The 123079-nt window shown below is 33.7% G+C and overlaps 6 protein-coding genes and 3 long non-coding RNA genes across 17 annotated transcripts; 4 read left to right on the top strand and 5 right to left on the bottom strand.

Annotated features, from left to right (window-relative positions):
- Positions 1-18043: 18043 nt before the first annotated feature.
- LOC150035235 (uncharacterized) lies at positions 18044-18991 on the top strand. Its single transcript, XR_016530792.1, has 2 exons — positions 18044-18178; positions 18298-18991. It is a non-coding gene; the product is annotated as an uncharacterized LOC150035235 (long non-coding RNA).
- A 12814-nt stretch (positions 18992-31805) lies between these two features.
- PHYLLO (2-oxoglutarate decarboxylase/hydro-lyase/magnesium ion-binding protein) lies at positions 31806-50122 on the bottom strand. Of its 6 annotated transcripts, none has more exons than XR_016530738.1 (29): positions 49812-50122; positions 49522-49722; positions 49156-49367; positions 48456-48570; positions 48213-48329; positions 47868-47963; positions 46579-46638; positions 45941-46006; positions 45170-45274; positions 44905-45099; positions 43452-43550; positions 42287-42853; positions 41117-41341; positions 40445-40747; positions 39937-40004; positions 38871-39029; positions 37129-37254; positions 36869-37000; positions 36634-36757; positions 36291-36446; positions 35952-36194; positions 35635-35802; positions 35282-35425; positions 34340-34801; positions 33848-34167; positions 33611-33768; positions 33420-33527; positions 32281-32564; positions 31806-32168 (listed from the first exon to the last, which is right to left on the bottom strand). XR_016530738.1 is itself a non-coding variant. In XM_039037448.2 (29 exons), the coding sequence occupies exons 1-29, from the start codon at positions 49977-49979 to the stop codon at positions 32164-32166; spliced, it is 5178 nt and encodes a 1725-aa protein (XP_038893376.1). In that variant the 5' UTR covers positions 49980-50122; the 3' UTR covers positions 31806-32163. The 6 variants fall into 6 exon arrangements, 5 of the variants coding, with proteins under 5 accessions (XP_038893376.1, XP_038893377.1, XP_038893378.1 ...); XM_039037448.2 differs by having other exon boundaries at positions 33420-33530; positions 33848-34156; XM_039037449.2 differs by having other exon boundaries at positions 33848-34156.
- Positions 35368-37475, top strand: LOC150035234 (uncharacterized). Its single transcript, XR_016530739.1, has 2 exons — positions 35368-35508; positions 35650-37475. It is a non-coding gene; the product is annotated as an uncharacterized LOC150035234 (long non-coding RNA).
- A 6908-nt stretch (positions 50123-57030) lies between the features above and the next one.
- LOC120081325 (ruBisCO large subunit-binding protein subunit beta, chloroplastic) lies at positions 57031-62980 on the bottom strand. Of its 3 annotated transcripts, none has more exons than XR_005482788.2 (14): positions 62623-62980; positions 62421-62546; positions 61133-61270; positions 60344-60439; positions 59942-60184; positions 59629-59863; positions 59049-59218; positions 58802-58879; positions 58627-58698; positions 58451-58555; positions 58184-58362; positions 57979-58071; positions 57604-57727; positions 57031-57521 (listed from the first exon to the last, which is right to left on the bottom strand). XR_005482788.2 is itself a non-coding variant. In XM_090315402.1 (14 exons), the coding sequence occupies exons 1-14, from the start codon at positions 62809-62811 to the stop codon at positions 57496-57498; spliced, it is 1788 nt and encodes a 595-aa protein (XP_090171528.1). In that variant the 5' UTR covers positions 62812-62980; the 3' UTR covers positions 57031-57495. The 3 variants fall into 3 exon arrangements, 2 of the variants coding, with proteins under 2 accessions (XP_090171528.1, XP_038892006.1); XM_090315402.1 differs by having other exon boundaries at positions 58184-58276; XM_039036078.2 differs by having other exon boundaries at positions 57330-57727; positions 58184-58276.
- A 2123-nt stretch (positions 62981-65103) lies between these two features.
- On the bottom strand, positions 65104-68939 carry LOC120081327 (uncharacterized). The gene is made up of 3 exons (XR_016530446.1): positions 68586-68939; positions 65781-65833; positions 65104-65543 (listed from the first exon to the last, which is right to left on the bottom strand). It is a non-coding gene; the product is annotated as an uncharacterized LOC120081327 (long non-coding RNA).
- Positions 66501-68083, bottom strand: LOC120081326 (basic leucine zipper 43). Its single transcript, XM_039036079.2, has one exon. The coding sequence runs from the start codon at positions 67235-67237 to the stop codon at positions 66635-66637; it is 603 nt and encodes a 200-aa protein (XP_038892007.1). The 5' UTR covers positions 67238-68083; the 3' UTR covers positions 66501-66634.
- A 21917-nt stretch (positions 68940-90856) lies between the features above and the next one.
- Positions 90857-92133, bottom strand: LOC120081819 (Acyl-CoA N-acyltransferases (NAT) superfamily protein). Its single transcript, XM_039036992.2, has one exon. The coding sequence runs from the start codon at positions 92131-92133 to the stop codon at positions 91552-91554; it is 582 nt and encodes a 193-aa protein (XP_038892920.1). The 3' UTR covers positions 90857-91551.
- LOC120081820 (chaperonin 60 subunit beta) lies at positions 91155-92585 on the top strand. Its single transcript, XM_039036993.2, has 2 exons — positions 91155-91316; positions 91475-92585. Exon 1 carries the CDS (start codon positions 91155-91157, stop codon positions 91296-91298), a length of 144 nt encoding a protein of 47 aa, XP_038892921.1. The 3' UTR covers positions 91299-91316; positions 91475-92585.
- Positions 91268-99994, top strand: LOC120081818 (Peroxidase superfamily protein). 2 transcript variants are annotated; one of them, XM_039036991.2, is made up of 5 exons: positions 91268-91316; positions 96762-96854; positions 97639-97830; positions 98497-98662; positions 99331-99994. In XM_039036991.2, the coding sequence occupies exons 2-5, from the start codon at positions 96777-96779 to the stop codon at positions 99759-99761; spliced, it is 867 nt and encodes a 288-aa protein (XP_038892919.1). In that variant the 5' UTR covers positions 91268-91316; positions 96762-96776; the 3' UTR covers positions 99762-99994. The 2 variants fall into 2 exon arrangements, with proteins under 2 accessions (XP_038892919.1, XP_038892918.1); XM_039036990.2 differs by lacking the exon at positions 91268-91316 and having other exon boundaries at positions 96472-96854.
- The last annotated feature ends 23085 nt before the right edge of the window (positions 99995-123079 follow it).

Below are 123079 nucleotides of genomic sequence, written 5' to 3'. Positions count from 1 at the left end.
CTCTATAAATTTTTAATTTTATGTTTAATAGATGATTAACTTATTTGCCGTTTTCTAAAAGTCATGGACTTTTTAAACACTATACATGTAGATGTATGGAAGAAATTAGCATCAACAAGAAACAAACACTTGAAAGAAACAAACTTTTATTTAAAAATTATAAAGTAGATACTTTTGAGAGAGCGATACAATGATCAAGTAAATTGTTCCTATTTTTCACACACACAAGAAATAAAACAAAACAAAAAAAAAAAGAATCAATTTTTTTTTTAAAAAAATTTGCCACGTGATACTGTTTGGACCGACACAAGAGGTGTATGCTCCAAGTTTTTTCCATCTCACATTCACACACTCACTACTCACCACTCAATGATCTCTGCCTAGTACTCACTCCTCTAACTTTGCCTAACAAGGAATCAATTTCTATTTATAGAAAGAGATTCTTCGAGTCCAATCAGTAAAATCCTTTAAAAGGTGATGAAAGACTAAAATATTTCTAGAGCTTTTTAAAATTTTTATTTACAAATTTCAAAATAATTGTAGAGAATACTATTTATGTAGATACTTAGATATGCTTTTCAAGTTATTTATTTAATTATATAATTTCATTTCCATGATTATTTGATAAATTAATGATGATTGTACTTAGGCTAACCTCAAATGACTATTACTTTTAGAATTAATAATTAAATGTAATAATATTTTTAAAGAATTACAAATATAGATAAATTTCTCAGGGATAGATTTCATGGTTAATAAACTCTTACCAGTGATATAATTTATCATTAATAGATTTTGAAAGCTAGATTCAAATGGTGCTATATCTGCAATTTTTTTTATATTACATTATATTTGCTAATATTTTGAGCATGATGGCTAGATTTACAACGACATGTTATATTTAGTTACGAGTATGTAGGGTAATTTGCTGATTTTGCTGGACTTGAATTGGAACAGTTTGATGTACCCATTAACGGCCCAATAAATCCAGAATGGAAACCCAATTAGAAGCTGGCAGCCCACATGCTTGGTATAAATGGGCCATTGTAAGAAAAAATAGGGTTAAATATAGGGATTTTAATCTCTGACATCTTTCCTATAATTCTGGACAAGATTAACTTTTTCATTTTTTTTTTTTTTTGTTGAAAATCATAATATTATTTTGTGTATTACGCCGACAGTGGAATAATGGTAAGTTATGGAAATAAATTTCTCAAACTATTATATTCCTTAAATTCAATTTTACATTAAATTGGGTAGGGAATTTACGAAAAGATTCTTGTTTTTAAATTTGAGACAAGGTTTAATTTTAGAATTTTTTTTTTCAAGAAAAATTTTACAAATAGAAAAAAATATCAAACCATTTAAAAAATAACAAAAAATATTAATAGATACTAAAAGAAAAGTCTAAAATAATTAAATTTTACTATTTTGTATAAATAATTTTCCTCATTTTATTTTTATTTTTATTTTATTATTATTATTATTTTTTAAATAAGGCCAATAAAGTATGAAGATTTAATTTATACTCTAGAATTTCGCCACCGAATCATATATAGTAGGTGCCATATTTGATTTTAGAAGATTTTCATATACTGTGTTCTTTATTTTCTTTTCTAGGTTTATTTGGTTTATTTCGTTTTTGCATATTTCGTAATTGTCTTATATGGTTACAAATTTTGTATTTAGTTTCTTATGTGTATCTATGAGGTTTATTTCAAATACATAGTTTTGAGAAAAATATTTCCAATGTCACTGATTAGGGAGGTCCATGATTGTAGATTCTGATGAGGGAGATGAGTTGGAAGCATTAGAGTCATACCAAGAGTCAGTTAATGAGAATGAGAAAGAAGATGTGCCTAATTTAGATAATGAAGTCCAAGTGATTAAGGTTGAGATTGAGAAGCCTTATGTCCCCTCACCTGTGAGTCCTCTTGTCATTGATCTTCTTCCATATTCTTATAAGCCTGGTTAGTAGAGATGTCCACGGGCGGGGCGGGGTCGGAGATGTCGTTCCCCATCCCCGCTCCTCATTTCATTCCCCATCCCCGTGAAATTTTCCACGGGGATCGAGATGGGGATTCCCTGCGGGGAATTCGCAAGGATCGGTTCCCCATGGGGAATTTTTCCCCATTATTATTTTTTTTTTGTAAAAAAATCAATTAATTTAAATCACTAATGTGAGCAAATTTTAATTAAATAATTAACTTTATCACTTTATCATGATTAGTTTTATATGACAATTTGAATTTAAAGATAAATTACTCAAATTTTGACCTAAAAAAGCTAATTAATTTTTTAGTAGAAAGACATAAATATAAATCAAATTATTCACATATATAATCTAATTTTAAACATTCAATTTAAACATATTCATTATCTTTCCCAATAAATAATCAAATTTGAAATTTAAATGTAATATTTTATAATAATTAATAATAACATAACATTAGATAACTATACTAAATAAATAAGTAAAAGCTAATCGGGCGGGGACGGGGAATGCATTCCCATCCCCGTTCCCATTTAGCTCACGGGAAATTTTTTTCCCCACTCCCTCCCTGCCTAATCGATAATCCACGCGGAACCCCATCTCCATGGGGAAATTGGACATCTCTACTTGTTAGTTTGAGCCTGCTTTTAATTTTCAGTCTTTTTATTCTCCAAAATTTAAAAATACCAAAATAATTTTTTGCTTTCATGTACCCAAAAGAAGATAGATAGTCAGGGCTTTAGTTCGAATCTCCAGATGACTTTCTTCAACCGCCTCTATTCCAACAGCTAGAGATAATCAAAGTTCATGTTCTTCCTCTTCCTCAGCTAATTCTTGACCGCTTTGCCACCTTAATATCAAGGAAGCCCACCCCAATATCATGAACGCAGAGCGCCGACTGTAACACCCATGATGCTGTCGCATAATAGAAAGACAAAGAAATGAAGCTACCTCAATATCTTTTTATCAAGGGTGAGGTTAGGAACCTAGTCACTTTACACCTAGTTGTCTTTGCTGTGATCAGTTAGGACACCTGGGAATTGACTAGGTACGGTTCCCTGTCGTGGATCTAGTGCCCTTAGGTAAAATGATGCAAGTTTAGGGCCATTTTTTATTGAAAAAAAAAAAAAGAAAAAAATAAAAAGACAAGGCATCTTATTGGACATATTACACTCTTGAAATGTGTGGATGCTTGATGATTGGTGCATGACCCAAAGTAGGGGAAAGCTGGAGAAGCTCTCTTGAACCTAACTTTAGTTCTTGTGTTTTGAATTAAATGTGAATTGCACACACACGTGGGAGATGATGAGATTTGACCTTGGAATCTTTTAATGTTGGGATTGTTGGGGTTGATGCCCTAAACTCTCATTGGGTCTTGTAGTTTATAAAAACTATATTGAACAAACGTTTGTGATGTAATAATATGAGATATTTTCTTCACTGTTGTCTATGAAACATGAGATGTTTTATTTGCTTTACCACAAACCAATAAACTAAGACCCCTGGTTGTCGTTGTAACTTAAGCATGTATATGGGGAGACATACAGGTGGATCATGCCTTAAGTGATGACTAAAATGGCCTATAGTTATCCTGGTGACACAATAGATACGGCCCGTTTTGTAGATAGTTACAAATGTTGTGACGTGCTATAGATGGTCTGATTCTGATCATTCATGTGGAGACATGTGAGCAGAGGTCTCCTATACAAAGGAGTTTGTATAAGACCGGACTACGAAGTGTGTAGTCTCGTTATATAACGTTGTTCATGACAGAGACTTTACTTCATTAGGATGATCATAAGTAACATGACCTTAATCCTGAGTGAGTTGGGAACTCTTGCCTTTGAGGGTGGTCCTATGGTTTGCATGGATATGAGTGGCCAGATTGTCGACTCAAACCTACCACTTTGGGGATTCGTCTGATTTAGAAACTGGAAACTTAGCTACACAAGATGGAATTCACTCATTCCCTGAAGTAGAGGTAAGTAGATAGATTGCTCCCTTAAGGGCTGATTCCGGGGCTTGAACGATGTGGCATCACACACTTTTTCATGGTTTGAGAGGTGTCCATTCATAGTAGGACTATAAAATATTGTTCACTATAGAGATCAATGGTATTTAAGGAGTTAGATGTAACTACAGGGGCAAAATGGTAAATTGGTTCAACTGTACTTACGAGGATCTGTGAAGGGTTATCGTACTGTTGATTGGTTATATCCAATGGACACAGAAATATATATGTGGTGAGAAGAGTGCAGTTGTCGATCTTTAGTGGAGTGCCCGACAGTTAACGGATGGTGGATCTTGTGGTTAAAGAGTTTAGTTAGCTATTCACATATCGTTGGAGTTTCAAGCTACAGGTCCATAAGGTCCCCTTGATAGCTCAATGGATTCAAGTTGAGAATCAGTTTGTGGGTCAGTTTGAAGTGTTCAAATTGACAAGAGGAAGTTTGATTATATATGATATGATTAAACTGGTTCAATTATATATGATATAGTTGACATGATGTATGTGATATATTACCTGGAGGAAAATGATGTAAAGATGATTTATATCAAGTAAAGGAGAAAATGACTATGGTTTAAATGTTGCATATGATGTGATATCAAAACTATATGTCATAAATATAATATGATAAGTTAGTTATTATATTTGTTTATAATTAAAACAATTATGAGATAATTGTTGGTGGTTTTCTCCATAACCATGCGTGAAAGTTGGAGTTTGAATTCAGTTTTCATAACTGAAAGGATAAAATGAATTTTTTTTTTTTATTTATAAAGAATCGGATAATCACTTCATAAGTTGTACACTGTTTATCATTTAGCTTATGAGAGCCTACACGACAGCTCAAGTGATTCTTAAACGATCGTGTACACATGCAGTTTCCTAAACGATCGTGTAGCTTTTACTAAGCGATCACATGCCTGAGCGAGATTCACTAAACGATCGTCTAAACGATCAGACCTATTTTACTAAATGATCGTGCACCTTTACTAAACAATCAAGCACCAGTCTATACGATGGACTCTAAACTCTCCCACTTGCTTGGTCGTTGAATACGATCGTTATCTTCTCCTTCTCTCTACCAAATCCAACAGAACCCATACCTCCTGGATTCTCACTCCGAGAATACCAAAGTCACTAAATGGTGGTGTCCAAGTTGCTGCTTGTTCGTGTAAAAGACTGTTTGTTTGCTGAGCGACAGCAAGATTTGCGTAGACGATTGGCTTGGCGTTGCAGCAACAACGAGAGGTGTTGTTCTTGACGAAAGTGAGAGAAAGGCAGAAGAAGAGTTCTTCAAAGGTGAGTCTCTCGGTCCTTTGTATTTAATTTATTGAAAGCATGCCGTAACTTATTCTGAAATGCATAACTTGTATGTATGTTTGTGAATGCTTGTAATTCTGTCACAATAAATTTGGAACGCTCTTGCTTCCTCTCATAGGTTCTCTTTGATAAAAGTTCCTTCAATTGGTATTATCAGAGCCAGGTTCTGATATTTCAAATCCGTTGATGTATAAAATAGCATTTACATTCTTGGTGGGTGAAGCATGTCTACATTCTGTTTAAGTGTTAAATAGTTTTGTGGATGTAGATTAATGGATTTTCTGGGATGATGCCTCTGGTTGTTTAATTCTTTTACATTCAAAGTTAATTGTAAGGGCCATTGTGTATTTAGGCGTATTAACTTGCTATCGAGTCTGTAATTCAAAGAGTTTGAGTCAGTGTGAGTCGCTCGTGATGAAGCTTCAAGGCCAGGAGTTGCATTGTCCTTCGAGGAAGAAGAAGACCAAGCGTTGGTTAGATCATGTAAACGATGGGGTAAGCGATTGTTGAGTATGGGTTACTCGGCAGTAAGGAGATGCGCACGCACTAAACGATCATGTAGCTCAGCAAGCTTCATCGCTTAGTTACTGACTACACGATCACGGAATAAAGGTTATTTAAGCACTTGCTCTATGATTGTTTACACAATTGTGCTTCACAACAACATCGTCATTTAAACGGTCGTTTAGACTTGCGCATTTAATGTTAGTGCGCTAAACGATTGAGTGCTTCATGCTTCATCGCATTGTAAATGGTACTCGATCGTTGCTAAGCGATCGTGGATACTCGGCTAGTTTACTAAACGATCAGGGAGGCTTTGTCCTGGCAGTTCAAGGCTCGGTTTGCCTGTGAACCGATTTACTCGTTGGATTTATGTAATAGATAGAATTTTAATTTCCGATTTTTTAGGCTAATCATCTCAGTCCATTAGTCTTTGGTGAATGTACATAGGATGTATGTTTGATTATATGTCATATGGTACGCCATATAGTTGAAATCCCACCTTAGGTTATACATTAGTCATGCATCATCTCTATATTGTAAGTGTTATGATATAGTAGTTTGTATGACTTAATTACATAAGAGCATACTCATGCATCATATAATATAAGAGTTATATTTATGCATGCATTAAGCATAGACATGCATCATCTTTATATTATAAGTGTAAGAGTATAAGGGTGTACAGAGGCATGTTTGCTTAGTTCACTACCAAGTATAAGCGTTATATATAGTAATGAATGAACATTGCATGAAGCATAACGCATAGATTAAATTTATAAGAGTTATAAATACCTAGTTGTGCATGGCAATGTGTATGGGTTTTGGTTGTTTCTTTTATAAGTGTTATAAGGGAAATTAGAACTAAAATCTATAAGAAAGACATGCATGCGAAATTAAGCTTGAATCATGGTTTTAAAAATGTTTTAAAACTTGGTGGAGATAGATATAAGATCACAGTTCTAATGAGATTAGCAACCTAAGGTTTAATCTTTTAATCAGTTTAATAGGATTAAATTGACTAATAAAATATTAAAGGTGTAGCAAATCTATCTATAAGAGACTTTTTGTCTAAGACAGGTTCTGTCTAGGTTGGGGTATTTAAGCTGACGGAAGCGAAATACCCCTACCTGGAAAGGTGAATTAGATAGATTTGATGCATGCATGAAAATTTGAGGACAGTCCGTTAAAGAGTTTAGTGAGACTACTTGAACTTGTTTAATTTCAAAGATAAAAGTTGTTTTTTTTTAGCAAATTAAGACTTAGATAAAATCAGTAGTTAGATGGTCTAAGTTAATGAACCCCTAGGTAGAACATTCAGTGGGAGGTACTTGGAGTATATGATGCTTCATTTAAACCTCTTCGCGTTTCTCCCTTTATGCTCATACTGTGATATCTATCCTTGGCCTCGTGGCACCCTGGGAGTGTCCCCCCTAAAGGATGGTGTTTAGGTAGGTCAATATCCAGGTGAATAGAGAGAATGTTTATAGTAAGTGGGAGCGGGACGTGTGATAGCATATCCCACGGTCTTTCTCATTAGGTTAGATAACGTTTCTGTGTATCGCCTTGAGGCACCCTGGGAATGTCCCCCTATAGGATGACAGTTTTGCACGACTCTTTATCTGCTTCTGTATAGGATAAAGTCTCTTTAGTCTCTTGGTCTAATCTGTTTTTTCCTTATGGTGGGCGCATTAGGGCGAACTCTAGGGTCGAAAATGAGAGGTTACACTTACGTAGAATTGTTAAAGGTTAACAGTTCTGGACCCAAAAATGGTGACTATTAGGATCAGTTACAAAAGTTGTTTCTGCCTAATGGTTGAGAATGTCTCATCCCAGTGAAGGAGCATCTGATCACCCCACCGGTGATGTTTGTCCTGCCTCGTTGGGGCATCATTGCGAAATAGATGTCTTTTCACTTAGAGTACATGGAAACTATTTTGCTAAAACTAAAATTGGTGTTAAAATGTGGTATTTCATAGACTCATTAAGTTTGTTCGTTTTTCAGCAACGTAAATATGGCTATAGCCACATTAGCTCTTTTAAGTATCGAAAAATTGACTGGCGAGAACTACGCTAGTTGGAAACACACGATCACTCAATTTTGATCATCGATGATCTAGGGTTCGTCCTTACAGAGGAGTGTTCTCCTATTCCACCTCAAAACGCCACTCGAAATGTTCAGAAGGCCTATGAGCGTTGGACACGGGTGAACGAGAAAGCTCGAGCTTACATCTTGGCCAATCTGAATGAAATTTTGGCCAAGAAGCATGAGCCTATGGTCTCAACGCGTGAGATCATGGAGTCCTTACGGGGAATGTTCGAACTGTCATCTGGATAGCTCAAGCGTGAAGCTCTAAAATGCATCTTCAACTCCAAAATGGAGGAAGGCACCTTTGTTCGTGAACTGTGCTGAATATGATGGTCCACTTCTATGTGCAGAGATGAATGGGTCACACATCGATGAGGGCAACCAGGTTAGCATCATTTTGCACTTGTTGCCAGATAGCTTCTTGCACTTTGTTAGTAACACTATACTGAACAAAATGGACTATACCCTTACAACTCTCCTCAACGAGTTGCAGACATTCCAATCCTTGTTGAAAAGTAAAGAGAAGAAGGTAGTTGAGACAAATGTTGCTTCATCTTCAAAGAAGTTTCATAAGGGTTTGATCTCAGGAACAAAGTCTGCACCTTCTACTTCTAATACTTCTAAGTGGAAGAAGAAGAATGGTGGTAAGGGAAGGGGAAGGCATCTGTTGACAAGGAAATTTGTTTCCATTGTAATCAGGATGAGCACTGGAAGTGGAATTGTCCTCACTGGATAAAGGAGAGGAAGAAGGCTAAGGTCAAGGCAAAACAAGGTAAGTATGATTTACTAGTTTTAAAAACCTGTTTAGTGGAGAATAATAATTCTGCTTGGATTATTGAGTTTGGGGCCACTAATCATGTTTGTTCTTCTTTTCAAGGGATTAGATCCTGGAGGCAGCTAGAGGCTGGAGAGATGAAGATGCGATTAGGCACCGAGCACGTCGTCTCAACTGTGGAAGTGGGAGGGCTTCAGTTGACTTTACAGAACAAGTGTATCATTTTGAATGATGTTTATGTAGTTCCCGAGTTAACGCAGAACTTGATTTCTGTAAAGTGTCTGATTCGGTGTAAATATACTCTTAATTTTGATTTGAATAAAGTGTTTATTCATAAAGATGGAGTTGAAATCTATTCAGCAAAAGTGGAAAACAACTTGTATGTGTTAAGGTCGTTAGCAACGAGTTCCCTCCATAACATAGAGATATTTAAAACTATCGTAACTCAAAATAAATGCAAAAGGTTTCTCCTCAGGAAAATGCCCATCTTTGGCACCTTCGATTAGGGCATATCAATCTCAATGAGATTGAGAGGTTGGTGAAGAATGGATGTCACACCCCACACCAGATTACCCTCCTAACCTGGATGGAATGGTGACTGCAGCAGTTACCAACCCTTTTGCTGGCACTTATTGCCTATCTTACCTGTTAAATTTTGCTCAAACCCTGAATACATACATATTAACTCAAAATTTAACACATTTACATTACAGAGTTTCACAACATTATTTATACGTGGATATTACAATTAATGAGCCCCATCAAGAATACTAGTCTCTAGAAAGATACATGTGTACTAACTATTACATATCTTCAAATACGCTTCCTTCAACCTGTTTCTTTGAGTGGCAGAGTAGCAGCAGAAAAGTCTTTTGGGAACTGACCACTACCTGAAAGGAAAACATTTGAAAACATGAGCTGGAAGCCCAGTGGGTGACTTAATAAAACATAAATCTCATGCTTAAACTGAAAACTAAAAAACATAATACTGGAACTAAAATATACCAAGCAAACGTGTACATAAAACCTTTAAAACCATTGTATCTGAAACCTGAATCTTAGTTGAGAATGAACATTCATCGCTCTAATTCCCAACGCCAAGCCATTGCTAGATGAGACCCCTACTTCGATCTCTTCATACTGAACTATGGCTAGGAGAGACCCCTACGTCGATTTCTTTAAATATACTGATGGGCATCTCAAGAAACTTTCTCTAAACATAAACATTGATAACTACACTTAACCACCATTAAACATCATTATTCCTTAATTGAGAATGAGCGTATATCGCTCTAGCTCCCAACGTCTGTTATCGGCCACGAGACCCATGCTTTAGTCTCTCTTTGCTGGTTTATGGCCTAGGAGACCCATACTTCGGCCTCTCCTTCAAAACTACCTACGTGCATGTGGAGGTTTCTATGTACCGTCAACACCTTAGGTACATTTATTCAGATACCTTTCTTACCTTCAGTATTCCTTTTCATTGTGTTTAGGAATACCAACGCATGTACTTTGGCAATCTTAGGTATTTAAGCATAGTACATCAAGCTTCACTCAACCTTAGTTTTAACCCTAACGCATGCTTCATACTTTGTAAAATAAATTGGTTTAAATTGTGTTGAACTAGCTTGTAAAAACCATTAACATGCGTTAGACATGGAATACATACTTGGAAAACTCATACATTAGTAACATCATGTGTTGATCATGCTTTCAATCATAGAAATAAGTTGCTTGGAATCACATAAAATTTAGCATGAGAATAACCTTGCTCAATCCCTCGACGTCGTATTACTTACGTGCACGTGCTCATAATTGAGTACCATCATACCTTAGGTACTTAACTAGGATACTTTCTCATTGTCCTTCAGTATCCTTAGAATACCTTCTCATTGTCCTTCGGTATCCGTTGTATAACTAGTTATAAGCATTTAGCTGGAAACTAAGGCTTAGTGCTCAAATCATCATACTAGTTCATCCATCATATTAGTTCTTCATAAAAATGGAGTTACAAAAACATGCTGAAAGTATTTGGACAAGATAACATGTTTAAATCATGTCAATTTCCATGGAAAACATGCTTTACTTAGCATGAGAAATAGCTTCAAACATACGTTGCTTAGCACTTCATTTAAACACATAGCATGAAAAATAACTTCAAAGAATTTATAGTTTCTAAATCATTAAAACATTAAATCATCACATAGTCACTCACAGCTCGTCAGGGCTCTTAACGGGTTTTACGCCTCTCCTAGCTCTTCTTGGCCTGAAAGGACATAATTCTCGGTTAAATTCCTTAGAATTCTTAGCAAAATACCTCAAAAAGTTCATTTACTAATGGAACTTTCTTCAACAAAGACAACATTACTAGCGAGATAATCATTATGAGTGAATTCATCATTCATGAGCGAGATCAAGCTTTTCCTAGCAAACTTTCATCCTAGCGATATTCATCTTACCAGTGAGATTTAGCTCAATTTCTAGCGAGATCCTTATCACAAAATTAGCGAATGTATCATCCTGAGCGAGATCCTCATCCTCCACATTTCACTCTCGCTCTTCACGGTGAGCTGTTTGCTTGTTCTTCCCAAGCAGCTGTCTACTTCTGCACAGATTCTCTATTTCAACTTCAAAAATTCATAAATCAAAATCCTGAAATCTTTTCAAGAAACTTTCTTCTAAAAACTTGTTTACAATTGAGTTAACATTCTTACCTCAAAATTTCAGCCAAAACTTCCTTATGGTTTGGCTTGGAGCTTCCAATCTTCACCTCGGGCTCTGATTAATCTGAGATTTTGTCTTTTCTGCAAATTCTTCACTTTTTATTCTTCCCTTCTTGCAATCTTTCTCCGACAAGAAACCTCGAAAACTAGATTCTCACAACTTTCAAATGGCACCAATTTCATTAAATTTGCTTATGGCAATTTTCGAAACCATGCTTTTGAAGTTTCATTTCCTTTTAATCTTCCTGCCGCCTCCCGAGTTCAAAGATTAAACCGCCACATCACCCCATGTTTAATGCCTTCAGCCCAAGCCAATAAGTGAGCTTCCCTATTTAATATGTTTTTATTTTCCTTTCTCCACCACTCCTATAAATAACATGGATTTTAACTTATTAGATATTTAATATATCATTCATTTGGCTAAACATACTTGTCTAGGAAATTTAGAATTCGGGGCTTACAATGGACTTCTAAGCGAGTTAGAGCTTTATCGGTGTGAGAATCTTGCTTTGAAGGTAAGATGACTAAAATACCTTTTATTAGAAAAGGTTATCGAGCCAAAAAGCCTCTAGAGTTAGTGCATTCAGACCTTTGTGGTCCGATGAATGTGCGAGCCAGGGGAGGCTATGAGTATTTCATCACTTTTATTGATGATTACTCTAGGTATGAGTATGCTTATTTGATGCAACGGAAGTCTGAATCCTTTGAAAAGTTTAGAGAGTTCAAGGCTAAAGTTGAAAATGCATTGGATAAACGGATTAAAACACTTTGATCGGATCGGGGTGAAGAATTTTTGGATTTGGAGTTCCAGAACTATATAATAGAACATGGAATCATTTCCTAACTCTCAGCGCCGGGTACACCTCAGCAGAATGGTGTAGTGAAGAGGAGAAACAGAACCTTATTGGACATGGTTCGGTCGATGATGAGTTACACTTCCTTACCAGATTCATTTTGGGGTTTTGCAGTGGAGACTGTAGTGTATATCCTCAACTGTGTTCCTTCCAAGAGTGTTACGAGAACACCTTTGGAGTTATGGAACGGGCGTAAAGCTAGTTTACGTCACTTCCGCATATGGGGTTTCTCAGTACATGTGCTTGAGGTTAATCCAAAGAAACTGGAACCACGTTCGAGGTTGTGCCTCTTTGTAGGCTATCCTAAAGGTACACGAGGTGGTTACTTTTATGATCCTAAGGATAACAGAGTGTTTGTGTCAACGAACGCTACCTTCCTAGAGGAGGATCATATGAGGAAGCACAGTCCATGTAGTAAGATCATGTTGCATGAACTTTCCAACGAAGCTACTGAAACTTCAACAAGAGTTGTTGAAAGGCCTGTTCCGTCAATAAGAGTTGTTAATGATAGTTCATCTGGTAGGTCAGTTCCACCTCAGAAGTTAAGGGAACCTCGACATAGTGGGAAGGTTGCGAACCCACCTATTCGCTATATGGGTTTCACGAAAATCTTGGCTATGGTAGTCGATGGAGAGGTTGAGGATCCATTGTCTTATTAGAAGGCAATGGAGGATGTTGACAAGGATGAATAGGTCAAAGCCATGGATCTCGAGATGAAGTCAATGTATTTCAACTCAGTATTGGATCTTGTAGATCAACCTGAATGGGTAAAACTTATAGGTTGCAAATGGATCTTCAAGAGGAAACAAAGTGCCAATGGGAAGGTACAAACCTTCAAGGCTAGACTTGTGGCAAAGGGTTATACCCAGGTAGAGGGAGTTGACTATAAGGAGACCTTCTCTCTGTTGCCATATTAAAGTCTATTTGCATCCTTTTATCCATTGCCACATATTATGACTATGAGATATGGAAAATGGACATCAAGATTGCCTTTCTGAATGGTAATCTTGAAAAGACCATTTATATAGTGCAGCTCGAGGGATTCATAGCCCAAAGTCAAGAGCAAAAGGTTTGCAAACTAAATCGGTCCATTTATGGGCTGAAATAAACGTCTCGATCTTGGAACATTCGGTTTGATACTGCGATCAAATCATACGACATTGACCAAAACGTTGATGAGCCTTGCGTCTACAAGAAATCATCAACAATTCAATAGTTTTCCTAGTGTTGTATGTAGACGATATCCTACTCATTGGGAATAATGTAGGACTACTGACATCAATTAAGAACTAGCTAGCGACCCAATTCCAAATGAAATATTTGGAAGAGGCTCAGTTTGTTCTTGGTATTCAGATCTTTTGGGATTGGAAGAACAATGGTAACTTTGGTAGAATTTCTCCCAATAAGCTTCCTCGATAATCATCCAGATGAAGTATCAGAAGTTATTGCATGTCACACTGTCAGCATAGTGAAGTCGACAACAATAATATAATTGTTAAAGAAGTTGACAACTTAAAAGAAATGAAGCAAAGAGTTTTTGTCTTCGATCTATCAAACCTTCAATTACTTGATCTTCAGTCTTCCAAAGATTGAGTGTGACCATGGTAGAAGAAAAAAACCAATGTCCAACATCTACTTCCAATCGAACATCAACCTTCAAAAGGCTAAGTATCTCTACATCAAAGAAAGATCAACCTTCAACATTTTCTTTTGATCGTCTTAAGATAACAAGCGATCAACATAAAGGATGGATGAAAATTTTGAAGGCAACATCATATTATGAAGGAAATGATGGTGAGAAGATTCACAATCGTGTCTCTTCACGCATGAAGATGAAGTTGTCTGTTGATTTAAATGCAAAAGATTCCTTGATGGTGAAGCCAAAACTCATCATATTGATGAATCCTACAAATGAAGAGGATGATCAAAGTTATGATGGAATTAGAGCTTCTAAAATTTAAATGTGGAAGCTCCTTATTGCAAGAGCCTAAACTGCATGTTTCTCCTGGCCTGCATGAGCTTAAAAGATAAACGACCCAAAAAAAAAAATCTCTTCATTGAACTACGTTATGACTTAATCCCTGTCATTGTAAAGGGTACGTAAGCAGCTTGAAAGAAACTTCAAGTTCAGTCCAAAAAAAAAAAAAATGAACTACGTCATGACTTGATCTCTTTCTTCAAGAGTATGTTGGAAACTTAAAGAAATTTAAGTTCAATCCATAAAAAAAGGTACCAATCACCCTGCTATGGTGCTACATGACAGATTAAAGATGTTCATCCCTATTTGGGGCAACACAACAAATTGAAGATGTTCATCCCTTCAAGGAGCTAATACAGTAAACTAAAAGCACACACTTAAAATGATGCTTCCTTTCCTCTTCGAAGTCAAGTTCGGAGGCTTCACCACTTCCTCTTTGAAGTCAAATTTGGATGTTTTGTTTCTTCCTCTTTAAAGTTCAAGTTTGGTGCGACTTCCCTACTTTCCCTAAAAACATATTATTCCCAGCAACTTCGTTCATTCTCTAAAAGTTGTTGTAGTTCTGCCTCATCTACAAAGATGTTGGCGCTACTGTTTCTTCATCTCCAAGTTCAAAGATCATACAACTGCTTTGATGGTTGCACCGCTGTTTCTATATCTCTGAATTTGATGGTTGCACTGCTCCTTCCCTGTCTCCAAGTTCGAGGGTTGCACTATTGCTTTTACAACTCTAACTTCGATGGTTGCATTGATGCCTCTTCATCTCTAAATTCAATGATTGCACTGTTACTTCTCCATCTTCAAGTTCAAGGTCGGTGTGCATGGCTCCACTCCATTTTCAAGTTCAAGGCGGTGTGCATAGCTCTGCTCCATTTTCAAGATCAAGGTCAGTGTGCATGGCTCAGCTCCATCTTCAATGTCTCCGTCTACGAAGTCATGACGTGGCTTCGCTTTATCTCCAAAATCGTGGCATGGCTTTGTTTCATCTCCAAACTGATGGCATGACTTCGCTTCATGTCCAAAGTCCGACGTGGCTTGTTTTATCTCCAAAGTCTGGCGTGGCCCGCTTCATCTCCAAATTCTAGCGTGGCCCACTTCATCTTCAAAGTCTGGCGTGGCCCACTTCATCTCCAAAGTCTGGTGGGGCTCGTTTCATCTCCCTAGGCTGATGTGACTCGCTTAATCTCCCAAGTCTGGCGTGGCTCTGCTTTATCTTCACAATTCATGTCGATGCAGCTTTGTTCCTTCTCCAAAAGGTTGGTACAACTTCACCCCCTCTCCAAAATTTTGGTGCAGCTTCACTTTCTCTCCAAAAATGTTGGGTTCCACCTCATATGCAAGATCAAGTTTGGTCTGCCTAGCTCTACCTCATATGTGATGACAACTCTAGTCCTTCTAGCTCTGCCTCATATCCGAGATCGACTATGGTCAACCTGACTCCACTCAAAAGCTTGATGACATACTCTCCCCATCTTTAAAGCTTGATGGTGGCATATCTGCCTCATCATCAAAGTCGGATAAAAAAGTGATATAATAGGATAGACCTTTCCGGAGTCATCCGTTGATCGAACGGGGGAGTTGTAAGCCTTTTTGGGGCCCCCATATTGATCGAGATATATAAGGGTAGACCTATCCGGAGCCATCTCTAGGTTGATCCAATGGGGGAATTGTAAGCCTTTCTGGGACCCATGATGATCAGGAAGCATGAGCACAAGCAACGATACAATAGGTAGACCTTTCCAGAGTCATCCCTATGTGTGTTAAGGAGATAATCATGCAGAGGGGCATTGCTGCAAAAAAGAAAACGAAACAGAAAAGATCAAAAGAAAGAAGAAAGAAGAAAGGGAAAAAAAAAAGGAAAAAAGAAGGAAATAAAGTAAAGATTAAAAAAAGAAGAATAAAGAAAACGTTGGAAGAAGAAGAGAGAAAGGAGATAAAGGAAAGTGTAGAAGAAGAGGAGGGGATGAGGATAATGGGGATTTATGTAGAGGTTTCTAGGTTCCATAGCAATCCAAATCAAATAAAGATTTGATTTGAAATATTATATTTTTATTGGATTTCCTAATTTCATTTTATCCTAATTTAAAATTAAATTTAAAAAATTAAATTGAACAAATTTCCTATTTAATTTAATTTTATTAGATTTTGTCTCAAATTTATCTTCAAAAGATTTGGACATATTCCAAATTTTATTCACAATCAAATCAAATGAGATAAAATTTGAATTTTTTTTCTTAAATTAAAAATTTGGTCATACTCCAAATTTCATACTACATTCAAATTTCTAGGCTTTTATCTCTAACCAAATTCAAAATTTTTCCTTAAATTAAAATTTAGTCATATTCCAAATTTTATTCAAAATCAAATTGTTTAATTTGAGATTAAACTGGATATAAAATCTCAAATTAAAATTTAGACATATTTCAAATTTTATCACAAATCTAAATCATTCAAATTTAGACTTTTATTCTTAGGCCAAGATAAAATCTCAAATTGATGTAAAATTCAAATTTTGGCATCTTCCAAATTTTATATCAAACTCATCCAAATTTAGGTTTTTATCTTTATTTCCAAATCAAACGGGAAAGATCTAAAATTCATCCAAAATTAAAATTTTGTGATATTCCAAATTCAAGTTATTCAAATTTGAGTTTTTATCTTCAATCAAAATAAATTGCAGATAAAAAAAATTTCAATTGATCTCTTATTAAAATTTGGGTATATTCCAAAATTTATCTCAAATCCAAATCCAATTGAGATAAAATCTCTATCTCAAATCCAAATCCAATTGAGATAAAATCTCAAATTAAAATTTGGTCATATTTCAAATTTTATCTTTAAGTAAAATTTAGCTTACTAAATTCATGATTTGATTGACACATCAATTGAGGTCAAATTCAAGAATAGATATATATGAATTTTGATTCCAATTTTATATTTTTCGAGATTCATCCACTACACAAATCTCAAAAAGGGTGTTTGTTGAATGAGAAATTTCGACGAATCACGAGTTGCCACATTATCAATGAAAGCCCGAGCCTATTGGAAAAATTATAAGTTGAATTGGGTCAAGTAATTAAAGTCGCTCGGGCACAACCCAATTCAAAACCATGGTGAAATTTTGGGCTAATTAAAAAGTAAATTCTTTGGGCTAATTAAAAATTAAACTCAAGTCCAGTATTTCGACCCAATAATAAAGAGCCCAAGCCCAACTTTAGCCCAAACCCAATTTGAGCCTAATAAAGTAATTAGACCCAAGCCTATGTAATGTCCATGAGAAACCTCTACTAAAGCCTGAAGCCCAGAAGATCTGAAGTTCTGAAAAACACAATTCCTTCAAAGATCAGAAGACATATCTACTAAAGCCTGAAGCCCAGAAGACATATTAAAGCAGAAGACTTAAGCTTCCAAGATCAAGTATTGAAAGAATTTAGAGGGAATTCAGACTCCTTTGACTCCTGAAATTGACCATGCTTGAAAACTGAAGTCCTTTGTTCCTTTGTTATTTGAAAATACATGCATTTTGAAGACTGAAGTCCTTAGACATTACTGAAGTCCTTTGAAAATAGCATTCTGCATTCTAAAGACTGAAATCCTTTGAAGTCCTCATATAGCATTCTAACATACAAACATTCTGACCACGCGCATTCTGGAGACTGAAGTTTTGAAGATACAAGAAGTACTAGAGATTGAAGCATCGCATCAAATCAACATCAACTCAAGTTCACAAGTTTTTCCAGAAATCTCGTGACCACTGAATAAATAAATTCATTTTTGATTTTGGTTGAATTATCGTTCATAATTCGTGGATCGGTTCCCTGATCATCTGAAGAGCGAGAGCAAGAAAGCCGCCATTGATAGAGCAAACACCGACCAACTTATCCAGCAAAAACTTGCCGGAAGGAAGGAGGCCGCCATTAGGAAGAAGATCAACGAGGTTAATACTGAACCGAATTTCTCAAGATTGTTTCCGAATCTCGGAAAGGAATTTCGAAGAAAAACGCCAGAAAACGAAACTCCAAAACTTATTACCATAATTACCACTGCGATTTGCAGGAATCGAGAATGTGGAATCTGTGAAGAGACGACCAATCCTATAGCGGCCTGAAAAGTGAGACTCAAATTCATCTCCCCGAAGCTGGTGTAGCGGTTGGTGCTTGGAATTGGATGGCTCTGGAATTCATGAACGACGTACAATGGAAGAGTGCGATGTTGCAGGGCATCGAATCTCCTTCGATTTGGTGCGATGGCGTGAATAAATCTGGTAATGATCTGAAATCGATTGGCTGAATTAGGTTGGTAGAATTGAGGTGGTAATTTGGATAATATAGAAGAAGTATGCGATAAAGCTTGTTTTATGAGAATGCGAAAGGAAAATGGGCGATGATGTGAAGGAGGAGGGGGTGAATGGGAAGCCATTGTTGTGAGTTTGAATGCTTGACTGCACATTGCAATCACTTATGAGATGATTAAAGCTCAAAGAGATGTGAGTTTTGGAATCAAAAGTTGAATCCTGCTTTCGGCTGTTGAAGTCGAGTCAAAAGAGGAGTCTTAAAGTTGGGGTTTCGTATTATCTCTCAAAACGTTATTGATAAAAAGAAGAAAAAATTTCTAGTACCATACTCCATTTGTGTTTGTACTACTATAAATTTTTCCAAAGAGAAGGATGGAACAAGAAGCTAATAAGTTCCGTTGATTATTTGGTTTTAGGCCAAGTTTACTGATTTGTAATGAAATTTAATATAATCGTCATATAATTCTATTGATAGATTAATTATAATTTGATCGCGTAGAATCATGAAGGTTGTCACATTTACTATTGTTATCGTTACATTTTACCTTTGTGAGTCAAACAATAGCAAAATGTTTCAAAACTCATAATTTATTTTATTAGAAATCATCGATGTAATTTCTAGATGTAATTGGATCGAGTGGATTTATTGTAGATTTAGAAGTGGGTCCTAGATGTTAGTACGGGTGAAGAAGATGTAGGATTGTATCAGCAATAGCGGAAGCAACAAAGATCATTAAGCACTTTAATTCATTAATTTCGACAGAAAATAAAGCATGCTCTTGCAGAAACAGGTGGGTTTCATGACATACCTTTGTAGAACTTCTTCAAAGTTCAATCTCCAGCGGCAAACTTCTCCAAATCTTGTTGCAAACTACCTCAAGATCTTCTCCACTATTTTCTTGGTGCTCTAGATTGCGTTATGGGACTCAAAAAAAAGCTTGAATCAAGGGATTTTAGAGAAGTGCTCAATCTAGTTAAAGAACCCCTTCTTCACCACGAATTTTCAACTAAAATTCTATCGATTGCATGCTTCAAAATCACTCCAATCTCTTCAATATATTGTAGCCCATCATGCAAGGAAGATAGTTGCACGAGGTGCAACTCATGCTTGGAGTAATTGAAGGCAAATGAATGAATTTTGTGTGAGCAACTAAAGAAGGTGATAATGGAATAACCAAAAATTCCATTTATGTGTTTTTCATGTTTTACCAACTTTTCAAATTGATTTCAAAAAACAATTTCATTTATGAAATTGGAAAAATTATTAATTTTACAAAATTAATTTTTCTAATAAAATTAATAAATAACAATTTAAATAATTCTAATTAATTTAATATACATAAATCCACATTCATATATTTAAATCATATTTAAATATTAATTCTCCTATTCCGTTTATTTCTCAAAATTAAACACGTAATTATATCTCATATAATTACTAATTCCCTTAATTCTAATTTGAACATTTTCAAATTAACTTATCACGCTACTCTAGAGCTAATCCATTTATGAGTTAGTAGGGGATCTTGCGGATCTATAAATCATGGGTTTCAATCTAAGATTAATTGACTATACTCATTAAACCAAATTAATCCTCATTCATTAACTAATGGGACTAAAGCCCATAGTATATATATTATGTACACATGATTTAACCATAATTAGTAAGTCGACCCTTCACAAGTTATTCGTAATAATGGTTGGGTCAAATATCTGTTTTATCCCAGAGATTACGTCTTGTTCCTCAAGTTCCTACTGATCCTCTAATGAACAATTGGTTTGTGATCCAATCACTAAACCAAAACTCTCCCAATAAGAGGGTGGGACCCCTTGTTCAAGATCTGGATTCAGTACTAGAGAACAACCTTTCTCCTATCCCTAAATCGGGTAGGCGTGAATTCCATCTTGCACCCTATGTCCCCAGCTATCTATTCAATCTTACCCTTGAAATAAGAGGCTTTTTGAGCCAGCGCTGTTAAGCTAACTCTCACCTATGCAAATCTAAGGATAACCCTAAATAAACAGGAGTTCATAGTTAACTCAAAATTAAGATCGAGTTACCTAGGTCATCTAAGTGAAATAGTCAATCTTATACAGTAAACAACGTTATAAAGTAAGAGTGACTTATTTTTTGGTCCGATCTTATGCAAACTCATTGCATAGGATGCCCCCTCATGTCATAATATGTATGAATTAGGATGACTTCATATGTAACACTTTACAACTCTTTGTAACAACTACAGAGTATGCCACATCCGATAGTATTATTAGAATAAGGTACCTAACCTTATTCATATACTATAAATCATTTTGACTATTTACTCGAATCTGATCCACTCTTATGTCTCTATATAAAGTTCAAGTACTCATGTAATAATCATGGGTCTTAGTTTATTGGATTTAGACTTTCATGTATACAATTTATAAAATCAATAATAAGTTTATTGACTATAGAAAATGTTTATCGTTTTACAAACTTCGAGTTTTAAGACATAAAACCCAACAATACTCCCACTTGGACTAAAACTCCAGTGGATCAATATATACAAATATATATAATGTTGAGTTTATATGGAGAGAATAAATGTACAAATACAATAAACTAGGGCATTACAATATCCATAAATTCTCCCACTTTCCCTAATGATGCAAAACTTGTAGACCTAGTCCTACTAGGTGACCCTCGAACACTTTAGCTGGAGGGCCTTTGTAAATGGATCAGCTAAGTTGTCTTGTGAAGCAATCTGAGTGACAATTACGTCTCCTCTGTGTACAATCTCCCTGATGAGATGGTACTTCCGCTTGATATACTTTTCCCTTTTATGGCCTCGTGGTTCCTTTGAATTTGCAACTGCTCCACTATTGTCACAATAGAGAGTGACAGGTAGGTGCATATTAGGAATTACTTCCAGATCTGTCAGGAATTTTCTGAGTCATACCACTTCTTTTGTTGCTTCACTTGCAGCTACATACTCAGCTTCCATTGTGAAGTCAGCAATACAACTCTGCTTGATGCTTCTCCACACAATTACTCCTCCATTCAGAGTGAATACTGACTCCAAAGTTGATGTCCTCAAATCAATATCGGTTTGGAAGTCAGAATCAGTGTATCCAGTAAGGATCAGATCCTTAGCACCATACATAAGCATATAATCTCCCGTTCTCCGAAGATACTTGAGAATGTTCTTAACAACAGTCCAATGATCATATCCAGGATTAGACTGAATTCTGCTGACTATTCCTACAGCATAACATATATCGAGACGAGTACACAACATTGCATACATTAAACTCCTTACTGTTGATGCATATGGAATTCGATTCATCTCCTCAACCCCTTGAGGTGTCTTAGGACTTTGTTCCTTAGACAGGTAAATTCCATGTCTGAAATGTAACATTCCTTTCTTGGAATTTTGCATTTTATACCTAGACAACATCTTGTCTATATAAGATGCTTGAGATTATGCTAATGTTCTGTTCTTGCGATTCCGAACTATTTGGATTCCAAGAACATATTGTGTTTCTCCCAAATCTTTCATTTGGAATTTCGAAGTCAACCATCTCTTAACGTCAGCGAGAAATTCTACCTCATTACCAATGAGTAGAATATCATCAACATACAATACTAGAAAAGTGATATTTTTGTTAACGATTTTCTTGTATACACAGGGTTTGTCATTGTTCAAAATCATAAGATCTGATCGCAGTGTCAAATCTCATATTCCAGGATCTAGAAGCTTGTTTCAACCCATAAATGGATCGATTAAGTTTACAAATCTTTTACTCTTGATCCTGCTATATAAACCCTTCTGGTTATGATATATAGATACTCTCTTTAAGATAGTCATTCAGAAAAGCTGTCTTGACATCCATTTGCCATATTTCATAATCATAAAATGTAGCTATGGACAAGAGTATTCTAATTGACTTTATCATGATAATTGGAGAGAAAGTTTCTTCATAGTCTACCGTCTCTCTTTGGGTAAACCCTTTTGCCACAAGTCTTGCTTTGTAGGTCTATACCTTACCAGCTTGGCCTTGTTTTCTCTTGTAGATCCATTTGCAACTGATGGGTTTTACCCCTTCAGGTTGATCTACAAGATCCCAAACAGAATTGAAATACATAAATTCCATTTCAAGGTCCATGGCTTTAATCCATTGGTCTTTATCCACATCATTCATTGCTTGTTTGAAAGACAATGGATCCTCTAAACCATCATCTGGTATGATGACTTGAGTTTCAGTCAAACCCATGTACCGGTCAAGCTGTTGCACAACCCTCCCACTACGACAAGGCATTCTTAACTATTGAGAAGGATGTGAAGTCCTAGTTTCATTAACAACTCTTGTTGATAGACCTACTCTATCAACAACTCTTGTTAATACATTTGTTGTTTCTCTGGACATTTCTTCTATTACTAGCTTATTGCGAGGTTGATGATTCTTCACATAGTCTTCCTCTAGGAACGTTGCATTTGTCGATACAAATACCTTGTCTTCCTGAGGATCGTAAAAGAAACCACCTTTTATTTCTTTCGGGTAGCCTACAAATAGGCATACAAATACCTTGTCTTACCAACTTTTTAGGATTTTACACCAACACATGTGCTGGGCAACCCCAAAATCTAAAGTGACGTAAATTTTTCTTTACGTCCTTTTCTAGAGCTCGTAAGGTGTTTCGGAAACACTCTTCAAGGGAACTATGTTCAAAATATACACTGCAGTTTCAATTGCATGTCCTCAGAAAGAATTTGGTAATGGAGCGTAACTCATCATGGAACAAACCATGTCCAACAAGGTTCTGTTTCTCCTTTCTGCCACACCGTTTTGCTGAGATGTGTCGGGGGCTACAAGTTAAGACTGAATTCTATGTTTTATCAAATAGTCTGGAATTCTAAATCTATATACTCACTACCTCGATCCGATCGAAGCGTTTTAATCCTTTTACCTAATTGGTTTTCAACGTCAGCCTTATACTTTTTGAACTTTTCAAAAGTTTCAGACTTTTAGTGCATTAGGTAAATATGCCTATACCTAGAATAATCATCTATAAAACTGATGAAATATTCATACCCTCCTCTTGCTCTAACATTTAGAAATCCACAAAGGTCTGAATGTATTAGGTCTAAGAGTTTTTTTGGCTCTAAGACCTTTTCCAAAAAAAATAAATCTTTTTTTCATTTTACCCTCAAGATAGATTCACAAGGTGGTAATAAACTGTCTTCTAACTTATTTAGATGACCGTTCTTGACCAATCTCTCAATCCCATTGAGATTTATGTGACCCAATCTCAAGTGCCAAAGATAGGCATTTAGAGAAATTTTCCTTTTCTTATGAGTCTCAACAATTTTAAACGTCTCCATGTTCAATACGGCTTTAACCTCAGTTGATTTTAATATATACAAGTTATTTTCTAATTTTGTAGAGCAAATTTGTTTACTTTTTGTATTGATGAACACTTCATCATTTTCAAAATAAACTTTATAATTTTGTTCTAACAAACAAGAGATGGATATTAGATTCCTTTTCATAGAAAGAATGTAATATACATTTTTCAAATAAATGTATTTATCTCCTATAAATAACTTCATATCTCCCACGGCTTTAGCTGAAACAACCTCCTCAGTCCCTACCTTAAAGATTGTTTCACCTTCTGTCAACTATCTCCAGGAACTTGTTTCCTATGAGATAGTACAAACATGATTAGCGACACCTGAATCAATTATCCAGAATTTATCGTTTTCCACTAAACATGCTTCGATAACAAGTAAATCATATTTATCTTGTTGTTCAAATTCTGCATTCTTATCTATATAATTTAAAATTTCAGATAGTTGGGAGATAGAGGACAATCCTATGTTAAAACTTTTTTGGTGTAATCAACTGCTAGTAACTTGTTTGTTGATTTGATTTTACTGTTATTTAATTTGGAAGTGAGTATTCTACAAGAATTCGACATGCTGATAAAATTTAAACAAATTCTAATTAGCAAATTGTAACTAAATCCAAAATAAAGTTTTAGCAAAAAGTAATAATGTACCCATAACCATTATTTAATTGCAACGATACTTTAATAAGTCAAAATATGTGCTCCTTCACTAAAGCAAACAATTTTGACCAAACACTATTTTTAGAATAACTCTTATTCATATAGACGTTTAGTTACGGTTTTCGATAAGAAATTACTAACACTCTCAATAATTCTGTAAGTGTAACCCTCCGTTTTCAGACGTCAGAGGTCGGCCCCAACTATGCTACCGAAATGGAGAGTCAAGGTTGGGAATGGACCTAAGAAATCCTATCTATTTCTGGAGTTTGAGTTGTTCTGAATCCTGTGTTATAACCCTTCGAGAGGATAGTCGTCGTTAAACGACTAGCAAGGGCCGCCTAAAGCAAACCAACAGGCACAACATAGGAATATCATGGTCCAAACTAACGGAAGAAACCGCAGGATATATTGACACATATCCTTCATCCACTTACTAGAAACAACTTCCTCCATTTACCTTGTTATTGACTCATACAAACACTTTCCGTATGGAAGTCACTCCCAGGGTGACACGAAGCGTCATATGAATCTCACGGTGTAAATTATGTGGAGATGTGGCAATTGAAATCTACATATGGAATAATTTATTTATGTTTGAACAACTTCCTCTTATTCACCGTAATCTAGATTTAAGCTAAAAAATACTTTCCGTATGGAGGTCACTCCAGGGTGACACGAAGTACCGCTTAAATCTTGATTGTGAACTCTCAGAGACGTGAGAGCTAAAAATAACATATCATATATGTTATTAATCTCCCACTGAAATGTTCTAATAACTTTATCATATAGAAGTTATTAAACTGCCACTGAAGTGTTCTATTAATGGGGTAGATTTATATTTAAGTTCTTTTTGGCTAATAAAACAACCCTAAGTCTATGTGGTTTATCCAAGTATAACACTTATAATTGGACTTTAACCTACGATGTCTAGGTGATAAACCATTTTATTACCTCACATCGCTCACGTATGCTCATAAAACTGGTTACCAACACTCAATAATTCGACCATAATCCCCAAGTATGAGGTGTTCCGTAGATCGTCAACTTAAGTACCCCCAGCCTTAGATAGGATTATATACCAATTGAGTTTGTAACCCGAGTTTTACAAGTTTTAATTATTAAAACAAGTGGTCAACCTACGTGAGTATGCAACTGTTCTTTATGGATTTTAAAAGTCTAACCCAATTTTATAACAACTTATAAAACTTTAGACATACTAAACATCCATAACATACATAAAGACATTCAATATTTAATATAACACTTATATTAAATACAAGAAATCCTAACATGTATACTATATATTATAACAAATTATAACATACTTTCAATACATGTAACATGATTCCTATGGTGGGATTTTAAATCTAAATGGCATACTGTATGCATATACAAGATTTATTTAATTATAACATATATCAAATACATAAATTATTAAACACAGACCGATATGGTTTCATTTTTAGCATAAACAAGCAAACCGAAACCTAACTATTACAAACAGCTTCAAAACTGTCTTTGAACTGCTCGAACAGCTCCAAACCAAACCCAAGCATCTTGAACCGGACTGTATAAGTCTGAACTAGACTAGCCAAAAACCCTTTGAGGCTGAACTGGATTGGACCTTGAGAAAACCGGTCGAACCAACTGCTCTCAGTCCAAACTCGAAATCTCGTTAAGGTCGATTGTGTAACACTAAAGGCTATCGTCTAACGCCATCGCCTTGTGTTGGGCAGAGGTACACGATCGCTTAATGTCTTCTGTTTATTGCATACTGCAATCGTTTAGCTCTCGGGTAGAACTACATGATCGCTTAACACCATCGCATAGCGCTTCTTGTCATCATTTAGTGTCCGTCGTAGTTACACGATCGCTTAGCTCCATCGCATAGAACTTCAATGCATCGTTTAGCTCGCATTGCAGCTACACGATCGTGTAGTTCCATCGTATAGCACTTCCAACGCATCGTTTAGTTCCCACACAAAGCTACATGATCGCGTAGTGCTACCGTATAGCATTTTCAATGCGTCGTTTAACTCCTACAGGTACATGATCGTCTAGTGTCTAACATCACAACGACCAGTGCCCATTGCTAAACGATCGTCTAGCTTTTCTTCACATCGTGTAATGCCTGGAACTAGACAATCGTTTAGCATCTGAATCTCAACGACGATTTTGAGCAGAAGCTGAAAAACTGAAAACAGCAGCTCGACCTTCTTCAATTGTTTCTTCAATTACAACTTAATTTCAACTCTAATGACTCCAAATAAATTACAGACTCTTGGGAACACATATAAGCTCATCATACAAGAGCCAATTACAAATTTAATTGAGGAATCAAAGAGAAATTAAAAGTCAAAACTCAGAATACCATATCAGTGCAACAGTTTCATATAACTCATGAAAAAACACCCACCATACCAAAATTAAACCGAATTGAATGCTTATATGATGCTCTAATACCAATTGTAGGATTGTATCAGCAATAGCGGAAGTAACAAAAATCATTAAGCACTCTAATTCATATCTTTATAGAACTTTTTCAAGGTTCGATCTCCAGCTGTAAACTTCTCCAAATTTTGTTGCAGGCCACTTCAAGATCTTCCTCACTATTCTCTTGGTGCTCTAGATTGAGTTGTGGGATACAAAACAAGCTTGAATCAAGGGATTTTTTAGAAGTGCTCACAGCAGCAATCTAGTTGAAGAACCCCTTCTTCACCACGAATTTTCAGCTAAAATTCTATCGATTGCATGCTTCAAAATCACTCAAATCTCTTCAATATATTGTAGACCATCATGCAAGGAAGATAGCTGCATGAGGTGTAGCTCATGCTTGGAGTAATTGAAGGCAAATGAATGGATTTTATGTGAGCAACTAATGAAGGTGATAATGGAATAACCAAAAATTCCATTTATGAGTTTTTCATGTTTTTCCAACTTTTTAAATTGATTTCGAAAAACAATTTCATTTATGAAATTGGAAAAATTATTAATTTTACAAAATTAATTTTTCTAATAAAATTAATAAATAACAATTTAAATAATTCTAATTAATTTAATATCAAATATTAAATTAATTTTTACACAAATCCACATTCATATATTTAAATCATATTTAAATATTAATTCTTCTATTTCATTTAATTCTCAAAATTAAACACAATTATATCTTATATAATCATTAATTCCCTTAATTCTAATTTGAACGTCTTCAAATTAACTTATCACGCTACTCTAGAACTAATCCATTTACGAGCTAGTAGGAGGACCTTGCGAATCTATAGATCATGGATTCCAACGATCTGAGATTAATTGGCTAAACTCATTAGACCAAATTAACCCTCATTCGTTGACTAATGTGTCACTCCACTAAAGCCCATAGTTGTCTCATTCGTTAACTAATGGGTCACTCCACTAAAACCCATAGTTGCACTCCATTATGTCCACATGATTAACCATAATTAATAAGTCGATCATTCATAGATTGTTCGTAATAACGGCTGGGTCAAATATCTGTTCCACCCCCGAGATTACGTATTGTTTCTCAAGTTCCTACTAATCCTCTAATGAACATTTGGTTTGTGATCCAATCACTAAACGAAAACTCGCTCAGCCCAGTGAGAGGGTAGGGTCCCTTGTTCAAGATATGGTTTCAATACTTGAGTGAACAACCTTTCTCCTATCTCTAAATCGGGTAGGCATGAATTTCATCTTGCACTCTATGTCCTCAGCTATCTATTCCTTCTTACCCCTGAAATGGGAGGCTTATTGAAATAATCCCAAATAAAGTTCATAGTTAGCTCAGAATTAAGATCGAGTTACCTAGGTTATCTAAGTGAAATAGTCAGTTTTATACAGTAAACAACGTTATAAAGTAAGAGTGACTTATTTCTTGGTCCGATCTTATGTAAACTCATTGCATAGGACGCCCTCACTCCTCATGTCATAACATGTATGAATTAGGATGACTTCGTATGTAGCACTTTACAACTCTTTGTAACAACTACAGAGTATGCCACATCCGATAGTGTTACCAAAATAATGTACCCAACCTTATTCATATACTATAAATCATTTTGACTATTTACTTGAACCTGATTCACTCTTATGTTTCTATATAAAGTTTAAGTACTCATATAATAATCATGGGTCTTAGTTTATTGGATTTAGACTTTCATGTATACAATTTATAAAATCGATAACAAGTTTATTGACTATAGAAAATGTTTATCATTTTACAAACTACGAGTTTTAGGATATAAAATCCAACAGAACACAAATACACAATACCAAAGTTAATAAAATTAGGTTCAATTTCTAATATTACCATTGATTTATTACTACTAGGATGAACGTGACCTAGAAGAAAATGTTTCTACTAGGATGAACGTGACCTTAGTTTGAATTGATTCTCAAGTGCATTTCTTATAGTTACTAGTACACTACAATTGAATTAGGCTCTTATAGTTACTAGTACACTACAATTGAATTAGGCTCGATTTGATATAAACCATCTCTCACATATCAACCATCTCTCTCCTATATTTTCATAAGCTGAATGTATATATAACATTTTAAACAATAGTTTGCAAAATGTAAGTTATATATATAATAAAAAGTACAAATGTCATTGATAGTAGATTTATTTTATTTATTATATAAAATAAAATAATGTAATATTTATTTACCAAATACTGTGATCAATTGGTTGAGGTCTAAAGCTGAAATTTACCATATATCCAATTTTTCTACCAAAACACATTCCAAGATATTAAACCATGAAACACAAGTTATGATTTTTTCTTCCTTTTTTAAAAAAAAAAAAACAAAAACAAAAATCTCTTTTTTCAAAATATCTATTTTCATATTATTATATAAATCAAAACAAACACAACTCAACTGACATGTAATATATGTTAGCGACCAAGAGGTTCTGATTTGAATCCCTTCACTCCTATTGTACTAAAAAAACCAAACCCACAAATTAAAAATTAATTTCAGAAGCTAGTTATAAATTATAAATCAAAATCAAACTTTGAATGTCAAACGTGTTATTTTCAAAATCTCAATTACACTTAAATATGAAAGATAAAAGTTTTAGTTTTGAAAATTAAGGGTATGTTTAATAGAGAATTTAAAAACAAAAATTTAAAGACAAGGGATTAAATGATAACTGATATATATTTTCATGTTTTCTAATGTGTTTGGTAGCAAAATTTAGAAATTTGATTCTAATTTAAACAATTACAAATTAGTTGTAGTTACCCACTAAATATTAATTAACAATAAACTATTATTAATTTATTTACGAACATGTTTTATATTAAAAAATGTAAAATTTATTATTTTCTAATATTATATAATTTATAGGACAATTTGATAAAAGCTTCATAGAGACTATTTAAGAGGATGTAATAAATTATAGAAACTATATATAGAGTTATATCAAATCATAGGAACTAAAAATCTGAATTTTAAAACCACGTAGACTAACTTTTAAATTTATCCAAATCATAGGGGATCAAATTTGGAATTTAACCTAATTTTATAATACATTAAATAATAAATATTTTTTTAAAGAAAAAAGTTTGAATTGAATTTATAACATGACATCTTATATTAAATATTTTTATTTTCATTTACATTTTAAAATTTAAATTTTAGATACAGTGAAAACATAAAAATATTATTTTCAGAATTTATAATATTTAGATCATATTATCTTAAAATAATTTTTAAAAATAGAATTCGGGGTCTATCAAACAGATATTCACTAAACTCATTGAATCTAAAAGCAACCAAACAAGCCCATATCTCAAAATTTTCCTGCCCATTTGTTGTGAATTATGATATCACATTCTGAAGGGGAAAAAAGTTTGATTAACAGTGAATTTATTTAGGAAATTTCTACGTAATTTGCAAGCAAACAAGTCAATATTTTCTGTCGGGAGAAGGATACACATATTTCCATGGGCCATGGCTCTTAGGATTCTCTTTCATTTACTTTTCTTTCCATTTCCACTTTAACTCTTTTCTTTACACTTTACGTCTTCTTCCTCTCTTCCATCAATTCCCAGAAGCTTCAAAAATCAATAGCCATGCTTTAAGGAGTTTCCTGGAAGATTCTCACGAAGACTTTTTTTTTCTCCTCATGGGTCACGTCTATAAGAAATTTCCTACCAGAAGCAGCTTCAAAATACTCTTCTACAACTATAAAATATATCTACATAACACAGATTCCCAATGAAGGTTCCCTTATATTTTCTTGCAATGAAGAACGCTGGAGTTATCAATACAAGTCCAGAAACTTCTTTTGCCCAGCATTTCCATAACCTTGGTCAGAAATATTCAAGCTTGGACATTTCAACCAATCTTCTGCACTGTATATTGTGCTTCTCCTTCAAAACAGTCATCCTTATTCTCTTGTTTCCTTATGAGCAGGTGAATGGGAATCCTGTGCCTGCTATAATCTTCAAAGGCCTTCCATCAACATTTCATGGCTTTCTACTTTCAATTGTGATGGCATTCTCAGGCGCATCCAATGCGTTGATGCTTGCTACTAATAAGCCAAAAATTGCCAAGTTTTGCAGCTATTATTCTATGGGATTTATGGCCTCAGCTGTAGTTTTATTGCTTTGGGCTGTGTTGCAGACAGTTTTTAACTTGAGTCAATGGCAGGATTAAGATATGTTTAGACGTTTCCCCTACTTCGTTTCTTTCTTGACTAAATTGGTTTTAAGGGGGGGCATCTCAGACGTTTCCTGTAACAATAGAGTTCCTACAATCTAAGATTTGTACCAATCAAAAAGGAACCTTTCGAAGATTTTCCAATCCAAGAACTTGTGTTTGTCAATAAAACAGAAAGAACATTGACAGAAGAATGGAAATTCCATTTTCTAGTCAGGCAGAAGAATCTCAATCCTTGGAAAAAAAATTTCTACAAGTTGGATTACTGTTTTCCACCTTAAACTATGAGTACATTGTTCCTTTTGATATTTCTGCTCCAGCACTATATCCTATAATAAAGTTTCGTCCAACTCCTAGTCCAAGTATGCCTCTAAGAAATATTGTTTTTTTTTTTTTTTTTTTTTTTTTTTTTTTTTTTTCTTTTAATAATTCTCTCTTTCATATTTCGGGGCATTCTATCAACTTAGTATGTTATTTTGGGATCTAACTACGTGATTCTCAAACCTAAATGTATATAACAAGAAACCCCAATACTTCACATCAGGAGGACGTGTTCATCTCTTAGGTGTACATCAAATTCCTTTGTAAAATCAGTTCACAGTAACATACAAGATTTTCAAGGCAGTTCAGAGAGATCATTCCCTTAGTAAAATAACAGAAAAGCAATCAATACTTATAGGCAATCAAAAGAAATTTGTATATGACTGACCCATATAATTGCCTACGAGGCTGTGATGATAAAACGCTAAAAATCTATACATTTTGGCATATGACGTGTCCAGGACTTGAGGAACCACCTAATTTGTAGAATCTGAATCCCTACTCTCTTATTTGATGCCGAACACAGGCAGCGGTGCCCTTACAGAAGGTGGCTCTCATGCGTAATTTCAACTTAGCCTAACAAATAAACGGGACAAATACCAAGCCATTGATTATGCTTGAAGTCATTATATTTATCATCATCAACGTCAAGATTAACTTTTGAATGTCAAAGATTATAAAATGGTACCTCTACCAGCGAAATCCGGATTGTAAGAGCACCGTGTTCTACTCCTTATTAGAAATCTACTCAATGCATTGATAACATCAAGAGGATTCTCCAGATGGGCAGCATGTCCCGAGTCCGGGATCTCAACTATTTCGTGGAGGTCAACAACTGGTTCATCTTTGATCTTCTTGCCCATATCAATTTGAGAGAGAATTTGCTGTGCAATTGTCTTGAATTTTGTATCCTTCTCCCCAACAATGATTGAAAGAGGTATTTTGCAGCATTTTAATTCATCCCACAATTGCCTATCATGCAGAAGAGGAAAAGAATACTTGATATAATTCATCCCACAATTTAGAATCGCTTTTGTTTCATGCATTATTTGGTGAAGTAAACAACCTTTTAAAGATTATAGTATTTCAACTTTAATTTGACCTCCCTTTATTTCATATATCAATGATTTTTTTTTCTCCCCCAAAAATTTAACAACAAAAACTTAACAAATCTGTGGGCAGTCAAGTCAGTATTCGATGCGGTGAGCTTTCTAGCCAAGAATCAGTGGTCAGAACCCCATTCGCTTCCTTCAAGGTCCTAATACGGCAGCTAGCCTACTATGGCCTTGTGAAGGACTAGGGGGAAAAAAATACTTCCATTCAGTTATTAGTTGGCTGTAGATTCAAAAGGAAAACTAGAATCCTTTGGATGAATGCAGTGCAAACATTCACACGTCCATATAGTTAGGAAGCAACTCGCAAATGTTCAATGAGAAGGAAAAAGGTCCAAGAGATGTATATAACAAAGCTAAGTACACTTTTTTCTGTAATTATCTCTACCTGGGGAATCTTCTTATAAACCCCCAAGGAGGTCTAAAATTTGTATTTAACTTTTCACTAAATCAATGAAACCAATGAAAACCTCCTTTCAGAGGGAGGAAAAAGATGCCATAGGTTCAAGTTTTTATTGGCATCTATAATCTACTTGCAAAATCAAAAGTGTTACTTTACGTGTATATCAATCCGTAGTTTGAATATGCATGCAGAACTGTAGCAATAAAGGAGCTTTGGTGCATTTTCACCAACATTGTCCCCAATTGTAATTTTGATTTATATTTTAGATGCTGAAAAATGAAAATATACGATGGTCACCCATTTTAAACTTACGGCTGCCTTCCGATGCTTAAATCAGATAGAGCTTTTGCAAGATGCTGCACGTCATCATGCTTCAATCGGCTGGCAATAATTTGACTATAATGTGGATGTTCTCTTAGACTGCTAAGATTGAAAGTACAAGATCATAGGTATAGGCTAGCAATAGCATTCAAGGTAGTGACAAATCAAACTAATAAACTCACCTTTTCCATAGTTCTCCACAATACCACGCCTCAAGAAATCTTTGTAAGCCATAGACCTTAAGGATTCGTGCTCTAGAGTCATCTTTAACTCTACGGATTCTCCTTGCCATCTTGTCTTTTAATCCAGGGCTTCCAGATATTATAACAGCTCTTCCAATCTTCAAAACAAATATCAATCTTTCTTAAGAACTAAAACATAAATGAAAACTTAGAAAATTAGTAGGGTTCATAAACAACCTTATCACCAAATCTCAGGGCCATGTACATGGCAATCCTAGCCCCCATTGAATATCCTACAAGGTTAACTATACCTTTACCAGGAGCAAGATGATGAATCAACTTGTACAGTAGATCAGCAATAACCTCAATTGAATAACTTGGTTCCTCCACACCATGAACATCACAATCATTCTTTTGTGTTGTTGATTCCCCATGACCAGGAAGGTCAAGAGAAATGCATCTGGCTGAACCTGAGATGCCTTTCATGATTGTAATCCAGTCTTCACCAGTTCCAAGAAATCCATGAAGAAAGAAGAGCACATTATCCTGCACAAGCTCTAAGTAGGGGGAATATAAGCAAATAATGATACAAGTCACGATTATTGTCAAGCAGGCTTAATGATAACAAATAAATGGATGATACAAATGCATGAAGATGCTTATGTTCTAGAAACTAAACTGCGAAACAGAACAGAAATTAAAAAGTACAAAACAAAAACTCTTACTTACGTTTGTTCTTTGTCCAACCTCTAGAACTTTTGTTGAATAAGAGAACCCCTTTGAGTCTACACTTAATTTGTACCTACATACTTGCTCTTCAGTAAATTTTTTACAAACAAACTTCTGGTTGATTTGAAAACCTTTTAGAAGACGATTAGCCTCAGCAACAGATGCTTCAACAATGCCACTATGAGGGTCACGGCTAATTCTGAGAGGATCAAGAGTTACATCTTCTTCAAGCCAACGGTAAGTTCCTAGACCATGAGCTATAGATGGGGCTGGTTGAATATTCATCAGTTTTCTTACTTCTGCATTCTGAAGCTCCAGATAACAGGATAAGTGTATATATCCAGACAAACCTACACCACTTTCAAATGCAGCACTAACAACAGCCATTTTTCCGTGTTGCTGTGCCCACCTTGCTACCAATGCTGCATTTTCAAATCCCCCAATGACACTTGGTTTTATAACCTAGAAGGAATTACGTAACAGACCAAAATCAAGATCAGTACATAATATATGCTGAAGTGATGCGAAGCCTCACAACAGAAAATCTTTAATAACAACACATTGGTTCATATATTTTAACATCATTTATATTTCTCCAGGTTATTCTAAATTGTTTTATAATGAGTTGTCTTGTGAACATATTTTCTTTTCTTCTACGCTAGGCATGAAGTCAGGCCATGAACATATGATACAGGGGACAACAATTCCGTAAGAGGAGAAGAAGAGGAAACGGTTAGCACAATCTCTATCCAAAATACACAACAAATGAAGACCAAGAGAGCATTAGAGGGTCTATAGGGGATCTTCAATATAAAGTTGATAGTACTTGTGTATATTTGACCACTGAATTAGTTCCGGAGAACTACTCATTCTAAATTTGAATAGCTGATTCCAGTCTTCCTAGTGCTCCTTGCAGAAATGGGGGTTTTACAGGTCACTTACTATAGCAACAATTCCTGGATGGGCATACTTCGCAAGTTCTTTCACAGGATTATCTTGAATATGATCGAGAGTTTCATCCAGTGCAACAGGCAAACCACTCTCTTCACAGAATTTAATAATAGCATCTTCATCCATAACTGGTTCCTGAATTGAGAAATTAAAGAGGAACATGACCACACGACGAAATAGTAACCAGATTAGCAAGAAATGCAAAGGAAGTATAGCAGGTACGAACATTTAAATACATGACGACTGTGTATTAAGATCTTAGTATCTGTTTAAAAGTTCATACAATTTAGATGTCACAATCATTTCAGATATATGAGATGTAATCAGACATTCACGAGTAGTACCTCAATATATTGCAGGCCACAGTCCTTCACCAAAGAGCTAAATAAAATAGCTTCTTCATAGCTCCAGTTCCGATTAGCATCAACACGGAGTTCAATTTGGTTGCCAAGCTTCTTCCTTATTTCCTGTACAACTGCAGCATCATACATTACATTCCCTTGTCTGGCTACCTGCAATTGTTTAAGGATTAAACTATTAGTAAGTCAACGTGGTTGCTACAAACCAACATATCTTGAGATACATGATAGAGAGAATACTATGGTTTCTGGTGCAAAAAGAAAATAAGAGAGAATCTTCAGAAAATGGTAATGCAGCTTGCCTTTAACTTGATAGTGGGAAATCCTTCTTCGGCCAGTGTCTTAGCAACATGAGCAACCTCAGATGGAGTTCCACCAGAATCCAACAGCCCACAAATTTGAACTTTTGACGAAGTTGCCAAGTTCTTTTCTTCATCTAACTGATGCTGGAGTACATCTAACAAGCTGCAACCTTTTCTCCCTGCTATGGCATTGAGAACAGCCATTTCCAAACCACATCTAACACTTGGATAGATTGAACTTGGCTGTATATGGTTCACATTGAGAAAGAGTCCTTTTATTGACTTAAAATTTCGATTTTAAAAGAAAAATTGGATGAGCTGGAAAATAGGAGCACCTACTGGTATTCCCAGTTCATGGAAAATCCAAGAAGAAAATGAACCCCGTAGCAGAGGAATGGAGCTCCTGATCTTCGCTCCCTTTAATATATGAATGAGACACTTAAGTTGCTCTTCCACATCTAGTAGGCTCTCTCTGTGGATGTCAAGGGGTGAAATCTGTCGAATAGCACCAGGAAATTAAGTAATTTAGTAATGTACTCACTCTACTCTTTCCCAAGGGGCTATTAGGGTAAAGTACGCAAGGATTGATAGGAAGCTTGAAATTGGCAGGCTCATATAAGGATCATCAATCTTAAATAAAGTGGCACTCAATTGCTTGCCACAACGAATAAATAGAACTAACCTCACCAAGGCCAAGACTCCCATCCTCCAGATACAAAGACAAAATAAAACCTTCTCTGAAGAACTTCCGACTGACTTGATCAATAGAACTAGATGCAGTTGTAGGTGGAGCACATAGTGGGATTCTATCACCCAAAGAAAGAGGGAACGAGGATTTAGTCAACCAAACTTCTCTAATTACCGTTATCCTAGCTACTCAGTGCATCGATAACCTAATATGGTGAAGGGGTAAACACCTGAACAATGTGCATTCCATTCTACTTATCTTGCAAAGGAAGAGTCCAGATGAAACAGATTCTTCAGAATGAAGTCCTGAAAATATGCGTAAACCATGATCTACTGCTTGACAAGTGAACTTCCTCAAGACACTGGCACGATGACCATAAAGTGTTAGCAAATAACAGTTGTAACCTTGAAAGATGTTATATTTTTTGATAACGGGAGGAAAATCTAACAACCTAAAGGAATTTAATTTGAATGATTATTTTTTAAAAACCTGTGGAAGGTAGTATTGGCATCAATGGAACTGTCGACCTCAATTATGCAGTCATTTTCTTCATGATGAGACTGAAATAAAGCATCTTGAAGTTCCATCTTTGTCCGTACATGTAAATGCTTCAAGCTGTATATCAATTTCAGGTTAAAATGAAGCAAGACTGACACAGAATATGGCAGGAGTTAACTGAGATAAAGGCAAACATACACAGCAAAGGAAAAAGGACAACTTCTTCAAACTTTTACCTAGTTGATCGAGTTACAATTCTCCTTTTTGCGAGTTTTTTTGTATGTCATTGTACATTCTTTCATTTTTCTGAATAAAAGTTCATTCTTTTTATTTTAAAAGGTTCCCTAAATTATCATAATGCCTGATGAATTTTTTTCACCCACATAATTTGCTTATTGGGAATTATCCAAGATTATGCTAGCATCAGTAGTATGACCTATTTATATGTAATCATTGAACGCCTAGTGCAAGTTTGCACCTAGGTTGAGGAACTCGTCTCCAATTTAAGATGTGATTCACCATCACTATGGTTGTTCGTCTGGTAATTGTTTCAATGGTAGATCTTTGCAAACCCCACACATGAAACCGAGAGCCTTGATTTGTTTCAATGACTAATTTTCCATTAAGCACCTGACCTTCAATTGAATCCCCAGTACAAAGAGAATCTGACATCAGATTATCACGATTCTTCGGATCCCTACCAGACCCCCCAAACCACCACCAGCCTTCCTTCTACTCTCTCAAGCATGCCACAGCAACTTGCACATTTATACTGCGTCAAGCTCTCGTACTTGACGTGGTTGTGCCCAAAGAAGTAAAATATAATAGAATTAACACTAATCGAGTGGCAACATTTTTTCAGAATCTGATAAATCTAAAAAATTAATTGTTAATTTTATTGCAAAGGAGGCGCAAAAAGAAAATAAAACTTGAGATACTAATGCTTCAGATTTTTAAATAAATGCCGATGTGTTTGACATAAGCCCTACTTTTGCATTATTACTGCATATTAGACGTCATCATGTCAGCATATCACGCTGCTTTCCATTTATTTTCTATCACACTTTAATGTCATTTACAAAATCCTACTAATAAAATTCGCATCTTCTCGAGGTGTCTACTATATGTTCATGGGATAACTATCCACTTGCAAACCAACCTTCTATAATCTTTTACTGTTATTTTAGAGGCTCTTCACCCATAAAATGATCCCACATCAAATGTTGAATTAGAAGTTCACAAGAAATATCCACAATTGAAAATTCAAGATCTAGTAGAAATGGGATCCACAACCCTGCAGTTCAGTACATTAAAAGATGCTAACTATAAAATTAGGCTTAGATTTGAATCTGACAATTTGCTCTAATCAGATACAGCAACAAAAAAGATAAACCCGATGTTAATTTTAAGCTTTTCAAATATTCAAGATATACTGATAAGATACAAAAGCTTAAAATTATTAATGTTGAATGTACAGTGAACATTTTCCCTTTCCATGTTAAAAAAAATAAAGCTTTTTGAATAATAGTTTTAGACTGCTTGTTGGAATCCTGCAGGACCTTATTTGTAACAGTATCGGAAGAATTTACATAAAAAATGTTGTAAGATCTACATAGACCAATTAACTTCCGTCCCAACACTTAAATCATGGTTATGCATGAACAACAAGAGACAAAAGCGTATTAAATGAAAAATTCAATTACAGTATATTTAGGTATATACATATTTCTTACCCATGTGCCATACATAGGCTTCGGAGTGAAACCTTGTGAGAGGTGTGGAAGAATTGGTCTAGTATTGCTGCCTCTACTTTGTCCTTGATAGGAAGGAGACTGAAGATTGCCCCACCATTATTATTGATTACAACTACAGTCACAGGTTTCCTCGCCATCCTTCAGAGACAGTAAGTAACTAAACAATTAGCATGAAACCGTTTTTTAATAAAAGTACAATGAAGGAAAAGTAATAGAAAAAAAACTTAGGTGCATCCCAGGCTGCATCTATCTTTGTGCATCTCACCAAATTGTCCAATCATAATTTACCTACATCAAATTCTACTTCTTGAAATATTTTAATTTATTTTTTTGTGTGTAATAGAAATTTGGATGCATAAAAATGGGTACATCCAGGTATTGCTCAAAATACTATAAGATGCTAAAGAGTGCAAACTTGGAAAAATACACACCCTCCTATAAAGGAAAGAAAAAGATATTGTAAAGACCTCAATCAAGAGAGCTAAATGATAAAATAACACAAAACCCAAAAAAAAGGAAGAGAGAGAGAGAGAGAGAGAAACCCAAAGCTACTTTAAAGGATGTTAATTCCTGAAAATAGAAGCATGGTTTAGGTCACATGTAAGACCCCAATTATGCACATGTAAGCAAGCAAGGGTCAAAAAGAGTCTTCACAGCTAACAAGTCGTTAGTGGAATGTAGAATTCTGTTACATGAGAAGTGTGGGGCTAGCTGGGAACCCGAGTGGTTTATGAAGGTTTAGGAGCCTTGGTTTTGGGGTTCGAAGAGTTCGTAAGTTCTGAACTTGGAGAGGATCTCATGCTCTCTGGAATGTGCCTGGTTTTTATGTTTCTGAATTGTCGTTTATTTTGTTCTTCTTTTTCATTGTGATATAGTTGGAATTGTGGAAAGCTTTGGTATCTTTCTCATACATCAATCTATAGACTATCAGGCAAGTCGTTATTCCCCCCTTTTCTAGCATCCATTGGGTTTTTCTGCTTGCAGGATAAATTGAAACCTAACATAACACAAGGCTAAGAGATATTTTTTCCTTTCATTTTCATACCTCTGGTTCAAAATTGCTAAGCCATTTGTATCATGCAGGAAAGAAATGTCTCCAACTAGACAAAGCACCTGATATTGATCGAAACATGAAAGGATTGAGGAGAAAGAAAGATGAAGAAATAACCATATATATTCTCATGTAAAAAAACCCACAAGATTCATGGAATAGCAACATAAGCAAAATGAAAGTATAATTATTACGTCAATTTGTTCCCTTATGGTTGTCATGCCAAATAATACTCACTCAAAAGGGAAGAAAAAATAGTATGCCCATGACTTGTTTGATATTAACAGAACAAAAGACTTCAGGTATAATAATGCAATATCTATGTAGATTTTGTACATGGCCTGGCCGTTACCTTACTTGAAATATGATATATGGAAAAGGAAACTTGAAACTGCATTAACATGACATATATAATGAATCGTATAGTCCTTTATATAACCCATAAGCCCAGTAAGTGATTTGTTTGCAAATAAAATTGTACAAACAAATTCTAGCGACATACTCGTTTGTTGCATCCGACAGAAAAACCAACTGCTGTGCTAAGAAGTCCGTCAATACCACTGGCTCCTCTATTCCCAGAAGTCCATGTCCAGCAAAATGGAAGTTGTAAGTTTAATTGTCTAGCCGCTACACTGTCGTTGCATTTTGACCAACCATATGCATACATATCTACATCACGGATTGGCATGCTGTTCCCCAGGAACAGAACAGAATCACATGGAAGTGCTTCTGAGATTACCTGAGCAACTTGTGGCTCAGACAGAGAGTAGTTAGCAGAAATTTGAAATTGTATTTCCCACTCAACCTGTAAAATAGGCGAAGTCATTCTGGAAATGAGAAAAATTAGAAAGTGCAACCATGAAATACTCAAGTATCACCATTTTCTTTGACAAGACAAAAATCCACATCTAATTATAACATCAAAAGATTATAAACATTGTCTTCACCATCATATAACACAACAGAAAATATTGCCTTGTAGGAGATGAATAACAAACTGAAGTTCATCTAGTTTGAGAGGAATAACAAAGTACGGATTGTGGCTTTCAGTTTAACAACAGTATACTAGCGTTCTATATTGTAAAACTTTATTCTCAGTTATGCTAGTTCCCCTCAAGATACGACTCCAGAACAAAAAAAATGGAAATCTACTGCTGGAGATCAGTTAAATTACCATCATGTTCAATGCTCGTAAAGTAGTAGTCCACTTGCTCCTACTGAGAGGAAAACCAGCTTTAAGTAAACAACCAACAAATTCTAAGACGGTGCTTTGGATTCTATGGGTTACAATATGTGATGGATCGTGACGACCTGGATACTTATCAACCATGATGTATGAACAGGGACTGCAGTCCTCAAGCATCTTCGAAATGCGTTTGCTTGTTACCCTGCTTCCAATCTGTAAACATTTTGAAATATTGAGCTAATTGACATATGGAAGGAACGTATCAAGGTGATTCTTGGAAGCTTTTTGTTCATCAAATATGACCTAGTGGTAAATTGAAAGTAACAGGTGCCACTGAATAGCTGTCTTCATTTCAGAACCCTAAAACTAACTCCCGAAATGGCTCTAGTTCACATTTAGATCAACTTTTCATGGAAATATATCATACTACTATTTTACAATTCTATATTAAATGAATTTAACGTTGAATCTTCTCATTTATTATAAGCTACCTTACAAAATGTGGATAATGATCAAAAAAATACTTTACTTACAATCATTATTTTCACCTTCAAAAAATGTACTTAGTGTACGTCATCATTATGCCAATACAACTTGGACGTTCGAAATAAGATATATCCTATACTCATTAAGTACATACATTTGTTACATTCCAAGACCTAAGTATTATGCCATGATATTATCCTTTCTCCTTTATTTTCACTCAGCATTCATTCAAGATCACATTTTTTAAACGAGAAGAACAATTTTATTTAAGAACAAATGAAAGACAAGGGCAATGCAATACAACAAAGAAAATCTCAAACCAAAAGGAGCCAAAAGAACAACAAAAAGCAGAAAAAACACATGATAATTACAAAAAGGGGCTCCAATTCAAAAGAATGAGAGATCAAGGGTAATTACTAAAGTCCTTGGTGACAGACACCCAATTGGACGCATTGAACCAAACCAATGCCCAAGCCTCCTCCCAAAGCCTTTCCTCATCATAAAAGACTCATTGTAAACCCACATTAAAAGCCTCCAATGTGCTTTTCCTTAATAATTAAGGGTCCTAATTTTTATTCTGGAAGATAAAGATGCACTACTGTGAGGCTTATGTTGGGCTTTAATTGAGGAGAGTGAAAAGAGAGTATAAGAAGAAAATAATGTAAGTATTACCTGAATAATCACGTCAAATTTTAGCCATTTTCTCACCAAATCAGAAAGCAATGCATGATCAAGGTGATCGACAAAGAAAAAGTTATTTTCCATTTCTAGGAAAGAAGTCAAACTCTTTCTTAATCGTAAACCAGATAATACATCAGCCACTATAGGCCATGAAATATGCTTGGCCAATAGAAAAGCAGCCCATATCTCATCCTCTGATTGAATTGATCCAAGAAGTAGAATTCCATTTTTGGCTCCATGGATTACTTTCAAAACCTCTGCCATATGACCAAAAGTATCAATAGACGTTGGAGACGCTTCAAGTCGAATATATTTTGTAAAAACTTCGGTGCTTGATAACCAAATGTGTAATCCATTTAAGCAACTCAAATTCCATGGACTTGGACTATTTTCCAGTGGCTCTCTAAATGGACAGTTTATGTGAACGGGGCCACAGGGTGAAGAGGTTGCCCAATGTACGGCAGAATCAAGAGTGGTAAGTACCATTCTAGCGGGAATTTGATCAGTTGGAGCAGGAAGACTGAAGAAGAACCTCACAAATGAACCAAAATGGTTTACCTATGAACAACTTCAAATACTTTAATCAGATAAACCATAAAAAAGTTGCAAGTTAAATCATACTGGAAGGCTGGGATCCACCAGACAAGAAATATAACATGAACCAAGCACACAACACTGGAAAGGTAGCCTTCTCAATATCCTGGAAGGTGGTAGAACATGCTATTGCCTCAAATTATAAAAAGAAAAAGGATAATTGATTTTAACTCTAAAATCATTAATCAGACACTAAGATCAGTATAGGTTAGAGACCAAATGAAATGTTAACGGAACTCTTGACAGATATTTATGTAGCCTTCTCATATACTTGTTGAAATGCTAAAGAAAAGTGATAATGAATCTACTATTATCGTTGCATCATAATTACGTAGCCTTCTCATATACTTGGTTGTTGCAGATATAACATTATCTTTTGTCACTACCACATAAGTGATTGTGACAAAAGACATCTTTTTAATAGCAATACAATTTGATCACAATGCAAACGTTAATACAAGGTCATGTTAAATTCTTTTAAACAAAAAACTTGTACCAGTAAGGGGATTGAACAATAAAAGATAGAAATAAAATAGGAAAATCAGCAACTTAGTATAAATACCTGATTAATAGCTTGATTTGCTCCTGCATCCTGTAGCTCCAGGGGACGATCAGCTGTGAGCAATAAAAGAGGAAGAAAATCTTGACTGGCTTCAACAACCTACAAAATTACCAATTATAAATTGAGACAAAATTATGGAACTTCCTCTCATGTAGGCTGCTCAAATAGCTAACTGCTGGCTAAAGAGCCTAGTCATCATAATAGCTACAGCTACATTTTAGTTCTGTTCCTCATAACCAGAAAGGTAAATTTTGTTAACCACCAAGTTTATTGGAGTTTTTTTTATACGAATGACCCATTCACAAGTCCCTTAGTGTTTAATGACCTACCTCCCACATATGTATGAAATCTAACCTTCTGCTTACGTCAAAATGCACTATCGCATTTTAGAACTTATTGCGTTAGGATAGCCATGTCCATCGTAGCCGTAACGCAATGGCCATCTTTATTTTTAGTTTTCTGTTGTGTTTTCCCCATTTTTCTCGAAATTTGTTGTGTTTTTGGGTGAGAAAAATACATATTGCGATAGAGATTATTATCGCGTGCTACATGGTCATCTCTAACGCGATACGTTATAAAATATTTGTTTTGTTTCTCCTATTTTTCTCTAGTTTGTTGGGTTTTTTCTGAAAAAATGAAGATTGTGATAGAGAGTGGCCATCATGTTAACACTGCGATAAACATGACCGATCCTAACGGGATAAGGTATAAAAATGCAATAGTGCATTGTGACGTAAGCAAAAGATTAAATTTCATACATTTGTGGGGGATGGGTCATCAATCATAAAGGTCCTTCTGCAAAAGTCATCCATACAAAAAACTCAAGTTTATTGGCTATTGAGCAATTATATATCTAACTCCCTAATTAGTAATTGTTAACATGTCTATAAGTCATTTTTCAATGTCCAGATACGAGAGTTTTGAATGTATTACTAACTGGAAAATACATTTAAAATCTAAACTAGTCTGATCTGCACCAAAACTGGTATTAAAAGATTCCATTTTGTAACCACTGAAAACGAAGATAGAAAAGCTTCAATTAGGCAAATAGAGCATCTTAGTTTCAAATTCCACTAAGACCAAATATTTAGTGCCAGGATATATATTTGACAACTTTTGAATTTTGGAGACCAAGCATTTCAATGTTAGTCTTTTCTTCTTCAACTTACATACATTCAAACTGATAAGAGACAGATGGAATGTTTCCCATTTAAGAAGAGAGAGAGAGAGGACAACTTTGTTTCTTAAGTATATACAAAAGTCGAGATCCTTAGGCAATGCAAACCTGGGCTTGAATTTGTCAAGCTCAAAAGAGCTTCCTGTCCTCGACAGGATTCAAAGCCTCCAAAGCATTGGAAAGACATAGGTAACTTCATTACATAGGTTAAAAACTGTTTAATTAATTTTCATAAAATAGTGAATATTATTTCATGATATGCTCAATGTGACTCACAGCAGGAAGAAGATTTGAAACAGCAGTGCCTGACGATGTGATTACGACTGCTGGGCTATGAGATCCTTTGGCATATCCAATCGCATGAAAAGCAAGAGAGCGTTCATCAAAGCATGCGATACATGTTATCAGGGGATGACTTGCAGCAGCGACGGCAAGAGGGGATGATCTTGATCCAGGAGCTATGCAAAAATACTAGAGTGAATAACAGTCAGATCTGTCTGCATCCATGTTGATGGAAAATATTTATGAATAGTATACATACCGTCAAACCAAGACGAGAACATTCTTCAACTATGAGCGATGCCCAGACAGCATTAATGTTGGCATGCTCTTGCTCTGAGTGAACATTTTCGTTGATATGATCCAACTGATGGTTGAAAGGGTCATATTAGATGGAGAATAAACAACTTTTTAACAATATTGAACAAATTAGTTTATGGACTCTTAGGCACAAGGATCAGTCTTGCTCAAATCCTCCATAACTGGGAGGCTATGATACTTAGTTCTTTTGGGGAGGGGATTCTCGCCTCTCTGCCTCTAGGCTGTTCATTTTGTGATTAATACATACCTTTCTGTTTCTTACCAAAAGAATAATAACAATAATAAACAACTTCATAACAATAAATCAATAGGTTATGTGCAATCTTGATTCAAAAATCTGGTTGGCTTGAAGCCTCATCCCATTGGGTGCACCAACATCATTGGCTCAGATAATATACAAAACTAACGCATTTTGTCAAAAACCACAGTGAAACACCGCCCAATTCAAAAGTTGGGGAGGCAAAGTCAGATGAGGAAGGGAAAATAACTGATCTCCGTAATAATTTTCAATGAAACTAAATAACAAAACTTTAAAAGAAAGTAGCAGCCACATGAGTACAGTATACAAGCATAAAAAAACCACTGGAAAGACAGAGAAGTCAGATCATATAGTAGTGAATCACTTGAGGATAATCTAAGTAACGAAGGACAGTTATACGTATTTAATCATAATTTTACACCGTTCTGCACTTTCAGAAGCTTGGAACCTCACCATATTACATGCAACGGCAACGTTTGGTGAAACCCTAATGCAGAATTGATGGGAGAGTGCAGACTCCTGCAATGATTGTGATAGTTATTAAAGAATTGAACCATAGACACATCTGTCATGTTGAACTAGCACAAACAACCTTACTTGAACAGGATCTATTCTATAGGTTGTACAACTGTGCCCTTGAATTCTAAAAAAAACTAGCATGAACAATGTCTGTTTTACTGGAGCATGTTCCATTTGTTCTCTTTTCCAGAGGGCTATAGTAGAAATTTTCATCAAAGCCTCATTATTTTTTTACTGTTATTCTTAACTGCATAGCTTAATGAAGAAGGATATGTGAACTGAACTTATTCATACTATTGATTTATGAGACTGGATACTGAAAAGCTATTAGATCCATTTTACAATTTGAAATATAAAAAACATAATAGTTTTCAATTATCACAAACCATCAGTTGCTAATGTGCTTTTGCTTTTGTAATCTAGATGGATCAGCAGACAACAAGCTATAAAACTGAGAGTAAGGTCCATAACTAAAAAAAATATCAGGTTTGAAAACTATAGCAGGAACTCTGCCAAATTAAATCAAGAATCCAATGATTGAAGGATGAAAGATTACCAGAAAGAGAAGATACCATTTCCATGATGCCAGTCCTGAAACTTTCACCAGCTACAGAAAGCACTTTCATGTATGCCTACAATATTTGTACTCTTAAATGAGAATGGTGAGAACCAAAACATACAACTCCATATAATTTCTATGCTTTCTAGGAAATATATTCTTTTGTCTAAGTGATTTTGAGGGAAAAGAAAAACCGTCGTTAAGTTCAATCAAAACCGGAATAGTCAGGCTACTTGTAACATGAAAGAAACATAATAATACTGGAGAAAATAACGTTGTTATCTATGTAACTTTGAGATCCACATGCAAACCCAGATCTCAAGGTAGTTGGACCCACACGTTGAAAGGAAAATGATACTCAGAGGGTACCATCATCTTACAATCATTTCCATCCTCCCAACGCATCCAACATATATATCTCCCTAGATAGAGGGAAAACAAGTGCAAAAGCAAGAAGATGCAAGTCTTGCATTGGCAATATCCGTCTTGAAAGAATCTGGTAGAGTTTTTCTTTAGTCAATCATAATGAGGTGCAATTACGATTTATATATTGTACTTTATAGGAAACAAACCAAACTATTTAATAAGTAAAAAGGATAATTACTATGGCACAAACAGATAGGGAAGCATCGCAAAGAAATACAAAATACATTTCATTTGCCAATCTAAAATAATGGGGGGGAAAGTTTACACTAAAATCTGAAGGTGATGCTTTAGTTTTCACATTGTTCGGCAAAAAATGAATGACTTCAATCCCCTACATGATCAATATTCACACGTTTATCCTCAAGAGCTTTTCTTATTTTCATTTTTACGAACCAAATAGCCAAACATAACGCTGAAACTGCATAATTCTACAATGCCCTCTTCTTTTCAGTGCCCACTTAATAAATCGACCAAAATCTCAACCTTTGTTAAGATAGCCAAACATGTCAAAGTTAATACTACAATTTGTAGTCTCCTTTCCAATCATTTTTTTCGTATAGGAATAGGGCAGGAAATCTAGGCAAAAGATAGGGAAAATAACAAATATTAGTTTTAATTATCTATAATGCACACTAGAGAATTGTGCCTAAAAAATCTACAACATGTACAGTACACACCACTCGCTGACTAGTCACTTCAATTATAAGAACTACTGGTAGCATACATCTTAATGAATGCAACAAGCTCTATTTCAAGTAATTGAAAAAAGTTGTTACCTAATGCATAGACCTGGTTAATCGACTAAATGCAAATAAAATCAATAATTCATACATGACGTTCTATCAAATTAGTATCAGCAAATATTAAAATCTATACCATCTGATTTGTTCTGTCCACAAGTTTTGAAGCTGTTAATGAAGATCTTATATATTTGTACTGGCAGTTTCCTTTAGATGGAAAATTAGTACTGATCTGCACATATGCCACAAAATAATCATTTAGTATTATCAAGCTAGCACATCAACAATATAATATGCAGGTCAAAAGGTCCATAAAAGCTAAATCTCTTCATGTTCTCAATTATCTTGATTATTATTATAGGTTCCATATCCAAGACAAATTAGATCATGGTTATCCGAATCTTGTAAGTGATCTAACAATATTGGACTAGAATGAAATTAGGGAAATATGGCATGAACATAAAGCCGCAGCCCAAGATACCTGGTAGATAGATGAGCCCAAAGAATGGATAGCTTCCTCAAATGTACAAGGAAAAGATTCACTCCAAGCAAGTGTTGCAGAGAGAACAGAAATGCCCTCGTACTCACTCAACTCAATCTATGAAGACAAGAATAATTTAAGGATATTATAAGCACGTATTCCTCCAAAGAATTAACTAATGTAACAGGATGACCATATCAATGGCATAATTCTGGCATCAAATAAATTCAGACAAAAATTTACTTGGGGAATGCAAAAGCATGAATGACCAGCCTCGTTCTTCAATGAAGATATCTCCCCGGTATTATCGTTAACAAAACCATAAGCCATAATAGGAGCTGAATCATTCATGAGATACCTTCGTAAAAAGTAATAGAATAAGCTTGAGTAGGCCGAGATTTCAGGGACATTGAATGGTGAATCAGATACAACAGCATTTTGCACACCCATAATCCATAACAATAGGTATAGTACAATATTCAGTTAGAAGTAATTAAGACATGCAGTAAATGCCAATGTTTTTAAAAACTTAAAACCAGAGATTCAAAAATACAATTCAAGAACAAGGGGAACCAATACATTAATTTTTCATTCAATATGACAAAGATTTAAACCTAAAACCTTTCAAAGAGTTTCTAATGTCTTGATCGATTGAGTAGAGAAAAATAAATTAATTTGTCATGGGCATTTTACCAAAAAAGCTAAATTATGGATCTACTCTCCACAAAACTTTAAAATTGGACCACAGTTGATCTGCAAAAATGCAAATTCCCAACTTATTGGATGACTTGAAAATTTTTTTCAAATTTTCAGGCATAATCTTTTCCATGCCTGCTACCGTAATAGAAAACATATGCAGCAGCATCCTAATACGCTTTCCTTTTAAAATAATGCTGATTCTAGTAACTAAATCAGTAAACTGGAGGTAAAGGATGAAAGGAACCTTTTCAATGTACTTCGTTTTGATGAAGTAGAAGACAAGTTTGCAAAGTAAATTGCAGTACCAATTCCAAAAACACCGCGAGTATCATTCAAGTATAGAGACTTAATGGTGGCGTCCTTCTCATTGGAAAGGAAAAAGATAGGATACACTTCAGATGACTCTGGTTGACAACAGAACCACAAAAGAGCTCTTGTACTCGGGGGAACAGCCACCTGCAAATTCATCATTTGTTCACCGTTGAACAAGGTACAAACCAAACGAAGAAACTGTTGATAACCATTTAAACTTTTGGCTGCATTTTCAGGCTCATTCTACTCCAAATACAAATACCCGAGAGAAGTGAACGAAATACAAACAAAAACTTACCTGAAACCTGAAAACTCCGTGGGAAGAACGTGGAGGTTCTAATTTCAACTTTTCAATGGCCTCACTTATACTCTCCAGCCCCTGCTTAAGCGTCAGAGCCGGTGGTAGTGTATGCGTAATGCACATCTCCACCAAAAACTCCACATCTTCAAGATCAGATAATTCCGTTGCACCCATTACTGGACTGTCATACCGCACACACTAAGCAACCAAAAAGCTCAAATTTTAAACAGAAAATTGGAAAGAAAAAAAAAAAAGTAAAGTTTACAAATAATGATTCAACTATGAACCTTGAAGCAGGAATTCTGAGGCAAGCGGAAGGAAGCTGGTTGGCGGGAACCTTTGGGAATAAGAGCGAAAGAAGAGAAGAGCTTTGAGCGCGGGAAAGAATCTGTAATGAAAGGTCTCACTGGATGCAGAACAGCAAGCTTATGTATTCTTAGACTGTCAGCTTGCATTGTGTGTGGTTGATGCAAAACCCCGCGAGAGAGAAAGGAAAGATTCTCAGAGAGAAGAAGATAACGAAAATGTTTGGGAGAGACGACGATAAGAGAATTTTCAATTTTTAAGGACAATAATATGACTGCACGTTAGCAACAATATCCTCATGCGACAGGTAGGCCGTTCTTTTAAGACTGACTTTTGGCCATCACTATTATCATCTAAACAGTAGCTCTTGAGGTACATTATGAAAAGGGGTTATATTTCTGAAAAGGGTTACCGAAAAAGTAAGGGGCTATTGATGATAATGACGCATTGGAAGTTTTTCTTTAGAAAAAAAATCTTAAAATAATGTATTTTTTATCTCTCAAAATTTATCATTGATGGAAAAAAATCATTTTTCTTTCTTGTGGAAAAATATTCAAAACTTTAAAAACCCAACCATCCCTCCCTCCATTACTATTTTGTTATTCAACCCTTCAAATTCCTTTCAAAACTCCTCACATTCTTTTATTTTTCTTCAACATTTCGATTCATCATCTTCAAATTCATCTTCATTAAGTAAGTATTTATGCACATTTTAGAAGGATTTTGATTTTAGATAATAGTGGTCATTTGATTAAAGAAAATTGATTTTTTTTTTTTAACAAGTTTATGGGTTTTCATGGGGTTTCATAATTTTTTAGATTTTTTTTAAAAAAAAACATTGCATTTTAGAATGATTTTTAGGCCTATAGATAGCATATGAGTTGATTTGTATACTGGAAACTTTTTTTTTGCTTTAAATTCCAATTTTCTAATTTTTGAGACGTCTCCAATTCGATGAAGCCCACTCGGGCTTCTTTAGATCTTGACCGGGCGGGCAAACAGGTGGGACTTTGAATGGATGTAGGGAATCAGGACCGGAAAGGGGGAAGTGGGGCAAAACCCGGGAAGATGGTCACAAACGGGTGGGAGGGGCGAGATGGGGCGGAACCGGGCAAGAAAGGGAAGGGATGTTTTGTCTCGGGCCCGACCGGGTATGGGGTCGGGCCAAAAAATAGTAACATGGCTAGACTGGGCTAGAAAGGGAAGGCATGTTTCTGTTTTTTGGCTCAGTCCCGAGCCCGCCCAGGTATGGGATCGAGCCAAAAGATAGGAACGAGTGGACTGGGCGACTTGGGACTGGGAAGGGGCGGGCGGGACCAAGTCATCTTCGAAGCTAGCTACTAGTTTTTTGCCCAGTCCCGGGCCCGACCGGGTATGGGGTCGGGCCAAAAACCATTAGCTATAAGGGTGTGACCGGGCGACTCAAAATTGGGAAGGGGTCTAATCGGGCAATCTTCGAAGCTAGCTATTGGTTTTTTACCTAGTCTCGGGCTTGGTCGGGTATGGGGCCGAGCTAAAAACCAGTAGCTTACATTTATTTTATTTTTTTATTTTTAAATATTCTGACGCATTGTTGTATTGTGCTAACTTCTAATTTATTTATTTGATGAAAAATGCAGGTTATAATGGAACTAGAAATGAAGGTTCATCCTAATGATCATTTTCCTACAACTCTTTCATATTGTTCCCTAAAATTAAGAAAAAAACTAACCTGTGACACAAACATCATCTTCAATTGACCATTAATTCATTATATTTTTGTTCGAGAGGTAGAGGAACCTAAGAGAGATGTTATTAGTTTTAATCTTATGGGGAATAAAGTATCATTCAACCAAATAGAGTTTAACCTTATTACAGGATTAAAACATCAAACTAGAACTATGAGGGGGAGAAAATTGTTTTGTTAGACTCAAAGCTAAGTATCTAAATGACAATGAGGGTATGAAGGCATATGAGTTGGACTCTATTTTTCCAAAACTTGAGTTCGAAAATAATGTTGATGCAATAAAAATTGCATTGTTTTATTTTATTGAGTTTGCTATGATGGGTAGAGAGAGGAAAAAACAAATGAATTTTGAAAATTTAGTGATAGTAGATGATTGGAATAGATTTTGTAATGAGAACTAGAGGAAGAAAATTTTTTAAAATACAATTAAACGATTCAAACAAGGATTGAAAGATAAAGCACAAGCATATAAGACCAATGCAGATGGAAAACAACAGGCGTACAGTCTTTACGAGTTTCTCCATATTTTTCAGGTAATTTAGTTAATTTGATTTAATGAATATTCATCGAAGTACACCACTAATACACACTTACATTTCATATAGGTATGGGCATACAAAACGATTTCATCATTATACGGTCGCGTTACAAACAGATTGAATGACAATGCAATACCACGCATTTTGAGAAGGTTGTGCTCATATTCTCCTTCATATGGAGTCCTTAGAGACGAGTCTTCAGGTCAGATGCAATATGTTCCTTTTTAAGTTTTTTGAGTTGGAATTTTCTTCATGATTACAGCTTCTTAGTTTATTTATTCATGACTATAATTTTTTTTAGGTAAGGATCACATTGCAACTCGTTCCATATGAGGAAGTGATTCGTTCCATCACATACCATGAAATACTTTTGGGAAGATCGTGATAATTGCCTTTTTTTATATTAAAGTGTCTATTTGATACGATAACTAAATCACGAACTTGCCCAGTTGCACATCTTAATTGTTGGAAAAAAAAACACACCCAAGATTCATCATTTCTCGACCAGATATACCAAACGCGACTGGGTATATTTGATTATTTCCATCGACCCCAATCGCAAGCAAGAGTTTACCATTGTACTTACCCCTTAAATGTGTTCCATCTACAATTAAAACAGGATGAATGCAGTTTAGAAACCCCCTAATGGAAGCACCAAGAGCCATGAAGACGTGCTTGAAATATTTATCTTCTTGTAAATCATATTTAAATGTTGAACCAGGATTTTCGATTTGTAAGGCTTCACCAAGTTTAGGTAATTTTTTGTATGATTCTTCTAGTGACCCCCAAACAAGCACTAACGCTTCTTCCCTTGCCCTCCATGCCTTGTCGTGACTTAAACTCACGTTATACTCTTGTTTTATATCATTCACAATGTTCTTCAGTCTATATGAACGACTAACGTCTTCAAAATTCATCTTTATTAAATATCAGAGAACCCAACTAGAAGCTCGTCTATGATTATTAGTCAATATTTCATTTCTATATGTGTGGACATTGTCATACTTAGAGATCTTAATTATTTCACAATTTTCAATTTAACGACTCGAAGTCTCCATTTGCATTCTTCAACTAAGTATATAACTTTGTATAATGTTGTGGTCGACTTCTTTACCTTAAACTGAAAGTTACCTCTAATTACCAACATAGATAACCACATTTTTGAATAATTCTTAGATATAAAAATATCACCAACTTGCACATCTTCAAAAGATTAAGACTGACTGGCATGACGATTGTGTTACTAGATGGATGTGACAAGTCATGACTTGTTGCATGTGATGAGCTTCCATAATCTTCAATTGTTCATTCTTTTGCATGAGGTGTGTGGTGGGTATTTGTTGGGTTTTATGTCCTAAAACTCGTGGTATGTAAACAATGGATCTTATTCTAAAAATTCAATAAATGTGTTGTTGAATAGATCTATTGTTTGATAGAAATCCAATAAACCTAAAAGTCTCTTGACTATTGGATGAGTACTTGAACTTTATGTGGAGACATAAAGATGGATCAGATTCGAGTAAATAGTCAAAATGATCTATAATATATGGATAAGGTTTGGTACCTTATTCTAGCAACACTATTGGATGCGCCCACTCTGTAGTTGTTACAAGGAGTTGTAAAGTATTACAAATGAAGTGATCCTAATTCGTTCATGTTAGACATGAGGAGTGGGGGTGTCCTTGTGCAAAAGAGTATGTACAAGATTGGATCACGAAATGAGTCACTCTTACTTCGTAATGTTGTTTACTGTTTAAGACTGACTATTTCAAAGTGATGACTTAGGTAACTTGACCTTAATCCTGAGTAACTATGAACTCTTGTTTATTCGAGATGTCCCTTAGATTTGCATAGGTGAGGGTTGGCTCAACAGCGCCGGCTCAATAAGACTCCCCAATTCAGGGGTAAAATCGGATAGATAGCTGGGGACATAGGGTGCAAGTGGGAATTCACTCCTACCCGCTTTAGGTATAGTAGAGAGGTTGTTCCCTTAAGTGCTGATTCTGGGGGTTGGACAAGGGATCCTGCCCTTTCATTTGGCATGAGAGAGACTCGATTTTTTTTATTGGATCACATTAAGAGATCGGTGGGGACTTAAGGAACAAAAGGTAATTTCGGGAGTAAAACAGAGATTTGACCTAGTCGTTATTACGAACAACCTGTGAAGGGTTGACTTACTAATCATGGTTATATCGAGTGGACATAATATATCTACAGTAAGGGGAGTTCAACTATGGACTTTAGTGAAGTGACCCATTAATTAACGAATGGGGGTTAGATCGGTCTAATGAGTTTAGTCGATTAATCTCGGATCGTTAGAGCCCATGATCTATAGATCCATGAGGTCCCCTTACTAGCTCGAAAATGGATTAGCTCTAGAGTAGTGTGATAAGTTAATTTGAAACGTGCATATTAGAATCAAACAGAATTGGAGAAAATATATTTAAATATGATTTAAATATATGAAGATGAATTTGTGTAAAAATTTATTTAATATTGGATATTAAATTAATTGAAACTATTTAAATTGTTTAAATAATTGTTTATTAATTTTATTAGAAAATTAATTTATGAAATTAATTTGTAAAATTAATAAAATATAATTTTAAAATCAATTTTGGATTTTGGAAATTAAAATTACACAAATAGGAAAAATGGTTTTTTCCATCTTTTTCTTCTACTTGCTCATTGGGAACACACCACCTTCAACTTCAATAACTCCAAGCATGAGTTACATCTCATGCAGCAAATCTCTTTGCATGATAGTCTGCAATTTATTGAAGAGATTGGAGTAAAGTTGAGTGAGATGAACTGATAGAATTTTAGCAAAAAAAATCTTGAGAAGAAGGTGTTCTTTATTGGATTGGTTCAGTGAGCTTTCTCTATATTCCCTTTGATTCCAGCTTATTTTGAGCCCCACAACTCAATCTAGAGCCCCAAGAAGATAGTAGGGAAGATCTTGTAGTGGTCTACACAAGGATTTGGAGGATTTTGCAGTTGAAAATCAAGATTTCAATGGTTCGGCCAATGTATGTTCTTGAAACCCATTAAACTCTGTTTTAGCATGTTTCTCTTCTGTCAAAATTAATCGATTAGAGTGCTTATGGATCTTGATGTCTTTCGCTGTGTGCTGGTATCGATCCAATAGTATTAATCTTAGGTTCCTCTCCATCATCCTTCTCCCTCCAAGACCAATCATTAAAATATTGACCTTGGTCTAAATCATCCCCTAAATTATGAGTCACCAAATTACTAGGTGATGAAGTAAGTGATGGGTCAAAATATTTGGGGAAAAATTGACTATCCGACTCCATCTTGCAATGTACTGGCCTATATGTCGGAGTTATTTCTTCAGTTCGTCGGATATATGAATTGTTTGGATGAAATCCTTGATTACTTGAACACTTTGGAAGCGTGGATACGTAAAGAGGTATTATCGAAACCTCTTCCCATGTGAGGAATGTGTGTAGACCTTCATCATTCTGAATTACAAATGTTAGGGCTTTGGATCCCAATTGAAGTATACATCTTATAACAAGATTATACTTATCTGACATTATAATACTTATCTTATAAACTTCGGTCAGGAATTCATTATACGTCGTGCCAACCTTAATGTCAAATCCTCGCAGCTCTCATCATAATCCTCTTTCCTTTCTTTCCAAACGCCACCGAAACAAATCTAAACACAAGACATTGTCCTACAATTTATAATAAAAAATGTATTAATGTAGTTAAAGAAAAAGCAAAATACAAAAAAAGAAACTAAAAAGAAAAAAATTGGCCTAGTTGTCCACTCGCTCGAGTACAACAACGGGCCAAAAAATAATTTTCGTACTTTTTGTATGCCCGGCCGGACTAAAGTTAACTCTACCGGGCCTTGGACTAGTCCCAACTCGGTTCCTATCCCGTACCTAGGAAGACCAAGTGATTTCAATCAATTTATTTCATACCTGGTGAAGCCCGACTAGGTATCCAACTTATTTCAACAATTATTTTGTACTCGGTGAAGTCCGATTGGGTAATTTTAACTCATTTTCTTTTTATCTAGTGAAGTCCGGTTGGGTATCTTAAAAAAAAATCTATTTTTTTTCATTTTTTTATTATAAATATCAAATGTAGAGCATTATTTTTTTTTTTTAAAAAAAAAAACAATCAAGAAAGCAAGCATAAATACAAGCAAATAAATTCTAACCTGGAAAAGCAAGCTCCAAAAAGGTACTCTATTTTTGTCAATTTTCCCAGAAATTATCGAACTATTGAATACATACAAAATGAAATACATACATTCTTACGGAGCGTACAATACAACTTCGTGAAATATAAGTTTTGGACTTGACGAAAGACTTTTCGTTCTGGAAATAATTTGGTGAAAGAGAACTTTTTGTGGAATTGTAAACAAATCAAATTTAGTAGAGAATTTTTTGTCAATTAATTTCGGATAGTTGTGAATAAATTTTTGAGGTGGAGAATTTTTGGTGAATTAATTTGATAGGTTGTTGTTGAAATGAAAAGTGAGAATTTAATAAAGAGCATAAGAGAAATTGTACCACAAATATTTTCCATACTTACATCATTTTCATCATCAAGTGAGAAAAAAAAAATTGTTTTTGAAAAATAGGTAAAAAGCCAAAATCAAACTCCAAATAGTTCATTTTTGTCGATTAGTAAAAGGTAAAGGTTGGTTTCTTGCTCATTCTTGTGCTAAGATGAACATTGTATGGAAGGAAATAAGTAATGTTTTTCGCAATATATGCAATAAAATTCACATGATCTCATTCAGATTCCAATAAATTGTATTTATAAATTTGTTTAGATACTACTTTGGTCTCATACTTTTGATTTTAATTCATTTTAGTATATATATTTTTAACTTATGTTTATTATGATATGAATGGACTAATACACGATAGAAATAGAAAAAATGAACTAAAATTGAAAGTACAAAAATCAAAGCAAAGTAGTATTTAGACCTTATAAATTAGTCACCCATGGATGTAAGATTACAGCATTAGTCAGACAAAATCTTTAAGTCGTAGACAGTTCTCAAATACAAACGAGTCTTAAAATTTTGGCCCTCATCCCAGTTACATCCCAATCAACAAAATACATCACAGGAAATTTTGGCTTGCAACAAGTTTGACTGACTTGTGGATTTTCTACCGTAATCAAATGCTCGTCTATGAAGAGAGCATTCTCTCTACAAATTATCGGCCTCCTTGTCTTTGACCTTGTTGCTCAACATGCCTTGTATCAGCTAGTTCATGGCTACAAAATGGGCTACATACCCTTTTAATGGCAGCTCCAGAGTCGAGACTCATTCGTCTGGTGGTGACTAAATACCATAGAATTCCTTCAACGTGGGAATACTCCCGAAATACTTTGATCTCGTCCGTCGAGCTAGAGCCCTATTTGTCTGATGCCGCCTATAACATCAAAAGCAGGGTTGTTAATCAAAACAAATTGATATCAGAGAATAAAGGCTCATATATTTGTTAACCCATTTGCCTGAGATTGGCATCGGTGTTCTTTTTGATATGGGCTCTGGTTCCTTCATATCAACTACAACAGCATCAGATGTCAGAAAAGTTTTGGCAACAGAAGCGGCATGCTCCAGGCAACATCTCACGACCTGCATCAGATTTCAGTAGGGAGCTATAATTAGTGCAATGAATTGTTGGATGAATGAAAACCACTCTTCACAGTTCACTATATTTTTCAATCAACCTCGTTCAATCTACATTTTTTCAAGTTCCTTTAGCCATTAAAAATTTCAGGTTTCACCAAAAGATGGATGCTTTTCTGCTAATTTGAACGAATTCCTTAAAAACTATTCGGAATGGTAAAACAAGACTGTCAGAGCTCTGAAGAAAGTTCATAAACCTTTGATGGATCCATGATTCCAGCTTTCATTAGATCCTCGTAACGATCTGTGGCGGCATTATATCCATAATCCAAATCATTGTTAATAAGAACCTGTGAGATATTAAGTTAATTTTACCATGAAGACTAGACTTAATATGTGAAATGAGAGGGGGAAAAAATTATACACAGCAAATTAGAAGCAAATTCATTTGTTCACAGCGACCTTATCTATAACAACACTTCCATTGACACCGGCATTTCTCGCTATTAGTTTTGTAGGATAGCTCAAAGCTCTTTTGAAAATTTCGGCTCCAATCTGCACTTGACCATTGCAATTGATATAACCCATCGTATGAATTAACGTGATATTCTAGTTGATATGCTAATTAAAACTAAATCTACCTGTAATCATCATAATCAAAAAAACAAGTTAACATTTAATATTAAGAAGTTATAACAGAAAAATTTTGGGGTACACCAAGAGGGATACCATCTGTTCGTCATTTTCCAGGACATTCTTTATAGCATCCACCTTCGTAGACAGCCTTAAAAGACAACAACCTCCACCAACGACAACACCTTCTTCAATAGCAGCCTACAACAAACATAAGGTTATAACCGATATTTGGAACTCATATCCTCAAGGAAAACAGACCAACTATACACCTTTGATGCATTCAAAGCATCCTCAATCCTTAACTGTCTATCCTTCAACTCAACCTCAGTTTGTGCTCCTACCTACAATTAAGTATATGGACAAAGTGAACGAGTATGGTCATGGTGTAAGTTGCTATTTCCCGATGATGATAATAGTAAATATTTTTTCTTAAAATATCATCACCTGAAGTATTGCAATTCGCCCAGATAACCTTGCAATTCTCTCATTCAATATCTTCTTCGGAAATTTTTCCTCAGTATTCTGCAGAATAGACAATAGTATGTCTCTTGGTGTATTCGACTAAACGTCAAAGCTATATACTTCAACATGGAAATTTGTGTTCTATTTTATTACTCAGAAATGGATACTGCAATGCAGAAAACCACGAAATGTAGGATATCTCAGCATAGATAAAGAATGATTCTAGCACCTCCATAAGCTTTTGAATTTGTAAGACCCTTTTTCGAACAGCTTCCCGAGTATTCCCATCTGTAACTATTAGAGTGGAATCTTTTGATATAACAACCTTACTAGCAGAGCCCAATACCTCTTTGCCGGTCTTTTCTAAAGTCAATCCACTATCTTCTCTGACCACAATAGCTGCATAACATATAAAAGAGTTGCACTTTGGATCAAATTTTATAGCAAAAACTTCTGAGAACCAAAAGGAAACTACACGTAGAATGCCTTTTCTTTTCATTATCAACTTGTATATAAGATCAAAGATAAGCTTTACTCCATTCCAGCAAGATGATAGTATATTTTTAGATGATGAATATGATGTTATATTTAATTAGATGCATCATTCTTGAAAAAATTCATGGTATTTCATCGCATTATGAAATGTCTTTAACTGAATTCCCATTATCTCTGATGTACGTTTATGCTGAAATCTCATTGAATATAGATTGGGTTGTTTTTCTTCCTTTTTTCCCTTGTAAATGGTTATTAAGTTAAGAAAAAATGGGGAAAGCACAAGGACTCAAAACTCTCTTCTAATATTCTGCTACCTCCAGTTAAGGTGGCTATGTCATCTAAGTAGTGACTCTTGCGCTCGCCAAAGGCAGGAGCCTTGATAGCAGCTGCCTTCAGCACACCTCTAAGTTTATTCCTAATTACTGGAGCCAGAGCTTCCTGCTCAATGCCCTCTGCCAATATCACAATTGGGTATTTCTCTTTCACAGCACTGTCCAATATTTTAAACATCTCCTTTGGATCTGAGATTTTTTTGTCGACCAATAGTAACTGCAACCAAAAATCCCCATTTCTAAAGATTACTTTTTATATAAAAGAAAAACATATTATTTAAAGTCCGGTTGCTACCTTGCAATCATGGAATTCTACTACCATCTTCTTTCTATCAGTAACAAAGTATGGAGATAAATATCCACGATCAAATTGCATCCCTTCAACAATTTGCAGGCTGTTATCGATACTCTTCCCCTTTTCAATTTGAACGACTCCCTTCCGACCAACTTGACGTAATGCATGTGAAACCAAATTTCCCACAGCATAATCATTCCCTGCACTAACTGCCGCCACATGTGCTATCTCATGATCTTCAACCTACAAATTTGAAATATGTAGCAGTTGAATAGATCACTGACAAACTGTTATTGGACTACCACTTGCGGCTAAAATTGATATTTTTGTCCTTTCATTCACTGTGAAGCACGTCTCAGGGTTTTGAACTTTCCACACTGAAAGAAGCATAATCTTGCATACCTCTCTTGACAGCAATTTCAGCTCAGAAACTAGTGCTTTTGCAGTCTTCTCAATCCCACGTGCAATTTGAACAGGATTCATGCCAGAAGAAATAACCTATAAAGTGCATTTTATTATTAGTACTTAAAAATTGACCAGGCTATTAATTGTGATGAGAAACAATTTATTATTCTTTCATAATACAAAAAATCCTGATTGCTGCCTTTGATAGAGAGTGAAATACAGGTTCATCAAATAGCCCAAGATCGCAATGCCATAGTCCTAGGAAGTCCCAAAGTTAATCCAAACCAAGAGTCAAAGTTTAACTAGCCGACCATACAATCCTTTAAATTTGATATAGGCTAAGTTCATCACGTAGAATTTGGATGGCCCCATATTGACTAGTTTGGCCATTAATCAGCCCAGTTATAAGGCTATTTGGCCAAATCATTAGACTGAGCCCAATATAGCGCCATTATTAAAAAAAATTACATTGTGCGGGTGTGTGTGTAACTTGAATACTTTAGAAATTTAAATCATAAATCGTGTACCATGAAATTAAATATAGAAAAAAAAAATTATAAAACAAAATATGAAAACTTAAATTTAATTATTTATAGAGATATATAACAAATTTGTTTTGTTTTTCACATAGTACGTTCATCTTTTTAATAAAATAACGTTGAATGAATCACAAGTTATTGAAAACTTCCTTAAAAGTTAAAAATCGGATGCGGTGTTCCATGGTCCACATAGCAGTACTAGTTATTCTATATGGCTGATATTCATGCATGGAATTCCATTAACTACCTTCATACCCTCAGCAATCAATCCCTGAGCAAGAATGACAGATGTAGTGGAACCATCACCAGCAAGGTCATTTGTCTTTGCTCCAGCTTGTCTCACCAATTTCACCCCAACGTTCTCTAAAGGGTCTTCCAGCTCAATCTAGCTTTCCGACCAGATAATAATTAGAGTCCAAAAGGATAGGATACACCAAAAGGATAGACGACCTTCAATAACTACTTGTGTCATTATTCATAAGCCTAGACATGCTGAATTATTTGCAAAATAGCTATGTGTGCAACTAGAAAATGCATAATGTTACAGGGTAGGATGCTAGTTTGAAATGTTGTTAATAAAATCTAAGAAGCATGGTCACTTTAGTTCGTTAGCATATTTATGTCCGTGTACGACATGTGTCGAACACTGACATTCTGACACTATTTGGATGAGTATTGAAAACTCATCAACACAATAAATATGTGTTAGACACAAATTGTATAAAGCTAATATAGATTTTTTAGGTACTTATCCCACACTTGTAATATGTATACTAAACAGACTCATAACAATATAGAACAAAAAATAATAGATTTTGAGAGTGAAATATATCAATCTCGTCTTTAAAATATAAATGCATAAACTTAGTGACTTTTAATTTTCTTCCTATATTAAAATAACATATATTTTAAAAAGCATATATTTTAATAAACGTGTACTTGTCATGTTCGTCTAGTAATTTTTTTCTAAAATGATGTGACTTGATATTTGTGTTGTGTCAGTGCCCAAGCTTCTTAGAATAGAATACAAAAAATAAGGCACGAAAGTTACATGCAAATTCACAAGCCAATGAGTGAATTATAGACAAATTGCAGCTGTTAAGTGTTACCAATCTCCCGTTGTAGATCTTATGCAAGGAGATTTACAAACGAATTTCTTTCCCTTTTATCTCTAATCCCAAAGTTATATCATAAAGAAACTTATTATCGAAAACAATTTCAATTTACATTAAGTTGTATGCCTTTGCTGAAATTCTTTGTTGATTATAATATGAGATGTATAAAAGAAATGCGCAAGCTGGCGCATGGCTCATACACTCATAGATATGAAGAAAAAAGATGACATTATGCTTCGTTTCCATATAACTTTCTAACTTTTTAGCCCTTCCCCAACTTAGTTCTTCTTTAATCGAATTCATCCCCCAACTGATCAAGCATTTTAGTTTCAGATGCCATAATAACTTGAAGAGGAAAAAGAAAACGCATAAGAAAAATACCTTAACCAAAAGGTTGAGAAAAAAAAAAAATCAGAATACCTCCTTCAGGACAGTTTCGCCATCGTTAACGATCTTGGGCGGTCCATATTTGTTCTGAAGCACCACATTCCTTCCCTTCGGCCCTAACGTAACACCCACCAGCTCCGCCACCAAATTAACTCCGACCTGTTCATCAAAATCAAACCGTTCAATCATCAAACCGTTAGGGCAAAGAAACAAGTGCCTCGTCCGAGTACGTAACCTGAAGTTTTTTAAAGGTAGAGCCATCGCGGTTGAAGTAAAGTTCCTTGGGCGGAGATTTGGGGGTGGGGTTCAACGCAGGAGGCAACGAAGACGGTGGTCTGTTTGGTATTGGTCTTGGCTTTGTTCTTGATCTTGATGTGGGATTGGGAAAAGATAGTGGAGGGATTGGAGTGGGAGAAGACGCCATGGTTCTGCAATTCGCAGAACAAAGGCATAAAAAATGACGATGAAGATAAGTTGCTATGACGGAATTAACATTTCGCTTGGTGGATAAGGTGGAAGATACGCCTGCATCGCCAAGCGGGAAATATCTGGACGAGTTAATTTGGCGCGATTAGGGTCCGTTATTTAACGGCAAACTAAATTCGTTATTCATTTTCGTATTTATGTTTCCAAAAAAAAAAAAATACAAAGAGAACAATTAAGACGTATTTCTATTTGGTATACTTATATTTAAAAGCGATTTTCAAAAACAATTCTTGAAATGATCCATTTTTATAAATAATAAATTATCGTTTCCTTTGTTTTTTAGAATTTATTTTTAAAAATTATAAACATGAGATATATTATTGTATTTTTAAATTCATAACCAAATACAAAATTTGAATTTTGATTTCAAATGTCGAAACTTTAAATTGCAATCATATGTGTTTTTGAATATAGTAAAAAAATTAATTTTGTTTTCTACTGAATTCTTTATCTTTTAAAATAATTTTCCGATCACAAACCAAATGGAATGTAAGTTTTTTTTTTAATAGATATATATACTTAGGTGTTGCTTGGATGACACCTATTAGCCTAGCTAATTGTCCAATAAAAATTTGTCACATATATTTTTTAAAAAAATAAAAGAAAATTTTAAATGTTTTCTATACTATGTAAACAAAAATGGTTGCATGTATATAGGTTGCACCTAATCATAATCTTTGTTTGGATTAAAATGTCAATTTGATCCCACACATCGATAATTGTTGAATTTTAATTTTAATATTTTTAAATGTTTATTTTTAATTTTATGTACTCGATTAATCCTAATCATAATCTTTTCAATTAATCCTAAAAGTGGTATCAAACTTTGATCTCCAATGACTTCATTTCGTAGTGCTGTTTTTTTGCTTTCCTACAAACAAAAAACTATTAAATATAACTCTTTATGTTGTTACTTCCTTTATACATATATAGCCCATTCGGATCATCCATCAATTTTTTTGTACTTGAAAGTACCTCAATTTTCCGTGATATTGGCGACCATTTTTTTTTTTTTTTTTTTTTAAAAAATACTCAAAACAGTTATTTAGCTTTCAAAAAGAAAATGAATTAATTGTTGTTCGTTTTAAAAATTACACTTAAATATATTTACATTTTATTTAAAATTGCGTCCAATTAAAAATTCTCCTTCTAAAATCAACTTGTTCATATCTTAATATCTCCATTATCTTAATATTAGAAGTACTCAAGATACTTACTTATTTGACCCCATGACATAAATTATACTTTTTTGATATATCTAATGGACCATTTGTTTCGCGAACATCTTAAATTTTCATGAAATGGACATCTAGATTACTGTATTTGATTTTCGATATCGTAAGATGTCCTAACATTTTGAGATTTTCGGAAGACATCTGGAGTGTTTTGGATGTCATCCTAAAACATGAATTTTCAAGATTCATGAGTTGAAGGCATCTCTATTTAACATTGATCTTGTCCTTTTTTTTTCTTCTTATTTTACATATATTAATCTTTATTTGCATTATATAATTAAAATAAATATTTTCAACCATATATATCATTAGTTTTGTTATATCGTAATTTTTATTATTTTTTAACAAGATATTCAAATTTAAATTTAAATTAATATTGATTTTATAAAAAAAATCTTGAATTATGATATATTATTTTTTTTTAGAAAAATAACATATAAAAACAATATAAATGTATTAATTTAAAAAGAAATTAAAAATTAAAACAAATATGTTATATAAGTTTAAATTATGTCAAATTAATTATAAATTAATAAACAATCATAAGTGCATTATTGGAACGTTGTGTAAATTTACAACATTTCTGAGTAAAAATCCTACAAAACAAGCATAGTTATCAAAATATTCACAAATATTTACAAAAATATTCATATAAAACAAACATGGTAATCTAAAAATGCTAGACATCTATAATTTTATATATCTATAACTCGGAGCATCTAAGATTCCAGTTATCTACATTCCCAAGAAATAAACGACTCCTAAGAAGAATTGTGGATTCACGTTTACTCAAAAAGTTCCATAATCTATCTTAGCTTTTTACCACAACTTTCTAAAAAGCTGGTGAAAAGTAGTTTGAGTTTGAGCATTCAACATAGTTTTGAACCCAACCTGAGTATGACTCATCTGGTCAAGACAATATACTTTCGACAAATGATAGAAATTTAAATTTATACATTCACATTTGCGGAACTAAAATAACCACATTACCAATATAAATAAAAACACACAAAAGCAAATTTTGAGAACGTATATTTTAATTGTTCAGTACAATAGAGTAGGAGATTCAAACCACAAACCTCTTAGTACCTAATACATCTATTCATCAGTTGAAGTATGCTAGTTTTGGTTAGAACATATATTTCATTTCTCGGCAATAAATAATCCATTGGGCTGTGTGTATGTCAACAGATATTATCATCATGTTGGATCCTTGATCCTTATCCATTAAAACAGATCTATTTTGCTTTAGGATCTGATCAAATTTCAATCTTGTGACAGAAAACCGGCTACTGTTTCATCCTCCACATAGCAGCAACAAGTAAGAAACCTTCATTTTGAGATGTTGTAGAGAGGGGATGAATAAGGAGATTGTGATAGGATTTCCCTATCCAAATCCCCAAGTCGTTCATGGTATTTGGAGCCAAATTTGATTCTGGAGGATGCAAAATCAGACAAAGGGAAAGAAAATTTGACAGCAAATGACTTTTTGGATGACAGTAAAGTAAAGAGAGTTTAATCGTACTACGGCGGCAACAGAACATTATAGTTGAGAAATGAATAAAGGGTGAGAGCAATGTGATGTGATCATGCAACAGCAATTGTCAATGTAAAAAGGAAAGGGAAAAAAATGAGAGAGAGAGAGAGAGAGGGATCACTGTTCAGCCACCACCTGAAACGTCACCTCTGATCCAGACAATTCCTTATGGTTGAAAACAGTGCAGCCTGAAATGGTTCAGTTTAACACCAAAGTTATGCAACAAATTCTAATGCCTCAACTAGCGAAAGAGAGAGGAAAAAAAGAAAAAAGAGAGTCAAATCCTTTGCTCTGAGGTTTTTGCGTGATTGAACAGTATAATTAAGATATAAACTGTTAAGCTTGATTGTTTAAATCAGCTTCCAAAAAAAAAAACTATAATAATCCCCCCCCAAAAAAAGATAAGCAAGGTAATAGGGTGTTTTGTATTAGTGGATACCATTTTCAAAAGTTTGGCCTCTTATGGTATTCATTTCAATGATGAGCCACTAACAGCAGCGCCCTCCACCATGGCTTGTCCTATTGTGCCCCTCTTATATTGTGCAGAACTTTGGCTGTTTTTCCACCATAGACTTTGCTCACTGAACATAAATCTTACTTCCTCTGTTATATTGTTTCCTGTTTCTTATCCATTTCTCTCTTTGGTGGAACTTTAATGATGTAAGCTGGTGGGGTTTTAAAAGGAAAATTATGAAGTTATGATTCAGGCATTCGTGATCTAATATGAATATATCATTTTCAGGTACTTTGGCTCATCTAGCTTCATCATGTATATGCGGCGGGCAGAGAGTACTTTGTATTTGTTTCATGAATGCTAATTTTAACAGATACTGAGTAGACTCCGGATTCAACCTCTGGTTGAAACTTGAAACAATCTTATTCTACTACTGATTTCATACAAGCTCGAGGCAAAGACTGATGACTAATAAGAAAACTAGATAAAAAGAAAAGAACTAGAAGTTCTTATCAGAGAGTTAAAAGATTTATCCTCAATGGAGTAGGTTATCAATGGAGTTGGCGATGGACTGGCATGATGAAGATTCAGCTCTGAGATGTGCAGTGTTGCAGGGAATATCTTCGAGGTTACTCAAGCAAGGAGTGTAAGGGCTGCCAATTTGTAGGTCACTGAGCATCTGACGAAGATCGGAGGCTTCTTCCTTGAGTCTGGCATTCTCCAAAAGAACCTTTTCGTGGCTATCAGATACATGGTTCAACTTGTCTATCAGTTTATGGTTCTCGGTGCGAAGCCGAAGTACCTGAGACCAAAGCTCATCAAGGTGCTTCTGTTTTCTCATCCGCGATCTACGAGCTGATTCTCTATTAGAAATCATTCTCCTCTGCTTTCTCTCATCAATAATACTCTTCTGTTGTTCCTCTGCATCATCAGATGTTGAGTTGTAGCTAAAACTTGAAGATTGTGCAAGGAATTCATGGCTGGGATGAGGGACGTGAGACATCGGAAGGTTGCCTAAGAAGCCATTGAAATGATGGAGAGTCTGAAAGTTGTTCTGCATCATGTCAATGTTTGAAGGAATTTGAAAAGAGTTTTCGGATGGAAAAAACTGGATGCCGGTTATTTCACCTGGAAGCATATTTGGAATTCTTTTGATAGTGGATTCAGAGGGTTTGTCTAGCAGATTACTGATGGTGAGACAAGGAATACAAGCAGGAGGATTGATGGGTTTTTATAGGATGATAAAGTTGGAAAAGTGGGCCAATTTAGCAAAGTAAAGCTACAGTTGTTAGGAGACTTACATGAGCATAAGGTCTAAAAATTATTGCAATGACCCTATTAGTGTGCAGCTCCAGTGCTTGATATGCATCTAATGTGGATATAAACACGCGCAGGCACATATACATATATGCTCATAAGTGACAGAAGAAATCATGTCGTGGGTGAAACAATTCAAAAGTTAAAACAAAAGACTAATGGCGTTAAAAGTCAATTCCAGGCAAGAACTTTTCCTTTGGGATTCTCACCACCAGACTACAGAAGCATAATACATTAAACTCAAGCAGCCAATAACATCTGACCTTATGAACCAATGACGTAATGAAAGTTACCACAAAAAGGCAAATTCTCAAGTAACAATTTTTAAGTACTGATAACCAATTTAATTAGACTTCTGATGACTCACTAAGCACTGAAAGTATTGGGTTGGAGGGACCCATTTAGGTTGTTTGCATCATTTACCTAAATCACCGCTGCATCCATTTCTCTGAAGCATTTCATCAAACACCTTGTCTGTGAAGTATATGCATAACCATACCAAAAATCTGGCTTTGCGTTGGCTACCATTCCATTCATATTGATTGGCTCTGGTTGCGTTTTTCCCTTTTTGTTTCATTCACTTGCATGCGTCATATCGAGAAATACTAAACCTTGTCCTAAACTTAGATGTGTTCTTTCAACGTTGAAAAAGCATAATTGTTGTACCGTATACCAACCCAATAAAAAACTTGGATTAAAAAGTCGTGTCAATCTTCTTCCTCTCCACCCATTTATCCTACTTAAAGTAATAAAGTCGAGAAACTCCAAAAGGAACAGAAAAATTGCTCTTAATGTCATAAGCTCCAATGTTATCCAAATGATTATTTAAGCACACGACTCCACCAAGTGTCCACAATAGCACACCTAAGTCAAGCTTTCCCATAGTTCTAACAATAAATTATTCACATAAATGCTTTAATTCAATTTCTTTCCATTTTGCTTATCTAATCTTTCCTCTTCTTTTCGCCTCTTCTTCTTGAAACCCACTTGCAAACTAGTTTAGTTTACAACAAAGATTAGATCAAAAAGTTGATAGCAATTAACAAACTCTCCTATGACCTACTTTACGAAGCCAAACTTGTTTTTTTTCCTTACAATCAAAAAACTATTTCAAATTCGTAGAAAGATAAACAACATTATAATTCTTTTCATAACAATTAATTACATACCTTCTTTTTGGTTGCGAATGGAGTGGATAAGAGCGTGGGAGAAAGGTTTAAAGTACAGTGTCACATCGAAATCCAGATGTAAGTAGAAGAAGTGAATTGGATGGTAGTTCCCAAATGAAGATGTACTAATTTAATCGATCGGTGCCTTTTTTGTTCTTTTTTGTTTCCCTTTTTAAACTGGAAAATCAGCTTCCAACTCCATTGTTATAATCAATTGCTTCTCGGATTTGGGCGAACAAGATGAAGACAAGCGTACTTCAACTTTAACGTCAATTACTTCTCGTGCCCCAATGCCTTCCGTTTCTCTCGAAAGTGGTCTGCTTAACCATCTTTTCATGTTTGCCCTTTCCTTCCTTCCGTTTGGATCAATACCCATGATTTTTTAATCAATTTAAATATTTTTCAAATGTATTTTAATTTGTTTTTATTAAAACTATATGATTTTTTTTAAAAAAAAAAAATACTCTTTTCACGAATCAATCCAAACAATTCTTTAATTTTTATATAATTAATATTTCTAAGAACGGTTAATAATTTTTTTAAAAAAATTATAGAGATTATGAAATTTTATCAAACTACAAAGACGTGAAAAAGAATAATTAGGTGTAAGGAGCTACACCTATCTACTATGAAGCCTTGATTGTATTTAATAAAAAATTGTTACATGACAATTAAAATTTAAAAGAAAAATATTAAAATTTCATTCTTTTTGTGTAGGTAAAAAAAAAAAAGTAAAGGTATAGGTTGCACCTAAGTATTATTCTAAAGATTAAATTTTAAAATTTAAAATTATACAGATTAAAATCTAAATTTTCTAGAATCATATAGACCAAATTTATAATTTAACCTTTTTATACTACTTCCATTCATTATTTTCAAATTATTTTTAAAATGGCATAAAAATTATAAAATAAGGTGATTCTATACTTCATATTATACTTTTAAATTGTTTAATTTAATCTTTGTAAATTTTAAATTTGATCATTCAAAATTAAATCTTGTCGAAATTGGTTAAATAAAAACAAAAAGATTGAAATACCATTTTGGTTTGTTCAATTTTAATATGTATACTTATAATTGTCTAATTTTAGTAGTTGCACTTTCAATAAAATTTAAATTAAGTCCCTTAATGTTAATTTTTATCGAAATTGGTCAAATAATATTAATGATTTTTATACAAGAAAATATAATATGTGAATATTGTTTCAAAATTTATAATAATAAAAAAACCTTTTTTTTTTTTTTATTTTCCACCATAGCCTCTTTAAAATACGTACTAAGCATGGTTAAATTATTAAAAATGCATTTTAAATTGTTTTGGACTACTAATTTTTTTAAATAAAAAATTAGTGTAAGGTAAGGTTACAATTTTAAAGAGCATTTTATCAATTCAATATACTTTTACAGAAAATCTTCACGGTTAAAAAAAAAAAAAAGGTTGAGAAATTCTAAAAATAAATTACAAAAATCTTTAACATCCAAACTTGGAAACTTGAACATAGAGAATTAGGTTTGCATTTGAGATTACTTGAAAAGAGGGGGGAAAAAAAAAACTTTTGATAAAGTTAATTGTAAGTGAATATGCATTTTTTTTTTTTTTTTACAATGCTTAAATCACTTAATTTAAACTCATGTACCTTTTAGAAGTGGATTCTTGTAAAATCAACTATTACTTCTTAACAATTTTATATTTTAAATTTTATCCTTTTCCAGATTTATTGGTTTAGTCTAGCCATTTCATTTAAATAATATTACAAAACTATACATATTTCTCTTGGTACTTAAGAAATAATCTAGAGCAAATAAAATATAAATTTAGTCATTTGCAAGGATACATATGTATATATAAAAAGTTGATAGTATATATATGATATAATATTTTAAATATCTATTTCTAAATTTATAAATTATCATAAAGAACAAACAGTTATGCAAATTTTAATAGTAGGTATATTTAGTGGAAAATTGTCAGAAATAAACCCTTAAAAGAGCGTTTAGGATGGACCTTTAATATTAATATTGTTGTTTTCAAAACTTATTAGAGAAATATTGTTGTTTTGAAACTTATTAGAGAAATATTGTTGTTTTGGGAGTTCGAGGCTAGAGGTCGAACGTTGAGAACTCGACTGATGTGGAGGTCGAACGTTGAGAACTCAACGAACAAAGAAAAACTTGGAAACAATACATAGGCCGAAACTCCAACCCTCGACAAAGGAAATCTCGCGAATCTCGCTTAGGTTGTCGAATGTTGAAGTTTCGACACACATCCACCCTCGAGATTGCAGGTTTATTACTTTTCTTTTTCCCTCATAGAGGAAATAAAGTAATGAGATGGTATACTACGTGTATCCGTGTACTCGAGCTGCTTTTAACAACCTATGCATTTTGTTATCATTTCGAATTAGACGGAGGCTTGTGGGATTGACGTGAGGGGGTGGAGATGACTATATTTCTGGGAGCGAACTCCATGCGAATATGAAGCGTATGGATACAAGTTATGCCTTGGAATGAAAGACAATTCCGAATTAGCTTTGTCTACAAACAAAATTTTGTATATTAGGTTGTCGAAGGCTACACACATGTCGAAACTTCAAAGCGATTAAGGAGATAAGTGGGCTGAAGCAGATTAAGGAGAGAGCGAGATTCAAAGTGAGATAGTATGAGAGAGCGAGATGTTGAACGAGATTTTAAGAGAGAGCGAGATTCAAAGCGAGATTTTAGGAGAGAGCGAGATTCAAAGCGAGAATGTTGGAGAGAGCGAGATTTAGTTTATATTGACTAATCTGACTAACATTGAACTTGGTCAAATGAAATGGTTGAATAATTGAAAAATAAGATTAGTCAGGAATACACATTGAATGCTAAGATTACGCGTTGAGTTTCTGGTAGTAGATCCATAATAAAAAAAAAGTGTTTGTGATTGTTCCAGAAGAAATAAAAGCTAGTAATCATTAATGGAAAAATAACAACAATAACAGAGAGAGCGAGATATTGAGAGAGAGCGAGATCTTAGGAGGGAGGGAGAGTGAGATAGCGAGATCTTAGGAGAGAGCGATACTGAGAGAGCGAGATTAAGAGAGTGAGATCTTAGGAGAGAGTGAGAGTCTTCGCTTTATTTTAACTTTCCATAGAAATATATATAAAAAAGGAGAAAAAAGAGCTAACAATCATACTATAATTGAATAATCATTAAACTATAATTGAATATATTAGATTATTATAATATAATTGAAAAATCATTAGACAATAAATTGAATATATTATATTATTATACTATAATTGAATAATCATTAGACAACAAATTGAATATATTAGATTATTATACTATAATTAAATAATCATTAGACAACAAATTGAATATATTAGATTATTATACTATAATTAAATAATCATTAGACAATAAATTGAATATATTAGATTATTATAATGTAAAACTTTATTGATTATATAAAAAAATGAATATACAGTAGATTATTATAAAAAAAAATTGAATATACGATAAATTATAATAAAAAATTGAATATACAATAAAATGAATATATAATAATAAAAAAAAATTATTTATAATTCAATCCCTAACTATCTGGAGCCCGTCTTAGTAACGAAAGACACTTCCTTCGATTATGTCCTAACTGGTTACAAAATTCACATCGTTGTCGAGTGGCTGGTTCTGTCCAATCCATCTCGTTATGATGACGTGAACTTTTCGTTCTACTAGGTCTTCTCAACAACGATGGATCAGGATGTAAGATGGGCATATTATGGTGCGTGATCCAGTAATCTTCATGCGGTACAGGTTGAAATTGAGGAGAGTAACATTCAGCATACGTTGACAATTTGTAGTAATCCTTGATAAAATCTTCGTAGTTCATGTTAAAATATGAGCGAATGACCATAAAATGCGAGCATAGAATGCCGAATGCTGCCACTTGTTACATGAACAGTACACTATCACTCTACAAGACATAAAAGTGTACATTATCACTCTACAAATTGTCAACGTATGCTGAATGTTACTCTCCTCAATCATCTGATCACAGCCTTGGTCGAGAGATGGAGGCCCGAGATGCATACATTCTATATGTCTGTTTGAGAGTGCGATATCACTCTACAAGACATAGAAGTATTGTTGGGATTACCTGTTGACGGTGAGTCGGTCACCGAAGTGACGTACGATGACTGGTTAGAAGTTTGTCAACTATACCTTGGTGCGACCCCACCTGCCGACAAGATTAAAGGATCGAGGTTAAGTTTAATATGGTTAGGAACACAATTTTGTGAGCTCAAAGATGATGCAGACGAGGAAACCGTCAAAAGATATGCACGAGCATATATACTACAAATGATGGGTGGAAGTCTGTTTTCAGATAAATCAAGTCATTTTGTTTACTTGATGTTCTTGCCACTGTTAGCTAACCTCCATGATGCGGGGCGGTATTCGTGGGGTAGAGCATGCTTGGCATGGTTGTATAGACAACTATGCAAAGCAACAAGACCTGAGGTTTGAGAGATAGTCGGGCCTCTCATACTTTTGCAACTATGGGCTTGGGAGCGATTTCCAACAATGGCTCCACAGCTACATCATGTTAATGACGCTCAGTTAGTTGGACGAGCCTACGGTTCTCGGTATGTTGTTTTAATTCAATTTAATTTTTATATCACTGATCTAGTTAATTTAAATTCTAAATTATCAATTTAAAAATTTAGGTGGAGAGACAAATTTTGTGTGACTAGGACAGCCACATATGTAGTCAACCAGTATAGATACATGTTTGATCTGCTTCAACCTGAATAGATACATTACACTAAACCTAATTGATTATTTTATTCACATTTTTATTGTATTTGTCTTTAATATTCTCTAATATAATATTTTGTGTTTCAGGTTATTTGGGAGCCGTACAAAATTATTGTGCATATTTTGCCTAATTTTTGTACGAATGGTCAAAACATATGGCGGACGATGAGTCCTCTCATATGTTTTCACATTAGTGAGTGACATCTTTCTGACAGGGTGATGAGACAATTCGGTTTTCAGCAGGATGTCCCATCGTCTTGTAATACTGAACCCGTACTGCATGATATTGACCTAAGGACTGGAGATTAGTCTGAAAAAGTTGCACATTTGGTAGTGCAATGGCACTATCATGCAAGGTTTATTGCAGTGGGGGTTTCTCTTGAACAGTTTGACACAAATGTCACTCCATAATATATTCATTGGTATAATAATATCACAAGGCGCTACGTCACTCGTCCATGAGCAGCTATGAGTCATCTGGTAAATGAATGAATATTATCTATTTTTTTAATTTAAATTTATTTTAAACATTGTCTAATTGTTTTATAATTCACAGAGATTGAACAACAGTAGACTCCATGAGGTTGCGAATGATCCGAACCAGGTACTTGCTATATGTAGTGACAACCAAAGCTATATGGAGGAAATTCATTATATGTACGATATACCTATTGTTCCTCCACCAGCTTCTAGACGTAGATGACCTGTTCGGGAAGAGGATGAGTTTGATGAGGTTGCACATAATGTGGAAGAGTTGCCCTCTATGACGCAGACGTAGAGTCAAATTGATTATGTTAGTTTGATGATGATGCCAGCATTTGGTTCAGGACATTATGACTCAGAGGCTGGTCCTTCGTCTTCATACGTGCATGGACATGGTTGGGATCGTGGAAAGCATAATGAATATTTATATTGTGAAATACTTGTAGAGGTGCCAAAGCAACATCAAGAAGAACTCGAGCAACCTCAAATTCGAAGTCGACGACGACAACCAGCTCGAAATCGACGACGTCCGCCTTGTGGGACACATTGATTTTTGTAATTATTTTTATATAAATGAGATATTTAATTTACATTTTTTTATTTTTATGAGTTATTATTTTTTTTAATTTATTCTTTTTATATTTTAAATAAAATAATAAAATATTTTTAGAAATTATTTTTATAAAATGAAAAAAAAAGATTAGAAAGAAGAATGTGGAATGTGTAATAATTAAAAAGGGAAAAAAAGGGAAAATTTGTACGGTATTCTCGCGCTCTATCAAAATATCGCTATTTCATTCTCGCTCTCGCTCACACTCAAATTCTCGCTCTCACTCTCACTCAAACTCTCGCTCTCTCAAAATCTCACTCTCTCTCATAATCTCGCTCGCGAATTTGATTGAGAAGTTCAGTGGCAAAAAGAAGGAGATTTATTAGCTCGTTATTTAGTCAGACTTGCTAGATGATAGAATCCGTAAAAATTATTCAATAAGCTCTGGAAAGAATTCCAGGGGGACCTTTGAAAATTTAGGAATACGATATTTTGATAGAGGAAGGTCTCCGAAATGATAATTAAATAGACTTAATAATAATGTTAGGAAGGGCAAGGTCGAGGGTTCAAAGTTCGACCTATCTAGGTCGAATTTTCAACCCTCAACTTATTTAAAAAAACAACAACAACAATATTTTTACAAATAATTTGAAAACAACAATATTTTCCTAAATAGTTTCTAAAAGGACAATATCTTTTTAATTTTCCGACAATGGGTTGGTTATTATACTCCTAGGTTACTATAGTTCAGTTATAATAGTTCTATTTTAGTGGGATAAGAAAATAGTAAACACGGTAGTAAAGAATAAAAAAATGACGAATGTAAAATAGTATAAACTTTAGTAAATATTGTAGCAAATGAAAAATTTAAAATAATATTTATTGTAGCTAATTAGGGTTTTTTGAAATTGTATTTACCCTAGGTTATAGTCTTATGATAATTTTTGTCCCAAATGCCCCCTTAAATATTTTCATCTTTCACAACTAGCACACTTATACAAAATTCATTTTTTCATCTTATATCCCAATTATTGATTTTGTTGTATAAAATCTCGCTCGGATGATCATCGATATATTTTACGTAATTCTTCCAAGTATTATGTACTCTTTCAAAAATTTATACCAAACCTTACAATTTCTTATTCTTCTTCTTTTTTTTCCCCCAAAATTGTGTAATATTTCCCAAATCTTATATCAAATTAAAATTTCAAATTTTACGCTTGATCTACCAATTATCCAAATGTATCCTGGGTGATTGCAGTGTGATTTTAAAATGTCGAAGATTTTTTTTTTTTAGTATAACAATGACTGAGTGGAGATTGAACATCCAACTTTTTGGATTGGAACGCATGCCAATAATATTGAGCGAAACTCACTTTGCATTTATTTACCAAATATTATAAACTAACATTTCAAGCTTAATACTAAAATTTATCATTTATTTTATCTTACAACTGATTTTAAAAACTACTACAATTGCAAACTAAGAGTGTGTTTGAAATACATTTTCAATCATTTTATTTAAAAAACAAGTCATTTTAGAAGAAATTGAAGTATTTAGCAATTATTCAAAATAACTTTTCATGGTTATTTTAATCCATTTTTATTAAAAGTATTTAAATAAACAATTTTTCCCCTCCTTGTGAAGAAATCAACTCTAAGTTGTTGGACCATACATCTTTTAAAATTTGATTTATATTTTTAACTTTTTGGACTGAATTCAATGCAATGTCAATTTGAAAATAGTCAATTGTACGACAAAAATGATTATAGGTCTAGATTATCAATTTTCTCAACAAAATAATAATAATAATAATAATAAATAATAAGTCTATGACCAATGTACCCACTTTTTATTTTCTCTGATAAGACTTCCACCATTTTTGCCCCTCCAAGTCTAATATATGTGTTAATCTAAGGCTTTCAATCCATTAGATTTGACACAATTAGTTTTAGGATCATATTTTCATCTTATAAAATGAGACTGGCTCAAAATTGCTGTAAACTGTGTTACAACTTGTATATCAATATAAAATATTTAATTGCATGGACTTATTTTTAAATATAATACACTATTTTGCTGTACAATTAGAATTATAAAATTGGTTTTTTCTTTTTTAATATTTGAGATTTTCATGTAGATTAAAAATATTATATTTATTGAATTTGTAGTGTTGTGTCTATTTAATCCTTTAGTTCATGTGGTTAGAAAAATTGTTAATATTTAATGAGATTTTTTTTATATATGTAAAATTAATAAGATAGGTTAGTGAAATTAAAATGACTAAATTATTACCTTCAAAATCGAAAGTTTAATAATAATTTCTTTTAACAAATTGATTTTGATCTTTTTTTTTTTTTTTCCTTTTTGAACGTGCATATTTCGATTTTATGGATAAATTGATACAATATTGATATCAACTGGTATTGCTATAAATCAATAAACTATCAAAATCATTGTTTTTACTTTCAAATTTAGCTTTAGATCTTGTTAGTAATATTGTTGGTCTGAAATGACTTAGAAGAAGAAACGTTTTTCAAAAATTCATTTTCATTTAAACAGCTCTGATAAAAACACCTTAAAATAAAACATACATATGTTTGATAACTTTTTTTTCTCAATAGCGTTTTTATATACAAATTTGGTTAGTTTGTTATAAAATAAAAGTGATTTTACTTATGTCAAATTACTATAAAAAAAAGTTTTTGGGAATGATGATAATCGAAGGTCGTGGCCAGTAGCGAGCGTGAGAGACAACGATCAGAGGTTGGCCAACTGCGATTGTCAAAGTGGCTAGAGTTTGTTGGCAATGGTGGATGTAGTTTCTCATATAATTTATGGAGAGACTAACCATTAAGCAATCAAAACTGATCATTTCTCTAAAAGTTGACTTCAAATAAAAAGCATTTTTAATTTATCGGTGATGTCTATGTTTTTATCAACAATATCAATTAATCTTTAAATAGGTATGGAACTTGTCGGGAATAACTTGTCAATACTTGGAATGAGTTCTCATAAATTAACTTTTTGCTTTTGTCCTATTTAATATATTGATTTTTTTTCCCCAAAACCTTTATTCCCATTTTCCCATTTAACGTGTCAATATAGGATTTTTTTTTTTTAAATAATGTGTTACTGTTTTTAACCGCTAATTTTGGGATCTAAAAGCAATTGTAAACGGATTATTTTGGACTTTGTAAAAAAGATGGGGTGTCTCTACGGCAACAGAGATAGAGATTTTCTCGGCTTTTGCTTATTTTTTTATTCCATTTTTTTTCCGATGACTGCTCATCGGTTAAGGTTGTGACATTAATCTTGAAAGCAATTGACTCAATAATAATTATAGTGATAATTACACATATTATTGCAGTGTAATTGACTGATATTATCACAATGTGGTTGACTAATTTTATTACAATTAGATTGACTCAACAACAATTAACATTCAAGGTAGTGGTAATTTTATCACAATGAGATTTTCTCGGCTTTTGCTTTTTTTTTTGTATTCCATTTCTTTTTCACGAGTGCTCATAGGTTAAGTTTGTAGCATTAATCTTGAAAGCAATTGACTCAACAACAATTAACATTCAAGGCAGTGGTAATTACACATGTTACTGCAGTGTGATTGACTGATATTATCACAATGTGGTTGGCTAATTTTATTACAGACAAAATTCAAACAACATATTAAATACATTGTCATAAACATTGTTACATGTCTGACAGCAGATTCTGTAGTCTTTTCCATATATGTCTGCACGATTTACAAATTTCCACATATCTATCTTCTTTATTTTCTTCCAAAGAATATTTATTCACTCAAGAAATATATTCTCATAGCTACCCTTATTTATATTGTACTCTTATTCATTTTTAGGGTTAGCCACCTTATTAGAAAAGTGTGTATTAAGAGTTTTGAGTGTATGGTTTGTCTAAATCTTAACCTCAATGTATTGTTATTGAAAATGTTTGTATTTGTCATTGAGAATTTTGGTTCAACAATCACTGTAGAGGAGTTTGATTTGATATTGTATTTAGGAGAAGTCTAATTACATTGAATATGATGAAAACTCGTATTTAGGGGTAACCTAAATATGATGAATGTGAAGGGATCCCACTCGGAGGGGGAGTCTAAATATGTTATATTGAGGAGATCTCATACAAAATTTTAAGAAATATTATTGTGGAAGTGAAGGGAGTTCAAACTTAGGGAGCCTAAGTTGAAACTGGTGAAGAAGCTACACGTGAATCACTAAATAGAAAGTCTATTAGATAAGTACTTTCGTTACAATGGCTAAACTCTTTAGAATAAAGTTTCGTTCCATCAGGTATATTGCCTCTGAGACGTAGGTGTTTTTGCACAAAACTCGGTGACCAATCTCTGTATCATTATTATTTTTTATTTGTTTTCATATTGTCCATTTATCATACATATTATTAGTGACGTCGTGCTTGACATTGTATTATATGTTGGGTCCACTAATTTTTCAGCGCAATTCAACAATTAATTTGTTACATATTTTGATCTATAAAATCCTTCGATTGATAATATATTTTATCCGTAAATTGAGATATTTTGCACAGTTAGTCGCACGTTCCTGGCCGTTGGGCGTGGCGCGAACTGAACCTCAATAAGCGGCCTGCCCAGTGGCCAGTACCCACGGCTCCTCTCAACTCTTTAGAGTGTTTCAATCAATTTTTATTTTACTTTTATATTCGGGTGTTTCTAAATCTCTTATCAATAATTGAGGAAAAGAGAGGACAATCGGAACAGAGATAAAAATGGTGGGGTTTTCAGTTGATTTGATTGAGTTTGTCTATTTAACTGTTTCCCCTTCATGTCTCTCTACAACGACATTGGGTCAAATCATTCTAAAACTCAAACAACACTTTTTTTTTTCTTTTTTAAAAAAATTTAACTTCAAGTCGTCAACAACACTTTACAAACAGTACTTTCATATTTGTTAAGTCAAATATTTTTATAGTACACTTTTACAAACTTAAACCCATTAAAACCAATCATTTTTAAATAATTAAGAGCACGCTTGGATTAAAGACTATCATAAAATTATAATAACCAACTCCTTGTTTCATACGTCCCTAAATGTTTTAAGATTCTAATGATATGTTGTAGATCAGTATCAAATGTTTTTATATAATAATATGTTTTAAGATTCTAATGATATGAGCCATGTATTTTACAATTCTAATATGAGAATGTTTGTTAATTAAATCCATCGCTTCAAACTAGAATATGAAAATCTAAGAAGTCGTTTGATTTTTTTTTTAAAATTAATTAGGTTTATAAACATTTACTTCCACGCATAAATTTATTTAACTTGCTATTTACTTTTTAAGTATGCTTTCAACATTTTGAAAATAAAAAATGGATTTTTTAATTTTATTTTTTACTTTTTTAAATATGACAATGATTTTTTTTTTTAAAAAAGAAAGAAAGACAAAGACCATAATAAATCAATTGTAAAATGTTATGGACAATTGTAGATAAGTAGAGGAATCCATGAAATAGTAAAATTATAAGAGTTACTTCATCTTAAATAGGTCCGAGAATGGCAGGAATAAGATCCAAGAGAGTTCCATAGAGGTGTGAGCAAAAAAATTGGGTCGGTCAGCCTAATAGGCTCACATCGGCCTCGACAACACTGAGGCCTAATAATATAATATAATATATTTGAAATAGAGCTTAATTCAATATTAACATAAATTATGTTTTAAGGATCTATGGTTATGTGATTTGAATCCCTTATCTTTATTATATATTAAAAAAATTAAAAAATTTAGCCTAAACATATATTTATATGTTTTTATTTAAATTTATTATCGTGATTAGCTTACTTAATTGAATAAGATTTTCATTTCTTTAATAATTTTAAATTTATCTATAAGATAAAAAGAAGTTAAAATATAATTTTAATCTTTATAATTCTGAAACTCATTCCAGTTTAATTGATATACTTTCACAAATTTGAATTTAGTTCGTATATTTTACATAATTTTTTGAATTGGTTTCACATTATAATTTAAAGATACATTTTTATAGAACTAGAAAAATAACAATAATCATTCTTGTCTCTACTCAAGGAAAGACACCACATTAACATGTTTTCAAAATTTATAAATTAACACATAATAGAGACTAAATTTATTTTAGAAAAATTAACCATAGACTAACAAAAGAGATTAGTAAAACTATTAAAATTGTAAGATATATATTTGAACATTTGAAAGCACGTGGATTAAAACAGAATAAGTCTTAAGGAAGAAAGAAAAAATGATATTATAACTTAAAAAAGAACGAAGAAACAAGATTTTGATACTAAATAGGGATGAAGGATACCAACCACAAACATCTTAGTCACTAACGCAATCGTATGTTAGTTGACATATGTTCACTTTGACGACGACGTATCTAAAATTATATTTATACGTATTTATATCTTCTTACATAAAATACTGGATCCGCTACTGTTTGGATAGATAGACTTTTTTTTCTAGAACATCCGTTGAAGGCGGTTGCGATGCAAAGAAGAAGGGTGTGGACTGTGGAGTGGCAATGGGCAGTGGGCAGTGGCAGCCACAAACAAAATGTACGAACAAAGCCCTGTACCTACGTCCACTGTCTCCACTTAAACAGCCCCCTCCACCCTCCTCTCCTTTTATTTTATTTTGCCTTTTTTTCCCTTCTAATTATATATATATATATAATTGACTTATTCTCATTTCCATCTCCTCCTCTCGTTTCTTCCCTTTGGCTTTGACTATCCCATTTTCTTTATTCAGATTAATTGTACGAACTCTCAAGTGTCGGCCATATTTCTTTTCAAGAAAACGGAAAAACACTCTACTAATTATCTATATAACCGTGACAAAAAAATCAAACCGAACCAAATCAATAGCAAACACAACATTGCAAAAGGAAAAAAAAAACCAATGAAAAATAAATATTCTACTAATATTGTTTATGACTAAAAAGAAACGAACAATGACAAAAACCAAACCAACACAAAAATAAAAACACACACAAATGTATCTATATTCTTTCAAGAATTACAATATTATTTTTGATTTTTTCATAAAATTTCACCATTAGAGTAGTAGAAATTCTTTAATTTTTTTTTATGAAAATTCAAATAAGAAAGTTGTGTGGCAATGACTTAGAATGGTATGACGATCCAAATTTTTATTACAGGTCAACACGTACTATTTTCATGTTCTAAAGGATTTCTTCTCCAAATGTAGTTTTGAAGTGTCAGAAAAGTCATGGATAATGTTGCAATGTTTGAAAGTCGTATAATAGTATTTATAAAACAAATGACAAAATTAAGCCGTATTTTCTTTATAATTTAACATATTATATATGTCGAGATGTGCGTGTATATATGAAATTTTATTTTTCTATTTAATGATTGTTAGTCATAATAATCACTTTGTGACATTGAAAAACCATCATAAAATTTTAAAACATTCGAAATCTGTCTTTTCTCGTAAAAAATGCTATTGGGTTAGTTTCTTAAATTCATAAAATTATTAATTAATAATTATTTCTCTTTAATGACTGTTATTTAGGTGACACTAAAAAACTTTCATAAAGGTTCATGCTAACAACAGCGTTAATTACAATACCTTTGCGTAAAAAAAAAAAAAAAAAAAAAAAAAACATAAACATAAAAAAATCCAAAATCCACATCTCTTTCGGTCAAAGGCACATCATTTTTATTTTCTTAAATTTAAAAAAATTATTATCAGTTAATTATTTCTTATAAATAACGGTTAGTTATTACCATAAATTAAAAGAAAACCTAAAAACCTCCTTTTTTTTGTCCAAGGCATTTGAGTGTAACTTTTATAATAGTTTTTATTCCTCTCCTTTTTAGATTTGACTTTCTTCTCGTATCATAAAAATATCAATTTATTGTCGTAAATATATATAAAGTGATTTTTTTTCACATGTTTGAGACACGTTCCCACACGTGTGTGCACACATAGTTTTTCTTATCTCAAAGTTAATAACAAACAATAAATTAACAATAATATAATATGAATGGGTGGATGTCATGTTTGGTTTTGGAATTTTGTAAATAATATAATACAAATCTATACCTTAAACGCATGTTTGGCTTTCATATTGGTTAAGGTTCAAATCCACTACCGTTTGGCATTTGTGGCTAAGGATATCTTATTTTCCATTTTTGTGCGTACACGTAACACGTAAACGAAATTTAAATATATTTATATACGAAACATGAGCATTATCCTTCTCCTATTATTAATATCTAAGTCTCTATTCAAACCTGTTTTTGAAGGCCAAGAAAATAATTAAATTTGTTAAAATCAATATAACTTGACTAGTGTAGTATTTGTACTAATTTTTATTTGGTCTCTAGATTTTTAAATATTATATTTTTAGTGGTTAAGTTTTTAGTTTGATTTCAATTTAGTCTATAGATTTCAAAATGTTACATTTTTCACTTGAGGTTTGACTTGTGTTTCAATTTGATCACTCAGTTTCAAGATTTACTCTTTTGATCTCGTTTTTTTTTTTTTTTTTTTTCTAATTAAATATTCATTTTTTATCTTCATTGTTGATGTCTATTAATTGATTTAAAAAAAATTATAATTCATTAATTTTTCACTATTTTTATCACTATTGAAATTAATTTAAATTTACACGGCATGATTATTTAAAATTAATTATTAGTTATTGATGCCAAAGACTAAAGTGAATAATGAGTGAAAATTTGAGTCTCAAGGGTAAAGTTGTAAAAATTGGAATCATGGACTAAAATGAAATTAAACTCAAAACTTAATGACTAGAAGTGTAATATTTTGAAATTTGGAGATAAAAAAGAAACTAAACCTAAAATCTATAGACCAAAAAGATATTTTTCTATGTATTTAGCTTAGTTAGAGCTTTCTAATGTTAAAACTTTTGTTTTTATCCAATTAATTAGACTATAAATATTAATGATTAGCCTTAACTTTAAGGGTCGTTTGATTGACGGGTTTTATGCATGGGAATTGGTACAAGTATCCAATTTCCATGTTTGTTTCACAGTTTTCAACTTTTTGCTTGGAATAAATAAGCTATTCTCAAGCATCCTCATTTCCCATCGATAAGGTTTTTCTATTCCCTTCCAAAAGTGTGGGTTTTCTCTTTTCCTTTATTTAACTGTTTTTCATTTTACATATAGTTTCATTTTGAATATAGTTAATCAATTAATCAATTAATAAAAATAATAAAAATATTTATTTATAAATCAATAATGATCTATTAAAATATTTACTTAACTTATTTTTATAATAAAAGTTTATTAAATGAATGGAATTATTTTTCACATAACTTATTAATTTATTAACTAATAATATCTTAAACATATTTAATTAGTAAACTGGGATTAGTTAAATTTAGTTAGTATTAAACTTCATTTTTCAATAATAATAATTTATTACTTTATTGTTTTTTAATAATCAAGTAATTTATGGAGATTAATTTTAATTTGATCATTCATTATGAACATAGAATCATCACTAATTATTTATAAGAAGTTAATTATTTATTATGATTAATTTTTATTACTCCATTCATTATTAATATATCATATTTATAAAACACTTTTTTAGTATTCTTTAGTAATATATCATATTTTTATCTCATTTTCTTGACAGTTTACATAATATATTGTTCATTAAAATACATTTTCTTATATTATTTAATTAAAAGTAAAATTACTAATGTTGAAATTAATTAATAATAAAAATGATTAAGTGTTAAATTATAATTAGTATGACGTTCATTAAATGCATTAATTGGTTAATTTTAGTTATAAATTACTTAATCTTCAAATATTTATGATTGAAATTATTATCGATTCATAATTAGTTAACTTTTTATTGACATACTGAATATTATTTATTCTTTAAATTATTAATCTATTGCAATTGTAATAAGATTTTCATGTTTTTTCCTAAATTAAACACAAACACAATTTTTTTTCACAAAATTCTGATAGCATTTTCATGTACAACCAAACATAATTATTTTTTATTCTTAGACATCCTATTCCCAGACATATTTTATTCGCAGATATTTAGAAAACCTTAAACCAAATAGTCCATAAGTTTGATCAAAACTCATTAGAAAATAATGTAAAATAATATGACATGTCGTATATAATTAAAACAAGTGATGATGTATTTTTTTTAAGTATAATATAGGTGGGAGATTTAAATTTTAAACCATACATCTCTTAATCATTACCTATATGCATTTTAGATGAATTATGCTTGATTTCACAACAATGATGTATTAATCTTCCATGATGATTTAACAATTTTAAGCTTAAAGATATGTAAGTTTTTTTATCCAAAAAAAAAGAAAAAAAGAAAAAAAAAACTTAGAGATATGTAAAATTAATATCTTAAAAGAACTAAAATCATTAGATGATTAGTATGATATACAAAAAGTGAGATGCAAATAAAAAAAATCTTAAGGACAAAAGAAAAATTAAATACATGACCTAACAATAGGTAGTTAAAATGATAACAATTAGCATCACTTTTCTTTTGGTCGAAATTAGTTCATATTTTTATATTAGTTTTTCTTTTAAGTAATGCAAAGAAAAACGGAGCTAAACAGATACTACATCATTAAATACAACAACATCAATTAATGGGTTTCGTCTTCGAGCCAGACAAGTGTAAGGAGTAAACGAGTCATGAAAATTTTATATCCTACTTTTGTTATAGAAAAAGGGCATAATAAATATATACAAATATTGAATTATTTATGGGGTATTTGGGGGTAAGCAATAAAGTTGTTTAGTTTGATAGTTGTTAAGTGTGAGGAGTTGCCATGAAGCCCATAGTATATATGAAGTTGACAAGTCATGAAATTTATGTTTGTTGTTAAAATACTATCTTGTTATTTATTAATATTTTAATCATGATTTTTTTAAAAAAACATATTCACATATTGTTTGGACAATTCAAAACATAAAGCTAAAATTAAAAAAGAGATTTTTATATAAAAAAATACTCCTTGAACCATATATTTCATAAATATCTTTAAATTTGAAAATTTTCAATAAAATTTTTTAAAGATAATTTTGGACAAATTTACCCATTTTCTATTTTTTATAGCCATTTTTAGGTAATTAATGAGAGAATACACATTTTACATATACCCTCAAAGTTGGAGAGAGAAAATTCATTTATTATGTAATATTAATTAGTTGAGGTTTGCTTCCCATTTTCAAATAGAGAGAGAAAATGTATTTAATATAATTTTGTTTTTCATTTATTGTATTTCACATATCAAGCAACTCGCTTTACTAGCATATTCATGTTATTTTTTAATATACCTTTGAATATTGTATTAGATTTTCGCAAATGTTCTAACCAACATGATGTTAAATTTTGAAGTTTTTGTGTCCGATGAGGAAAATTAATGATTCTGTTGGTAATTTACTTCAATTTCTACATAATATTGTTGGATTTTTCTGGTTGAGACAAAAGACATAAATTCAATCATTTTTAATTCAATTATCGGGACAACATATTCTCTGTAAAGTAAATCTCAATAAAGGTATAACATTGTTTACTTTTATACAATAATTTGTGGACTTCGTTATTAAATAAGCTTTCATTATTTACAGACTTCTTTCCTCGAACAATTTAAACCTTTTTAATAAATGTGAAATACTTAGAGGTTGCTTAGGTAATATGCAGTTTGTGGTGTCAAATTTTATATTGGGTGCAATGTTTTCTTTTTGTCGTTGGAGTGCTAGTTTTATAAGTTAGATTTCTCATGAGACTTGAAAATGAAGTCCTAGGTAATATGAAAATATCTTAGAATGTTGTTGGAGCTAGATTATTCACCTTCAAGAATTTTAGGTGTTAAAAAAGATGTGTTGAGTTTATAAGTATGAGATGTTCAACTATGTAATTTGTTGTTTTGGTTTGATGTCAGTGGATTTCTAAATGACTTGTATTATTAATTCAATAGGTTTCTTTTGTTATGTTTGGTTATTTAATATGTGTCTATGTTTTTCTGTTTAATAGATGTCCATCAAAAGATACAAATCAACCTTCAAAAGAAATGTCCATTGGAATATCAAGAGAATCTTAGGAATTACAAGTGAACAAAGAAGGTTTGCAAAATATTTTATTTTCTTGCAAAAATAAACATGGAAGATACATTACTTTATTTTGTATCATTTGTATACTTTGTTCTTGGAAATGATTACAATGTTTTATTTTTGTAATGTTAATAGATTTATAAAATTTCAATTATGAATCAAAGTCATGGTATTTAATGTGTTATGAAGTATTTAATATGTGTGGGTTGAGTTTGAGTCACGATTTTATTTTTAACACAAATATAAAAAATGATATATAAATTATTCTTGTTGAGAAAAAAATAATTGTACCCCTTATAGCCATGAGCAAAGCTATAACAAAATATATATAGTGAAAAAAAAGTGTTATCAAAAGATTATTAGAGTAAATATACCTATTAGAAAAGACTAAATAACCTTACTATAGTATAAGATTAAAGCTATAAATACTATATTATAGCATTAAAAAAGTGATATTATAAGTTAAAGATAACGTATTATTTTAGCTATATAAACATACTATAGCTTTAATAAAAGACGCTATTAAATGTTTTTATAGCAAAGTAAATAAGCTAGACCTTCATAATTTATTATAGCATCCAATATAGCTCTACAAAAATGCTATAAAAAATCTCAAGACTTTTAATAACATGAGCAGGACCTTCGAAAATGACTATAAAATATCTTTTATAGCCTTTTTCGTTAGCTATCGTATCCGTTATTTTTTATAGTGCAATATATGAAATACACTTGTAAATATATTTGATATGTTCTTAAATACAATTGGTTTCATAACAACTTGTTGGTTTTTCTAGCAGATTCATGAATATTTTTAAATATGCCTTAGAATTTTGTATTAGATGTTTGCAAATAAATCAATATATGAAATATAAATATACTAGTTATACCATTCAATATAACAATACAATATATAGACTACGAGTATATATTGTTTAATCAAATTCATTTATCAGTTATACCACAGTATATATAAAACACACTTTGACTCAGTGTTCAATATATATTGCAGTATATATCATAAATTTCATCTATGTCACAGTACATATCATAAATCCAAAATAGTCGAAAATAAACAAAAATATCTACCACATTATATCACAGATAGATTCGATGTTCAACATCAAACATATATATAAGTGTAAATATCATCAAACAAAAATCTAAATAAAAATCGTCCTCGTTTATATAAACTATACGAATATATATATATACACACATATATGTACATTTATTCATTGGTTTGCATGCACAAGAACACTAATCATCTTCAACTCTTCTTCTTCGTGAAGTCCTAAATCTACCGCCGCTCCTGTCCATCGCCACCTTGCTTATTGCGCCGCCCTACCTATCGCCATTGACAGTCAAATCCACTGCACATCGTGCCGTCGATCATCCCGTGCCGGATCTGTTCGCCCAATGTTTGATCTATTCAATGACTATCCAGTCGTTGTCCAATAATAATAATATAAATAAAGAAGTGGAGAACAACATGAGGACCAAACCAACGCCGGATCTATTCAATTGAAATAAATAGAAGGTATAAGATAATAGTATAATATGAACCTATAATTAATGTTATCTATGTAAAAAGCCCTTGAACAAACTTCAAAAAATGGGCCAAGGAGTAGAGTCAATTCTACTAATTTTAACTCTCCTCCTTAGATCAAACATAACAGCCTTACGTAATTAAGGAGGATAATATATAAATGATACTTGGTTGGTAGTTGGTGTAACCTATTAAAGGTGAGGAGCCTTGTTGCCGAATTGGCAACCACTAGAAGTGTCACTCAATGATCAATCTACATCCATCTAGCACAATGATCAATTCACACGTTCACCAAAAAGAAAACACCACAACTCAATTTTAGTACATAAGAAATAACCATATTAAAGGGAAAAAAACCTTGAAAAGGACATAGCTCAACTTCTCATTGTTTTATTCATACTATTCTAAATAAATTATTATTTATTTATTTATTATTTGATTCCTATAACAAATTTACACTAATTTAATATTAATTTATCAAATACCATGACTATTTTTTTTTATAGTTTAAAATTAAAATTTACTAAACACTATTTTACTTATTTTCAACAAAATTGCCAACAATTATTTTAAAAGTTACAACAATCTCAAATGAAGCTTTAATATTGAAAATTTATCGAGAAGATCTTTTTTTGTCTGATAAATTAAATTTGAAATCAAGTGATAATTTTCACCATCTAATAAGTCTACTTTAGTCATTATAACTAAATTACAACATTTTTATATGCTTTTGCAGAGAATACATGTGATCACAATTTAAAAAAAAAGATTAAAATGTCCATAATAATAATATATATAAAGAAATGGAGAACAACATCAATGTTTTTTTTTATGTGAATCATAAAAATAATTATTTTTACGTACAAGAATTAGAGGCTTTAAAATACAAGATTGCTATAAGTTTAATGGGAAAAATAGATAACATCAACTTTTTTTTTTCTCCCTTCAGTTTTGTCTGTCCTTCAATCAGAACAAAATTTGATCATTTTCATCTTGTATAACAAATAATTTCTATCTTTTTAAAATATAATTTAAAGAAATAAAATGTATAATTGGTAATGTAAAGAAAATTATAAATAAATAACTTATAAAAAAAATCATAAACTCAATATCAACATATAAATAATTAAAACCTAAGTCAAAACGAGTGTAACTTAACTTATATAAACATATGCTAAGTATGAAAAAAAAAAAGAGTTAAAAATTACTTTTGGTCCCTGAACTTTCTCAAGAGTAACAATTTAGTCTTTGAACTTTGATTTTTGATGATTTAGTCCCTGTATCTTTCAATTTTGTAACGATTTGGTCCCTAAACTTTAGTATGTAACAATTTAGTTCTTGTACTTTTAAAATGGTAACAATTTAGTCCCTCACGTAAAAAAAAATTAATCAAAGTTAGATATCAATTTTTAATATTTTATGATGTAGACTTTATATTTTGTAAAAATATTGAGTCTCTAACAAATTAAAGGTTTATGTATGCATGAAATCTCATTAAATTTTATCATTAATTTCTACAATAGGGACTAAATTGTTATAAAATTTAAAGTACAAGGACTATATTCTTATATAGTAACGTATAGAGACTAAATTATTATAAATTAAAGTTTAGATACCCAATAGTTATTTCTATTAAAATTTAGAGACTAAAAGTAATTAGTCTAAAAATAATTTGTGATTCAAATTCCTATGCACGATTTTTTTTGTTTAAACTTGCGCCTTGGTCTACATATAAAAAGCACTCTTTCTAAGCGTTTGATCTAATGGGCCGGTGCGGCGAATATGGAGTTGCGGCCCAATATGAGCACAACTCGTAGGATTTCATTTATTGAAAATATAAAAATATATATTTTTTTGTTTCACATGTATATTAGGCCAAAATATAAATCAACATAGCTTGATGCTAATTAGCTTGGCCTTTCTTTATAGAGGTCTTAATGATTCGATCTTCTATTTTCACTATTGTTAACTTAAAAAAATATATTTATATAAATTCTAATTAAGAAAATAAAAAAATTGCACTCTACACAAATAAAAAAAAAAAAATCGCAAAAAGAAGAATACCGTCTTAAAAAATATTAATATTAAAGTACCAAAAAAACAACTATTTTCTATCACAAAAATGTTAATATCAACACTTGCATTTTAAACTTAGATTGCTCTTAAAATTGTAACTTTTTTTTATAAAAAAATTTATAATTTAAATCTAATTTTAAAGTCAAATAATACATGTTTTGTGTTAGTTGAATTATATATATATTCATATTGGTTATTATACCTATCTTTTTTTGTCTTTAAATGGTAATTTTGACATTTATTTAATGATCAATGTCAATTTGTACCTTAATTAAACTTATTTTTGTACCAAGCTTGATTCCATTGAATTAATAAATTAATGAGTGAATTATTAAAAAGTTAAAAATAGTGTGGAATGTGTATATACTAATTACCGTTCAATTATAATTATTTAGTGTATAGGTTATTATTTTCTTTTTTTTTTGGGAGAAAGTTGTGGTAAATTTAGAAGAGATTTAACTAATTTTCTCATAAGTAAATAATTTCAACCAATTTGATAATTAAGTCTATAGATACTACTTCCATATTCAATTTTTTTTTATATTTTATTTTATTTCCTATCTACCAATTTAGAAAACCAAACTAAAATTTCAATCCTAAAAAGTAGCTTTTGAAAATTTGTTTTTGTTTTAAAAAATTAACTAAAAATTCAACAATAATTTTCCTAAAAAATAGGAATGAAATAGATTTAATTTAAAAAAAATGAAAAGTGGTTTAATATTACATAATTATCAAATAACAATATCTAAAAGATGTATTAAACGAAAATTTTTTTACTAAGAGACAAGAAATACAGAGGGTGAATGAAAAAGTCGACACGTAGAAATCTACAGTGATTTCCATCGCAGAGCTCTGAGTCGTGTCGTAATTTCGCGGCCTCTTGTTAATGGCTACGGGCTTTTGGCCTTTTGTTCCTACTCTTACACGCAGAATAGGAACTTGACGAAGAAGAAGAGGATGATGATCGGTTTGAGCATTCAAGGCCTATTAGATTTGTTCGTCGCCGGAGTTTCTCTCGTCATCGGTTTGGGAATTTTCGCTCTTATTGCTTCCATTCTTTGCTCTGCTGCTTTCTTGAACTGTGCCAAGGATGTTTCCTAATCCAGCTTTCCATCGGAGGTACGCTATTCTCAATTTTCATCGTGTTCCGATTCTTTTCGTTGTCTGTTTGTTCTGAATCTTTAAGAGTAATATTGATTTCAACGGTAACAAAAATGGCAAGTTGAATTGATTGCTCGTTTGTTGCTTTTTCTTCCTTCGAATTTCACCGGGAAAAGATCGAATGCTTTGGTAATTAAACTTTGATTGATGAAAGGGAAGGGATGGATGCAATTGGATTTGAGGAATTCTGTAATTAGTTTTTCTTTTTCTTTCTCGAATACACCATACCACGGATCCCATCCGGATCCGCGACGAACCCTAGAGGTCTGTAGAACCCTAGCACGCGAGGCTCCGAATACAATGCGATATTGAAAATGCCTTTACGAAGAAGGTCCTCGATAATCCTCTCAATCACAGCCTTACCTAAACCAAGCCCTTGGAAGGAAGGATCCACCACCACATCCCATATAATCGCGTTGAACACGCCGTCGCCTGTAGCCCTAGCGAACGCCACCGGCCGTTGCGTTTTACCGTATTGGATCCAGAGCAAGGCGTCCGTGTTCTCCAACGCGATCCTGATCTTATCCGGATCGCGTTTGGGGAATCCGACGGCGGCGAAGACCGAGTTCAGATGGTCGAGGTTGAGGTCGGAGACGGTACGGTGAAGCACGAAGCCGCGGGATTCGAGGTCCTTGTCGGAGACGCTATAGCTAGAATTCGCCGGCGACGCTTGGGCGGAGGCGGAGACGGCGACGTTACGATGATGGGGGAAGATGGGGTTAGTGAGACGAAGAGAACAGGAGAAAGGGGCGGAGGTGATGGCGGGGAGTAGCATTGTTTGAGGAAGTTAGAAAAGAAGAAGAAGAAGAAGAAGAAGAAGAAGAAGAAGACGGAGCAATGGGAGAAGTGAAAGTTATCTGAAAATGGAAGCAATGGTTGGTGTAAGGGAAGCCATGGAAGTGAGTTCAGAGAGAGGTTGGAATTTGTGGTGGTAATGGCGGCTTCGTATGTAAGATACAGAGCAGTCGTTTGGACTGGGAATTCTAGCTTTTCCACGGATAAGTGGGCCTTTCATTTCGGACGTGTCAACAAGAAATCACTCTTTGATTGCACTTTGATTGCATTTGTGTGCATTCCATCCGTTCATCATAGGCTATATTGACCTTTCATCGTTCGAGTATAATTTGTCTAGTGACAAACACCTCTAACGTCTTCTTTTTATTATTATTATTTTTTTGTGTGGAATGCTCGAAGATTGCTCGTACATAAAACCTCCCTATTTCAGCATATTGCTCACCACTTCACGATGGTTTGAACTCGAAAAGGAAAAGGAAAAGGAAAAAAAAGTTATGGACATAGCTGCAATAGTTGAAGATTTAACTTATAATTTGCCTCTTTAGTAACCATTTGGTATTTGAAAATTAAGTATCTCATTTTTTTTAACAATATTTTACATTTTTCTTGAGTAAAATAGTTAAGTTTTCAAAACTTAGGTTTGGTTTTTAAAACATTGGGAAAAGTAGATAATAAAATTTAGAAATGAGTGTTTATAAGCTTAATTTTCAAAATCTAAAAAACCAAAAATCAAATGGTTACTACCACAACGCCTTAACAATTGAAATATTTTATTATTTTAGTAAATTTTATTGTGAAAATTTATAAGAAATAGTTTTTTCAAGTTTTCACTCTATAAAATTAGCATGTTTTTTGAACACTCATTCAAATAGTTTTTCTGTCCATCTTGAACGAGATCGACATTGAGATTTACATCTTGCTTGTTAGCCATCAAGATTCAGTTAATATTTTCTATATAATCTTTCCTTATACCAAATCGTATATATTTTTAGATTTTCTCGCAAATAGCTTATCTTTACCAAATATTATAATATAATTTTTCAAATATTTAGCTCAATTTATATTTTCACAATTAAATGAATTTTTAAACTTTTAAATGAATTTACCAATTATACAAATTGATCTCAAGTGATTACATTTTAATTTTTAAAATTTTGAGAAAGATTAAATTTTGGAAAAAAATGGTAAGTTAAGAAAAATATATAAAATCTCGATATTACTCTCGGACATATTAACGCCAAAATTTTATATTTTTGAGCTTTCTCGATGAATTTTCGGACAAATTAGAATCGAGATTCTATATATTTCTCATATTTTATTTAATATTTTGTACATTTGTTTTTTTTTTCTCAAAATCTAAAAATTAGAAGTCAATCACTTGAAAACCATTTGGATAATTCAGAAATTCAATATAATTGTAGAAGAGAAATTGGACGAAGCATTTGAAAAGTTATAATATTTAGTTGAATTTGTAGAAATTATGAAAATGTATAAGATTTGGTATAAGATTTTGGAAAATTATATAATATTTGAAAAAATTCTCTATTTCTGACAATTTTCATTTTATTGTGTCAAAATGAGTTTAGTTGAATTGAATGAAATTATTTATTAATAATAAAAGGGTTTGTAGTTCATATGCCCCATTGTTCTAAATTACCGTTGATTTTTACCTTGAGATTGGTATGCAGAATGTATTCTACGTTGAGATTTTAAAAAGTTTTTGAAAGGTATATAACAGATAACGAAATCTGTATGCAAAGGTAAAAACTGCAATATAAAAAATGGTAAAGGGTAGTTCTGTTTTGGAACAACGGAAAAAAAAAAAGGAAAAAAAAGGAGGAAAAAAAATAGTGAAAACGGTTCATAACATAATATATATGAGCAAAACGAGTAAAAAGTTCACTGAAGTTATTATATTTTCCTCAACAATTCTCAAGCATTGAAACAAAATTCAAGCCTACAAATTGGAATATGTTATTGCTGATTAAGATAACTTTCAATGTCGTGTGTGTTTGGATTGGATCCTAATTTGGTTTTTGTACCGTTTCTTTAGATTGTCTTGTTGAGTTGAACTTTTAACTGGTACGCTTGCACCACCTTTAAGCAATTGAATTAACCCACTCAATCTATCCGAGTCTACCAGCTGTTCTAGAGATTGGAAAATAAAAAATATATCCCCCTATTTCATTAACACATTGGCACCTCTCCAATAATAACAATAATTAAGATAAAGCAATTTGAACGGCAAATTTTGATTTTTTCTTCCTTTACACCAACGAATTTCTATAAATTAGACTGTCTTGGTGACACCACACAAGTAAAAAGATACCAGAGTACCATAACTATTTTGCTTTTATAGTTTTTCAAATTTAGTCCAAGTAATCCTTTTCACATAGAAAAAGACTCTGTAAATTTGTTTTTATAATGTTTTCAAAAATTATAAAGAGAATGCTAGTAAAGGCCCCCTTTTTTTTTTTTTTTTTTTTCCAATCTCATTTTTGAAAAATTAATTATAATCTAACAGCATAATATTTTTCTTAAACATCTTTTTTAAGGAAATTGTTGGAAATAACCTTCAAAAGTTGTATTTTTCACAATTAGCATCTATTTTGGCATTTGGCAATTCGATCCTCGAGATTTAAATAAAAATTTATCTTCATATATCCAAACTATTGATTTTTTGGGCTTTAAGATTTTTTTGGGCTTTCTTAGGGTTGATTTCGGTCATAAAGGACCAAGAAAAAATCACTATAACAAATTGCCAAAAATGGTTGCTAGTGGGGTGTTCATGGATTGTATTGGGTTGGGTTGAAAGACATTTTAGACCCAATTCAATGTTCGGGTTAATTGGGTCATTTATTTAAAATTCTATTCTAAAAAGAAACAAAACGTAAATATGTAAAAATCTAATTTAATTATTTTCATATATTGAATAAAGATTAACAATTCAATTTCAATTTATATATTTATAGAGTGAAAAAAACTATTTTTAAGAGTTGTTGGAGAGTAAATTATTCAAAAAAAATATATTGGAATTAAATAAAATTAAATTCAATACATGCATAAATAATTGTATTATAAGTAATATTTTTTTAAAAAATTAATAATAAATTCGGGTTGATTCAGATTGGTTTGGGTTATATTAGGTGAACCCATAAACTAATCAAACCTATAAAATTTTCATTTATTTGAACTCAACCCAACCCAAATGAGTTGATAACCCAACTGGTTGGGTTGGGTTAATCGATTTTTTCGGGTCATCGGGTTTTTTGAATACCCCTAGCTGCTAGTTGTGAAAGATAAAAAGGAAATTGTCAAAAATAGCACATTTAAGTTTTTACTTTACAAAACTAGCATCCTTTTTTAAAACTTCTCAGTCTATCTCGGACGTCGACTACGAGATTTTAGTTAAAAAAATCAACTTTTGACTGTTTGGGACTTTCTCGGTACATCTTGCCAGATTATACACCGAGATTATGTGCATCTGTGTTAATCCGAAGCAAAATACCACCAAGATTTCATATGAAATCTCGAGCATAATTAATATCGAAATTCATATATTTGAGCTTTTTCGGTGGAATCTTGGGCAAGATTAACCTCGAGATTTTATCTATATCACAAATCTTACCCAATTTTTCGAAAAAATTCATCTTTTTCAAAATTAAAAAATGTTCAATCAATTTGAAAAATCTACTTTGATAATTGGAAAACTCCATTTGGATTTTTGGAAAATCATATAATTGTGAAAACAACTATGCTAAAAATTTGAAAAGTTACATAATAATTTGATATAATTTTAATTAACACAACAAAATTTGGAGAAAATTTGAAAATAAAATAAGATTTGGGATGATTACATAAAAAAAAATCAATAAATCTTGGTGTATCATTAGGCTGGATGTATGGTCTAAAATAACTGATAATTGAAAAAAAAATTGATTTTTTAACTAATTTCGGTGTTCGATATGAATCGAGAAAGACTATTTTTACAAATTTTTAAAAAAAGTGTCAATTTTGTAAGGTGAAGTTGTAAATGTGCTATTTTTTACAATTTCCATTCCCCTCTAGCTTTGCTTTGCAAAATCCAAGCCGATGGTGTGTGAAAAGCCGCTTGAAGACACGGCCATGACATGAAAACAGAGAGAAAAAGACAGAGAAGAAACTCAAAAGTTGGTATTATGCTTTTTAAGGATCGATATCTTTGATTATTATTACCTCCATCCACTTTCGTTTGGTTACTTGCTCTAATATTTTTATCCTCATACACCCAATGAGGGCTCAACTCTCTAATATTCTTTTTGGGTTTCGTTTGGGAAAGGGAAGGAAGACCCAACAACCAGACCAATATTAGTTGTTGCATCTTCTCTTGACTAAATCACTCTAACGCAGCCATGCAAGAAATCAGCTTCTTCTATAAAAATTGGATGCCCATTCCCATCTCTCCCACTTTCTTAAACCCCTAAAAAAATGGCAATCTCAAATAAAGTTTATGGAGTGATGATGATAATGCTTTCTGTTTTCTTTGTTGTGAGCCACAGCTTGTTTGAAACAGGGGAGCCCCGATTGACATTGGATTATTATGCCAAAACTTGTCCCAATGTGTTGCAGGTTGTGAGGAAAGAAATGGAGTGTGCTGTGCTTTCTGAACCACGCAATGCAGCTTTTGTTGTCCGATTGCACTTTCACGACTGCTTTGTTCAGGTTCATTTCATCATTCAATTCACTTTTTGTTTTGGTACATCTCTTTATTATACTGAAATTGTCTTGCTTCTTCAAATCAGAGCTTGCATTTTAAGTTTATGGCCTCACTTAGCTTTCGTGAAGCCGGACTTATTTGATAACGTTCTTGTTTTGGATTTTCGGAGTCTTAGTTCTTGTTTGTTTGTTGTTTTCTTTTTCTTTTGAAAAAGAGAACAAAAATATGTAAGGTAATTGTTTGTTTGTTATTACTTTTGGTAAAGTTTAGTCTCTAAATTTTGAAGTTTGTGTCTATTTGGTCGCTAAACTTTTAAAGTGATTATAAGTTCCTAAACTTTTAATTTGTGCTTAACAAGTCCTAATCCTTCAATTTTGTGTCTTATAGGTCCTTGATAAATTCAAAATATTTTTAAAAACTAATTGATCTATTAAGTTTGAATATGATATCTTATGAAACTTATAATTTTCAATTTTGAGATTAGCATATTTGTGATTTTAAAAGATTCGAATGCTCAGGGGTGAAACTTATAATTTTGAAAGTTTAAGAATCAAATAGACACAAATTTTGAAGCTCAGAGAGTAATGAAGTTTGAAACTAGAATTCCGTGATTTTTCCCTCTCAAAACTTGGCTTGAATTTTTAAATATTTTGTGAAAAAGTGAATCATAAAACAAAGAAGCTCATAGGTGGATGTATTGGTTTTTATCTTGTTTTTATTTTATCGAATTGAAAATATAGGCATGATATTCATGTGAACCGAACTCACAATTGTTAGGATTTGAATTAGGGGTGCGACGGATCGGTTCTGCTGGATGACACTATAACATTACAGGGAGAGAAAAAGGCTTCCATCAACATACACTCCCTCAAAGGCTTTAGAATCATTGATAGGATTAAGAACAGCCTTGAATCAGAATGCCCTGGGATTGTTTCTTGTGCAGATATACTCACTATTGCAGTTAGGGATGCAGTGATTCTGGTAATTATTAACCCAAACTTTAAGCTTTCAATTGCACTTCTTGTTTTTTGTTTTCTGAAATTTATGCTTGTTCTCCCAAATCCGTTAATATGATTTTCACATTTCTTAAAGAAACACTTGAATTCTTAGTCAAGTTCTAAGAACAAAAACAAAGAAAGGGGATAAAGGGACAAAGAAACTTATTTGTGGAAATAGTGCTTCTAAGCTTAATCTTCAAAAACAAAAAAACTAAGACCTCGTTTGGTAACCATCTTGTTTTTTTATTTTGGTTTTTGAAAATTAAGCTTATATTCTCTCATTTTCTTACCCTGGTTTGCATTTTTCTTAAATACAAGAGTTGAATTCTTAGCCAAATTCTACAAACAAAAACAAGTTTATAAAAACTACTCTTTTTAGTTTTCAAATTTTGGTTTGATTTTTAAAAATATGGGTAAAAAGTAGATAACAAAACAAGAAACCTAGAGGTGGAAGGGGTGTCTGTAGGCTTAATTTTAAAAAATTAAAAATAAAAAACCGCATAGTTACTAACCAAGGCTTAAATGGTTATTAAACGAGGAGGGGATTATGGAAACATATCATTGTTCTTACTTCTTAAAAATTATATTCTGGATCTAAAATCATTGATGAGTGTGACAAGTGCTAATGATGGAATTGTTTGCTTTGCAGGTGGGTGGCCCTTACTGGGATGTTCCTCTTGGAAGAAAGGACTCCACAACTGCAAGTTATGAACTTGCAAACTCAAATCTTCCCTCTGCCAATGAGGGACTTCTCAGCATCATCTCCAAGTTTCTTTATCAGGGTCTCTCTGTCACTGACATGGTAGCTCTATCAGGTATTACATTTGTGAAATTTTATCTATCAACTTTGGTGATAACTATTAGATTGTATAGTTTGGTTATCGAGTTTATGTCCCTAGACTTTTTAAGTTGTGTTATATATGTAGTTCTTATACTTTAAGAAGTGTCTACTGAATCCCGCTTCATTAATCTATGCAACTTCGATATTTTAACACTTTCTTGGCACATTTGCTGTTTTAGCTAGGAGGTGTGTGGTGGCTTCATTTTAAGAAGATTCAAACTTTTAATAATTTATGGAGCTAACAAGAATGACCTTTTTCTTCATTGGGTTTAACAATTGCAAGCAAAAAGAATGAATCATCAACCTTTGAAATGGTAATCAGTGTCTTGTTTACCGAGCTACTCATATTAGCGCTAACAATAAAGATCTAACAGACACGAAATTGAAAGTTCATATTCTATTATAATCTTTATAAAGTATGCGGACTTAGATAAACATAATTTTTGTGATACAGGACTAACTGACAAAACTTTAAAGTAAGTTCATGCAACCTTACCGTTGCCTTTCTAAATTTTGTGATATATTGAAAATGTTAGCAAAACTATGAAAGCTAAAACAAGTCATTTGTAGAAAGATTTGGGCCAGTTTAAATCTTAGGAAACAGAAGCTTATAAAGGTGAGTTTGGAACTTGTACTTTCCAGGAGCGCACACAATCGGAATGGCGAGGTGCGAGAATTTCAGAGAAAGGATTTATGGGGATTTCGAAGCAACTTCAGATACTAACAACCCGATTTCGAGGTCATATATTGAGAAGTTGAGGTCAATTTGCCCTCTAGTAGGGAAAGCAGCAGAGAACAACATAACAGCAATGGACAATGTGACACCTGAGCTGTTTGACAACTCTTATTTCCACATGTTGATGAGAGGAGAAGGGGTTTTGAATTCAGACCAGGAATTGTATTCAAGCCTTCTGGGCATGGAAACAAGGGCATTGGTGAAGAAATATGCTGCTGATCCACTTGCTTTCTTTCAGCAATTCTCTGATTCCATGGTGAAGTTGGGAAATATTACCAATTCTGATAGCTTTTTCACTGGGGAAGTTAGGAAAAACTGCAGGTTTATCAATACATGAGAACAAGGGGGGAAAATTATTTGTTGTGTCTCTTTTTTTTATAAAGGAATAGTTCTGATATTATACTTATAAAATGTTCATTTTGCAAATTGTATGAGTATGAGTGGGTCTGGGTGTAACCATTCTTAAAGCATAGGAGTTTGATGTAAAACACAGGCAAATCACAATGTATGCTTTTAAATTTTATATCTTCTATACATTATATATGAAATTCTGCATTTGTTTCTTTGGAATTTTGGTTCCTATTGACTACTGCTAGGAAATATTTTTCATATTGCGGCCCTCTGTAAAATAACCATTCAATTTTCTAAAAAGAATAAAATTACTTGCCACGTGGCAAAATTTAATTGGGCAATTGGTTGTCAGCATTTAAGATTTTTTTCTTTTTTTAAAAAAATTTTATTATTATTTTCTTAAGCTTCGATTTAGGAGAAATAAATGCAAAAAGAGTGGAGCAATTTTTTTTTTTTTAATATTAAGTATTTGTCAAAATCTTGATAGTAGTTAGTAGAAAATGTTTGGTTGTTGGAAGGCGAAAACAGAAAATTGAAACTGAGGTGGTTGTTTTTAGATAGTATGTAACAATTTGAGTTCAAGAGGGGTATATGAATGAATCGGTATCACGGATCCTAAGGACATGAAAGTATGGTTAAGAAAGGTTTAAAGTTACTATCTATACTAACAAGGTGCATCTTTATTTTTTCGGTGGCTTAATCATAAGAACTCCAAGCACGTTTTATGTTAAAAATTTCTACAATATCATAAAATATAATAACATATAACAAAAATAAATCTAAAATACAATATCAAACTTTTTTGTTAAAAGTATAAATCTGTACTAAAAATTTTAAATTCAAACTACGAATTTCAATTTTTTTAAAAAACCCATCTCCTAAATGCACGTTATCTTAAATATAATAGAGAAACTGTAAAGGATGTCAAATATTGTGAATTGATTTTGAAAAATATCTACCTTTAATAGTGAGAAACGTGTGTATATCTATTAATTTATTTTTTCCTTTTTTGCCCTCTAACTAACTTGTAAGCCAACCTTCACGCCGTTTTTTTTGTTTTTTTTTTAAAAAAAAACTTTAGGTGGTTTATTTGTTAGTTTTGATTTAGATTCTTTTGGACCTTTGTTGGGATATTTTTATTTTTATTTTTTACTTGTTTTGAATTCTAACTAATATTTCATTTTAATTAACCTGCATAGTTTTAATTGTAGGGGTCTTTTTAAATATAAAAAATATTTAAAAGTATTTATACTTTATAACTTAAAGTTTCAAAAGTATAAACTTTTGTGGAGCTTTTTGTTATAAAGTGTAAATGTTTTTAGGATTTTTTTTTATTTATAAGAATTTACTTTTATTGTATTTAACCAACGTGTGAATTGCTCCTTGAAAAAAAAGGAGAATAAGAATACAAATTTGTGGCTTGAAGCTTCTCAAACAACCATTCGACACAAAGATGAATTGAAGTCCATTTTATCTTAAGAATTTGCCAAAACAAACTACTCGTCCACCACCGTCTCTGTGTTGTAGCCCTATCAATGACATCCTCATCTCTCTAAAACCTCCCATTGCAAGAACTCTACCTATCAAACACCTCATCTCTCTCTTAATTCTTCCTCCCTCTTTTAGATTTTGCTGTTTAGACTACTTTGCGAACATGATATCCATGCACAACTAATTAGAGTATTTTGTAGTGTGATAGGTGGGATGAAAATAATCAATACTCTGACTTTAATTTTAGTTTCTTTCCATGTGCCATGTGACTCCGATTTTGAACATTTCAGAGGGTGTATTGGGAGAAGTTGCAACTTGGTGGTAATGAAGGTATTTTCACAATTGACTATGCATAGGAATAGATCGAATAAATGTAACCTAATTATATATATATATCAAAGACAATGGATGCTTTCTAGTTTATGTTAGTTTTGTTGAATGTGACAATATCTTAACTACACCATCTATGTATGGTAACAATTAGGACATAAATGACGTACCTACAACACATCCACGACACAAGCTCTGTCTGGACAGTCACGGCAATGAATTTGGACAGTGGTGGGCTAGTCGACGAGGCTAAACTACAACAGAATAGGATGAACTCAAGTGAGTTAGTTGGATAGTCGTAGAGTGATAACTTGTACAAATACTATTGGGTGAAAATTTAGATTTCAAAATAAGAGGGAACCGACCTTTGGTTGGAGAATCTCACATTGGACAATTTTGATTTGGAAACCTCCTTTTTGTACTCCAACTTTGGGCTTTAGGTTTGGGCCCCAAGGGGTACCCATATTTTGGAGGGAGTGAGGAGATAGACCAATGTGGGCTCGGTGGACGTCCTACATGCGCGCCGCGGTCGGTCAACTGTTGCGATGTGAGACGTGTGTGTGTGATTATTATTATTCTTATTTTAAAATTGGAAAAAGAAAAGTCCTCTCCGGCGAGTCTTCTGGTTGAGTCTTCCACGCGAGTCTTCCGGCCCCTTGCACATTCTGAGGCTCTCCGTCTCTTTCTCACTTGATTGTTCCATGCTGAAAGCCTATAAAAGGCGTGACCCTCAGCAGATCATTCACACAACTTTTCACTTCTATTCGAAAGTTCTCCTCTCCTCTCATACTTTTTCGGCTGTTTTATCCTGGGGACGACGTGGCAGTATTCTTGACTTGCTTGCACACTTGGGCAGAGCCACAAAATGTCTTAAAGAGAACGAGCTTCGCAATTCAGCCAATAACGAGTTTCTGTTTTGTAGGATTTGTTCTTTGCTCAACCGCCGTGCCTTGACCATTTGCTGTTTGTCGTCTGAGGGTCTTGTCGTTTCCAACAATTTTAAGAGGAGTTTACCGCCACATCACTAATGACCCTCACTAGAAACAACGACGTTATGACTTTTGACCTTAACTGTCCATTCCGGTTCGAAGGAGCGAACTTCAAACAATGGAAGTAAAAGATGCTGTTCTTTCTCACCGTCAAGAAAGACACTTGTACCAGAGATAAGCCGATTGTCACTTTAGAAGAACCAACTGAACAACAGATAAAAGAAGCTGTTGACTGGGAGGAGAAAGACTTCCTTTGTAAGAACTTTATTTTAAATAGTTTGACTGATGATCTGTATGACTACTACAGTACAATGAAGACAGCGAAGGAGGTCTAGGATGCCCTCCAAAAGAAGTACGACACCAGGAGGCCGAGTCGAAGAAATATACTGTTAGCCATTATCTCAAGTTCCAGATGACGGATGACAAATCCGTGGAGGCTTAATCCCATGAACTCTAGAAGATAACCCACGAAATAATTACTGAAGGTATACATCTAGACGAACAATTCCAAGTTGCTGTTATTATTGATAAACTGTCCCCTTGTGGAAAGACTTTAAGAACACTTTGAGGCATAAGACCAAGGAGTTCTCCTTGGAGAGTTTTATCACCCAGTTAAGGACCAAGGAGGAAGCTCGGAAGTAGGACTAGAGGGAGGAGGTGAACGTAGTATCTGGGAAACCCACCTTTGCCGTGGTAAAACCCTGACCAAAAATCTAAGGGGACAAAGAGGAAAGGTCAAAACCATGGCTCCAGCAACTAGAACCAACAGAAAAAAATATAACCCTCCTCAGAAGAAACGATACAGTTTCTGTGCTTTAATTGTAATAAACCTAGGCATATGGCTAGAAACTATAGGAATAGGCTTCGTTCTGCTGGTTAGGCAAACCTGACAGAAGAATCGTTAGTTGCCATGATCACAGAAGTAAATGTGATCGGTGGTTGTGAAGGGTGGTGGATAGACACTGGCACTATGCGCTATGTCTGTTAGTCTATTTAAAACTTATACTGAAACTAAGGATAAGAATATTCTGTTGGGGGATCACCACTCCATGAAAGTTGCTAGAACTGGCAAGGTGGAACTGAAGTTTACCTCTGGGAAGACCCTCACATTAAAGGACGTCTTGCACACTCCGAAGATAAGAAAGAATTTGGTCTAGAGCTATCTCCTTAGTAAACCCGGGTTTACTCAAACTATAGGGGCATACCTATATACTCTTACCAAAAATAATGTATTCGTAGGGAAAGGATATGCAATTGAGGGAATGTTCAAATTAAATTTAGACCCCAATAAAATGAAATCTTCAGTGTATATGTTGTGTTCTATGAATGTTTGGTATGCTAGACTTTTTCATGTGAATAAGAATTTAATTAGTAACATGATTAGACTGAAAATGATACCTAAGTTATCCATGAATGATTTTGATAAATGCGAGTATTGTAGTCAGGCTAAAATTACTAAAACTCGGCATAAATCTGTATTTGGGATTTCTGAGCCTTTAGATTTTATTCATTCTGATTTATGTGAATTTGATGACATCTTGACTAGGAACAATAAAACATATTTCATTAATTTTATTGACGACTACTCTAATTTTACTTTTGTATATTTGTTGAAAAACAAAAGTGATGTTTTTGATGCCTTCAAACTTTTTTTTTTTTTTTTATGAAATGGAGAATCAATTTTAATGAGTATGACTCAGACAATTTTAATAAGTTCTTTAATTCACATGGAATAATACACGAAAAGACCGCACCTTATTCTCCTGAAATGAATGAAAAAGCCGAAAGGAAAAATAGAACTTTAGTTAAGCTAGTAGTTGCTATTTTACTTAGTTCAAGAGTGCGTCTTATTGGTGGGGTGAAATCATCTTTACCGTGTGTTATGTCCTAAATAGAATCCCAAAGTCTAAAAACAAAAATTCACCTTACAAAATTCTCAAGAATAAGAAAGGAAACTTGTCCTACTTTAGAACATGGGGATCTTTAGCCTTTGTAAGGATTCCAGACCAAAAAAGGAGAATGTTGGCTAGTAGAGGTTACGAGTGCGTCTTTATAAGTTGTGCCTTAAATAGTAAAGCCTATAGGTTTTATGATCTAGTGAACCAAGTGATCATTGAGTCAAACGATGTCGACTTCTTTGAAGATAGATTTCTTTTTAAATCAAGGAATAGCGGGGGCTCGGGATCAAGTGGTCTAACCTTAGTTAAAAATCCTAACCTTAGAGAGGAAACTGACCCATAACCTAGAATAAGCAAAAGAGCTAGAACCGCCAAAGATTTCGGAAATGACTTCCTAACCTATAATGTAGAAGAAGATCCTAAAGATTTGAGAGCTTCCCTGTCCTCACTAGATGCCAACCTATGGCAAGAAGCCATAAATGATGAGATGAACTCACTTGAGTCAAATAGAATTTGGCACTTAGTAGATTTACCCCCAACTGCAAGGCAATAGGGTGCAAATGGATCTTAAGGAGGAAACTTAGACCTGATGGATCTGTTGACAAATTTAAAGTTAGGTTAGTGGCAAAGGACTTTAGAAAAAGAGAAAAAGTAGATTTCTTTGATACCCTTGCTGGGGTTGATGCCCTAAAGTTTCGTGTCCTGTAGTTCGTAAATAGTTTGTACGAATGCTTGTGATGTATAATATATGATATTTTACTTCCCTTCTTGATTTTGCTCAGTTGAATGTTTTATTTGCTTTACCACAAACCAATAAACCTAAAATTCCTGGTTATCTTTATGTGACTTAAACTTGTATGTGGTGACATACAAGTGGATCATGTCTTAAGGGATAACCAAAATGGTCTATAGTATATGGATATAGGAGGGAAACCTTATCCTAGTAACGCTACAGATGCGACTCGCTTTGTGGAATAGTTACAGGTGTTGTGACTTGTCACAGATGGTTTGATCCTGATCATTCGTGTAGGGGACAAGCGAGCGGGGGCGTCTTATACAAAGAGTTTGTATAATACCTGACCACGAAGTGTTAACGTCTTGTTATATAACACCATTCATGACAGGGACTTCACTTCACTAGAATGACCATAGGTTGACCTCAATCCTGAGTAAGTTGGAAACTCCTGCCATTGAGGGCGGTCCTTTGATTTGCATGGGTGCAAGTGGCCAGGTCGCCGACTCAAACCTACCACTTTGGGGATTCGTTTGATTTGGGAGCTGGGAACTCAACTACACAAGATGAAATTCACTTCTTCCCCGATGCAGGGGCAAGTAGATAGATAGCTCCCTTAAGGGCTGATTCCAGTGCTTGAACGATGTGAGGCCACACACATTCTCTTGCCTGAGAGGTGTTCACACATAATTGGACTATGTTGTATTGTTCATTAAAGAGATCAGTGGTACTTAAAAAGTGAGATGTAACTACAGAGGCAAAACGGTAAATTGGCCTAGTTGTACTTACGAGCATCTGTGAAGGGTCATCGTACTCATGATTGGTTATATCCGATGGACACAAAAACATATATGTGGTAAGAAGAGTTCAGTTGTCGGCCTTTAGTGGAATGCCTGGCAGTTAACAGATGGTGGATCTCGTGGCTAAAGAGTTTAGTAAGCTATTCATGTACCGTTGGAGCTTCGAGCCATAGGTCCATAAGGTCCCCTTGGTAGCTTGGATAAAGTTGAGAATAAGTTTTTGGGTCAGTTTGAAATGTTCAAATTGATAAGAGGGAGTTCGATTATATATGATATAATTGAACTTGTTAATTATATATGATATAATTGACTAAATGTATGAGATATATTATTTTTGGAGGAAATTGGATATAAATCATATTAAGTAGAGGAGAAAACACTATAGTTGATATATGATATTAAACTATAGGTTAAGAATATAATATGATTATATTAATTAATTAATTAATTAGGCGGTTATGAGATAATTGGCTGAGAATTTCTCTAGAATCATGCGAAAGTGGGAAGATCGAATTCAGTTTTTGTAACTGAAGAATAAAATGAAAATTGTTTTCATTTTGCAACACACGTAAGAGACGCAAGTAAAATTGCTCATGGTGTGAATCTACACGATCGCGTAGCGTTGAGAGCCTATACGATAGTGCCTGTCTTCCTAAACGATCGCACACCCACGCACTAAATGATCGACCACGATTTCTAGACGACTGCTTACGTTTACTACACGATCACTTAGGCGCGGAGCAGATCTAAACGATCGCTTACCATTTGATAGACGATCGCTTAGCTAAACCTACACGATCGTGTACCTTTTTCTAAATGACAAACACTCGACTATATGGTAGTCTTCTACTATTTCCTACTTGCTTGTTCGTTCTACACAACCATCTTTTTCTCTTTCCCTCTACTAATTCCATCAAAGTCCATCCTTTGGATTCTCACTCTGAGAATTTTGAGGGCTTCGAGTGGTGGTGTCATCCTCGATTGTTGTTGGATCGTGCGCTGCTGATCGTTAGACGACTGTGGTATTGGTAGGCGACTGTTTGCTGGACGATAAGAAATGTAGAGGAGTTTGCTTTCGCTGGACTGAGTTTGATTGAAGAAAGTCTTCAATTGGTATGTTTCTCTCGGTCTATTGTATTTAATTGTTAAAGCATGGCAGTAATTAGTGTTTCAATGCATATCTATTTGTTCGAATGTATGCATGGTAATTCTGTCAAAATGAAATCGGAAAGATCCGCTTTCGCTCATGGATACTCTTGTTTAAGAGTTCCTTCAACCTTCTCCCCTGTCACTAGAATTACCTCAATCCGTATCCTATTTTAACTCGCTGCCCTTTATAACCTCGTAGTATGTCAGATGGATGTAAAGACTGCTTTCCTAAATGGTGAACTTGAAGAAGAGATTTACATGGAACAACCTGGGTTTTGTAGTCCATGGTCAAGAAAATAAAGTGTGTAAATTAGACAAATCTCTCTATGGACTAAAACAAGCTTCTAAGCAATGGCATGAAAAAATTGACGACCTTATCCTATCTAAAGGTTTCAAGGTTAATGAAAGTGACAAATGCATCTACTATAAGTTTGAAAATAATCTCTGCACTATCTCGTGTCTATATGTAGATGATTTATTGATCTTTGGGTCGAACTTGCACGTCATAAATGATGTGAAATCAATATTGAGTGCAAACTTCGACATGAAAGACTTAGGAGAAGCTAGTGTAATCTTAGGCATAAAAGTGAATAGGTCTGAAAAGGGAATTTCTTTGGATCAATTTCACTATATAGAAAAGATTCTAAAGAAATATAATTACTTTGATTGTAAACTAGCCTGTACTCCATATGACCCTAGTGTTAAGTTGTTCAAGAACACTGGTGACTGTGTTAATCAATCTGAGTATGCGAGCATCATAGGTGGTCTTAGATACGTTGCTGACTACACTAGGCCTAACATAGCTTATGCTGTAGGATTACTTTGCAGGTTTACAAGCTAGTAAAGAGCATGGGAATGCTATATAAAAAGTAATGAGGTACTTGAAGAAAACCTAAAACCTAGGATTACATTATCAAAAGTTTCCCGCTGTCCTGGAAGGGTTCAACGATGCTGTCTGGAACTCTCTTTCAGATGATTCAAAGGCTACAAGTGGCTATATCTTTAATATAGCAGGCGGAGCTATCTCTTGGAAGTCCAAGAAACAGACTATTTTAGCCCAATCTATGATGGAGTAAGAAATGATACCACTAGCGACAACTAGTGAAAAAGCAGGTTGGCTTAGAAGTTTGCTATCAGAGATTCCCTTATGGAAAAAGCCGGTACCAGCCATATTGATCCATTGCGATAGTACTACAGCAATCACAAAAGTTCAAAATCGTTACTACAACAGAAAGAGACAACAAATATGTCATAAACACAGTACCATTAGAGAGTTTCTCACTACTGGTGCAGTTAGAATGGATCATATACAGACTGATGAAAATTTGGTAGATCCTTTGATGAAAGGACTGGCTAGAGAGAAGGTTTTCAGAACCTCAGAAAGGATGGGACTCATGTCTATAGAAAGATGAATCTCGGTGAGGAAAACCCAATCTATAGACTGGAGATCCTAAGAAACAGGTTTAACGGGTAATAACTGATCACGAGTGATATATAGTGAATCATGCTAAACCAAACACAGAGTTCCTTTCCTATGACTTATAGTCTGAGTATGATATCCTGAAGTGTAAGAAAGATTGTACTAAGTTCTTAATGAGATCTATACTTGATGACAAGTGGTGTACCTAGCTACAGGAGTACTCTTGATAAACTCACCTATGTGAATGTGGAAGTGAGGGCCGATTCCTATGGAGTTTTTAGGTAAACTCTCTAGAGCGTCACTAAACCGGGATACACATGCTAGGCCTTAAAGCACGGGCTTTCGTACTACACCCTAACGACACTATGTGTGAGATGTTGTTAGAGAGAGTTCAAAACCAAGGGTTACTCTAGTATATTCTGAATCATCTACACTACGTAAAGGTTCAAGTCGTAAGACACCTTTACTTATGCACAATGTTGTATAGACTGAAACTGCTCGATGAATTTTTTTTTTCTCTTCTCTTTTGTTTAAATTTTCAAGTGGGGGATTGTTGGGTGAAATTTTAGATTTCAAAATAAGAGGGAGCCAACCTTTGGTTGGGGAATCCTACATTGGAAAATTTTGATTTGGAAGCCTCACTTTTGTACTCCAACCTTGGGTTTTGGGTTTGGGCCCCAAGGGGTACCCATGTTTTGGAGGGAGTGAGAAGATAGACCAATGTGGGTTCGGTGGACGTCTCACATGCGCGTCGCGGTCGGTCGGCCGTGGCGAGGCGAGGCACGTGTGTGTTATTATTATTATTCTTTTTAATAAAAATATTATTATTATTTTCTTATTTTAAAATCGAAAAAAGAAAAATCCTCTCCGACGAGTCTTCTGGCCCCTCGCACGTTTTAAGGCTCTCTGCCTCTTTCGCACTCGACAGTTCCAAGCTGAAGGCCTATAAAAGGCGTGGCCCTCAGTAATCATTCACACAACTTTTCACTTCCATTCGAAAGTTCTTCTCTCATCTCCTACTCTTCCATTTTCCGTTTTCCGAGCAGTGAGTTAAAAAGGGTGTATGTTCCGATCGGTAACGGTGCATTTTCGATCGGGTTTTCTTTTTAGGATGTTTTATCTTGGGGACGACTTGATAGTATTCCTGACCTGCTTGCACACTTAGGCAGAGCCGCGCAACGTCTTAAAGAGAGCGAACTTCATGACTCAGCTTATAATGAGTTTCTGTTTTGTAGGTTTTGTTCTTTGCTCGACCGCCGTGCCTTGATCATTTGCTGTTCGTCGTCTGAGGGTCTTCCCGGTTCCAACGAATACAAGTTATTGTATCTCTTTCCTTAGAATAATTATGAAAATTTAGAGGAAAATGTGTCAAATTGATAAAAATTCATTACAAATAATCCTACTATGCGTTCATGTGTTTATAAAACTCATAATCTTGGAAATTATAAAAATGGTCATTTTTGAATGTAGGATTTGAATGAAATGAAGTAAAAATTGCCAAGGAAGCAAAAGTTGTAGCCTCGAATGCATATGAAGAGATCGGCTCAGTGCCCAATTTTGCAATGCAAAAAACTACATGATGATATGAGACATGAAGAGAGAAAATGATAGACGCGTAGGTGATGGACGTTACATCAAGGTGCAAGTTGGTAGCTGATTTAAGACATTCGTAGCAGAGCCAATGAATTTGTGACGCGAGTAGTTGGTACAGAAAGGTATGAAATTAAATGCAAGGTGTCGGTGCATCATTAGAGAGAGGCGAAAAGCTTTCTTTTTTATGCCTATAAATAGCCCATTGAAGATTTGTCTAAGTATGAAATGACATGAGATAAAAGTCAAGAAATTGGCCGAAGCTTTGTTCCATCTCCACCTAAAATCTGCTATTACCGCAACTCTTTCAAGCTTTTTTTTTTTGAAAAATTCTGAGTGAAAGCTCCGTTTTCTTCTTTGAAAAAGGAGAAGAGAGACCACCACCACCATTACAACCATATTGAAATGCCACCATAGAGCCAAAGGGAACAAGAAATTGTGACATGCGGCTTGACATTTTCATTTCTTGTTTTTTATTACCTTTTTCTTGGCATCTTCATTTTGTATTAGGTTGTAGAGCTTGAAAAAACCTTTATTCTTAATATGAATACACTATCTTCTATATTCTATCTATCCATATCTCTTTTCGTAAGCATGGGTAACTAAATTCTTAATAGGTTGAGGAAGATAAACTAGCATTTTTACTAAGTTGTGCATAAGTAGGCGTTCTTCTTGTTTAATGCATACATAATGAATTGCTGAAATCAAATCGAGAGATTAGTATAGGTAGAAATAATCAATTGCTTGAGAGAGTATGAGACTATAGAACTTGTTAAAAAAGGAAAGGAGTAGCTTTAGAGATAAAGTTAACATGTTGCAATCAAAATTCATTGCATGCATCCTAGAGATAGGACATTGTGACTCAAAACACTGAGAGGTGAAGTTCATTACATTATAAGTTTATAGCATGAACACATGACTTATGCACTGCCTAGGAAAATGTTAGTGGATCTTTCTCAAACCCTGTCTAGTTATTGATATTTTCTCCATTTTCAATGCATGCTACTTCATATAGTGACTGTAATTGTCATCACACATTCACCATCATTCAACCATCACCATTCACACACTCGCCATCATCCACTCCATCATACTTGTAAGTGTTTCATTAGTTAGGAAATAACATTTTTCGTGACATAAGCGTTAAGATCAAACAATCATTTCATCACACTTTAGTCGTATGTCCCTGTGTTCGAACTCAGACCTCACCAAGACTACTCTATTTAGACTTGCACTTGGGTCTAAATAGGAAAACAACGCATTTAAATTAAACTATTCATCTCATTTAGGATTCAAAGCACAACTTAAGACTATCATTCATCGCACCATCTTGGAACAAAACAAGTTTTTGACAATTTTGTTGGGGACTAGATAACTGATTTGTGCTAATTTTTTTTTTTCACAAGATCTCAATTTTAGGTATATTGCATCATTGTTTGAGAAGTGGTGCAAAATATTATATGAATGAAGGCATAACACCTGAACCATTATATGACCTTGAGATCGAACGGACTTTCCAGATACATAAGAAAAAATCAGAAGGGACTGCGAAGAAACAAGGCTAAAGTAATGAAAGATCTACAAAATAACTCAATAGCACTAAATGTGATCAACAACGAAGACAATGTAGGGATCGGGTCTCGCTTAAGATCGCCTTGCATCCCGCGATTCAATTTTACATTAAACAAAATTGTCACACTAAACAGAATAAATAAACACATAAATTAGCATGCTTTTAGGGAAAAGGGCTAGAATGATGCTTACCTTTGTATATTTCCTAGCACCACGAACAAGCCCGATCTCGATCACGAATAACTCCTTGAGCGATCTCGAGCACTACTACAAGAGAAACCTCGTTATTCTCTGGGATTCCAATAGAGGGATATGTGGTATCCAACTATCGGGAGAGGGAGAGAAGAATATGGTTTTTGGAGAATTGAGAGGATTCATGGCTTAGAGAAAATTCTACACAATAACACTAGAGAATTGTGTATTGTCAGAGTTTCTCTACAACAAAAGTTATAGGAATGTGTATTTGCAAAGGGCCATGAAGATGTCTTTATATAGGGAAGGGTCAAGATCTTTCCCAATATATTTTCCTTTCCTAATATATATTTTCCTTTTCTGTAAATATATATTTTCTTTTTCTGTAATTAATTAAATGACACTTATTTAATTAATCGGTCCATTTAATCAAATAAAACTTATTTAATTAATTAGCCCATTTAATTAAATAACATTTCTTTAATTAATTAACCTAATTAAATAACACTTATTTAATAATTTGCACAATAATTAAATAACCATTTATACATTAATCCCAATTATATATATATATATATAATTATATAATTATCATATGCATAGCATGTATATGTGCAACACCTCTCTATTAATTCATTCTTTATGAATCTAATTCACTTAAATTAATTAACTTGAATCTTATTCAAAGATTACTTTCCAATTTAATTATAGATCGTATCCATAATTAATTATATATTAATCACATTAATATATAGTTTCCTCAAATTTAATTTGAATAATTCAAATTATCCTTTTTAAGAATCCTCTAGTGAGCTAACGAGGGGACCTAGTAGACATGTAGATCATAAGCTCCAACGATATGAGATTAATTGGTCAAACTCTTTAACCAAGTTAATCAATATTCGTTAACTGTAGATACACTCCACTAAAGACCCACAGTTACACTCTTCTTAATACATATATATTTGTGTGTCAACGGATATTGACCAATAACAGCGAGTTAATCCTTCACGAATGTTCGTAACTTTAACTAGGTCAAATTACCGTTTTACCCTTGGGTTACCTCTGGCTCTTTAAGTACTAGTGCTCCTCTAATGAATAACCAACAAATAAACAGAACCCCCTCTTGGACCAATGAGAGGGTAGGATTCTTTGTTCAAGTCCCGGAGACACCACTTAAGGGAACACTCATCTACTTACCCTTAAGGAAGGAATGAGTGAATTCCATTTTGTATAATTATGTTCCCAGCTCCCCACTCGGTCTCATCCCCAAAATGGTAGACTTATTGGGTCGGCGAGCTGGCCATCCTCACCCATGCAAATCAAAGAATAATCCTTCGTGAACAGGAGTTCATAATATACTCAGGATTGAGACTAAGTCACCTAGGTCATCCTATTGAAATAGGAACCAAACTAGTCAACAGTGTTACATCTAGAGGTTACTATTTCGCAGTCCAGTCTTATGCAAACTCTTTGCATAGGATACCCCCATTCAGGTATCACCTATACAAGCGCGTTGGATCATTACGTTTGTATCGAATACAAAGTGGGTCGTAGCCACAGTGTTACTAGGATAAGGTTCTTAGCCTTATCCCTATAGTATAGACCTTTTAGGTTAAATATTGAACATTGATCCCCATATGTCTCCACATACAGTTCAAGACTCATAAGGCAATCTTGGCTATTAGTTTATTGGATTTAGGGTTATTACGACAAATTAGACAACAATACAATAAAATTTATTCATTGAACATCTATAACTCTTTATTGATGATGATCAATTAATAATATTTACTATTACGAGTTTTAGAGCATAAAACCCAAAAGAAAACAATGCGATGAATAATGCATTGGTGCCTGCCAGTCCCATACTGTAACACTCCAAGTCAAGGAAGGATATATGAATGAATTAATATCACATATAAATGAGAGGGATCCTGAGGATATGGAAGTATGGTGAAGAAAGGCTTAAAAGAATTAAAGTTACTACCTATACTAACAAGGTGCATCTTTCTTTTCGGTGGCTCAATCATAGGAACTCCAAAGTTAAGCGCGCTTAGCTTGGGTCAATACTATGTTGGGTGATCTCCTGGGACTTTTCCTAGGATGTATGTGAGTGAGGATAAAGCATGCTGAAAGAACCAGTGTTGGCTTGTGGGGATATTCTTTAGTCTTTGAAGCAAAAGAAGATAACGTGTTAGGTTGCGAGGGGTGCAAAGGAATGTTGGGGCAAATAAGATTTCGAATCCAAATTCTGAATCTTGGGCTTGGGGCGTTACACATTCTTCTTATAAATGATCGCAACAGACCAATAAAAGATTATGCTTCACCCAACTTATATGAATTTTTACCAGGCATCATGTGATCATTAGCTGAAGGTACCCGATTTGAAATGAAATCAGTAATGCTACATATGATCTGGATAGTTGGACGGTTTTGAGGCGTGCCAAGAGAAGATCCACATGCCTACTTACAAAGCTTCATTGGGATTTGCAATATTTTTGTGATTCCAAATATCACAGTTAAGGAAATTCGATTATTCTTGTTTCCATTCTCTTTGAAAGATGAAGCAAGACAATAGGCGTATGAATCAGAATCGAGTGAAATCACTTCATGGGAACATATGGTGGTTAAATTCATGAAGAAGTTCATCCCTCCTATGGAAAATGCAAAGAGGCAAAGAGAAATCACTAATCTTCAACAAAGAGATCACGAAACCTTGAGTGATGTTTGGAAGAGGTTCAAGAAATTTGTTAAAAACTGCTCGCGTAACAATTTAATAGATTGCATGCAAATGGAAATCTTTTATGATGAACTTATAGAAGCATCACAAACCGCATTTTCCTTTGCAACAAAAGATGGCTTGCGACAAAAGACATACACTGGGGCAAAGGTCATCTTGGATTGGATTTCACAAAACCATAAAGATTGGGATCACAATGGGAGATCATGGTCAAGTTCAAAAAAGGAAAACAATTGGAAACCGGATAATGATATCATCGTAGCACTACAAATACAAGTGACCACAATGATGAAACTATTGTAAGCTATATCAATGAATGGAGATGGCACATGGAATGGTAATCAGTTAGGCTCTGTGAATCAAGTAACTAGCCTTGAATGCATGGTATGCGGTGAACTACACATTTTTTAGATGTGCCAACATAACTCACAATCCGTATGCTTCATCAAGAACAACCCATTCTCGAATACTTACAATCCAGGCTAGAGAAACCGTCCAAATTTCTCTTGAGGGGGAGAGGGAGAAGGGGAAATCAGCAGCCACATGCAGACCAACATGGCAATCTGAATATAAATAAAGGTGAACTACCTGGGTTCCACCAAGGATAACAAAGACACGAGCAAATGCCAAGTTCGGCGCTTCTTAGATGTGTTAAAACAATTGCATATCAACATTTCATTGGTAGAAACATTGGAATAGATGTCATCATATGTTAAATTTTTTCAAGATATACTCTCCAGGAAAAGAAGAATTGGAGTTTGAGATAGTGACTTTGACACAGGAACTAGCGCCATAATACAAGAGAACATCCCAGCAAAGATGAAAGATCCTTGGAATTTTCACCATTCCCTACTCCATTGGAAGCGTTGACATAGGGTAAGCTCTATACGATCTGAGGGCCAACATAAATTTGATGCCCATATCCGCCTTCAAGAAGTTGAGAATTGGAGAAGTAATGCCAATTACAGTGATATTACATATGGCGGATCGTTCTCTGGCGCACCTTGAAGGAATAATTGAAGATGTACTGGTGAAAGTTGATAAATTTATCTTACCTGCAGACTTCATAATCTTGAATTATGGAGAAGATCGAGATGTACTCATCATTTTGGGCAGACCATTCCTATCCCCTGCACGGGCGTATATTGACATACATAAGGGTGAAATAATAATGAGGGTATATGGACAGGAGATAAAATTCAACATCTTCAAGGCATTGGAATACCCAGAAGAAATGGACACATGTCAAGCAATTGATGTAAAAGACAATTGGCCATGTGAAACAGATCCTGAGGGTAATATTGAAGATGAAGAAAGTGATGTAGATATATAGCTCCCTTGTACATGTTATACGGTGAAAGTAATTCAAAGAAATTTTGATCCTCTAGACTTAAGACATCGAGAGAGTAAGGTTAAACCTCTGCTAGAGTAGCCTCCTACATTGAAAATAAAAATTCTTTTTGCTCATTTAAAATATGCCTTTCTCGGTGAAGGAGAAACTTTGTCTCTTATTATCTCAGCTACGCTTAGTCCAGACAATGAAGAAGTCCTTATAAAAGTTTTAAAGAATACATCCGAGCCATCAAATGGACTCTCGAAAACATGGGGGATAAACCCTTCATATTGCATGCACAAAATAAGGTTAGAAGAAGGAAAATAGGACTTAATTGAACATCAACGCAGACTTAACCCTACGATAAAGGAAGTGGTGAAAAAGAAAATAATCAAGTGATTAGATGCGAGAATAATCTTCCCCATTTCTAATAGTAAATAGGAGTCCAGTCCAGTGTGTGCCAAAGAAAGGAGGAATCACAGTGATCCCAAATTAAAACAATGAATTGATACCCAATCGAATTGTCACCGGGTGGAGAATATGCATGGATTACATAAACTTGAATGCAACAACCAAGAAGGACCATTTTCCATTACCATTTATTGATCAGATGCTTGACAAACTAGCAGAAAATGACTTCTTTCGTTTCTTGGATGGATATTCGGAATATAACCAGAATGATAGCACCAGAAGATTAAGAAAAAACCACATTCACATGCCCATATGGGACATTCGCCTTTCGGTGTATGCCCTTTGGGTTGTGCAATGCGTCTGACACCTTCTAAATATGCACGATTGGCATTGTTTCTGACTGTCTAGAGGAATTAGTAGAGATATTTATGGTAGATTTCTTAGTATTTGGAAAATCCTATGAGTCCCGTCTTGCTAACCTCGAGCTGTAGGGTCAGTATAGCAACCCTAGAAGAGGGTGAATAGGGTATAATCAAACTAATTAAATCTTTTTATTAATGTGAGCCCAATTAACAAATTACTTTTTGCTAACAAATAATTTAAATAATAAAATTATACAAATAATTTCACTTTGAATTAAACAAGAAATTAACCATCACACTTTAAAGTACAAATTTTAAATCTAATAAAAGGATTGGAAAATGATATATAAATTGAAGAGCTACCAATCAAAATAAACATAAATGAACAATAAAATTTAAGAACAAATTAATTGCAAAATTAAATAGTTGAAGAATAAAGAAATTGGCACTGAGAATTTTATAGTGGTTCAGCACAACAAGCATACATCCACTTTTCAAGCTCCTCTTTGGTTTGTCACTCAAACTTGACTCTTCCATGACTTAGAGTCAAATCGTTACAACATTCTTTTTTCGGGAGCAAGAACAAACCCGATCCTTTCCATAATTGAGGATCAAACAGTTACGACTCTTTTTTCGAGATCAAAAGCAACCTTTACAATGGATTTGAAATGAAGCATAATATGAACTCTCTCAAAGAGTAGATTTACAACTTAAGCTCTCAATTAATCAATCCTCACAACTTAAAATATATATCTCAAGAAGAAGTTGAAAAGAAGAGAATTGAAGCTTAGAGAGAGCAATAATGGAAGCATTGTATTTTTGTAGAGGATTGAAAATTATGAAACTTGTTCTAAACATTTGGAGAAGAAAATTAGTTTAAATAAAGAAGAAAAATTGTTGGAAACCACATTTAATTTGGACCATTAGATCTTGAAAAAGAAAATTGAATGGTGGAAATTTAAACCCAACTAGCTGTTAGACACAAACAAAATATAATATATATATTTTAAGTCATTTCTTTTAAAACCTAACAAAAAGTAAAAGTTCATCATGTATCCAACTAGCTGTTAGACACAAACATAAAATAATATTAAATTCATTTTCATTTAAAATTAATTCTAAAAATCAAAAGCCTATCATGTGTCATTTCTCTCATGCACCTTTCAATTGGTTCATTTTGATGAAAAAATATTTCATGTCATCAGCTCGGGATTTTTCTATTAAGCTTGTTTAACCTATATCTTCTTCGTTTCAATCCAATTTGGGTGATTCAAATTGCATTGAAATCGTTGTTCTGAGCTTTACACAATTGACACTTCAAGACACTAAAATTATCAATAAATAAAAGTAGATTTGTTATCATCAAAACATTAATTAATTAATTAAAATTAATTAGTTCGATGTTAAGGGCCAAAAAGCCAACACGAGCTAGTGCTACAAAGGCATGGAATCGTATTGTCTAAGGATCAGTGTCCTTAGACACCTCAAGAAGTTGAGGAGATGAGACGAATTCCCTATGCTTCAGCTGTAGAAGGTTTAATGTATGCAATGTTGTGTACTAGATTCGACATTTGTTATGGAGTAGGGATTGTCAGTCATTATTAGTCCAATCCAGGACTTGATCACTGGACTGCAGTAAAGACGAACCTCAATTATCTTCAGAGAACAAGGAACTACATGCTCGTGTATGAAGATAAGGATCTGATTCTTACAGGATACACAGACTCTGACTTTCAGACCAATAGAGATTCTTGCAAATCAACATCGGGGTCAGTGTTCACTCTGAATGAAGGGCCTGTAGTAAGAAGCATCAAACAAGGTTGCATCACGGACTTCACTATGGAAGCCAAATACATAGCCGTTTGTGAAGCAGCTAAGGAGGCTATTTGGCTGAGGAAATTCCTTACGGATTTGGAAGTTGTTCCAAATATGTATTTGCCGATCACTCTTTATTGTGATAACAACGGGGCTGTGGAAATTTCGAAGGAACCTTGGAGTCATTGTTCAGGCAAGCATATAGAGCGAAAATACCATTTGATCAGGGAGATTGTGCATCGCGGTGATGTGATAATCACGAAGATTGCGACGGAGTATAACGTTGTTGATCCATTTACAAAGGCTCTCATGGCTAAAGTGTTCGAGGGTCACCTGGAGAGTTTGGGTCTGCGGAACATATGACATCTTGTCTAGGGCAAGTGGGAGATGATACTGGGGTATGCCCTAGTTTATTGTATATTGTACATGTATTTTCTTGTATTGTACGTTAGTCTCCCGAAGCATTAGGACAAGTGGGAGATTGTTGGGATTGGTGTCCTAATTCTCCCAGAGTCTTGTAGTTTGTAATCTATACATATTATTATGAATAAAATAATCTATACAAGTGGATCATGCCTTAAGTGATAACCTAAATAGGTTTGTAGTATAAGGATTAAGGAGGGATACCGTATCCTGGTGACACTACGGACACGACTCGCGTTGTAGAGGTTTGCAAGTGTTGTGAGCTACTACAGATGGTAGATCCTAACCATTGATGTGAAGACATGCGAGCGGGGGTGTCCTATACAAAGAGTTTATATAAGATCGAACCACGAGATGATTTGTCTCTGTATATAACGCCGTTGATATTGGAGACTTACATCTCATCTAAATGACCATAGGTGACATGACCTCACTCCTGAGTGTTTTGGAAATTTCTGATTTTGAGGGGCGGTCCTTTGATTAGTATGGGTGAGAGTGACCAGATTGCCAACTCAACATGCCTACCTTTTTGGGGATTTGTCTGATTTGGGAGCTGGGAACTCAGTTATACAAGATGGAATTCATTCCTTCCCCAAAATAGGGGTAAGTAGATAGATTGCTCCTTTAAGGGCTGATTTCGGGACTTAAACATAGTGGTCAGAACTTCTCTTTGGAAGAGAGGACTCAGTCATAGTAGAACTATGACTTATGTTCATTAGAGGGTTTAGTGGTACTTAAGGAGTTAGATGTAACTATAGGGGCATAACGATTATTGGTCCAGTTATACTTATGAACAATCTGCAAAGGGTTATCGCACTGTTGATTGGTTGATATGGACACATAATATATCTGTAGTAAGGAGAGTTCAGTGGCAGTTAACGGATGATGGATCTCGTGACTAAAGAGTTTAGTTAGTTATTCATGTACCATTGGAGCTTCGATCTACAGGTTCATAAGGTCCCCTTGGTAGCTCAATGGATTCAAGTTGAGCCTGTTCTTGGTGTTGATTTGAAATGTTCAAATTGATAAAAGGTAATTTGATTATATATGATATGATTGATGTGATGTATGAAATACATTAAGTGGATGATTAATGTAAATGAGATTTACATTAAGGACCATGAAATAGAAAAAGAACTATAGTTTACATGTTACATGAGATGAAATATTAAAACTATAGGTTATAAATATACTATAGTAAGTTGGTAATCATATATATTTATAATAATATTAACTATTGGATAATTATCTCTTTTTCTCTAATAACCAATTGAGTGGGAGATTATTGGTGGTTTCATGTTAACCGTGAGATAAAAGAAATTTTTTTCCCTAAATTTAATGGGTATGTTGTGAGATTTTCTATCCTCGAAAAGACTCACGGTGGTTGTCAAGCGAATGAGATTCACTAAACGACAGCTTAATAGAGACTAGACGATCGTGGAGTGATTCTATACGATAGTTCACTCAGCTGGCCTTTAGCTAAACAATCGTGCAACTTTTGCTAAACGATCGCGAAACTTCTTCTAAATGATTGTGCATCGTCTATACGATAGACCTTGTCATCTCCCATTTGCTCAATCGTTTACACGATTGTTCCTCCGGTCTCTTCCTCTAACTAAGTCCACACAGAGCCCACACTTCTGGATTCTGACACCGATAGTACCAAGGTAGCCATTGTGGTGGTGTCATACTCAACTCGACATAGTCAAGTTTATTGGAGGTCGTTCGCTGTGTTCATGGTCTTGGAGTTTGCTGTATTCGTGATCTTGGAGATCGCTGAGTTCGTGGTCACCGTGATCGTGTTGTGGTATGGTCGAAGTGTTCGAGCATTCGTGATTGCCGTCTTGCTGTGAATGAGTGTTCGTGATCAAGAGTGTTTGAAGATGAGTCTTTAAAGGTATGTATAATTCTTCCCTTGACCTTAGTAAAGCATGCTGTAATTTTGTTTTGTGCATAACCTGTATGTTGCCGTTTCTTGATTGTAATTGTTAATGTTCATATACAAATGAAATTTGGAACAATCATTCCGTTGCTCATGGAAATCCTCATGTACGATTTCCTTCATGTAGATACCAACTTATTACTGAATTGGAAAAAATGCCATTTAATGGTAAACGGGGGGACTGTGCTCGAGCTAAATATGGCTTAGAGGTTCATAAAACTAAAATTGAAGCCATGAAAAAATTACCTCCTTTGAAAAATGTGAAGACATTGAGAAGTTTCTTAGGACACATCGGCTTCTATCACATATTTGTCGAAGACTTTTTGAAGATAGCATGTCTGCTAAGCATGTTATTTGAAGTAAATAGACCCTTTGTTTTTTACGATAACTATTTAAAGGCACTTGAAACACTGAAGCAAGCACTAGTCACAACACTTATCTTAATCGCACCTTATTGGTCTCTTCCTTTTGAATTAATGTGCGATGCAAGTCACTACCACTTTAGCGTAAAGATAAAAATCTTCACCCCATTGCATATGCCAGCAAAAATCTCAATGAAATGAAAGAAAATTACACAACCACTGAGAAAGAATTGTTGGCAGTAGCGTTTGCTATAGAAAAGTTCAGAGCCTACTTATTGGGTCAAAAGTCATCATTCGTACTGACCACTTTGGAATCAACTACTTGATAACTAAGAAGGATGCAAAACACCGATTGATCAGATGAATTTAAGGGTACTGAGAACAAAGTAGCTGAATATTTATCCCGTCTTGAGAATCCTGAAGTTGATCGCATGTAACTGGAAGTCAACACATGCTTTCCTGATGAAACAGTATTGAAGATTAATGGTTTTACACCATGGTACACAAACATAGTAAATTTCTTGGTAGGTAAACAATTTCCTGAAGGGTATAATGCGCATCAGAAAAAGAAGTTGATGCACGAGTGCAAATTCTAACTGGGATGAGCCTCATCTATACAAGCGTGAACCTGACCACATCTCCAAGCAGTGTGTTCTTGAGACTGCATACTACCGCATACTATCCCAATTTCATGAATTGCCTTTTTGAGGTCACTTTGGAGGGCAGCGAACAACTGCTAAGGTTCTTCAGTGTGGGTATTGCTGGCTCACATTATTCAAGGATGCCAGAGAGTTTCTGGAGAAATACAACAGCTGCCAATGCACTAGTAATATCTTAAGAAAAAATGAAATGCCACTCCCACCTTCTGTTGGGTTTTATGTCTTAAAACTCACAGATAGTAAATGTCATTAATTGACCATCATCAATAAAGAGTTATAGAAGTTAAATCAATAAATATTATTGTTTGTGTTGTTGTCTATTTTGTTTAAATAACCCTAAATCCAATAAACTAACATCCAAGGCTGCCTTATGAGTTTTGAACTATATGTGGAGATTGAAGGAACTCTTATACAAGAGTACCTATGAGAGGAAGTCGATCTTTCCAATTCATTGTGACAGAATTTCCATATATACATTCATACATATATGTATTAACAACACTAAAATTACTGGCATGCTTGAAGGATGAATAAAAAAGAGATCAAGAGAACATACCAGTTGAATATTTTCTTCACTTGAGATCTTGCTCTCTCTGCAAACGAACTCCTTTTGCTAGAACATCAGGCAATCGTTCAGCAACTCTCTTGTCGTCTACCATGAACGACTTCACACGAACACAAGAAACAGGGACGACACCACCACTCGGAGCCCTCAGTATTCTCGGAGTGAGAATCCAAAGCGTGGACTTTGTTCGGATTTGGTAGAGGTGCGGAGGAAAGAAAATCGTGTACTAAAGATCAAGCAAGTAGGAAAAGTGAAAGACTATCGTAGAGTTGGGTGCTTGATTGTTTAGGCAAGGTACACGATTGTGTAGTAAAAGCTAGGCGATACGATCGTTTAGATCAGCTCAGGCGTTAAGCAATCGTCTAGGAAATTGTAAGCAATCGTTTAGAGAATGCGTGCGCGGGTGTGCGATCGTTTAGTAAACGTGATGCGCTATCATATAGGCTCTCAAATACTATGCGATCGATTGCTAATCACGTCGTGAGCTATCATGCGTCTCTTTTGCAAAATGAAAACCATTTTCAT

This window comes from Benincasa hispida, chromosome 7 (assembly GCF_027475165.1).
Source record: "Benincasa hispida cultivar pf3 chromosome 7, pf3_genome.v1.1, whole genome shotgun sequence".
In the NCBI taxonomy this organism is placed as follows: Eukaryota; Viridiplantae; Streptophyta; class Magnoliopsida; order Cucurbitales; family Cucurbitaceae; genus Benincasa; species Benincasa hispida.
The sequence above is the reverse complement of the archived record's forward strand: the minus strand, read 5'-3'. Positions and strand labels throughout refer to the sequence as shown.

What these genes read in the sequence shown, in the direction of transcription:
- PHYLLO (XM_039037448.2), bottom strand. Translation starts at nt 49,979, where the DNA reads ATGCAAGCTGACAGTCTAAGAATACATAAGCTTGCTGTTCTGCATCCA. An exon ending in TTCCCACTATCAAGTTAAAG is followed by an intron (nt 35,803 to 35,951) that starts GCAAGCTGCATT and finishes AAACAATTGCAG; the next exon opens with GTAGCCAGACAAGGGAATGT. An exon ending in GTGGCCTGCAATATATTGAG is followed by an intron (nt 35,426 to 35,634) that starts GTACTACTCGTG and finishes TTCTCAATTCAG; the next exon opens with GAACCAGTTATGGATGAAGA.
- LOC120081818 (XM_039036990.2), top strand. Translation starts at nt 96,621, where the DNA reads ATGGCAATCTCAAATAAAGTTTATGGAGTGATGATGATAATGCTTTCT. An exon ending in TTCACGACTGCTTTGTTCAG is followed by an intron (nt 96,855 to 97,638) that starts GTTCATTTCATC and finishes GATTTGAATTAG; the next exon opens with GGGTGCGACGGATCGGTTCT. An exon ending in TTAGGGATGCAGTGATTCTG is followed by an intron (nt 97,831 to 98,496) that starts GTAATTATTAAC and finishes TTTGCTTTGCAG; the next exon opens with GTGGGTGGCCCTTACTGGGA.
- LOC120081325 (XM_039036078.2), bottom strand. Translation starts at nt 62,811, where the DNA reads ATGGCGTCTTCTCCCACTCCAATCCCTCCACTATCTTTTCCCAATCCC. An exon ending in GCGAAACTGTCCTGAAGGAG is followed by an intron (nt 61,271 to 62,420) that starts GTATTCTGATTT and finishes TCGGAAAGCTAG; the next exon opens with ATTGAGCTGGAAGACCCTTT. An exon ending in ATGCTTTGAATGCATCAAAG is followed by an intron (nt 58,556 to 58,626) that starts GTGTATAGTTGG and finishes TGTTTGTTGTAG; the next exon opens with GCTGCTATTGAAGAAGGTGT.
- LOC120081820 (XM_039036993.2), top strand. Translation starts at nt 91,155, where the DNA reads ATGATGATCGGTTTGAGCATTCAAGGCCTATTAGATTTGTTCGTCGCC.
- LOC120081326 (XM_039036079.2), bottom strand. Translation starts at nt 67,237, where the DNA reads ATGCTTCCAGGTGAAATAACCGGCATCCAGTTTTTTCCATCCGAAAAC.
- LOC120081819 (XM_039036992.2), bottom strand. Translation starts at nt 92,133, where the DNA reads ATGCTACTCCCCGCCATCACCTCCGCCCCTTTCTCCTGTTCTCTTCGT.